The sequence below is a fragment of the Amblyomma maculatum genome, chromosome 6, assembly GCF_055883805.1.
Source record: "Amblyomma maculatum isolate TAMU_Amacu chromosome 6, ASM5588380v1, whole genome shotgun sequence".
Taxonomy (NCBI): Eukaryota; Metazoa; Arthropoda; class Arachnida; order Ixodida; family Ixodidae; genus Amblyomma; species Amblyomma maculatum.
Window position 1 is genome coordinate 105,851,340 of NC_139349.1, and position 144,179 is coordinate 105,995,518.

Consider the following 144,179-nt stretch of genomic DNA (forward strand, 5'->3'; position numbering starts at 1 on the left):
CGCTCTCCTCCTTGCCGTTGTCAGATAGGAAGGGAACTTGGCACCCGAAAGTGCCGCGTCCCAGGATCACACATAATCCATCAACCTATCATCCATCCGACGCCCCCGGCAAGGTCAACTCCCCCTCCAAGATAATGAGCGGGGGGGAGAATTTTTTGTTTTGGGGCGAAAGTCCTGCCCAGACAAGGTGGTGGTGGTGGTGGTGACTATGGTTTATTTTTGGGGAGGGGGGTACTGGTCACGTCTTATGTTAGCCATCTTTGTGGCATCACTCTTGGTGACCAGGGGGAAGGGGAAGTTGGGATTAGGGGAAGGTTGGGGAGGGGAAGGTTGCTGGCGCCGCCTATGTCGCCGCCATTTCCGCACGAAGCACTATAGGCCCATGCAGGCCTACAGAACAGAGCTGAGGCCAGACTCCTCCAGATAAATCAGGAGGAGCCGGTGAGCAGAAAGTTGGTTCCGAGCTGGGAAGAGCAATTGCCCTTCCGTGTCAGCAGGGAGACCAAGATTCCGATAGCCATTCAGAAGTTTCTGGCGATGGCCAGCGGAGGCTGGACACACGAGGAGCAAGTGTCCCAGTGTGCCAGTATAAAACATATTACTGCCAATATTATAGAGTGTGGGGGCGTTGCCCTCTTCATGACATTTGAGAGCCCCCTCCATGTACAGAGGAGGGCCCTCTTACAAAGCAAAAGAAAGCCCTTGGAGAGCTATCCGAGCGAGAGCGCATGTAGATCTTGGTCCTTATAGGAGGTACTGGTGAGCTTCTCCCAGTAATCTAGGGCCACCTCTGGTGAATGAGGATGAGGGAATGAGGGGCAGGTGAGTAGTGTGTGTAAAAAGTAGCCAGGTTTGCCACAGAGCTTGCAGGATGAAGAAAACTGGTCAGGAAAGCTGGCGTGGAGAAGGATGGGGTATGGGGCTGTGCGAGTTTGTAGCTTGCGCCAATGGGCAGCTTCTGCTATTGCAAGATTCGAGGCAGGTGGTGCGTAAGTCCTCTTATTTTCGCGGTGGTAGGTATAGGATGTCACGAAAGGGCAGCAGGCACTCCCAGGCATCTGAGAAAGACTGTTCCTCCCCAGCCTGGAAAGTGAAACTATAGTGCCTAGAATATACTGTGAAACCTAGCTCGGACCAGGGAGTGAGCCTCCTCATTACCGGGAAGGCTCGCATGCGCGGGTGCCCAAACAAGGGTGGCAGATTATCGGGGTTGCCAAAAACGCAAAAAGGCGGTGGGTATTGGGGGACAATAAATCATTGCAAAGTTTAGGATAGCTGTTTTAAAATCCAAAATTATTTTCTCAGCGGGTGTGCATGTCATGGCTAGCGCAATGGATGCCTTCTCCGCCTCTGTTGTAGAATCGGTAAGAATTGAGCAGAGAGAAGTTTTGCATGATTGTTAGTAACTGCTAGTACCTTACTATGGATGTTTGCATAAGTGGCCGAATCTACATATGCTGCACTGGGGTCTTCTCTATATTGTCTGTGTAAGGCTTGCGCCCTGGCTGTTCCACGTTTCCTGTCCCGTTCTGGGTTCATGTTTTTAGGAAGGAGAAGGGAGGGGGGAGGGGGGGGGGCAAAAATTTGGAGCGAATTGCTGGAGGTAATGGGGTGCCTTAGATGGGAGTCCTATTGGGGATATGTGTAGAGAAGAGAGCAGTGCGCGACCTGCTGGTGTGCGCGAAAGGCGGGCCCGTCTGGGCTGTCAGCGTGGCTTCACGGAGTTCTTCATACGTATTATGGGCCCCAGGTTTGAGTAAGCGGAGTGTTGAGGTGCTGGGAGGAAGGCACAGGGCTGTTTTTGTACAACTGCGGAGTAAAACGTTCACTCGACCGTGTTCCTTGCTAGTGAGAGGTAAGTATGAAAGAGCGTCGACTCTGCTGGGCCCGTATTCCGAGTTTGCATCGTTATCGTGAGTGTCGCTATCTCCCCGACTTCGAGTCACCTGATTGGTGAAAACGCTGGAAAACCTCTTCCGGTTCCGCAGTGGCAACACCCAGTTCCGGCGTTTCGACCAATCAGATGACTCGAGGTCACGTGAGATAGCGACACTTCGATAAAGACGCAAATTCGAAATACGGGCACTGGTAACGCATGCCTGTGCGAGGCGAAGTGTATTTCTTTTATGAAGGCCTGTTTTCCGAGGTGCTACACGACGGATGAGCAGAGTATAGTTTGATGGGCATGAGTCAGGACTGCTTTGATTACATCTCCATGTGCTCCATGGGAGTAGTCATTCCTAGTACTACGGGAATCGGTTGTGTACCGTCAGAGTGATCTAGGTGGACTATCAGGATGTGTGAATTTGGGTCGGTAAAGGAAGAGTTTTCACCACCGCCACCATTGTGGGTAGTATGTTTCACAGCTCACTTCCTCGAAGCCGATCTTATGATCAGCAGGCTTGCTGTGCTCGGCTAGGGGGTCGCATTCGGCGTTCTTTGACAGAGTTATTTTTGTGTTGCCGGATTCCCAGATTTAGGGCTTTAATGTGATCTCTTCTTTGTGCAAGAACGACAGAAGCCAAGATGAAAAGGATAGGGAGGGAGGAAAGGAAGTGCATTTAGCAGCGAGCGCGCGCGTCGGAGAACAGGAGTTGAGCGAGGTAAAATATACGGGTTTAGGCGACCCGACAAACGTACTTCACCGTTCATGCGCTCCAGGAGTGCAATACCGTAAAAAACTCTACCTGTAAAACAAAGGGTTATACTATGCTGAGCTCAGAAGCCAATTTTCGAGGGAACCAAAGCTATACATCATCTTGGTACTTCTTGGCAACGCTACCAAAGCTTTGATGAGTATGGGGTTGATGTTCAAATGCTGCAGGATAAAATCAGCATGAGGAAAAGTGAGACACAGTACTTTAAAGTCCGCTTGCACCAACGAAAATCTTGACGTTGCAGTGCGATTTTCGATCAATGCTTTCACATGCGACGCATATGCAGCGAGTACGATTCGACCGACATGCAAGGACAGGATGTGGGGTTACTTGAAGTTTGCATAGGGAATCGGGGATTTCCTGCAAAGTAACAATACAAAATGTGTTGATATTCCAATCAGCGCGCTTTCAGAGTTTAACTAGAACAAATAGTTTGACCTCTACCGCGGCAACTCCTCCCACGTGAATGCACACCAGAGGACGTCCCGGTGTTCGGTGTAGTCGATGGTCGCACGCAGAGCGAGCACAGCGACGCCGCTCAAACCGTTGGAGGCTAGACCTACACTATGACCTGTTGCAGGTTGATCGCAGTGTCGGCGGGTGAAATTAACTGCTGCACGCGAAAGGGGCGTTTAGCATGCGCGCTTCTTGTAGTTTCCAAAACGGCAGCGCATCGATTACAGACCATCTCATAGCTCAAATTCTAGTGTATTTTTTAGTGACGACTGTGCCGCAGAAATAGGACCTAAAAATAAGTTGTTTTTTGACAAAATGGGTACATTCTAACAAGATGGCACCAGTAGATTGAATTAACTGCCGAGCCAAAAGTGCAGAAGTGACAAACAGCACAATGTCCTGCATAATGCTTGTTTAGAGTGCGGGAACCTACCTGTGCTATTCCAATACTTTCTTGCATAGGTCGGTGCACTCATATCGCCTCACTCACGTGATAAAATGGAGTGGCCATGAGTGTGAGTGAGTGACCGCAAATGGGAGTAGGCATGAGAGTGAGTGAGTGGTCATGAATCGGAGTGGCCACGAGTGTGGATGGACATCAGTGCGAGTGAGTGGATATGTATCGTGCGAGAGTGTGTGGCCATGAATCTGAGAGGTCATGAGTGCGAGGGGGGTTGAGAGCCACTGGTCTGAGTGTGAGTGAACCTCTCCTCATGGTGCCGACCTATGCGGGAGGATAACTAAAGTGCACTAGGTAACTAGGATCGCAAAGTGTTCCTGGCAGCTTCTGAAAAGCACTCAAGACCAAGCACCTTCCCATCAACCCTACACATATGCTTGCACCAGTAGTCGTACATTCCCCAATGAGTACTTTTCAGAAAGGCTCATCAACACTAAAAAAAAGCTCAGATGCCTCAATACAGATGGTCACTTGTAAAATGTAATGGTTACCCTAGGGTTGTCATCTATAAAATTAACGGTTATCCTAGGAGTGGATTATGAAGACAGCGCGAAAGGGACGAGGACAAGGAACACCAAAATAACAGGACAGGCGGTTATTTTGGTGTTCCTTCCTTGTTCTCGTCCCTTTCGCGCAGTCTTCATAATCCACTTCAAGAAAGACTTGCACGTGACACCCGGAACCATGAACCAACTAGCCCAAAGCAAAGTACTTCTTCACCCTAGGAGTGGTTACTATTTGGACCTTCAGCAGCCAAATTCTTCGGTGTATCTGGTTTTACCACGTACAAAGTGACCCTGAGAGGACAATATTCAGCAAGCATAATGTGCTTCCTCCAGATAATGTTTTGAAAGGGAAAAAAAGTGGTGAACTTTGGACAACTCTGAGATGTGGCCTTGTTAGCACAATACACTTAATTCTTTGTTCAGAAAAAAAAAAAAAATGATGTAAAGGAGAGGCTGTTCTCCCATTGAAGAATTCTTGGAATTTTACTGCAACATAAGCCACACTGGCTCAAGCAGGAGGGGCATGAAATTATCTGTCAAAATAAGGCTGGAACAGACAGCTACTAGTATGTGGTCCAAGAATCTGGTGCTCGGCATTCAAAAGCATTGGCCACAGAGCCACCACATAGTTTGCTATTAACCATGAAAAAAAAACCTTGCCTTTGCAAAGGCAACAAAAACGTGTCAAGCACAACACGTGTGCACAAAAGCACCAATGCCTCCTTCCACAAGCATAGCATTTACTTTATTTTCTCAACCCAGCTGATGAAGAGGGAAGGAAAAGCAGCCATACTCTTTGTTGTACCAAAGAAATTTGCATCTTGTGATACATGCTGCAGCAATACATTAAGACTCTCCAGTCTTTTTAATTAAAAAGTTATGTACACTGCTCTATACCAGACAACTACAAACCTTCAGTAGCTTTTTTTTTCTTTCCTCCTTTTTCCTAGAAAAAGGTAAAGCAGCCTCTGACTTGCCCAGAGGCAACCATTCACAATGATGGCAAGAAGGCCTTTTAAAAAGAAAACTCTCCTTCGGGTCACTCGGGCCTGCAGTCATCATCGCAAGCGAAGGACAAACAGAACAAAAAAAAAACTACTCAGGTATGTACATGTCTCACGAGTATGTGCATTATGTTGTACACAACAGTGCACATGTATATAATAGGAGGAAAAGAAGAAAATGAACAATTTGTAACAAAGAGTCCATTCTGCTATGTAAAAAGAGCACACTACTTGCAAGACAAGACACATTCAGCTGCTATTTCCAATTTTGATCAGCAGCAGCATGCAAGAGTCCCGAAGCGGCGGCGAGCTACACAATTGGCTCTACAACAGCACAGTGCCGGAAAGAAGATTAACAAAACAAGGTCAGTTGCGAAAAAAATTACAAGTCCCAATTGTATATGTACAGCATGCTAAAAGCCAAGAATACTTGACGGTCCAAGAATACAGCACTTCAAACGCATGCCAGTACACAGGTATCGCACGGAAAGGACCAACACAAAAAGCCAGTAATAAATACAAGAAAGTCTTGCGCGTGACACCCCGAAACAACAAAGGGCTGTGTATACTTTTGTTAAAAATGAGCACTTAAATTTACTATTAACGTGCTCTACACTGCATTCATTTATTCTAAGATGATTGCAAGCTTCTCCACAGGCTGCAAAGGTGTCCCATGGCACATACAAAGAACAATGCCTAAATATGTAATAAACCAATGCAGTACATCCTGAAAAGTTTTTATGAAGAGAGAGGAAAAAAAATGTAAGCAGCAAGCAATAAAGGAAAAAGGAAAGCAAAGTGCTTGCAAACAAAGCCACTAAGGATAGAAGATGCAGCTGGGCACGAAAGAAAGGACGCAAGAGAAGTGAGTGAAAGAGTGAGAGGAGAGGAGAGAGCACTTCTTTAGGAAGTGTCACTGGGCCGACGATGCCACGAGGGTAGAGAAGAGAGTGCACAGGCATAATCATCATCATCGCTGCCACAGTCAGCTTATTCGGAGACGTCCCCATCCTCCTGCTGCAGATGCGCGTAGATGTTCCTGCTTGTGTACACCTGTGCAAGGGCGAAAAGAAAAAAAGTTGGCACTGAAGCGAAGTGCACTTTACCCGCATCTGCTATTTTGTGCTCAAAGCATGCAATTCCAACTTTTGGTTGTCCCCATCAAGATTGACATTTCAACCTATGACGAACAGTTCCAGTGGACATACTGCCATTCACTATACTTGGGGACACATTAATGAAAGAGAATTACTGGCGTTATTAGATGAAGTTACACATGTGACATTTGCTGTTGAGGCCAAGATGGCTCCAAAAGCATGACACATCATGCAGTCATTGGGTACGCACACAAAGAGGTACGGAGCAGCTAGGCAACACGAGGTGATATCAGGGTTCGAACATTTTGCGTTGACAGTCAGGCCACATTCTTTTAGTCCCTCTCTCGGCCAAAAGAAACAATTTGTTAAGGTCATACCTAATGGAACCATTATAAAACAACGGGAAAAACAAACTGTGTGGCCAAGGACAATGCACTGTGACACGGTAAAGTCACATACATCACTGGAAAACCACTCTGAATGTGTTGAATGGCTCAAGTAGTGAAAGAGGAGAGACAACAGAACTTATGGTGTCCTTGAAGTGCGACATGGTTATTGAAACGCTCTGCTGAACTATCACTTGTTGACGGTCCGTTTTTCAGACACCTTTTCCAATTTTAAAAACGACTGTGCAGTGTGGCTAACTGGAAACGGCACAAAAGAATACACCCAAAATGTGTGCCTGATCTTTTACAGCTGCCTGCGTACTGGACTGGTCAGAGGGGGAAACGTGAATGGGCAGTAGCTGCCATTAAAATTTTGAACCTTCTCCGACATCAGTTTTATGTTATTGAGCTGTTCAACCAAGCCCAGTCTCTGCTAAATACAGCTTCCAACATTGTGGCTGTCTTTGTATGACTTCCGGTGAAGACTAAGCTGACTGGTACTGGTAAATGGCCACTTCCATATGCGTTGTCTAAGGCATCCCATTAAAAAAAAAAAAAAAAAAAAAATATATATATATATATATATATATCTATGCAGGGTATTTTTTCTCAGCTAGGGGAACAATAGGTGGGTTTTCCAGTGTCTAGTAGACCAAAGTCATTATACAATATAAAACCCTCAATAACTTGACCTATACACCTTTTCACGAGCCTCGGCGAAACTGGTTTGACTGGGCTGTGTAGGAGGTTTGGGAGAGAGAACCGTCAACTTTTCCTCTGCTAGCAGCACAGCCAAGTACTCAATATGGCAGCGCCCACGACCACTTTTTGAAAAGGTCTATAGTATCAGTTCTGTAACTAACCAAAAAACTGGAGTGTGCATTAAATTCTATTAACTAGGGCTCTGGTAGGTGGAGTAAAAGATCTAATTATTGGATGGCTACATAAAGGTGTGGTGCTCGATAAACGTAGCACAGTGTAATCACATTAGCGCTGCTATTCTACTTTTCCCTACGATAGCAACACCTAAAGCCTGTTCACCTGTTCTCGGTAGAGACAGAAGACTACAGTTTTTGAGTACCCTCTTATGTTCAGATCCTATGTTTGTTTCTTGCAAATGCAAGACTGAAGTAGAGTGCTTGGAGGCCTAGGCAAGCCCTGGAGGGTGCTGTGCTCTGTTGCACCACAACGGAATAGCTAGGCTTCACACAATATGGAAACCCATCCACCAGTTCTGTCATCTTTTGCGCTCAAATGTAAATACCTCAGATTAACAATGTTCTACTGTCTACTCTTCAGGAGTGAATAACCAACGATAGCTAGAAGATTTTAACTATGCAAATGCCGGGATAAGGTCCAAAATACATTTGCAGCTCACCACTTCTTTGTCATCGTCCCCCTTGTCAGAAGTGTGGTGGTCCTGCTTTGAGGCCGGCCTGTCGCCGCCGTTTCGGGTGGCGTTGCTGTCCCTTGGCCCACTGCTGCCCATGTCCCCACGTCGCATACGGTCACCTGGCGGCCGTTTTGCAGAGTCCCCTAGCTCACCTGCAGCAGCCAGATGGAAAAGTGAATCAGAAAAGCCAACGATGAAAATGGAAGCGAGCGGCCGAAGACGATTCAGCAAATGTGAAAAAAAAAAAAGAAAAAAAAAAAGAGAAAGAAAAAGGTAAGAGGCATCATCTCTCAGAAATGCATAAAAAAAAAACCATAACGAGGTCACTTCCTCAAGAATGTAGCAAAAAGAAAAAAAGTATGAGGTCATTTCTTGAGGAATGCAGAGAAAAAAACCACTCTGGGTACCCTGTCATAACTCAGGAATGCTGTGAAGCAAAAAAAAAAAAAAAAAAAAAAAAAAAAAAAAGGTACGTGGTACCCTGTCATGGCTCAAGAATACAGCGAAAAAAAAAATATGTACAAGGTACCCTGTCACTTTTCGGGGAATGCAGCGAAAAAAATCGGTACGAGGTACTCTGTCAGTTGTTCAGGAATGTAGAGAAAAAATAAAAAAGTACGAAATACACACTTCCTCAGGAATGCTTTGCCCTTGGCACAACAGAAAATGCTGCCTTAACAAAAACGCATTGTCAACTCTTTATTGAAACAAAACATCCTGACATGGCGTTCAAATTCCAGGCACCTCCATTCATTGCGCCACATTTAGTCATTAGAAATTAGTTTTACTAGCAGGTTGCGCATGCGTGCAAAGGTATAATGAGATAAATGAATTTTTTTTCCCTACCCGTACTCTCTCTGTGCAAGGATGCTCGGCTTAGTGTCGCAAACAGTGCTTTGTGTATACTTACGCGGGTCTTCACGACTCAGTACTGTGGCAAAAAAATAACATATACTTAAAAGCAAGAAAGCTCAGATGCACAGCATATCTAGTTTCAATGAACACACAGGCAGCCACTTTCCAATGCTTCAGAAAGGAGGACAGGGCTCAGGAAATGGTACAAACAATGGACCAATCTGAAAAATCTGCGACAAACGAACGAAACAAAAAGATTTTCTATAAAAAATAGGGTTTATCTTTTGATGTTAGCTCCTGCAAGTGGGGGAAGGCAGTGCCAGAGTCCCAGCAATGGCTTGTTTGGCCCATGAAGTTGTGGGTTGTGCAAGGTTAGTTTTCAGTATGTTTGCTTCGGAAGGTGCGCTTTACCCAAAGACTATCGCACCACCCTCGGCCATTTACAGCACAACGTTTTCAAGCGAAGCGTGGAAGGAATGAGAGAGAAACAAAAGTTGAGAAACACTTATCCCCAACCGAATTATTTATTAGAACCAGACGTTTCGGGACCAACTCGGTCCCTTCCTCAGGGGCGACTAAAGTTCGAGGCCCGCAGTAGCAGGCAGCGGCCTACGCTTCCCCTTCCTCAACATGTGGCTAAGTCCAAATGTGTACGCGTAGCGTCCCCGGATTCCTGTTCACTGCTGCAGCTGTCAGCCGGATGAACCACAGCTCGACGTGACGTCTTTTGAAAGGGTTGGTCTCCACATCAAGTACGCTCACCTCCTCAAAGGCAATTTTGTGGTCGGCGCGTTCGCAGTGCTCGACGAGGGGGTTGCTTTCAGAGTTCAATTGCCGGACGTTATTTTTGTGCTGTAAAATCCGCCGACGGAGATTTTTCGTTTCGCCAATGTACAAGGCTGGGCACTTGGAGCACGGGATTTTATAAATAACGCCTGGTTGTTTTTCTCTGGGGATACGGTCTTTCGGTAGCAGTAGAAAACGGCAGACTGTTGAGGCAGGTTTGTGCGACACACAGACGTGTTTGCGCAGAATGCATGCAAGCGCCTCACTGGTGCCTGCCACTTATGGGAGCACAATGCGAGGGCGCTTCGTCGTTCCGTGCTGACCGACCCTCTTGTCCTGCCAGCTCGACGGCGGGAAGCACATTGAATGAAGGCGTGTGTGTAGCCATTCTTCAGATCGGCGAGAACGGTGGCCTCTTCCGCTTTTCTCTCCGCCTCGGAGCAACAAATGTAATCAGCTCTCCTCAGAAGAGAGGAGACGACGGAGGCCTTGTGCGCAGCGGGGTGGTTTGAATTGAAATTTAAGTAGCGGCCGGTATGAGTGGGCTTTCTGTACACACTGAAGTTTAGGTCTCCCTCTTGTCTTGTTCCTCAAACTTTCTCAATTTTTGTTTCAAGTACCCAACCAGACAGAGACCCGCTGAAGATGTTTTCGTTCAAATGAGAGAACAGTTAGACGACGGCTGGTCTATAGCCTAGAGCAGCGCCACGCCCTTTCCCCAAAAGCGTGCGCATCTGCGGTAATCATTTCCAGCTCACCAGCAAGTGACATTTGCAAGCAGTGTGCGTGAGGGAACGAGGGAGAACCTGTTTGCCAACAGCCGGCATGAAGCAGAAGCAGCAAATGTAGCCGTGGTGTCCAGGAGAAAGAAAGCAACGCAATAGAGCGAAGCGCAAGGGCGTGCCGCCCATTCTACAGAGCTTTCTCTCTCTCCTTCCTCTCTCTTTCCCGGTCTTCGTTCGCAGCAGCATGCACTACGCATGCGCCGACAGGCCAGCTCAGCCGGTGGCAGACAGAACGCCGGATGCTTTCTTCAGTGTGTGTTGTGAACCCTCGGTGCGCAGTGGGTGATGCGAGATGTGAGTCGTCTCGTGCTGAATGTGCGACGTAGGAAAGCTATGGTAGCTGCGGACGTTATCACTGTGCAGCATCCTGGCACGCTGCCAATAAATGAGCCGTGGATGCGATGGCCAAAACTGAGGGACGTGGCATCGACTAAGGTTTTTTTTTTTTTTTTTTTTTCAAATCCTCGGTGGCAAAAGTGGAGGGTGGGTTTTGAGAAAGTCTACCATCCTTGTCGTCGTGCTGAATGTGCGTAGTAGCGTAAGCTTTGGTGGCTGTGGACGCTAAGAAGCGGCATTTTTTTTTGCCGAGTTGACCATCCTTGTCACCTTGTCGTGCTGAACACGCAGCGTTGCATAAGCTATGGCAGTGGTGGACATTAACAAATGGCAATTTTTCTTTTCTTGCAATAGTCACCCATCCTTGCATCTATGAATCAACGAAAACACGCAGACAGCTGCGATCATGGCACCGGCTTTTAGCGTATTGTTCGCTTCAAACGGCATTTGCAGCTATCACGCTTACCAGTGATTTTGTGGCAGTGGGCTTTGCCCGCCCCATGCGCGGTGTGATAAATCGAACCAGGCTTTTGAAATTAAGCCATCACAGGTATTCTCAAAAGTTCACTCCCTGCCACCACAGGAGCATCTTGGCGCTGCTAATAAATGAGCTGTGGATGCAACGGCCGAAACTGAGGAAAGTGCTACCGACTGACGTCTTGTTTTTCAAATTTTCGGAGGCAAAAGTGCAGAGTGGGTTCATCGTGCAAGTGGGTTGACTGTGCGACTCCGCAGCATGCAGGATTCCGACCACCGACCAACGCATTGGCTGGACGCACTCTGTCCAAATTTCTTTTGTTTTTTTATTGTTGCTGCATCGGCGTTGCCGGCACCTCCGTGCACGCGCGCGCGCTTTTGTGGTCGCAGTGTTTTTGTCAATTTTCAGTGACTATATTTGATCGTTTCACCCAATAATATGATACCATTCTAATAAGCGGTTTATTTTACCATACAACACATAGCAAACCTGACGGTGCAGCAGCTTCCCATTGTTATATCCGATATATTGTTAAAACCGGCATTGTTATAAGTGGGTCTGACAGTAGATGCATTCTCTTGAAGGCCTGTTCACTTTCTTGATTGTAACATTAAATGTTTGAGCAGCCCACAAATGGGCTCCCTCTTGCTACTAAACCTGCCACACAAGATTATCCCACTTCCCACAGAGTCCTTTGTCGAGTACTCACCGCGTGGGACGGGTGGCGCGTCGTAGCCTTGGGCGCTGTGCCGACTAGCCTGAGAGTGGTGATCGCTGTCCTGCAGGGAGAAAAAAAGCGCGTACCAGGGATGAGCAGGCAGCGAGAGCTGTTACAAACACTTTGAAAGGCCACAGGCATCAGAAACTAAAAGTCTGCTGCGCAGTCCTTCCATGTTTTGCCTGTCAAAACACATGGACCTCCCGAAAGTTGGTGGCAGTGGATTTGCCCTCCCACCAGTCTATGTGTCTGCCCATAACTACAATCACCGCACAGCTCTCGCCCACCGCTTATCTGATTAGGTCATTGCTGGACAGGGGGGCCAGGCAACCCAACAATGACCATTCTGTTACTCGAACCCTTGCTGATAAAAACTGCCGCCACGACCCCGTAAGAGTTGTGAGGCAAGCAGGAAAGTGTTAAAGCACGGTCATATTATGGCTGTGACTCTAGGCCTGCGGTGCGGGTAAAGTCAGGCCTTAATGAAGCGTTCTCTGCTAGAAGCTTCACTCTGCATGTTAAATGTCTGTGCCGCTGAATGCATGCCATCCCGGGCACCGATCCTGTCCATTCCTTGCACCCGTAATGCTGCAGGCCTGACGGCATGCAGCGTGTGTTTCACATGCGGCAAGAATTTGAATTTGGTCAAAAATAGTTAACCTTCTACAACTTTCTTTTTGCTTTATTCTTGTTTCTGGCTTGGCACTTCAGCACCTACATTTATGAAACCTAGTTCAAAGATAGTTAACCAACCCTCTCCAATTTTTTCGTTGCTTTATTCTCGTTTCTAGCTTGGCATTCAGGCGCTATCACCCGCGTTGAAATGGGAAAGCGGCAAAAAGAGAGGTCAAGATGCTCATGCTCTTTGTGCGAATTCTGCAAAAGCAGAAAACAGAACTATGCCACAAAAGGCTTTACACAAGCACCGCTGTACGATATGCTGCAGAGAAGGCTAGCTGCAATGATTTTCTCTTATCCACTTTTTATTTGCTTTGGCTTACCCGAGATTCTCAACCCTGATAGGCAAGAAATGCGCTGGTTTAACACTTTCCTGTCCGCGCCTATTCCCATCGATAGCCCACTATCAATGCTTTCACGATTCAAATTTTCCCGCTTTCAAAGTGCCCCTTGACAAGTGGCGTCATCCAATGGGAAATAGAGGAACCCTTGTTTCAGTTTTGCTTGATTTAATTTTTCCGCCGTGCAGCGCCCGTCGAGATGGTCTCGGGGGTCAGGTGATCGACGCTCCTTGTTTACATTATGGCGTCGACATCACGCGCTCCTGCTGCGCAGAAAGAGTTTCCGCGGAAGTTGACAAATCAGAGAGCTCGTTTTTGGATGTGAACAGCAGCAATGATGACTTGGAAGACATATTTAGCTCTTCAGACTTTAGCACCAACAGCGAAACTGTTAAACCGACCTGGAATGTAGACAGCCATGCCTCGATAAGTTTCGCATTCGCTCCCCAAAACTTTCTGCTTTTGCTGTGCACTGATCGGAAATGATCACTGTGCTGAAGGTCGCAACTGTTATCTGCAGGGTGACAATGTCATTTTGGTAGCATTACTTGGCGCCGGCAGCACAGGGAGTGTGCTTCACACTAGAGGACAGGCAGGGGCCGACCTCGACTACAGTTTAACTCTGCAAATACTGTACACAGAAAGCTAGAATTTGCTGCAATATTGCATTGGTCCCTGTTGTAAAAAACGTATACAGTCGCCGACCGATATTTCGGACACCCAATTTTCCGGACCTGCCTAAAAATCCCGACCTTGCCATGGCATCGCCATGCACTCCATAGAGTCAATGTACAGTCAAACCCGAATATAACGAACTCGGACAGAGCGAATTATAGTTTACAGTCGAGCCCACTTATAACGGCCCCACTTAAGACGAACTTTCGCTTATAACGAACGAGACCGGAGCGACCGCCAAAATATACATTATTTCAATGGCACAAGATCGCACGTATAACGAACGTCCATGAGCGCTGCCGATCGGTTACAGTGAACGGACGGCGTAAACCCGGCGCTCCGATACGAGATAATGATGGGCTCCCATCCCTTTTGGTCTGTTTTCGCAATCCTCCTCGCAAGCGAGCTACCCTTTGCTCGCCGACACGCGCTGCCTACAAGTGTCGGCGCGTGGTGTAGCCTCCAAGGCCACGGTGCCGCCCCTCCTCGCAACTCCGCTCCCCTCTCCTCTCGCCATTCCCTCGTCTTCGCCTGTCTCCACGGCGCCGGCCGCCGGCATAGTCTTCGAAGTTTCGTCGCTTCATTTCCTGGCTGTTCCATTGAGCGGCCGTGCCAGGGGCGCGGGGCGCCAGGAGGCAGGCCTCTCCATACGCTAGCGGTTGTACTGTTTGTACGGGCAGACTGAATGCGCGCGCCGCTGCATTCAGTACGGCGGTGACGGTTCGTGGCCTCCGAGATTTGCGGAGGTAATCTCTGAGGCCATGGGTGGTTGAAAGCAACTACGGTAGGAGCCAACAGGTGGCAGCACTGACGCTCAGGGATGCCCCTCATTGGTCTCCCCCGCTGCATACTATGCCCCGCTATGTGTCCGTTCTGTTCCATTCCTTAGGCACTTCCTCGCTTGTCTCGCGTAACTGTCGCACGTGCGCACGTGTTCCGTCAGTTGCGGCGCTTTGTTGTCATTTTCGTGTGTGTGGTGTGAGCGCTTCGTCTGTCGGGCCTGAGTCGTATAATTCGGGATGGCGGACGGGAATTGCCTGCCTCCAGCGGTCACGAAACGAAAAGCGCTGGACATGGCAACGAAGCGAGCAATTGTGACGGAACTGTCTCAAGGTGCTAAAAATTGCGAGCTGGTGAAGAAGTACAACGTGTCGAAATCAACCATCTCGACAATTCTGAAGAATAAGGAAAAGATCGCCAGCTCCGACGCCAACACAGCGGACAGAAAGCGCCTGCGGAAGGCCACCTACGCGAACGTAGAGGATGCGCTGCTGAAGTGGTTCGTCGACGCACGGGCTCGCAACATTCCGATAAGTGGACCAATGATGCTGGGCAAACCCAAAGACTTCGCATTCCTACTAGATTTTCCTGACTTCTGCCCAGGCAATGGCTGGCTACATCGGTTCAAAGTGCGGCATGGTATTGTTTTTAAATCGATTGTCGGTGAGGCGCGTTCGGTAAGTGACCAGGACGTTGCCAATTGGCTTGCAACAAACCGAGCCATTATTGCAAGCTACGCGGAGCAGGATGTGTATAACGCAGATGAAACTGCATTATTTTATCAGATGCTTCCAGACAAGACGCACTCCATGAAAGGGGAGTCATGCGCTGGCGGTCGCGTTACAGTTCTTCTGTGCACTAATATGAACGGCAGCGACCGGCGCATGCCGTTCGTAATCGGAAAATTCAAGAAGCCACATTGCTTTCGGAACCATGTACCCGTGCGCTACAGGCACAATACTAAGTCCTGGAAGACACGGGATTTATTCGCAGAGTGGCTGGGCGAGTTTGACCGCGACATGCAGAGGCAAAGCAGGCGCGTGCTGCTGTTGCTCGACAATTGCTCAGCGCACCACGTGCAAACGTCTCTGACGGCAGTGACTGTACTTTTCCTGCCGCCCAATACCACTTCTAAAGTGCAGCCTCTTGATTTGGGCATAATACGCTCCTTTAAGGCATCGTATAGGCGCCGCATTGTGCAGCGCTTGCTCATCGCCGTTGACCGTCCGGCCGCTAACTTGCCGCTCCGAGTTTCATTGTATTCAGCCCTTGAGATGGTGAAGGCGGCCTGGGCGGAGGTGACGACCGCTTGCGTGCGAAACTGTTTCCGCAAGGCCGGCTTCGTCGACGCAGTACCGGACATCGGGCCTGATGCCTCCGATGATGATGATTCCGGCGGCGATTTGTGGCAGCGCGTCGTCGACTCCGACATGGGAGGCCCTGGCATTGGTTGGCAGATTTTATTTCTGCGGATATTGCGGAACCGTGCACGGACGAAGACATCGTTTCTGAAGTGCGGGCCGAGAGCGACGCGGAAGAATCAGATGAAGATGAAACGTCTGAGCCAGCACCCGTAAGCACATCAGTAGCAATGGGCTATATAGAGGGCCTCAGACAACTTGTCTATGCCAAGGGACTCGGCGAAGAGCACGCTAGTGCTTTAAATAAACTGGAGACCGCCCTCATCGCATCTGCACTGCAGAAACAGACGAGCATTTCAGACTTTTTTGCTAAGAAATAAATTTCGTGTTTTGACCGCCAACTTTTTTTCTTCTCTTTTTTAGTTTGTGGTCCAGTTACTACGAACTTCGGGATATAACGAACGGACGCCGCGTGACGCTCAGGTTCGTTATAAGCGGGCTCGACTGTATATCGAACACTCGAATTTCCGCTAGCATTATGCATATAAAATGTATTTCTTATAACGAACTAAACATTGGATATAGCGAATTCAGCGCGCGCGATCTGTCGCCAAACGCCCGCCAACGGGCGGGCCTTTGTGCCGGCTCCAAGTACTCTCCGGGCAGCCCACCCTGCCGGGCCGCAATACTTTTAGCGCATGCCGTTGTCAGATCGGACGGGGATTGGCGACGGCTCCGCACAGCGCATACGTCGTCACGCGCCCGCTAGGGTGCTTCTGCGCTTCCATAAAACGCAGGAGGGGCTCTCTACAGCAGCTTCCACGAGGGACCCTCCTGTACGCATGCGCGGCCGTCGCCTGGAGTAGCGTGAGTAGCCTTTAAAATCCGCGACATGGACCAGCCTCTCTTTGCAGCGCTCCTACTCGGCAGCTGCCTACCATGTGATCAAAGACGTGCGAGCAGCTCCGGACCTATTGCGCTTCGAGAAAGAAGAAACGCCGGCCAGAACTGGTTTCAAGTTTGGGCGAAGGGAAGGGGAGAATCTTCGAAGGGAAGGCAGCCTCCGAACAACGAACGCGTCAGTGGCGCACTTTTCCGCATCCTCGGAGCTTTCTTTGTTCGCGTTTGCAAGCCGTGCTGCTGCTATCCTCACGATTCCGGACGTGCCTACGTTGCTGCTGACTTGCATTCCGGCGCTACATCCTGCAAGATGACGACGAAACTGCTTCCCGACAAGCTGGAGATAATTCGCCGCGTTGGCCACGGCGAAAAAAAGTCCGATGTTGCCGCGCATTTCAAAATTCCGCGGAGCACGTTAAGGGGGGAGGCTACCCTTGAATACCAACTTTTTTGTTTCTTGAGATATTTGAATGAAATTTTCAGGGTATGCTCACAGTACACACATTTGAAGAACTACCAAGTTTAATGGAACTGGGTTCATCGGTTCTCAAGTTAGAGGAGTATATCAAGATAGTTTACATGGGTCACTAGGGGCAGGCCTGGAGAATTTGCAAAATGTGCTAGCAGTGTGAAATTTGTTATGGTCACTCCTGGATAGTTTTCCCAGGGCAAGACAATTCCCTTTTTCCAAATTTCCTCTCTGGAAAATTTTAGTACAGCCCTAAATTTAGTGTAAAAATTTACACTTGAATTAACGATATTTTAATTGACCGCCCCTAATTACACATGAAATATTTTGAAAAAAAAAAAAAAAACAACGAATAGTCTTACCCTGGGAAATTTACTTAGGTATGTAACGAAAAAAACCTCATGAAAATCCAGTAAGCGGTTTTTGAGGTATGACTTTCCCTAGCAGCCACACTGTGCAAAAAATTGATTTTGAGAAAACGGCTCTCAAAGGTTGAGAGAACAGTAACTTTTGCTTCTCAAGTTATCATGATGAAATTTTCAGGACAGGCTCATGGCATTAACAAATGAAAAACCACCAAGTTTCATAGAATTGTGCATGCTAGTTCTCAAATTACAGAAGCATATCAAATTGGTTCGAATAGGTCCATCATATCAGGCATGAAGAAATTGCAAAAGGCACTGGCATTGTGCAATTTGTCATACTGATTCCTAGATAGGTTCCTCAGGGCCCTGTTTCTAAATTTCCTTGCTGAAAAATAGTAGCATAGCACTAGATTTTTTGTTATCAATTAGACCTATGTTGATTAATAAAATTAATTATGACAAATTCCAGACATAATATTTTGAATACACGGGCTTGCCTTGCCCTCAAAATTTTATTCAGGTATGGGATAAAAATCTGACAAGCAGTTCCTGATATATTGAGATGAGCAGCCATACAAGACAATTCCCAGAAAATGGCCCTCAACAGCTGTGACACTTCCGTGTCTAAAATGACCCTGCACAGTAGCTTGAAGTGTCTTTGCGCACTTTTTTTGTCTGCCGCCTCTCAGTTTTTTCCCGATTCCATTTCATGGCCTTGCCCATGCGCAAGGCATCTTTCTCTGTAGCTCGCTGGATGGCAAGGTGGCCAGGTGTGAGTCCCACTGACATTGAAACTTCTTTGGTAGCCCTGTGGCAGCCAGCATTGTACCTTAGCACTGCTTCATGCAGCGCTGTTTTCACAGCAATTAGAGATGCATGCTGCTCCTTCGGCATCAGGGACCACAACACTGAGTGGAAAGACTCCGATGCGTTTTGGGTCTTTGCACCTAGGCAGCGTTGAAGAAGCGAACCTTGAGAAAGGCGCTCATATATAGGCAGCATAGCCTCAGCAACGTAGCAACGTAGCCTGGGAGGTTGTATTTGTGCTTTGGCTGTGCTGCTCCTTTTGCTTCGGCAGCCTTGTGGAGGCACCACGAGTCGGCACCCTTGGGGCAAAATTCATGCCGAGGCTCCTTGTCTGTTGACGTGACGTGGTGATAGGTTGCCATCACTGCACGCTGCATTGCAGCCACATCCTTGCAATTGTTTAGCAGTGCCCAACCATAATAGTCAGTAAGCTTGTCAATGAGGGCCTTTGACAGCCTGCCCTTCCCTCCTAAGGGCTTCTCACTTTTCTGCACAAGGTTGCGTAGTGCAGTCCCCATCCTTTTTTGTACATGATTCAAGCATTCTTCTTTTACAATGGGAACTAGCCCGTAAACGTTCTCCTGTACCAGGGCAGAGAATGTGGCACTGTCACCGTAAGACACAAGTGTCATGTAGCGTAAGTTGTGTTTTGTCACAGAACGTCCGAAGAGAGTTAGTGCTGCCTCCACCTCCATCCTCCCAGACTTGACATCGGTGTTCTTTTGGCACACATGATGCTCATGCCAAGTTGGGTATTCAGAGTCACCAGGCTTCGGTCCTATCTGACAACCAAGGCACTGGTTAGATAAAACCAGTGCATCCAGGATGAGGCCAGTATAATATTCTATGACTGCCCCAACTCCAATGTGGGACGTGTGGCCCCGCTTGTGCCAGGTCCCGTCATAAATGACAGTGATGTCCCTTGAAAAGCTTGGGTCCATCTGTTTGTAGACTTCTTTTACTGCTCTTGCTGATTCAGCATAAAACTTTTCCATAGACTGGGCCTCTGGGTCCCTGAAGGTCTTCTTTAGGTGCTTCTGAAAGGTCCGATGGTGAAGGCCTCTGTGCGACACATTCATTGCGGCCCAAAAGTCGTTGAGGGCTGTTTGGCCCTTTCCTATCTGTTTCATTGCCATTATGGCTCTGATATTCACATCAAATGCCATCCCTTCGTTCTGGCGTGCAGAGTTCCATGCACTTGATATCACACCACAATGCGGGCACACCAATCGAAGTTTCGTTGCTAGTCCAAGTTCGGTGCCTCCTTGAACTGTAAGCCCAGTCGCAAGGCAATGCACGCACAAGGTGTTTGAAAGCAGGGCACCTAGGGCATCCATTTGCACAAGGCAAAATTTGGCACCTTCGGTTGTAATGCAGGTCCGGGATCAGGTGTCATCGCTTGGAACTTGCGCTGCGTCGCTGGCATGGCACCAAGTTCATCTCTAAGTGCAGCACGCTGTGCCTCCGCTGCCTCGATATCGTCGGGCGTCAAGAAATACGTTTCCAGGCGAACAGTGGAAGCAGCGTTCTTTCCCTTCGGAGGAGATCAGGGACCGGAGGTGAAGGCCGCGATCGCCGAGGTCGATGGGCCCGGATCACCAAACGCACTTGAAACGATGTACTCTTGTGCCGACGAAGCGGATGGCACATGGATCAAAGCGGCGACGCAGTCATCTCGGACGCTGGTAGCGGCAACGCTGTCATCTCGGATGCTGGAAGCGGCGACGCAGTCATCTCGGACGCTGGTAGCAGCAACGCTGTCGTCTCGGACGCTGGAAGCGGCGACGCAGTCATCTCGGACGCTGGTAGCGGCAACGCTGTCTTTTCGGGCGCTGGAAGCGGCGGCGCAGTTATCTCTGACGCTGGCAGCGGCAACGCTGTCGTCTCGGACGCTGGAAGCGGTGACGAAGTCGTCTGGGATGCTGGAAGTGTCGATGCAGTCGCCGGAGCGCCTCGCCACGTTCGCGGCCTTCGTGGAACGCTTCCGTGCACCGAACGAATGTCACGTCTTGAACTTCGCTTTAGGCATCGCATTGATCGACAGACTGCACGAAACTCTTTGGAGGGCACGGCAAGAGGTCGTAAAGACAGCGATCGTAAAAATGGCATGTGATGAAGAGAGCAAACAAAGCGCAAAAGAGAGACGCAGCAGACAACGCGCGGAGAAGTAGCTGGCGGAGACCATCGCGTCAGCGCGCGCAGCAGCCAATAGCAGCCGCCCGAACCCCCGCGTTCTCGAGGAGCGCGCGCTTCTTCCAATCGCAGCCTCGAATTCGAGACGCGGGAATTCAAAAGCCGCTGCGAGGCTCCCAATCAGAAGCGAGCCACGCCTTGACTACGCCGTTGCCGCCGCCGCCGATGGTTGCAAGAGGGAGCGAAAGAATTCACGAACAAAACATGACCAAGATGGCGGCGCTCGGTTCAGCGGGGGAGAAATGACGGGCACGCGAACTTTGGACATTTTCGCCAATTTCTCACAGCGTGCAGCTGCCGCGGCTTGTTGTATTATTATTTTTTTTGCATTTCTACAACGATTACGACATTGATATTTGCAGAAAGGGTAGTTTATGACATATACTACCGGAATATGTACTTTTCCAAAAATCTACTTTTTTGCGATTTTTCGGTTTCCAAAGGTTGCGTCCCCCCTTAAGCACCATTTTGAAAAACCAGTCGGCCATCAGAGGCAATGCACAGGAACGACCAAATGGTGACGGCTTTCGCCACCGCAAGCCGGCTTACGACCAAGTAGAGAAAGCGCTGTACCAATGGTTCTTGGACGTTCGCGCGCGAAATCTGCCTGTCTCTGGCCCCAAGCTGCAACAGAAGGCAAAAGATTTTGCCTTCGTCCTGGACGTCGAGGAGTTTACGGCGGGCAGTGGTTGGCTCCAACTATTTAAAGACCGCTACTCCATCACCGGAAAGGTGGTTGCAGGTGAAAGCCAAGCAGTGGACGCTGAAAGTGCTGAGAAGTGGGTGCAAGACGTGTGGCATGCTGTCACGGAGAGATACGAACCGTGCAATATTTTTAACACAGACGAGACTGCCTTGTTTTGGCAACTGCTGCCGAGCAGAACCTTGGCGGTAAAAAATGAGAAGTGCCATGGTGGTAAATTGAATAAGGCCCGAGTCACCGTTCTTTTCATGACAAACATGGACGGTTCATCAAAGCTGCGGCCGCTTGTCATAGGCAAGTTCAAGTCACCTATGTGCCTGCGAGGATGCACTTCACTCCCAGTCACATACAATTCCAATTCTAAGGCCTGGATGACCAGAACGTTGTTCGAAGCGTGGCTGCGTGGCTGGGACGAGGAACTTGCAACGAGCGGGCGCAAGATTTGCCTCCTCGATAACTGTTCTGCGCACCACTGCGGCGTCACGCTCAAGAACATCGAGCATTGTTTCCTGCCACCGAACGCAACAGCGGTTTTGCAGCCCCCCGATCAGGGGATCATCTGCGCTTTCAAGCTGGGCTACAGGAAACGCGTCGTTGAGCGGCTGTTGGTGAAATTGCGGGTTAACGACGAGCTCCAGATTAATTTGTTGGCCGCAATAGAAATGATTAACCGTGCCTGGCAAGACGTGACGCAATCCACAATTGCTTCCACCATGCTGGACTATGTCGAGAGGATGCAGAAGCTGTTAGTGAAGCGCGCACTGTGCTAGATGACAGCGATGTTGCCACGCTGTGGGAAGAACTCGCTGATGTTCCGGACGCTGTGCCCGAAGAAGTTGCCCTGGAGGATTTTCTCACTTATGACGACAATGTAGCCGTGACAGCGAGCCCGTTGGACTGTGAAATTGTTGCCGACATGCTGGCATCTGGTGCGAACGAGACCGAGGAGCCGCCGCCGGAAGACTATCGCCCTCGCCCGACGTTGCATGAAGCCCTCGCTGCTACCGATCTGCTGCGCCGATACTGCTCCGGAATACAGGGAAGCGAACTGGAGTTTGTGGAAATGATGTCGCGTGTGGAAAGTGCGATTCTCGCTGATGGAGTTAAACGCAGTGCAAATAAGTGAGCATTTACCTGCAATAAATTTCTTTTGTAGATTCATTGTGAGCGGCACGGTTTTTCTTTAGTTAGTGCGTTTTCGCTGCGCTGTTCTGGACATCGTGTATATAACGAATTTGGTACTGAAGTTCGTTATAAACGGGTTCAGTTACAGCGAAATACTTTATATAGCGAACAAATTGTGTTGAATTATGCAGTTCGCTATAACCAGGTTTGACTGTATACAGTTGAATCCCGCTATAACGAAATTCACGGTGCACGAAAAAAAATTCGTTCTCGCGGAACTTCGTTATCGCAAAAATTTGACGTGAAACGCAGAAAGAATTGCCCAAGCAGCAGCAAAGGCGTTTAATGCCAAAAATCTGTAAGCTTGGTTTGCTTACGCTTCACGGCGAGCAACGCCGTCACGCGATTTTCGCACTCGGTCAGCAAACCCATTGCAACATCGTCGTCTCGGACAGTAACGAAATTCCTGATGACATCAAAAGCGTCCATCACCTGTACGGCGGTTGCCGCAGCCGGCGCTTCCTGTACGTCGTCGTCTTCTTCATCGGAAGAGTCCTTATCATTTCGGGCAGCTTTTATGATCTGCTCATCACTCACATCTTCGTGAACAACAACACAAGCGTCAGCGCCGATGTATTCGTCGAGCTCGAGATTAGGCGGCACGGTTCCTATTTCTCCCAGCGTTTTCCAGGCGGCCGCGATCCCCGGAGCCGGTGACGCCTCTTCGTCGTCGTCTGTAACGCCTGGTGTTAGGCCAGCAGAGTGTACGGGTCGACCTTCGGCAAATCCGGCGTGCCTGAAACAGTTCACGATTACTGAGCGCCCCAGTGTGCTCCAGGCAGCAGACATAATCTGCAGTGCCACGTACAAGTCCACCTTCGTGTCTCGGCCGGTTTCAGTGTTAAAAAGCAGCCGCTGAATTAACCTCCCGCGGTAAGCGCGCTTCAGGCTAAGAATCACGCCCTGATCGAGAGGCTGTAAGACAGACGTGCAATTGGGAGGGAAAAACCTCAGCTCCGTGTTAGTGAGCTTGACTTCGTCGGAGTGATGCGCTGAACAATTGTCCAAAAGCAAGCAAACTTTACGGCCCTGCCGCTTCATGTCGCGGTCGAATGCCATCATCCACTCGGTGAAAATAGCGCGGGTCATCCATGACTTGTTGTTCGCCCTGTACTGCACAGGTAGGCTACGAGTTCCCTTAAAACAGCACGGCTTGGCACTTTTGCCTATGACTAACGGCGGACGCTTGTCCGAGCCATCCATGTTTGTGCAAAGCAGCACTGTGATGTGTTTTTTGCTGTGTTTGCCGCCGTGACAGCGCTGCCCCTTGAAGTCGAGCGTCCTAGCCGGCAACATCTCGTAGAATAGCCCGGTCTCGTCGGCGTTGTAAATGTCTGCAGGCGCGAAGTTGCTTAAAATTCCGGCCATGTTACTCGCCTTCCAAGCAGCTGCTCCGTCCACGTCTGCTGACATTGACTCGCCGCACAACACTTTTCCAACGATGTTATGGCGGGCCTTGAAACGGTTTAGCCAGCCAATGCTGGCTTTAAAATCATCAATGCCAAGTAGGCATGCATAGTTCAAGGCTTTCTGCTGGACGATGCTTCCGGACAGGGGGACGTTGCTGGCTTGTGCTTCCACAAACCACGCATGCACTGCTTTGTCCAACTCTTCATGGAGGGGCCGCGTCACCTTTTTGTGCTTCGAGGATGTGCCTGAAGCAAGTGCCATTCTCACGCTGTCCTTATTGCCTAGAATCGTTGACAGCGAACTTGCAGGAATTCCGAAGTCTTCAGCAATTGCCGCTTTCTTCCTTCCGCTTTCTGCTTGGGCGATTATTTGAGCTTTTTGCTCAAGGGAAAGAGTTTTGCGTTTTTTCACTTGCGTTGCCATCGTGTCCTGCGGATGAAAACTGGTCGTTGTCGAAGAGAAAGGCAGCGAGTGAACAACGCGACCACGACACAAAGCCAAAATGGCGGAACTGCAATCACGTGATTTCATGCTTAATGTGGCTTTGGATTTGACTTGGACTTCTCGCCAATAAAACTAGTTTCGGTTTCGATTTTGAACGTGAAAATTTCGTTGAAGCGGAAACGCTCTGCAAAAATGGTTCGTTGTGCAGAGAAATTTAGGCCATTAATTCTTATAGGATACTCGCGGGGAATAAAAAATTATTCGTTGTCGCGGAAATTTCGTTGTGGCGGTATTCGTTGTGGCGGGATTCAACTGTAACACCAACCAAAATTTCGGACGTTTTAAATCCTTCTTGTTCGATTTTCCGGACTAAGGAAACACATGCTTCTATAACAATACAAGATGATGCCACGTAGTCAGTCATCCGAAAGTAACCACACGCACGAAGGGCTTACATTCGGTGGCCCGCACAACGTAGAGGAATGGCACGTTGTGAAATCAAGATGGCAGAGGGAGATGGACAGGGGCTAAAACAACCTTCTTTGCTGCTGCTAGCCGCGAGCCAGAGCGCGGGGAGAGAGAGCGAAAGCAGCGATCGAGTCATGTGTCGATCTATTGGAGAGGCAACGGCGCGAGCCCCTGAACTTGACGTGTCGAAGCAGACACGCCAACAGAATAAAAATAAAAACCTGCAAACCTGCAGCAGATGGCAGAACAACGTTGAACCCGTAACTGCACGTGCACACCGCACGATTGCTTAGCGCCAGAGAGTAGCGCACTAACAAGGTGGCGGGGGTGGGCATGGTCGCTCTATACTCTTCAATATACAGTTGAACCTCGATATAACGAACCTCGATAAGAAGTTCGCGATGCAACAAACTTTTTTTGTTTGTTTCTTGCTTCCATTGAAATGCATGTGTTTTTTCCCTCGATTTACCCGTAACTGCACGTGCACACCGCACGATTGCTTAGCGCCAGAGAGTAGCGCACTAACAAGGTGGCGGGGGTGGGCATGGTCGCTCTATACTCTTCAATATACAGTTGAACCTCGATATAACGAACCTCGATAAGAAGTTCGCGATGCAACAAACTTTTTTTGTTTGTTTCTTGCTTCCATTGAAATGCATGTGTTTTTTCCCTCGATTTAACGAAGTGGTTTCGCACCGGAGTTTCGATGCAACGAAGTTTTCGCGAGCAAAGAAAAACTATTTTGGAAAAACTCCGCCACTTTGTAAAGTAAATTCAAATTTTATTTTGTAAAAACGTGTTTGTAGAGGAGAATGTTTCCCCACTGCGGCGCCCCGGGCGCACATACGTGTAAACTGTGTCCCCTCTGACGTTTCCACGTCTTGAGCAACCTTGTCAATCCAATCTAATCCAAGCCTAGAGCGTCTCGTCGTTGGCACGGGAAGGCACGCTGCGGCAGTCATTTCCTTCTCTGATCGTGGTGCTCTTTTGTGCAACAATGAGTGGTGCGCCCCGGAAGAGGAAAGTGCTTTCTCTTGATCTTAAAGTTAAAATGATCAAGGAAGTAGCCGCCGGCGAGAAGAAAAAGAAAGTGGCGGACAGGTACGATATATCGCTGAGTACCCTTTCAACCATTTTAAAGGCGAAGGACAGCGTAATGTGCGCTGTCAGCGACAGCGGCCTGAGTGTGAAAAGGAAAGAGGCTGAAAGCGGCTACGTATGGCAACGTGGAGAAAGCCACATTCACGTGGTTCATGGAAATGCGCGCTAAGAACATGCCTCTGAGTGGCGCCATACTTCAGCAGAAAGCCCTGGACTTTGCAAGTGTGCTTGGGTGCGACGAATTTAAGGCTAGCAGCGGGTGGCTACAATGTTTCAAAGAGCGCCACAATATCGTTGGCAAAGCAATCAGCGGTGAAAGTGCGGAGGCGAATGCCACTGGAGCGGCTGATTGGCTGCGTGACCGCGTTCCAGACATTCTCGCCCGCTATGACATCGCAGACATTTATAACGCCGATGAAACGGCTTTATTCTATCGCCTTTTGCCGAAGAGAACCCTGGCTCTGAAAAATGAACGTTGCCATGGCGGCAAACAGAGCAAGCAACGTCTGACTGTGTTGCTATGTGCGAACATGGACGGAACGGATAAACGCAAGCCGCTAGTTATCGAAGTTAGTGGAAGACCACGTTGTTTCGCTGGAAGGGTGATGCCCGTCAAGTACGTCAGCAACACAAAGGCGTGGATGACACGAGCCCTGTTCAGCGACTGGCTTAAAGAGCTGGATGAGGAAATGGGCCAGCAGAAGAGAAAAATCTGCCTTCTCCTGGACAACTGTTCAGCGCATCATGTTGACGTGGAGCTGTCAAACGTCGACTTGGAATTTTTTCCCGCAAGTTGCACATCTCTAATTCAGCCATTGGATCAAGGTGTAATGAACAGCGTAAAGTGTGCTTACAAGAAGCGCATGATCGAGAGAATTTTGCTCAACATGCGCTTTAAACGGGACACCAAGATTGACGTGTTTATGGGCATTGAAATGCTATCTGCGTCCTGGCAGTCTACGAGCAAGGAAATTATAGTAAACTGCTTTAGAAAGGCTGGCATAAAAGCTGTGTGCGACTCTTCGGATGCGGCAGACAACGATGAAGCGAGCGAAGGAGAGACGCCTGCACAGTCAGATTTCGCTGATGCGTGGCAGCAGCTGAGCGACGAAGGCGGCGTTCCCGAGGACGTAAGCCTTACAGTGAAAATGCTGTCACAACAGAAGAACTGGACGACACCGCAATAATCGAAAGCGTTCAAGAAAAAAACGTTGTAGAGGACGGTGATGACATCGACCAAGGCACTGAGGAGGCAACGCAGGTGCCTACAGCAACAGAAGTGCTCAATGCCATAGACATTTTGCGGAGGCATGCCGGCGCTCAAGAGAACGAACAAGCATTGGTAGCGGTAGCCACCTATGAACGCCTCATTACGCCGACGCTCATGAGCAAACGTCAGGCAAAAATAACTGACTTCATGAAGTGATTTGATGCAGTCATGAAGTCAGTTGCCTTTTGCAAAGATTTGACAATAAAGATTCTTGGTTTTTGAACTCGCGTCAGTCTCGCCCGGTCAATCTCTACGGCGCTGTACAGCTGATCCAGACGCGGCGGCCGCGTTTCGATGGAGGCGAATGCAAGGCGCCCGTGTATTGCGTGACGTAACGCAGGTTAAACCCCATGTGGTCGTAATTTTCGGAGCCCTCCGCTACGCCCTGTCCTGTGAAGTTACAGTTGACAGTCAGTAAATCACATCCCGCCCCGCATGCGCTGCACAACGCCAGCCAAACCACCTGCGCTATTTTGCGGGGCCTCCTACTTGCATGTCTCATTCCCATCAGCCCCCGCGAGAGCACGTGATGGATCGCAGTGTTGCTTGACGCCATTAATGGATTTCCGCGCCGCTCGGTTTCGTTTTCGGTGATACCGCACGCTTCGTGACGTCTTCGCAGCAACACGCGAAGCTCGCTTTAATTTTTCAATGGCGGCATTTGTCTCCATCTCTCAGTCAAGATTTAAAGATGCCCGCAATTCGCTGAGAAAACACTGTAAGGTAATGGGTAACAAAGTGCACGGCACCGCGGGGAGCAGCTCGGCTCTACAGAAAATTTCAACCGAAGCAATATTTTGAGATTTGCGATTTCGAGGCAACGAAGCTTGACTGACCTACTATTGCCGCTCTATTTGCTTGTCGTTACTTCTAAAATCGGTTGTAATATCGTCACGAACGCACGTGAGCGGAATAAATAGAATAGCGAATGTTGCTTGAATGCACAATTTCATTAGCGGCACTGAAAGACAAAAACCTCGATGCAACGAAGTGCGCGATATAACTAAGTTTTTCCCCGAAACGTACTACTTCGTTATATCGAGGTTTAACTGTATACGCACTGACACAGTGCGGGGCGGCGAAAATACAAACTTGTAGAAAAATGCAGCCAGTCCACAGCATGCCAGCTTCATGCTCAGGCGCGAAGTTTTGAACGCACAATAGAGAACATACCGGTATGTCGGTGAAACTGTGTGTGTAAGGTGGGGGGGGGGGGGGGGGGGGTGCAAAAATATACAGGCAGGTATGTTCCTGATAGCAGAAGCGTTAACGTGGGTTCTATGAATTCGGTGATCACTGCATGTGGCTCAAGTGCTGAATGTGCCAAACCTGGTACAACACATGATGACATCACATCTCTTGCTGCAGTTTGGTTCTGGAAATAAGGTCTCTTTTCAAGACTAGTCGTAAAAGATTCACGGGGTCTCATTTTAAAGGAGAAGACAGGTGCTGTTGACAAACCACAACCAACCCACAGGGCTTACTAAGGAAACACATGCTTCTATAACAATACAAGAAATGAAGAAAATATGAACGAGGAGGAAACACTTACGTTGCTATACTGTCGGGACAGTGGTTGCCGCCCCCCCTCGTCGTGGGAGTCCCTACCGCCAGACTCGGACGAACGCCGCGATCGCCCTGACCCTGAGCCGACACTAGAGCGCCTCACACGGTCGTCCCTGCGACTGGAAAAGAAAATTGCCAGCACTGAGCGCAAAAACTTCGCAGAACCAGCTGCAACTCTGCTGCACTCTCTTACAACACTGTACAAAGAAACAGAGCAAGAAAATGAAGTGGGCATGCTCAAGAACATGTAATCAGATCTCATTACTACGAAAACATCAACAAATTTTTCAAATGTGCAAGTACTTTGAAAATACCTAAACTAGTTCAACATTATTAATTTCAAAATATTTCTGTAGTTTCAGCGGTCAGCTGTTTGCGTGTGCGGGCAGGTATTTCTTTGTTGCGGGTGATCTTACTGTGCACGATATGAAAGTAGCCAGCGATGGTGCCAAGATCAAGTGAAAGCAGCTTTCACTGCAGCAAAATGTGGACCTTAGGTTAGGTTTAGGTTTAGTATTAGTTTTAGGTTACGTTAGGTTAGGCAGGGAAAAAGCAGAGAGCACTCACCTCTCCTGGAATGGCTCCCGGTCGCGGATCTGCCTGCGCTCTTCTTCTTCCCGCTGCCGAGCCAGTCGTGCTTCGATCTCACGCTCTCGGGCAGCGGTGTCTACTGGCTTCGCTCCGCCAAAAATGGCCGCCGAGGCCTTAGGTGCAGGCTGCGGGGCCTGGGGCGCACTACTACTGCTGCTGGTGGGGGCGGCCGCGTCCTTGCTGGCGTCCACCGGCACTGAGCGCGGCTTCAGCTGCAGCTTCTTGCGCTCGCGCGGTGCCGAGTCTGCAAGAACCAGAAAGCACGTTAAAGCGAACTGACCTCCCGTGAAGGATGCACATACAGCTGATTGTTGGAAAGAACAGTGAACAGTCAATAACAAGCGAATAGAAAAATGAAGTTTCTGAATCAATAAAAAAATAATGCTTTCACGTACAGGTTCCTTCGCCCTAAGTTTCGGGGACGCGACCTTTGAAAACCGAAAAATTGCGAAACAGTAGATTTTTGGACGATTATATATTCCGGTAGTATGTCTTAAATAAACTACCTTTTCTGTAATTATCAAAGATAAACCCGCTGGAGAAATACTCCAAATTAATTATATAACAAGCGGCGGCAGCCGCGGAGCAGCGAGCAAGCGTTGAAAATTCCCAAACATAGCGCATGCGTCATTCCTTTCCTGCCAAACTGAACGCGGCCATCTGGGTCTTATTTTGTTTGTGAATTTTTGTGCTTTCTTCTGCCACCCTCGGCGGCGGCGCGGTCGAGGCATGACTTGCTTCCGATTGGGAGCCTGGCGGCAGCTTTAGAGTTTCCCGTGCTTGAATTCAAGGCTGCGACTGGGCAAAGTGCGCGCTCCACGAGAACGCGGGGGATCGGGCGACTGCTATTGGCTGCTGTGCCTGCTGACGCGTCTGTCTCTGCTGGCTACCTCCCCGCGTCGTTTGCTCCGGCTCTTTGCTGTCGTTAAGGGGAGACACTGGTCTTAAAATGAAAATTTTTATTTTTAGAGATATAATAACGAAATTGGGTGTGTATATGTATTTCTTCCTCCTGTTTTCAAAAATGTAATTAGTTTTACTCTATCTCAATTAGTTCTAATGTTATTGGGAAATAACCAAAGCCTAATTTGGTAATTTCTTACGGGTCGTTAGGACAGTTTCCCTCAATATTTTCTCGTTCCGATTAAAATGTAGTTGTAGCCAAAGACCTGCCATGTGGAGCTATGCTATTTATATTATCATTGATGTACATCACAGTATAAAAATATTCAATTATGTAGATGCCCCACAATTCGAAAATATAATTAGCTGACATTATTGTTCAATAAATTTGATATGTTCAACTTAGCAATATAAAAATAGCATAGCTCCACAGTTCAAACCTTTCTGAATTCAACGGTATAAGATTTATTAAAATTGCACCACAAAAACCCAATGAAAAGTTCCGTAAGGCTAGTCATGTCACCAAAAAACATGAAGCTGAGAAAAACGCATTTGAAGTTTTGACACTGAGTGCAGAAAATATTGGGAAGAATCTTCGATAACGGATGTTACTCAGATGTTCCCTATCTGTTTCCCTACAAAACAAAACAAAAAGTGTCCTATTCCATCCAAGGAAACATTTAAAAAAAAAATGTCGAATGTGTAAGTGTGATGAAATTATAGAGGTTACTTTCGAGAAGTTAGGGGTTGACTTTTTTTTTTTTTTTTTTTGTGTGTGTGTGTTTTTTTTGAGGTGAAAGTGAGGACCGGAGCCAAGGAGACGAGAGCTCCACCAGGCAAACAGTTGGGGAAGAGAACTGCTTCTGTTCGAAATCGCAGTTTTTGCAGACAAGCAGAAGCTTTACAGCAAGGCCGTACTCCTTATCTGTTGCCTTGCTCAAACGCAGACTTCCTGCGCCGCAGGTTCCGCACTTCGCTTGCGCGAAAAAATTGTTCAAAACCTTCAAGTCCACAATCGCGAACTGGGTACCGGCATCAGCTGTCTGGTAATCCGCACTGACGCCAAGAAGGTCAAACTTGCGCTGGGCTGCCGACTTTTCCGACAGAACGGACTTTGCTTGCGCCGACCGCTCAACACGCTGCGCCTGCTCGGTCGACGAATAGTACACAGCATCAACACGAAGTTTACCACGATCCGAGATACGATTCGTGCTGCAACTTGGTCCCGCGGTGTCGTCATCGGGCAGCGTGCTTGATGTACCCGGCGGATCCAACGAGTCCGGCACTGCAGGCCCCGGCGACGCACTGGTGGCCGCTGCCTGCTGTTTTTTGTTCCACGGACGTTTCCTCCGGCTTCCAAAAGCTCGTTGCGTGCTCGGTTTCAATCGACTGTCTCCCGGCATCTCGATCGCAAAGAGAAACTCCCGGCACAAGGCGGAAACCCGGCGTGTAGAGAAACACGAGCGCAAAAACAGACGCGCACGAAGCGACAGCCACAGCGGCGAACGCAAGAGAAAGAAAAAAAAAATGACGTAGACGGTCACACCAGCCAATGGGAGGCGCAGAACGGCGCGCGCGCGAGCCAATCAGCGACCCGAAAACGGCCTTCGGGAAACCGGCCCGAACCGCCGCTCGGCTTGAGCGACGCCATTTTGAGATAGCTCAAATTGCGCACAAAGAAACCAGCTTCAAAACAAGCCCAAGATGGCGGCGATCGGCCGGCTGCAACGCCGGCGGCGCGCGCGGGAAGTTCGAACAAAGTCTCTCTTTTCGGGGCCATTTCGTCGCTGCCGTGGTGTTTTGAAAGCCGATTTTATCGCATTTCCCGACCGAATTCAGCGTTAATAATTTTACTGTAGATGCTCGAAAGGATAAACCTTCCGAAAATGAGTTTTTCCCAAAATCGACTTTTTGACCATTTTCGACCGTTTTAAGACCCGCGTCTCCCCTTAACTTCGTGCATTCTGTTCACTTTTCACCAGTTTTTGCGATCGGTTTCGAGCAGAGTGCACGGAAGCGAAGGCAGTCTTCATGGCGAGGCGCGCAGACGACGACTGCATCGACTCCTGCAGTGTCCTAGCATCTACAGTGGAGCTTAGAAAACAGGGAAATAAAAATAAAGCCCCTAGTCTTGCCCCGTGATACCTATCCAGAAATTACCTCAATAAATTTCGCAATGCCAACACATTCCGCAAATTCTAAAGGCCTGGACCCATGTGACCCATATTATATATTTCTGTAACTTGAGAACCAGCGTACACAGCTTTATGAACCTTAATAGTTATTCAAATGTCCATGCTATGAGCCTGCCCTAAGAACTGCATTGAGATATCTTGACAAACAAAGACGTTAGCGTTCTTTCAACCTTCTAGGACCGTTTTCTCAGTGTCGCTTTTTTGCCTAGTGTGGCTGCTTAGGATAGCCGTATCTCAGCAACCACTTATCAGATTTTCATGAGGTTTCTTTTATTCCATACCTTAATAAATTTCTGAGGGCAAGACAATTTCCTTTTGTCCAAGATATTGTGTCTGGAATTAAGAACACCAATTTTAGGACTGTGCTAACATTTTTCAGCGAGGAAATTTGGAAAAAGGGAATTGTCTTGCCCTGGGGTAACTATCCAGGAATGATCATGACTAATTTCATAGTGCCAGCACGTTTTGCAAATTCTCCAGGCCTGCCCCAAGGGACCTATGTAAACCATCTTGACATACTCCTCTAACTTCAGAACCAATGAACCCAGCTCCATGAAACTTGGTAGTTCTTCAAATGTTTGTACATAAGCCTACCCTCAAAATTTCACTCAATTATCTCAAGAAATAAAAAAAGTTGGTGTTCAAGGGTAGCCTCTCCCTTTAAATTCTATCGGCCTGTCCTGCCTTTCCTCGTTGTGAACAAAGAACCCGTACGAGTTCCGAAACGCCGTTTCTTTTTTTTTTGACTTTGTTGTGGACTGTTAGCTGTTCTAATAAATACCAGACCAGACGAATATTCGTCAAACCTTTGACTACAGTTGACTGTTGGATAAAGAAAAAAAGAAAAAAAAATGATAACGCAGGTGCTCACCGCTACTGCGCTCCTCCCGGTCGTCGGAAGATCCTCCGTACCGGTCGTCCCTGTAGCTGCTGCCATAGTCTCGCCTGCCACCACCAAAGCCTAGGGACAGAAACCACGAGGTCAAGAAATGCTGGCACCACGCTGAAAGCAATAACTTATACAGTGAAACCTTGTTATAACAAACAGTTAAAAAATCTGAAAATAGTTCGCTATATCCATAATACGTAATATGAAATTTAGTAGAAAATACATGCAAGAGCAGCAAAATTCAATCAGTGAAGGCACAGTAACTTGGAGGGTTCTTACTTGGGTCATGTACATTTATTTACGCACATTACCGCAGCCTGCTTTTTTGTGTTGATCGCGTTCCGTATCATGCCCTGTTCCACAGTTTGCAAACACTCAACAAGGGCAAACCCACTGTCCTCAATAGCACTGCAGTGGCGGCGCAGTAAATCCAATGCAGCAAGCGCTTCTTGTGAAGTCTGAACGTTCTCATCGTCTGCAGCGTCAGCCTGAGCTTCGTATGTGGGATGTTCAGAAACTTCCGCAGCGATTTCGGCGTCCGTCAATACAGCCGCGGTTGCTGCAATGTCGTCGCCACCTACAAAGTCTTCTACGATTATTGTTGCAGGCATGTCACCAACAAGGTGCGAAAAATCGTTCCAGGCCTCATCGAGCTCGCGGAGCTCTGCTTCTGCTTGGTTGGGATCGTCCCCATCGTCATTTGAATGCACGGGCCTCTGCTGGAACAAAACCTGGGTGCCGAAAGCAGTTGGCAATTGTTTCGCCTTTCACGCTGTCCCATGCTGCTTTAATGCTCCCAGCAAGTCGATCTTCCAAGTCCTGCTTCATAGGAAGCTTCACGAGAAGAGTGTCAATCAGTCTCCTCTTGTAAACTGCCTTAAAAGGCCTGATTTTATCTCGAGCTTGGTCTTTAACGTCAATGGTGCTCTTTTTTTTTTTTCACATTTACCACCATCACAGCACTACGCACACCACACCCGACACGACCACCAATGCAGCCTCCACCGAATGGTACGACGGCCACGCCGCGACTAACACTAAAATGCAAAAGGCGCAAAAGGCAAAAGAAACATTCGATCGTGCCGCTGCCGCTGAAGCGGCGCTGTCAGCATTAGTGAGAAGAGAACGATTTCTTTTGCTCTCAACTCTCAATGCCGATGTGGCATCTGTGGCGCTGTCAACGCCTGCGAGGTAGTCCTGAACGCTTGCTGTGCCACACAACACACTCTTAGTGCAACGGAGCCTGCCTCCTGCTATTGGAGTGAGGTAGTGCTCGGCGTCGCGAAGTTCGTTATATCCGTTTTATGCTGAACCGCGTTTGCTATAGGAAGTTAAAAATACATGTGCATGACAAAAATATTTCAGAAGAGTTCGATATATTCAATAATTCGTTATAAGTGTGTTCGTTACATTGAGGTTTGACTGTAGCTATATTTAGAACGGCCCTGTGAGGCACCAAATTTTCTTCTAAGAGCCCCTGCCATCCTTAAATTCAGCACTAAATTCTGCATTTGCCGAAGTCACTATACTATACACATTTATCATCTGCAATCATAGCAAATTTCAATTCTAGGAGTAACTGCATATTCAAGGCTAACTTTCAACAAGATAAAGTAATTCAGTTTAGTTCCCAAACTAATAATTAAAAATGAACACAGACACACCTCGGTCCCGATCGTAGTCCCTGTCCCTGGGCCTGTCGTAGCTGCCAAGTCCGCCCCGGCGCTCGAAGCCGCGGTCGAAGCCTTGATCGCGGTCTCCGAACCCACGAGGTCGGTCCCGTGAGAATCCTTCACGACTAAAGCCTCCGCCGTCTCTGTCAGAGTCCCGCCCAAAGCCGAACCGACGGGAGCCACCATCATCATCATAGCCCCGGCTGCCTCCAACTGTGGTACCAGAAAAAAAAAAAAAAAAAAAAGTCAGATCGGGGGGAAAAAGGGGAGACCAAACAGAATGTGCAGCAGTGGGTCTACCAGATAGAACCTGGAAAAAGGGCACAGCATTAAAGTAAAATTGTGTTAACTTGATGCCCGTTTATTTTTCTACGATCTTGGCTGACACCCCTGTTAGTCAATGGCGTTGAATGGTTAATTCAGATATGGGTAGGTTTAGCATCAGTTAATTTAAATCTGGTAACATGCCGATGTGTGACCAGTGGATCTAGTGATCCTCCAAAGAGACCTCCCTGTATCTAGATCGCACGGGCCAGAGGTGTCCATGGACCTTCGGCGTGCATGCTGTGGCTGGCAAGCGCGACGACGATTAGAAGTCCCCAATCCGCGTTTCCGACTGCCGAAATACAGCTCTGCAGCATACCTCCAGTCTCGATTCATGCCATTCCACCACTGCCACCAACCACGTGCATTGACCACTCGCACAGTTTCAGACGCTGCTTTGCACTTCGCATTTTTTTAAAAAATTTTGCGATGCCTCCGCAATGTCTACGCGCATTTCTTCTGCTAGTATCCACGCGTTTCGCGCACACTTTGATTGCACTGAAACTACACATTGGTTACGTATTGTTTACAATCCATGCAGTGAAGCATCCTCAAAATTAAACGAGGCTGTACTAATAAACACTGCAGACAAGCGTAGGAAGACTGTGGGCTCGTCAAAAATACACACAAATATGTACAGAAAGAAAGCCAACAGTCGGCGATGCCAAGAAAAACTGCGGAAGTGCTGACTAGAAGGAAAAACTGAGTACGCATTTGTTTTAAATGGCAGATAATGCAGACAATGTTAAAAATAAAAAATCTGGCACAGCTTGGCTAAGCTTAGCGTCTCAACAGATTAGTTAGCATGAACCAATTGTCAATTACTGCCGAAATCTCTGGAGCAATCAAAGGCCCCAAATCTGGGCAGAAGGCAAGCTTTGCTCTTTCCCACAGCAATGACATGCAACAGTCCAAAAAGTCATTGCCTGTGAAGCGGCAGATGCGGCCACAAGTTCAAAATTTGGCTTTCATGTGGCCTTAAACTTACTTACAAATGAAGGTTGATGAAGACTGCAACGCACAAAGTGAAAAATGTGCTATGTCAGCCTGTGGTGGTCGTCTAATGCAGCAGCCAGGAATGATTGTCGCCGCAGTTTGCCATGGATTTGGATCATGTTAGAGGTGCATGCAATTTTTCTGTTACGAGTTTTATTTATTACGCACTCATCACGTGGTGCTTGACGTCCCCCTGTGATGGTGGCTAAGTGGCTTTAGTGCCTCAAGGGCTCAGGCACACCAGGAATTCTGCGCATACACCAAAATACAATAATATTCGTGCAACCGAACAAGAGCACAATAAAACCCGCAGTTTTCTTTGCTACGTTTTAGGTTTATTCGGTGGATTATTCACGTCACAACATCAGACAAGGCTGGAGGCGAGAACCAGAGTCTATTCCCTATACTGCTGTGCATGCGCAGAACGAAAGATTACACGCCGGCGTATGCTATGGGAGTTTCATTGTCTAACTTATTTACACAAAAAGACTAGTTAAACAGGAGGTCCATACTGTGCATGTCCTTAAAACCCAGCTTCCCCACCTGCACATTGCAACACCTAGATGCGCGATATATAGTCCCCGGAGGTTGCCATATAGGAATGAATGCTCCGCATAGGCTTACGTTGTCCTTTACAATGCACGTGCCTCTCCCCTGAAAGAACATTATGATAAACGAGCTGCCCCTAGCGCCTTTTTGCTCTTCCATGCCATGACGGACGAGTCCGCGTCTGCAAACAGTTGCCGCTCCGCAGAGTGCCTCGCGGGAAGCAAAATCGGCTCGGAGCAGTGTTCACGGTGGAACTCTGCTCTCCTTGGCTTGACAAGGAGAGTGTCAAGCAGTCCTGCTTATACAGGTCGTCCATGATTTAGTGGCATTCCCTGCAGCTTACCTATGCCACTGCAACAATCGTACAGTGTCACAGTATAGCGTATGCCTTGTATAACTTGGCAATCGCTCTATTTCATCAATCTAGCATCAACAGCCCTCTCTGCACCTTGTTTGCAACTCAAAAGAATTGATTGTGGTCTCCCCCGCCAGTGGTGAGCTACGCATTGTTCAGAACCTGAGCTAGCTAGATACAGGTACTGCGTACCCTAAACGTAAGCAACATGCAAGTTCCTAATTAAATTGGTTCACAGGAAAGGAAAGGCACAGTATCTGTCACACTTGTTTCTGTGGACACCTGAACCATGCCCCACAAGGGAAGAGAGGAGGGTGAGAGTGAAAGTGGATAGAGAAAGAGGAGCCGTAGTGGAGGGCTACGGAGTAATTTCGACCACCTGGGGATCTTTAGTGCGCACTGACTTCACACAGCGCGTGGACGACAGCAGTAAATGTTCGTTGGCATATTAAACCCGGATGGGTAAATGACCCTGACACGACCAATGCATATTGGCAGCACACTGTCATTTCAAAGAGAGGACACCCAGTGCACAACAAAGAACCAAGAACCAGGCCAACTTTTAAAAAAATCGAACAAAACTAGTTCTCTTCGATCAAATCATTTCAGGACACTGAAATGAGAAAAACCGGCAGACTTGCCCCACCCGACGTTGAAACCCAGCTTAAAGGTTACTCACAGGAAGACTCCCTGCGGTCTTCCTCCCCATCGTCTCTGGACATCGCTCGCCAGTCACCGCCCAACGATCGCTCACTCCGGCCCATGTCACGGTTTCCGCGATCCCGGCCTTCGTTGTCTGTCAAACAGAAGGGTTGCAATGCATGATTAAATCAACTCCAGCAAGCCCCTTTGCACATAGCAAGTTGAAAACATTCACTTACCATGTTCCTCGGCTAAGCTCACTTTGATGGACCGGTTCTTCAGGTTCTGCAAACAAGAAGCAAATGCAATGTACTCTTTGCATCCGCGTTTCACCCCTAAAAGCCTACACATTCATTTGCTACAAGGAACCACATGATGCCTTTCAGTGAAAAGAGAACGACATGATTTCTTTACAATCTCATAGGGCTTTTTGTTGCTTCCACTGCACCAGAGATGTTAGGCCTGAACGCTGGCAACATACATGCCCAGTAAAAATTTCGAGATAAATCCCAGATAGTTCGAACAATTTCTGCAACTCCCATAATTTCCAGTGTAAATTTGACCAAATAGTTTCTAGCAGCAGTCTGCCCCGGCCCAATTAATTCGAAGATTCAAGGTGCTATGTCAGAATGCAAGATGCCGATTTCACCACAACCAACGAAGCAAAAGCCTCTTGGAACTGCACGTAGCTGGACGACTGGCCTGCGACGACTGGCCTGCGCTATTTCTTATAATGGTGCGCGGTGACTAGGGGGTTAAGTTACCGGCACCTCAATGATTCCAAATACTGTGACGCAAAGTTGACCTTCATTCAGAAAAGTGACCATCCAAAATCTGGCCGAGCTAATCGTGGGGTGTAAGGTAGCTTTGGATGAGCGGCAGGCAGTACAGGCCCCGAGTGGTTGTGGAATCAAACTACATGGCCGTGCAAATTGTGGCAAGCCACCTTGGCTGCACTCTAGTGTGAAAGGCAGGTTGGAGCGCAACTCCACATTTTATCTCTAGTGGCATCGTAACGTTGCTTTCAGTTGCAGGCGAGTCACGATGCCGTCCCCCTAGGCGTAACAGGCCGGCCAATCGGAATCACACCGGTAAGAGATATCGTAAAAAAATGCAAGCCCGAGAACGTTGATTAGACTCAATCTCGATGTGTTTCCCAAGTGACAGAGAAAACGGCAGCGACTACAAACACATGGGGAAACTTTGCTGGACCTATGGTGCTCATGACGTATAAGACACAAAAACACACACAAGTCTGTGTTGCCGAGACACAGCCACGTCTGTTAAAAGTGGGCTTCAATGGACATTAATATTCTGAAAAAGTGACAACCAATGGCTTCAGTGAACTAGAATATTAGGTAGTGTGCTCACTGGCCCCGCTGGGATGATGTCTATTTTGTCTAACTTGCTACACTGTACTCGCCAGCACTGTACATTTTCACTCGTTCTCACTGTTCTGGCTTGAGTCACTTTTTTTTTTTTTTTTTAAAGAAAATAGAATTCCTGCCGCTGGATAAAACATTATTTTGCAGTGCATACAGCAAAGTTACGCAGAAAGCAATTTTACCGCATACAGTTGTGTATGGGTCGCTTCCCAAATTTGCTGCCCTAAAATGAAAAAATTGGCAGAAAGATATACATTCGGAATAAGCAGAACATTGCATCCACAGCACACAAGTTCTATGAAAATCTACAAGTACCCCATATAACAAGACATTTTTTGAATAATTATAGGAATCCTCCAAGGTGGAGTAGGTTTGTAATAAAGGAGTAATTACTCATTGGCATCCACCCAAATGCAGTCATATAAGCACGGTCCCCGGACCAGGACGAATTTTTCTTTACCTACTAAGTTTCCGAGAAAGCTGCATAGATTTCCTATGTAGCCGTATGGCTGCGCTTTGGTGGATGTAAATTAGTGATTACTCCCTTATTAATTACAATAAAATGAAGGCGCCAGTGAATTGCAAAAAATACTGCCACTGAAATTCTATTGGCCTGTTTTATCATGGGTATGTGGTAGTGGCTGGTCGTGACTGAAAAGCAGTGCAGCAGTACCCACAGAGCATGCGACACGACGGCAAAACCTACGGTAAAGTCTATCATAGCAACACCTGGTGTTGCTGGTGTTCAGCTGCAAACTTTCGACATTCGCAGCGTCACTGCTGCATAATTCCGTTCTCCTAGTGGTAGGGTCCCGCAATTTTTCTCTTCACGGGTTGTCTCTCGGAGAGTTAAACGGCTATTGTTGCATGCAGAGAGGCGTCTCTGAATGCAACCTAAAGGTAACATACACTCACTGAAGGCAAGAAACGTTTACAGTGAAGGTAACTGCAAAATGTAACTGGTGCCATACCATCATCTCCTAGCTCTGTTCACGGCCGGTTTTGTGGCTATTAAATATCAAAAACATCACATAATAAAACCTAAAGGGGAACACGCCCCCGGAAAGATGTAATTCATTTGAAAGTTGTGAACTGTAAAAAGGATTAGAAAAATAAATTGCACCCAGGGGATTCGAACAGATGTTTTGAATGCCGAGATTAGTAGTATTAATCCGTTGCACCACAGAAGCAATGAGAATGGCAGCCTTTAAATGCGTTCTTATTTGTTTTGACAATTTTCCACTATTTGTCGCAAGGTGATGCTGCTCAGAGGACCCTACTGTTGACAGAACCGAATCACGTGTCACAGCTCCCTATGCAGCCGCTGCGCAGTGAGCACCCATTCTAGTGTTGAACTTCACAGCTACCTTCAGTCTGGAAATTCAGAAGGGATGACAGTCTCTACATGTCCCAAAGCACTAAATGAAGTTAAACCAGTGCCTCGCGTTAAATGAAATTAAACTCACCTCATTGTTGTACCCCAGGGCCTCAAGGAGACTGCTGCGGTCTGGGAACTCCGCATAGCCAAACCCCCGCATGCGACCCCTGTCTCCACTTTCTCTAGGCAGGCGCACCGAAGACACCTTGAGGATAAAAATAAGAACAAGGAATTGGAAAGCAGTTTCTCCAACGAGTCTTTGGCTGCACCTTACCTTCAAGGTACGAAAGAACTTTATGACGTCCTCATCACAAACGTCGTACGGCAAGTTGCCCAGGTAAACGGTGTAAGGGGGCCGGGTGGGTACTCTGGACATGTCCACATCTGGTCCACGTGCAGCCTTGGGAGCCGTGGGAAGGATGATCTTCTCATCCTTCTTGTAGTCAATTGTGAACTTCTCTGCTTACCCCAGGAGGAGGGATAGAAAAAAAAAAAAAAGAGGATTGGCATAGTTTAAATTTCCCGATAACCAGGTTGCTGCGCAAATTCCATAACATTATGTGGAATGAACCTGATGTGTTAGGTGGCACAGCTTGCAAACACAGAAGTTACGCAAAGACATGATGTACCATATGCTTTACAAGCACACTCAGTACAGGTTTTAGCTACCAAAATAACTGCCTAACTAATACCCCGACTGCCCGTGCTGGTTAAGGCGGATGGGTAACGTTTTGAATTGGGCACTGGTGGTGCACGCCACCAAGCTGTGAGTAGTATATTATGTACTTACTCTTGCCTCGATTAGAGCCACAAATAAGATACTCCGTTTGATCACTTTTATACGTTCAAAGTACATTTTTCTTCACTGTCCATAAATCCAATATTCTGATTAAATCAATTCCAAATGTAGGGTGGAGCTCTTTACAGAAAAACTCAAGTGTACAGCCATTTCCTCCTCCTCCCTCCATGCACCTTAAGTGTCCACCTCCTGGCATTTGACCAGTACCTGTTGAGTCACAATTCTCCCATCCTGGCTTTAAACAACGAGCTTCCTCAATAATTATGTTTTTTTTTTTGGCTATTTCTTTAAAGCGATTGAAAACTGAGCTCTACAGGCATCTGCACCAAATGAGTTGTCGAATACATAACTCGAAATTGAATCCTTAAAAAAAATGCTTACCTTAGTTTATTTATGGCACTAAGTTTGCCCCATGACATAAAGGGTGTTACTAAGGGTAATGTTTGAATCGTTACAGAAAAGCATGCAGTCCAGTTATACGCAAAAAGTCACACAGCGCTCACCTTAAAATTAGCTAGGAAATGAATTGGGGAAAGGGGTGACATGTCATATCACACACAGTACGACATCAGCGCGAAGGCAAACCTCACACGTGAGTCGACTAAACATGAAGGTGCAGTGCAAGTGAACAAAGCACCGGAGCGACTATGAAGGGGTCAAAAGCCATTTCTTACCGTCCACGGCTTCATTTTCCATGGTGTCCGCCCAGTTAATACGACGAGTGTTGACCACCGCATACCCCGACGGAGCATCTTGATCACCACCCAAAAAATCATTGAGGTTGAGGGTCTTCCCCTTAACCTTATGCTTTTTACCTGAAAAGATGGAAAAAGCACGTGGTTGATTCGCGGCAGGGGAGCTCCCAGCAGTACACGCCACGAGATAACAGCATCTCGAAAGCTCAAAGGCGATATGCCGCCTAATCAGCTCACATCCCCCCGGAAATTCGGGACACGAGAAAAAACGCCATGGGCGCGAACACGCTAAGCTGCCAAGCTGCTGCAAGGCCTTAATAAAATAGACAAAAAGCAGCTCCGGTCTAACTGTCAAACGGCTGCCGTTTGCACAAGCGACAGCTCGAATACTACGTTACCTGGCATGTCTGATACGAATGTGCGCGTGAGTGTTCACGGGCGCACGCTGAATGAACACGTTGTGCACGCTCGTGATCTGCCCCCGAACTTCGCGAGCAGGCTTAATAGCGCCGGGCGCCGGACCGCAGCTCACTGCGCACAATAAAAGACAGCCTTCGGCGCCGGCCAAACTAGCGAAACGCTGCGTGAGTAACGCAGTGAGATAGCTTACAACCATACGTGATAACCACGCCGAGCGGAATTTATGGCGGTTCCACGAGAACACTCGTCACCAGAGCGACCCGGTCGTTAGCACCATATTTAACTGGCGGACGCCGCGTATGCTAAAGCTGCGACCACGCCCGATGGCTGACATGGGAAGGTGCACGCACAAAATGACAGTATTCAGAACAAGGACTGCCCATTAGAGTAGTCAAAAACTTCAAGAAATATGTTAAAGAAATCCCACGTATTGACCTACCAGTGGACGCCATGTTGAATACTTTCACGATATGCTAATAATACAAACGAGGACTAAAAAGATAACTTTGTAGGCAGCAAAATTAACATAATTAATTAAAGACAAAAATGAAAAAGAACTTTATAGTATGGTACCTTACGTAATAGCAAAGGAAGAAGTGATAAACATTTATAGGTGGCGGTAGAAGTGAACGCCACTAGCGACAAAAGACACCAGTGGCTAAGTGCGGCGTCACCAATGGCATCAAGCCATGATTGCCATGATTATGATTTTATGATTACTTTCGTTCTCTACGGCCCGTTTTGAATGGAGGTTGGCAGATAGTTCGGCGTGGTTTGTATAGGCGTGCCAAAGTCGTGCCCATTCTGTGTGTTTTTATGTGTTATTTAGCTAAGACATAAATGACTTTGTGCCGCAGTTTTGTTCGCGGAAATGTCTAATTTGGTGCATTGGATTTAGCTAAAGTGTGTCGAGCGACCGGCTCTACCGGCGAATGGTGCCTGCAATGGAAGCCCACACACCCACGCCCGCCGATGTGGAAGCCGCGGAACAAACGCTGCAGGACTTCGAGGACTATGAAGCTGTCATGAACATCATTAAAACGGTCACAAAAGGTGGGCTTGATTGGCACAAGACTGAAGAGTTTCTGGATGCATTCAAGAAGACGTTTGACAAGTACTTGGAGCAGCCTTACCTCTTGGACAGTCACCTAGGGGAGGTAGTACAAGCCCTCCTCAGACCTATAAGGTCTCCGTCCTGCACCGATGATATACTGCATACCTGCATGCGCTTTCTTAGCGTAGTGACGGCGGTCCGGGGATACAAAACTGTGGTAAATCATCTCCCTCATGAGGTAAGAGTGCACGAGCACGCTTACATATTCTTCATCATGCAAGTGGTTTCTGTTTTGCTTTCGGTCAGCTTTTAAACTCGGCACTTGATGCTGCAAATTATTTCTCCGGTTTAATTTCTCCTTCAGAGCGTAACTGAACACATTATGATTTAACACTCAATAACACTTGTAGGTGGATTACAAAGTGGCGCAAGTATTTGAATTGGGGATTCAAGTGTTCTTTCTGTTGCTGGCAGGCATACTTCTGACACTCTCCTAAGCCGCTAACGGAAAAAGAGCCCCGTTTCCTTGTCCACTGAGACCGACTTTTTTCTGCAGCTCGTTTTTACTATAAATGGACATTCAATTTATAGAGTTGATGGTTTAGTGCTTTATTGTATGCCGTTTTTGATCGCTGCATGTGGCGCGATTCGTGCATGCTTGCTGCGCCAGTCCACTAAACGAGTGCCAGACTGAACGAGTGGTCAGATGTCACAGTTCGCTTGGGGAGCTTTATTGTGCAGCTAGGCTGTTAGGCGTCTTCAAGTCAAAACAGCCAAGCTCACTGACAATCGCGCTTTCGGGCTAGCTGCCGTATTGATTGCCATTGTTCGTGGTGTACAAGTACCAGACAGACAAGGTATTTTTTTTTTATATAGTGAGTTTGTCGCACCCATAGCTTAAAAAAAAAGAAAGGGGGGGGGGGGGGGGGATAAAATGATAAACCGATAAGTGGCAAAATAATGAGTATACCGATGCTGAACAATCTTTTCATATGAAAGCATGGACGAACTAGCGTAAAGGGAAGGGTTTAACTATAGTTCAGGTACTGCCCATGGGCCAGCACTGGCACACAGTCAAGCAGGTAGCTTTGGGTCATGCACATGGAAGTACATGTGGTACATGTTTTCAGTCCTCTGATGACTTTGGGCTATGTGGTGAGCAAACAAAAATTGTGTGCCTCGGTTAGGGGTCCCTCACTGTTCTCTATATCAGTGTCTTAATGGAACTGAATGCTTCGCATATCTCCCATGAAGTGCATCTTTTATTGCCCATGTAAATGCACTGTAAAATGTGTAGGCAGAGCTGTAGAGGTGTGTCCAGTTTTGAAGCACTGTGACACTTGCACACACTCTTGTGTAGTGTATTTGTTACCTACCACTCTGCAAGCATGCTTTACATTATATCTTTTATAACATAGGGAGTGCAGTGAATATGAAGCAGGAATGGGGAGGAGAAAAAAAAGTGATTTAATACAGTCGTTCCTCGTTAATATAGACACTTTGGTTGCCGCAGAAAACAGTCCATAAAACGAGTCGTCCATTATAACGAATGAACTTTTTTTTCTGAAAACAAAAACGAAAGAAAAAAACCGCTAAGGATAATGTCTGCTTCAGAGCATAATGTAGGCCAGCGAAGTTAGCATTAGGAGCTACAAGAACATTATCCAAGTCACCGTTATGCTCCAAATGTGATGCACTTTAAAGTATTGTGATGCAGTTGCATATTGTTCTCAATGGCATTGCATTAATAAATTACTGACTTCTACTGTTCATCTCCCCCTGCTATATAGCAGCATTTAGTTGGCTGAAAGTTGCTGAATCTAACTTTCTACAAGGCGCAAGCTGTTGTCAGAGTTTTGTTCAAGTGAATTCATGCAACACAAAAAATCGTCACGTGCATCGACTTCACAGTCTAAAATATGAAGCGATAAGCGAAAAGGACAATCATTCAGTCATTGGCACTATGTTCATGTGGTGTCTGTCGGCAAAATCTAGAAGAGAAATTTTCTTTGAAGCAGTGTGAAGATTTGGTTTTCATGACTGTCTATATTAATGCGACGAAAATACATGGAGCCTAATGGTATTTGTGCATTTTTTCCTTGTCCATTGTCCGAACAGTGAGTTTCCATTTTAACGAAACATAAATGCATGAAAAAAGTTTAGTCCCCACAAAAACTGTCCATAATTTGAGCCGTCTATAATAACGGGGGTCATATTAACGAGGCATGACTTATGCTGAAGATATGAGTTGGGGCTATCCTGATGTTGCTTCTTCTTGCTCTGTGCATGTCTCCAGCACATGCAAGTCTAGATAACTGTACTTTGCAAAGACCTGTGTCTCTTTTGCCCCTCTTAACTGTGTGCTGCCTGTTTGCCACTAAATCTTTTTACAAAGACATTTCCTAGGGTACCAGAAGGCACCTGTGATTTTTTAAAATGCTTTTCTGAAGGTCAACAAGCAAGGTGTTTAGAAACCCATGGCAGCGTAAGGGTCAATGTGACTGCATTCACCTGGGTTTGCAGATTTGACTGCTGCCTATAGCGTTCTCGTTTCCATATGTCCTTTTCTTGAGTACTGTCCATAATTTTTAAATTAAAACACCAATTTGTACACAGAATGAAAGCACTGAAATTAATGTTTTAAGTTTTTATGGACCAAGGTCATATTTATATCAAGTCTACTGCCTACTCTGGCAGATCATTGCCCATTTCAACAACGAAAGGGCAGAACTTGCTATGCTGTTGTATATTTATATTTTAAATTGACTGTCTGACCAGAACCGACAGTAGCGCCATGCTGTGTTCAAATCTTGTATTTTTGGTGACAGACTTCGTTTTTGCCTGGAGTGTGTACACTACATTTTTTTAATTGCACTGAGGGGTTGCAGAGAAGTACTTTCATTGCAACAAGTTTAAACGCTTGAACTCTTTTTTTTTTTTTTTCTTGCACCTGTTTCCTGAATGGTTTGCCCCTGCTTTTTAATCACCTATTTAAACATTTCAAAAAGGCAGACTAACATTATGCTGATGGTGGCTCTGCCATCAGTGAATGCCGGCTGTGGGTATCTGTGGTAGTTACTACCAGTCTATTTTCTTTAATGCTCTTTAAAAAAGTGTCTCAGTGCGCAACATTAAAAACGTAAACAATGCTTAACCTGGTTGGTGGTCAATTGTTGTTGTGTTTGTAATATTGGGGTTGCAGGTACTTTCTATCACTGGAAAGGGGTTTCCAATGTTGAAAATTCATCCTAAATTGATCGCCATGTTTCGCAGCCTCACAGCTGGGTGTGCATTTATTTGGACAAGGAGCTTTCGATTTCATTGTACGAAGAATAGTCGATAAAGTCAGTAGTCTGTACATATAAATGAATATAGGCACCCATTTTTGGTTGCACGTTTTCTTCTTTGTAATGCTATGCAAGGCATTAGTATACATGATTCTACGTGGTATTCACCCCTTGATTGCTAAATAATTTACATCTGAATTTCTTCTCTCACCTATTTCTGTTTCAAGAGCCAAGGAAAGCAAATATTGGCTGCATGAAGCTCGAAAAATACTTCAATATGATCACATCATAGTCGCCATTTTGTTCTTGAAACCAAAACAGAAACATGTTTAGAGGAGAAATTTAATCTTAAATTATTTAGTGGTCTTAAGTGACTGCCATATGTAGCAATGTGTTGTGCATCATTACTAGAAGGAAAACATGCAAGTGAAAGTTTGTGTCAGTTCTTTGCGGACAGTAGTTCATTGTTCGTTTTTTTTTTTTTATTTCTTCAGGTATCGGACATTGAGCCTGTCTTGAAGCTAGTGGAAAGGATGGACCCAAACAATCCCCAACAGCTGTCAACATCCTACATGTTACTTCTTTGGCTTGGTGTGCTGTCTATGGTGCCATTTCAACTTTCACGCTTCGACTCGGGAGATGTGAATACAAAGCCCATGGCCGAAAGGTAACAGAGTTGTTCTGTGGATCTGATATTCAGTTGTTATCACGTGAGCTGCTACTTTGTGGTACAGGAGGTTGTCACGTGAGTCTCATAATGTATGAGACACCAGTGTGTGTCTGGCCGCTAAAGGGAAGAATGAGGTATACTGTGGATGTGCATCTCCATGTTTTTTTAAGGTTAATTTAAGATATTCAGCAGGAAAAGGGAAGCCCTGTTGCAATCGAGTCTCACATGACATCCCGTTAGGACAGGTACTTTTTCCTTTTGTTCCAGCGGAGCCTTGTATGTATTCACAGCAGCTTCAAGGAAGTATTTTTTTTTCTTTTTCAGGATTTTTGATGTGATAAAAGCCAATCTTAATGCAGTCAAGAAGGAGAACAATGCCTCCAGCTTTCTGACTGCTCACTTCATCACTCGCCCCGATATCAAGGATCTGTACTTTGACAACTTCATGCTCTGGATGCAGCAGGTGAGTGACATTCGTGGTTCTTTGTTGTTGGCTAAAGCGGGCCCTAATAAGCCCTCGGACCACCTCTGCATCCTACTTAGTTAATACCTTTAATTGGTATAGGGTGCAGGTGTGATTGTCCTCGCTTATTTACACAGTGCTATGTGGCATGTAGTGCTTATAGAGTGTTCATAAGCAAGGCCCTCTTTTTTGCTGCCATCATGCGGGAGACATGCGGCCCACACGTCACCAATGTCGCGATCGCCTGCCGCGCTGTGTGTGCCGCGGGTGGCGAGCTGTGACTGCGCGACCGTAACAAACCCTGTAAACAGACCTGCACGGCTGCCTTTCCCGTGCTTCTGCACACTCATTTTCTTTCGTTTTGATGATACGAATGTTCGAATGATATGAATTTTTTCACGACTTCATTAGATTCTTCTCACCGAGGTCCTACTATAATAAACTTCACTTAGTAAAGCCTGTATTGGGAGAATGAAAATCATGCATCCACCAGGAAATTTTAACGAAGTGATTTCACGCTGTCTTCACATAGGACCCACACTTTTCACAACTTCCTACTATAAAAACAGGACAAATTCCTTGGTCACACCTGAGGTAACAACATCCCCGTAAACCATCTCTTGTGCTGGTGTAAAAAATGTGAAACAGTAAGGAAAAAACATTGTACACAGTTCCATAATGAATGCATTCCTTTTCATCTAGCATTCATGTTAGGTGAGAGTGCTTTTGTTGGCTTTCACTTCTCTTGTAATTCTTTAAAGGAAGGATGCAGGACTAAAGGGTCAACTTTTGAGCTGTTGCACCAATTTTAATAAAATTTGCAGGGATGGCTTATCTTCCTCTTATTAGAATATATTGTAAGTTTCATCACCTCAGCACAAATAGGAGAAAGTTGTAGCTGTCAGATTGAGTAATTAGGTGTGTCAGCTTTGGAAAACTATCATTTCAAAACTAATGAAGATGTACTAACCGTTCGTGCTTAGATTACTTCTAGGTAGTTCATTGTGCGGGATGAGGCCCATTGCGGGTTCTTTATGACATTTTTGTAAAAATCTGAGCACTTCAAAAACGAACTGCATTTTTTCTGTTGTCATTATACGTCACATATTTGATACCTTTCTATTTCTTAGAGAGTAATTAGGATTCCAAAAGGTACCTTATCTTATTCCCAACAAAAGTTTTACCCAGAAACCACCTTGAAAACAGCCTTTGGCAAAGGAGTTTGGAAATGGTAATTTTCCTAATGGTTCTGCTCTTGCAAAAAGTGCGAAATGAGAAGCAAGAATTATTGTTGGGCAAGTTGGCTTGCTCCCTTGTAACACCATGAAGATTTGTGCAGGTAACTGTGGCACACTGTTTGTGTGTCATGGTTTTTTGTTCACACCTTCTGTGTGGCCTTGAAAAGGAGCTGAAAAAGAACCTGTTCAGCGGGCTAGATGCAGGTAAGTAGATTGGAGGGTGCTCCGGGGCTTCCTCAAATACTTTTACGCACGGAAAACTCGGCAGGACTAGAGTGTCCAAGCGATGGGATACTGCTTTGTAGGGTACAAAGTCAGTCTTGTTAACTGCGGTGGAGAAATTTTCATCACATAATCCTGGCAAGCTTATTCTGACATCCTCTTTGTTACTAGGATAGTTGTATTACATGTGAATCAAGGCATTATACTGGTCAGTGTTCTTGCCTGTGCCAAAGCGGTGCTATGGCTTTTAGCTGTCCGACAAAAGGGTGTTAAAGAAAGCAAGCACTCGATATTGTCCTTACTGCTGCTACGCTTTTCAACAGCATATTGACACCGAAAAAGAAGTGCAGACTATCAGCGTGTTATCAGCATTTGCCATGACCTTCAAGATTGCGAAGCGGGACATTGTGATGAAGCACGCACACAGCATATTGGCCTTGCTGATTGAGAAGGCGTTGTTCCACAACAAGAACTTTCTGATTAAAAAGCTTGCGCTGAAGCTGTGTCATCGAGTCGGTGAGTGATTAATCCAATTGTTTACATAGTTCATAACTCATATTGGCTGCCGCACCTAATGGAAAAAGAAAAGAAAGAGGATTGATAACGACTGGTTGTGGTCACCGAGTCTTTCTCGTTTTGCAGGCTTATGCTTCCTGCCTGTGAATCTCGCTTCATGGCGACATCTCAGAACGGTCAAGAAACTGTCTGAAAACCTGACGGCGAATGGGGAGCTGTCGGAGGTAGCATTCCCGGATGCTTCGGAGAACGCAGAATTCGAAGTGCCGGAAATTGTCGAAGATGTCCTCGACAAGCTTTTGGAAGGCCTGGAAGACCGGTGCTTCGAAATCAGGTAATATTCACGTGACATCTGTTGGGAAAAGCTTTTTTTTCTCAATATATTTCGTCGCAAATTGCGGTTGTACCTTCTTGTATAGCCACAGTAGCTCGTGAGCTGTGTCACCGCCAGAAAGACATTTTTTTTAGACGTAGTATTAATACTATTATGTATATTATGTATAATATGCATAATAGTATTATGTATTATGTATAATATTACTTACTGCTACTATAGTAGGAAGCAACAAAGTGGTGGATGCCTCTCACAGGAGGCTTTTCAGCCACTGGCATCATCCAGTGTTCATGGTGCCGCTCGTAATCGTCTTTTTTTGCCATGTGTTGCAATGTCACGATGCTGCAAGTCCAAGGGGATTATATTATTTGACGTCATAAGAATTGGTCGGCACCATTAGGCCTCCTCTAAGGGGCATATGCTGATTGGTTGATTGGTTGGTTTGGTTTGTGGGGTTTAATGTCCCTGGGGTTCTTGAATGTGCACTGACATCGCACAGCACACGGGCGCCACGGCCGGGATTTGGTCCCGCATCCTTGGACACGGTAGTCGAGTGCCCTAACCACTGGACCACCAAGGCGGGGCATGTTTTTAAGGGAAAGGAGTACGCCAGGGTCAGGGAAGGGAATGTGGTTGTACTCAGAGCTTTTGGATCATACCAGTTAAGAAACTCAGCTTATAAAAGTGACTAGTTTCTGTATGCATTCTTTGGGCGTCTGCGAATTGTCGCATCATTTAAAAGTGGTCAACAGAAGCTTTCTGAAATTGTCGTCATTGTCTTTTGGCAGTTACTTTCTTCTTTCTTTTCCATCTTAATTAACTCTAATGCTGTTATTTTTTAACAATTTTTGCTACTGCAAGTCTTCAACTAATTTTATTTTCCAGGTGGTTGCGCATTTATTAACAACCTGAAAGTTTGCAACTTAGACGCAGTTTTATTCAATGGCCATTGGCACCACCACTATTTGTATACATCTAAAATCTGACGTACATCTATGTGGTTTTTATCCCCATGACAAAGCTTCTATAGCGAGGCATAGACATCTCTCGTGGTGGTAGCATCCAGCCAGAAGATATATGTCATGCTGTCACTGTTTTACGAGCTTGCAAGCATATTATGCAAATTTTGCTTGGGTTTCTTAAGCAGTAGCGCACAGTATATGCTTCTCATTATGTTTTTGGCTTGCTGTGCACACAAAATGTACTCTTCAAAGCTTTTGGAAGAATAGCCTGGCTTGTAGTACCTACTGAGGTGAAAGTTCTGGCAGTGTGGCGGAAGCATGTAACTTTATATATTTCTGCAACGTGACTGCTGCTTATCATGGGATGCTTGTTCAGAGAGCCTGCACTCTTTAAAGAAGCTCTTAAGCTTTCTGGGAGTACATGTGCTTGATTATGACCGCAACATGGTCCATACAACTAATGTATATCAACCCCCGAAATTTTAGTCGCATTGCGACTGATTGTCCAATTTTTCGGACTTTATTCACATTCGCCGCGGCACCACTGCCAATAGCCAAGCCTCCAGATAACATGTATTGTTATTTAGAACATTGTGGAACATGATTAATTCAGGCTTCGAGGGAGTTGAAAATGGGATTATGTAAAGCAAATTTTAAGCTAGAAATGCGGGGTTCCTTGCGCAGCTGCAAAGAAGTACTTGCTGCAAACACGGCTCCTTCGCGTTTCAAGGATGCTTCATCACACGGCAGATGAGGAACGGGTGGTGAATCATCCTCAAAATGCGGTGGCTCAGCTAATTCGCAGTCGCAGGTTCAGTTTCTAGTCTGGACTTCATCTAAGCCAATGCGTTTGCCTGCGAGGTGCCGAAGGCAGTACAGCCATTGAACGCCGGTTACGGCCTGTTGTCTGTGTAAACACTGAGCGGCGAGACCGTCAAGTTTTAGACTGGGCTACTGACCCCTTCCTCCACCATAGCGGCAATCGGAACATTATGTAAAGTGATTTTTGCTATCAAATTTGATTTTTCGGACGTTTTCGCACCCCTAAAGAGTACGAAAAACCGGTTGTCGACTGTATAGAGACTGGCAACTAACTGACATGACGCCACCTGTAAGGCAAACCTTTTGAAAAATTGAGGTTTGATTTTGTGTTTGTAACAAGCAGCTATAATACGGCCACTGAAACGGGACTAAACTGCAGGCGGTTTTGGTTAGGTAGCTCTGGTCACATAGCGAAGCAACTTCTTTGTCACGCTTTAAAAAAAAAAGAGCATGTCATATTCGGTCGTACCATAGAGGCCAGAGGGATTATTTAAACTTTAAAAGAAAAGCATTTACGTCTGTGTGCCTACTTCTGTTTTTATAGACTGAAGTGAAGGCTAGCTTGCTCACCTGTCGAGCTCTACTTGTAGGTCATAATAATTGTGTGTCGAATCTGCTTGGGCAACTCATTGGCCCTGACATTCCTATGCCAATTGTGACTTTAGAGTTTTCAGTCTGACTGAAGGGGCTGCATGTCATCGAAGCCAAAATGCAAACACTTTTGTGTACCCAGATTATTTTTTTTCTGGGAATCGGAGTTAGTTAAAAATTAACACAGAGCGTTCTGCTACAGCGTGCCATATAGCCAGAAAGTTGTTTTTGACACTTGGAAATTTAATAATTTATCTGCTGGGAACTGCAGGTGGTCAGCTGCAAAGGGCATAGGTCGTATTGCAAGCAGGCTACCAAGAGCGTTTGCTTCGGATGTCGTCTCCTCGGTGTTCTCTATGTTCGAGAAGAAGGACAGCGAGGTGCTGCTGCATGGTGGATGCCTTGCCCTTGCCGAACTCGGTTTGTATTGCACTTCTTCCACAAAGCTGTAAAAATGGCTGTCTCAGTGCAAAATCGATTAGTTATAGTGCGTACATAGCAAGTGAGATAGAAGTGGTGCAGGTTTTGTGTCCATCTGGGGTACATTGTGTGGTATCAATGGCTGATTAGCAATGTCTGTGATAGACAGGTCCTTTACGTCTCAGTTGTGGCGGTGAAGGCTTAGTAAGTGCCACTAGTCTGGTGCGACTGTGAATCAATTTTGGGCTTATTTTTTCAAAATCTTCCAAGAGTCGTCTTCACAGTTTGTTGTTAAATGTTACAAGGGACAGCAGCTTGGCTTGTGCCTAATCTTTTGCAGCATGTTTCTGTAAATTAACTAGCAGATTACTGACTGTTGCTACTGTTAAAATGGGCAACGGAAAGGCGTTGCATCTTTTTGGATTTCCGCAAAGCCTTTGATACCGTTCCTCATGCTTTATTGTTATATAAATTATCTTCTCTCTGTATACACCCTGAAGTAGTAGACTGGATTAGAGGTTACTTATCTGGGCGAACTCAAAATGTTGTAATCAATGGTACTAATTCAACGAATGTCACCGTAACCTCTGGCGTGCCCCAAGGGTCTGTCTTGGGGCCTTTGCTATTTCTAGTCTTTATAAATGACATTGTTGAAGGGCTTGAATGTAAAGTGAGATTATATGCTGACGATTGTGCCATTTACAGGAATATACGAAATGATCTTGATGTAAGTAGTATACAGAGTGATCTGAACAAAATTCATTGTTGGTGCACTAAATGGGGCATGTCTTTGAACACTGCTAAATGCCAGTATGTGTCATTTTCCCGTAAACGTCTTCCCGTGAGATCAGTCTATAATTTGGACGGGCTACCACTTGAAAAGGTCCTACATTACAAGTATCTAGGGGTCTATTTTTCAGAAAATTTGACATGGAACCGACACATAGAATATTTAACCTTAAAGTCATCTAGAACGCTAAATCTCATTAGACGAAATTTTTATAAAGCCCCCACAAAAGTAAAAGAACAGCTATACGTAACTAACGTCCGTCCTATACTCGAGTATGCTTGTGCGGCATGGGACCCTCAAAGCTCTTACCTTGTGGAAAAACTTGAACGCATCCAAAACCGCGCTGCCAGGTTTGTTTCCGGCAACTATAACTTCCGTAGTAGCATCACATTAATTAAAGAAAACCTTAGATGGAAAACATTGGCTCACCGGAGACTAACCGCAAAATTAGAACTTTTTTACCAAATATACTCTGATCTTACGGGAATAAACAAGAGCTTGTACATTCTACCTCCACATTTTATCTCTGAACGCCGCGACCATAAGCTGAAAGTTCTTGTAACGCGATGTCGAACTGATGTGTTCCGTAATTCCTTTTTTCCTCACACTTCTTCACTTTGGAATAGTCTTCCTAAGAGCATAGCACAATGTAAAACAGGTAAACATTTTCAGTCTTTCCTGCCGTCCAATTTGTCGTAGTAGCTCTCCACCCTTTTAAACCTGTTTCTCGCACTCACATTTTCAGTGTTGTTCTTTTTATTGTTAAACAAATGTGCTTTACTGTATACTTTCAGTATTGTAACATGCTCATTTTAGGTATTTTTTTCCGTTATTGCCCCCCCTGCTATAATGCCCCTGGGCGCTGCAGGTACTTGTATAAATAAATAAATTCTATTGTTCTGTTTCATCGAGGGCAGACTCCACAAGGTTTTGCTTCTGTTGCTTAACTATGAGCTAAAACTAAGTTTGCTCATTGCAGTCTACTTTTGTTTAGCGGTACTATAGCATGGCTGCTGTTCGTATAAACTAGCACGCAAGGCAGATTACAAATTGTACCATGAAAAAGCGAGCCCACTCGTTGCTTTTGATATGTGTGCCTGTATGGACAGTTTGGTTTGTTCAGGTGTGGTGTGACGCATGGTGATCAATGAGTGGAGAGCTTGTCATGAAAGGTTGTATGCAGGCGCTATATTGTTGGTTGAAGAAATGCGAAGTCTTGTAAATGAGGTAAGTTGGAAAAGGCGTGCCAGGTATAGAAATTGGTTAGAGAGAGCGAATGTAAAATATGGCTATGGCTGTGCTAACTAAAACAGTGTCGCAGCAGCTAAATATCGTCTATACTAGTGGGAAAGAAGGGTGTTGAAGCATTACTAATGATCGTGCTGCCAGCTGTCAATGAATCGCACTTAATTTAGACAAAAATGTGTTATAATAATGTTTAGTTTGAAGTAATAGGAGCCAGCGTAGTATGCTTGGTAGTGTCGTGGCCAACATTTCAGTTCCAAACGGGTCTGAATGTTCAATATAAGGGGCAAATACAGTGTTTTTTCTTCTTTTTTTTTTCGTCATTTTGAGTTAACGATTGCATTACATTCCTTGTAGTCCCTGCCTCCTACACAGCAAACCATTTTCAAAATGACCAAGTAGTGTTGTGTTAAAAAGTGAAAACAGCAAATAAAAACCGAAACTCGATTCATGGTCAGAAGCGATGGTCTGCTTGACGATTCGATTACATCACACACATTGTGGGAAAAACACTCAGACACGTTTTGAATGGCTGTAAAATAGCAACTGAAAATAACGGCATGGTTCATAAAATGTCTAAGGCGGCCTTATTGGCCGCGAGGACATACCGTGGCGCCACCTCTTGGCAGGGCCGCGTGACACAGTAAGTATAATAAACCTGCGTTGAACTGCTGCTGTAAGGTTCTTGCCTATGCAGTTTAGCTGCGTGTTAGTATTACGTTCATTTATTTATTCAACATACACCTTGGTCTGGGTCTGATGAGTTTAATTGAAGGCATTGGACCCACTCATTCAGAATGAAAGCATCGAATCAGCGGGTCGTTCAAGTTAGTGAGTTTTAACTATACTGCGACGGCAACGCGCACCGGCTACGACATTGCTGTTGCTGATATGGAGAAAAACTGGAGCTGCCCCACAACCAGTTAGAGATATGTGGTCATTGCATCCGGGTAATAAAATTCCTGTGCAAAAGCAGCAGAGCTGTCAGGGGCCTGACAGATGCTCGCGCCTACGAAGAGCGCCGGCGGAATCGCCACCGTGCACCTGCTCCTTTGAACACAGTAGCTAGAGCAGACAAGCCGGACAGTGGGGAAGACGTGGATAAATTTTTATAGCAAGTGTGAAGAAGTGCGTTTCGCGCAGCGAATTCTTGCGGACTGTCTACCGTCACTGGCACTCTTGGTTCGGGTGAATATTTGTTTTCCCCGTGTAAAGTAGTTTTTTTGACGCATACCTCATCACATTACCACATGTAATGCACTATCGTTTTTTCCATGCACTTTGTCGTTTGAAATTACTACAGAACTGCAGATATTGCTTGAGACAACTCATCATGCATACCGCAGCCCGTGGCAGCAGAATTTTTTAGTTCACTTCAGTGAAAATTGTGTCAACGCCTTTATTCAGAAGAGTGAGGTCTGGCTTTTGCACTATCCTTCCTTATTCCGGGAGCGTATTGCTCCATGAAGAAGTCAGCATCTTCTCCATTCTGCCAGTAATAGGTCTATGTTAAGTACACAAGGGATAAGTGCAAATTAAAACGCGCGTGCTGTTTCTAATGCCGCTACTCGCCGAACTGTTCAGCGCCAACTCGTGCATGGATGAAATCTTGCTCGCTGAAATTCCTGCTGTACACATGAGAATTATCACTCGCTTCTTCGCCCATTCAAATCTTGTATAAGGAAGATTCTATGAGCTTATTTTTTGGGTAGCACAGAGAGCTTACGCCCGGTTTCATCGTGTATGTCTGGATACAGAGCAATAACGCAGCGTGGCAACAGCTTAAAAAAACATCAGCAACGATGCAAGGTCAAAACTTGCAGTGCTGGCACTCGTTATCAACCAAAACTACTGAAATAAATGCGACTATTAGGTTTTAAAACGCACAAATTCAATAAAGCATCTGCTCCAGCAGCAGTAAAAGGAATTACGTGAGCCCACTTGCTCCCCAAGGTTGACGCTAGCACCGTTCGTTTCAGTGGTGGCGCTCATGCCCAATACTTTGTTGTTCATATGGGGAGTGGGCAATAACCTAAGATTACAATTTATGATCTCACAAACACATTGTTGCCCACAGAAATTGTCTGAACTGAGGCTACAGAAGCGATGAATTTTACATGTGTGCGGGAAGGAATTGCTGCACGACTCCCAAATTAGGCAGACTGGAAAGGAAAACCTGCAGTAAAAGTTTCATAAGAATACATGAATGTAGGAAAGCCCCCAGAGTTTCCCTCAGAGTTTGCTATTTGTTGAAAACATACCTCACTTATATGGTTCAGATGCGTGTAATCTGTCAAAGATCACTCAGTGGGTGAGTGTGAACATGAGCATACAAAGCAACTGCAAATATTGCAATAACAGTTTGCATTGGCGCCAGAGGTGGGCAACCTCATGAGGTTTCGACCTCAACCTCAAAATGACCTCAACCTCACGGAGTGAGGTGAGGTTGAGGTGAGGTCGGCGATAGCCCAAAATATTTTGAGTGAGGTTACGAAATTGGACCTCAACCTCACGCGTGAGTTTGAGGTTGAGTGAGGTCGTAATTGTGTGAGGTCGAAATTGTGAGGTCCAGGCTTTTTGCTGTTGCCGCGGCTTACTTCGAAGAGCGCCCCTTTTGACGCAGAGTTCGCGCGTACTGCCGCGGTGTGCCCGTCGACTCCTGGTGTTCGGTTACCCCCCGTTCGGACGACCGGATGCCGTAGCCCCTGCCCAGGCTTCCCTCTGGTCTTCTTGGAAGATATTTTTTTTTTTTTTTACGTCACGAACTCCTCGTGCCCCCCGCCCGCCACCCCCGTTTTCTCTGACTTGTTTGTACCGATGCTTGTCGCCGGCTCGGACACCCAGGAGCGCGCAAAGCACATAACTCACTCTGACCCGCGATGCTTTTGTCGTATGCCGCAAACAAACAAGCAAACTAAAAAGCGAAGCAAATTGTCTTTTGCGCAGACGGCGCAAAGCAGAACTGTTTGTCGTATGCATCCCCGTTCCCAGGCGCTGACGTCACGGCTGCTGCTTTACATTCGATGAAGGATCCCGCTGTACATTACACGAAACCTTAACAGAAAATGGTGCAGCGAAATTGCATGGGATGAAGGTGCTAGCGTTTCTTACATAACCAATATAGCGGTAAAACATGCAAGAGGATGAGACGGACGGCACAGCTTATAAGACGCAACTGGTATACAGGAAAGAAGCCTGCGCATGTTAACCATTTGCCTAGGTAGAAGAGGCAAAAAAAATTATATGGGGCTTGTATACAGTAAAGCCCAATGAAAACAAAAATCTTTTTGCTCCGCTAAGGCCCTTTGTTTATATCTCAAATTCTCGTGAAACCAAGCAATGCAGGAGGAAGGATGATGGTAAGAGATTCTTAACTTCATAATATCAGGTCTATCTTGAAATCTCTTTAGGCGCAGGAAAAAAAAAAGAGAAAAGCGTTCTCCTACATGTTTTTATAAGTTAAAAACTACTGAGATGTTTTCTGACTCAACATTTTGGTGTCTAGACAGACGAATTAGTGTGGCAAACTGAGCGTGTCTCTTTTGTGCTGCAGTCTGCTCGAGACGGACAAATCAATCGGATGAAAATTTGTGTGGTCAGATATCGAAGTAATATATTCAGACATTCGTTTTTTCTTTAAAAATCCATTGAAATATATGTGAATAAAACCAATTACATGCTAGCACTGAGGAATGCAGTACTAAGTCGATGTCTCAAGCCTTCTATACCCTCTGGGAAGCGCAGTTCTCTTTTTTTTAGTGTGCGAAATTTCGTATACTTTCGTCAACATGGTATTTCTTTATATATTTTTCTTGTATGACATTTACGTTCGCGTATTGGCGAACAGAGAACAGGCTTCTTCCCTCACATTTGGCTCTTTCTTTGGCATCTTTCCAGAGGCCCATAGCACAACCCTCCTTTCCACTTACCGGAGCGGTCATTTAGTTTCTCTTTTTAGTTTTTTGCAAATATTGCAAAGCACGATGTAGTCTCTGAAAACGAAGCTGACACATTCGCTGCTGCCTTTGGTGTGTATTGGTGACAGTTCGGCATTCACTGCATGAGCAAAACCTAGAGCCTAGAGACGGACGGCGAAGGGAGGAACGCGTGCACAGCAGAGAGCGCGGTCCCTCCAGGCTGCTTGATCGCCTCCTTTCTGTTGTTCTTGTCTTTATTTTACGTTTATGTGCTGTAACTACACGACTCTACCGGGAAACGGTTTCTCTGGATGCACGTGTAGTGCATGCGACAAAGCAGCTTCGGAGACACCACCGTGTAATCTATTAGTTCAGTCTTTAAAGGAAAACAAGTGAATAACACAAAGAAGCTCGTCTCAGACTTGTTGGAGAAATGGTATCCAGTATTCTGTTCAGATGTACAAGTATTTGTATCGTTTTTTTTTTGGGGGGGGGGGGGGGGGAGGGGTTGGACATTTTGGTCCGGCGAAATTTGACTGCAAAATGGTTCACGTTTAACCCTCTCTCCTAGCAGTTTCGAACCCTGTAATTTTTTAATGTAAGCGTGGTGTTCGAAGAAGCAATTTCACCAATTCTTGCAATACGCTTCGGGATCACAGAAATATAGACAAACACCTAGGAGTGACCGGTTGGGACCTCGTAACATCCACAGCGTTCCTCTGAAATTTTCTGAAGGTACATTTGTTTACTCGGCGTTGGCCGAGTTTTGTGATTATTTGGTGTGTTGCTGTCTTTCCTCTTTTGTTTGTTTTGTTGAGGATTTAGTTATCACGACAGATCGTTTCAGGAGTAGCTTTTATGGAAAATTCGTGCCCCGTTAATATGGACGACCCGAATTATGAACAGTTTTTCTGGGGACGAAATTTTTTCAATGTACTATTTATGCCTCGTTAATGTAAAAACTCGCTGTTTGAACAATGGACAGAGGAAGAATGCATAGAGCCCACTTGGGCCCATGTATTTTGGGCTCGTTAATATGGACATCGTTTGAAAAAAGCAGGGGAGTCCGAACGCAAGTTAAAGAAAGGTGCGCAGGCCGGGAACCTATGCGACAGCCGATACGGTCGGACGCCTGAACTAGTCCTGTGGAGTTGGAAAGAACCAAAGCGGGCGTGTGGTCGTTTTAGGAAGGGGAGGGACGCAAGAGTGGAAAGGAACGTACACAGAAAACCGAGGGTTAGCTAAGTAAGAAAGACCCTGAATGGAGGGAACCGGGAGATTTCTGTGTGCAGCGGCAGCGCCGCAACGAGAGGCCGCAGTCGGGAAAACAGCAACATGTGGTTGCAATAAATTCTGCTGAACGTGAACAGAGAGGCCGGTAAAAGCGTAGGAAAGAAATAATAGGAAGAAAGACAAGCGCCAAAAAGTGGGGGTGGGAACTGAAGTTTTTCTTTCCCAAAACACAAAGTGTGTTCCATGAAGCCTTAACGCTTTTCGGTCAGAGTTAAAACACACTCACGAAGTAGAGCGACAAAAGAAAGGCGGCGAGCACGCAACCAGGACCGGGCGTCCCGTCCTGGACGCCCTTCCTTCTCATGCTCCTGGTTTTCGTCACTGTTGGGATGCCGAACTGCCACATTTCGCGCCCCGGGCGGTCCGCATGTCGGCTTCGCCTTGAGTCAACGATGCGGCCCTGACAAGGTCTGAGCTCTTCGTAGTCGGCTCGCCGTCGTTCTAAACTGTACTTCAGCTTGCAGTGTTTGTTTCATAGGAACACATACAAGCGGCACAGGAAAGGGCTGTTCGATAGCCCTCAGCAGCCTGCCAACTTGACTCCCTCGCTTCCTCACAGTACAAGGCAGAAAAAAGAGAATCAGAAGAACGGAAAGGCGGGGAGGTTAACTAGGCAAAAAGAGTGCAAAGAATCAGGAGCCTGTAACCCTCAACTTTAGTCTGACTTTTGGCATGGCGGGAGTTAAACGAAAAAAAAAAAAAAAAAAAAAAAAAACGGAACTGAACGTAGGCGCGAAGCGGGACATCTGTGAATACAAGCGGCAAAAGCCATCTCAGTTAATCCAAGCCGTGAGGGACTGGACCCAAGTTCAACTAGGCCTCAGCCTGGCCAGGTCGACGGTAGCATCGATACTACAGGGCTCTGATAAGTGGCTCAACGTCAGCATCGCTCATCGCAGCGTCAGCTACAGTCCGACAGCGCCCAGCACAGTTCGAAGAAATGGAGTCAGCCTTGTTAATGTGGTTCGGAAATGTGTGCGCGAATGGTGCTGTCGTGAGCGACGAAATGCTTCAATAGAAGGCTCGCTGCCTCGGTAACATTATGGGTGCGCACCCTTCCTTCTCCTCCGTCTTGATAGGTTTTACCTGTGATGACTTACGGAATTTTTGTTCAGTAAAACAGGGATGTTTACCGTGAGAAAAATTATTCTACGCTATGTATAGGCATTACTAACTTCAGCTACTCATGAGGATAGCTGACAAGATTTAAGAACAGACATGACATTTTGGGTCGACGGATTCATGGAGAAGGGGGTAACATCGACAGCTCAGCTGTTTTTAATTAGAAATTTAATTTAAAAAGCTGTCATTAATTATAAAGTTTTTCTCAAAAAAATACTTTTCATTTTTATCATGACTCATTATTATGGATGACTCGCGTTATGGACAGTTTTGGTCGGAAACCAATGTGTCCATACTAACGAGGCACGACTGTATTCCTATTTTTTTCCCAATTTGATGTGTACGGTTGCAAGACAATGTACAGTGTATTAAAAAACAATGCTTGGCAACCATCAATTTGTTTTTTTCGAATTAAGAAAAAGAGCATATCGTTATTGTTGCCATCGTCACTAGGGTCAACAGCATTTGTCTTTTCAGTATATAGTAAGAACTGGCTTGTTTTATTTATAATACGGATTGTATTCATGTTGGTCGGATGGGATAAACTCTTTGTATTGCATTATGGGCCTATGCGTAGTAATGTGGTACCCATGTAGGCCTTAGAATAAAACGGACCAAAAAATGGTAGGCGAAGAGGGGGAGAGGACTGCTACTTTAGTGCAGGATTGGACATGGAGTCTCCGGAGTTTTTCGTTTATCCGGGATGTTAATTGTTGTATAAAATTAAGAGTAAAATACAGCCTTCAGACGACAAAATTCTGGCTTGCCTATATATGCTAGGATTACCGAGAAATGTATATTTGCGTTAAGTTACGGTTTAATTTGACGATTCTTTTTTTTTTTTTTTTGAGGTCGAGCGCCCGACCTCAACCTCACATTTTGAGTTTGAGGTGAGGTTGAGTGAGGTCGCCAATGGTCACCTGAAAAGTGAGGTGAGGTCGTCTGGGGGACCTCAACCTCAATTTATGAGGTTAAGGTTGAGTGAGGTCGCCAAATATTTTTTGAGTTTGAGGTGAGGTCGAAGTTTTTGAGGTCAAATGCCCACCTTTGATTGGCGCTATTTTCTCTTCTTTTGTTTATTTTTGTTTCTCCCCCTTTTCTTTTTCTTCCTTTATTCCCCTCTGCTGTTTACTGATCAGGATGCCGGGGTACCCTGCTTCCCGACCAGCTGCCCCGAGTGGTGGCCTCTCTGCTGCCCTGCCTGGTGTTTGACGAACAGCTGGGCAAACAGAGTCTTGGGGTGATGGTCCGTGACGCAGCCTGCTACATCTGCTGGACCTTGGGTCGCTCGTACGACCCCTGCCATCTGGCTCCCTTCGTTAATGCCATTGCCGGAACACTCGTCAGCGTGGCACTCTTCGACAGGTGGGCACTGCCCAGCAACTTGTGCACGGTCATCTGGTGCAGAAATTACTGTGTGATCCTAGTGGCATAGCTCAATGATTCTTCGGTTGACCCCAAAGGCTTTTGAAATGTGCCAAAGAATTCAGTGCGTCTTAGCTTGCATCGCTCGCTTCCTGCCTGATATTATGCATGAGGAAAACCGACAAATGTGAGCAAATACAGTTTAGCCCGGTTATAGCGAAGCCACTTGTAGCGAAATAGCGGTTATAACGAAGGAAGTTCAATTTCCCATCCCATTGTTACATCTTCAATACAATTTGGGTCCAGTTTTAACGAAGTAAATAAGCGCACGTCAGTGGATATAGCAAAGTGATTTTGTATGAAATGAAAAATAATGTATCTATCAGATTGTGTGAAAATAAGGACAGAATTTGGCTGACGGCCGCATTCGCAGCGTTGTCTGCTCTCCCGCGAAGCGAAAGGTTGCTTACTGCATCACTTAACTTGTCTTCGGGATGCGGCATCTCGTTGAGCCGGTTGCGCGGGAGGTAAAAAAAAGTAAGAAAATAAAAGGCAATTTTTGGTGACGTCAAGGAGCAGCGGTCGACTTGGCGAATCACGGTTCTTGAATTTCTCTCCTCTCGGTTCTGGGCCTGGGAGAAATCATCATGGGAGTGAGAAAAGCAGAGAGAAGCGAGAGTGTTTCCTCCGCTTTCGTAATTCTTTGTATGCGCTCCTCTCGCTGATGCCATTATGCCTTTCTGCCTTGTTCTGCTTCTTACCTTTGCTATCTCGTGACCCCTGCTTCGCCTGGACAATTTCTAGACAACGGACCTACTCCCTTTCTCAGACCCGACCCTTCGATTTCTCGGCAATATCAATTCTCGCGAGCCCCACACCTCAATGGGAAAGAGAAAAGTGTTGTCATTGAAGACGAAGCACGCCATTCTGGACGAAGTGCGCCGAAACGTGAAGAAGAGTGATATCGCACGGAAGTATGAAATCGCACAGTCCCCACTCTCAATAATCAAGAATGGCAGCAAGATTGACGCCGTTCTCGATGACAACGTTGGCAGCGGGGACCGAAAGAGGGTCTGGTGCACTACGTACGTCGACGCAGAAGCCGCACTTTACAGGTGGTTCGTGGATGCCCGATCAAAGAATATCTCGCTCAGTGGACCCATCATGCTAGTGAAGGCTAAGGACTTGGGCTTCGCGCTCGGTTGCGATGACTTCCAGCTGGGAAATGGGTGGCTTCGGCAAGGAGAGGCACAACATTACGTGTAAAAACATCGTTGGGGAGGCTGCATCTGTTGACGACGGATTGCTCCAGCAGTGGATGGCCAAGCATCGCAATCGGATTCTTGTGTATTCCAACAAGGACATATACAACGCAGACGAAATGGGTTTGTTCTTCCAACTGCTGCCATCAAAGACTCTCGCGGCCAAGACGGACAAATGCGTGGGAGGAAAAGTTAGCAAAACGAATCGCAGTGCTGATCTGCTCTAATATGAATGGTTCAGACAAGTGAGACTTGTTAGTCATTGGCAAAGCTAAGAAACCGCGTGGCTTTGCCAAGGTGCTCTCTATGCCAGTGACTTATGCAAGCAACGAGAAAGCATGGATGACGAGAGACATTTTTGGCAAGTGGCTCGCCGACTTTGACAAAGAGATGGTCCGGAGGAAGCGCAAAATGCTGAGGTTGCTTGACAACTGCACTGCGCATCACGTCAATGCACACTTGAGCGCTGTCGAAATTTTGTTCCTGCCCCCAACAACTACTGCCAAGCTACAACTTATGGACCAGAGGGCTATCGCTAACTTCAAAGTCCACTACCGGCGCCGAGGGATCGAGCGCCTTCTGATTTAAGCTCGCTCTGCCAACAATGTGGCCGAGATGAAGGTTCCTTTAGTGAAGGCCGTCTGTTTTGCAAGCGGAGCCTGGAGGGACGTGAAGCACCTGACTATCACTCATTGCTTTAAGGAAGCTGGCTTCTCTCGAAGCAGCAGCACGGACACAACGCCTGCCAAGGACGAAGCTGCCGCAGTTGACATCGCTGCAACAGCTGATGGTGCCGATACGACAGCCTGCTTGGAGCAGCTATGGGAGTCCTCTAATAATTTGGACCTTGTGCCTCCAAATCTGTCCCTCATGGATTTCATTTCCGCCGACGACGAACATGTTGCCACGGAGGACTTCACAATTGACGAAGTTGTTGGGAAGTCATGAAAGGGGCGGATGGCGCCTCTGAGAGTGACTGCGACGACGCTGGTTGTGCCCCGCCGGGGTGGCAGAGTGGTTAAAGGCACTCTGCTGCTGTACCCTGGGATGCAGGATCGAATCCCGGTGCTTTTTGATGGAGGCGAAAAGCTAGGTGCCCGTGTGCTGTGTGATGCCAGTACACATTAAAGAACCTCAGGCGGTCTAAATTTCTGGAGTCCTCCATTACGGCGTCTCTCGCAGCCTCAGTTGCTTCGGAACGCCCCTCCTTTCATCTTATAAGCATCTTATAAGGTCCGTACTGAGACCATGCTGCTTCTGGGCACTTCGGCATAGACAAGGCATATCTGCAATTAGGTCACTGTGTGTTAAGTAGGGACCATGTGCATGCGCAAACCGATCCTTTGAATGACATGCCAGGTGTGCAGTTGCTCATATATTTAGACATTTTGTGATGTGCAGTTTAAGCATTCCAGCGATGTGTCGTAATGTTGAGGCTGCACGTAGAACTCTCCACTCACTCTGCCATTTACACAGCAGTGCCTATACTTAGGTGGACCAGAAAAAGAAAGAAATTGTTAGCACAAAAGGGAAACTAAAGCACACCAGCAACACATTTCTCGCAACGATGGGGCTCCTGCCAGCATACGATGCCGTCATCGTGGCGCAGTGGTTAGGCTGCTAGACTACTGTTCCCAAGGACGCGGGATCGAATTCCGGCCGCGGTGGCCGCTTTTCGATGGATGCGAAAAGCAAGGTGCCCGGGTGCTGTGCAATGTCGGTGCACGTTAAAGAACCCAAGAACCCCAGGCGGTCGAAATTTCCGGAGTCCTCCACTACGGCGTCTCTCGCAGCCTCAGTTGCTTCGGGACGTTAAACCACAAACCAAACAAAACCAGCCAGCACATTGGGCGACGGTGTTGCTGGCCTAGCATGCTGTACACAGAAGCTGCAGTGAAAACGGTTTCGATCTAGCCACCGCTTTTTACAAAACATCTGATGTTGTTACTTGTCACTGGGTGCAACAACTTCATAATAAAGCGAATGCACAACTAGTTCTATTACGCCTTCACCAGTGAAGTGAGCGGAAAAGCCGAATGCCGCATCGCACCCTGGTTTGCATTCAGGACGCTCAAATCTGGCCAACGCCAATGCTTCGCAGGCTTTTGTGGGCCAAATCGCATCTTAATGAGCACGTCCCTGCTGAACAAATACAGTCCAGCAGGGTGTGTCGGCAGTGCTGATGAAAGTGCCAACTGACTTCAGCAGCTGCTTTTAGTACAATCAGTCATCACGTTGTCGTATCTGGATGAGCAAAAAAAAAAGAAAGAAAAGAAGGCAGCTTCTTCACAGAATTTTTACTGCTAAAATTGCTCATTGGTGGAGGGAAGTAAAGATGCTGCGTTGTACGGCTTGCTGATGGGGAATCAGAAATACTTCGTCGGGGCTTAAATTTCATTCTAGTGAAACTTCTGAGATTCGGCTGTACTTACATGCACTGGTTGGCCCCTTTTTTTTTTATATTGTGCTACCAAAGCTTGGTCATCGACCACTACCCGAATCACAACTGATTTGAAATGCGAACTGGGCCACGCACTTTGAATTCCAATGCCGCTTGCTGCATAAATTCCTCCATTCTGATCACCCCCCTACAAGCTTTCATTCGACATGGCAGTTGTGGCCACCTTGCTGCGCGAAAATTTCAAAGATCCCTTCATTTGTTCAACAGAGCTGTGCCGATATCAACAGCAGTGGCCCACCATGCTTAATTGCATATTGGCAGCTCGGAGTTTTGATTAAAGAAAACGTTTTAATCAGTACATGAATAAAACTTTTTTCTTTTCTGGTTTGTGGACTTGGGGGTCCTACCTAGTGTGCGACGTTTTGTCCAACGCGCAAACGGAAGCATTAGGCATGAGGAAGGTGACATTTGTGTTTCTGTACGTTTCTTTTTGTCTCACGTTTTGTTTCCTTTTTTTGCCTAGCCCTTTGTTTTATGTGTCAGCCCCTCAAGGTGTGAACAGCGCCTATGCCTCTCTTGTTGTTCCCAGGGAAGTGGTGTGTCGTTGGGCTGCTGCTGCCGCATTCCAGGAGTGTGTGGGCAGGCTTGGCACGTTTCCACATGGCATTGAAATTATCCTTGTGGCCAATTACTTCTCCCTGGCAAGAGTGCAGAATTGCTACCTCAACCTGAGGTGAGTGGTCCCAGGCAGTATAAACGTGGGGATAAACGTAGGGATAAACGTAGGGATAAACGTGGGGATCAACGTGGGGATAAGCTATATTCTCAAGTTGTTATTTTCAGACTATACTGACAGATTTTTACAGTCAAATTGCTAGGTGCTTAGTGCCCCTTTCTCGGGGGCAGTCCGTACTACAGTACAACCTCGATAATTCGAACTCGGTTAATTCGAAATCCCGGATAATTCGAAGGTTTTCTGCGGTCCCGTATTTTCCAATGTAAATTTTGCCGGATAATTCGAACAGGCGGCCTGCGCCAGCCCGGTTAATTTGAAAATTTGGACTGCTATGCGGCAATGCCTGATCCATGTTTCGCCGCAAACCCGGCGAAACGACGGCCCTACGGAGCCGCGAGGCAAAGCCACATAGTAATGGTGATGATTTATAGGCGAAGCGCCCCAGCCGGAGCACTCTCTGCACAAAAATCGGTCCACAGTGCGCCTCGCGCACCGCCGAAACACGCGCCTGCAGAGGAGAAGACTTGCTTCACTGCAACACGGCGGGCATACCGGTTTTTATCACGTGACCTCGCCCCCACTCCATCCCTTGGTGTGCTTCGCCCACTCTTCCCCCGTGCCTCCGACGCTGCAAGTACGCCACCACCACCGCCGCGCCGGTCTCGCCTGCGCCATTTCTTTGTGTTGTGCGCTGTGGTTAGGGGTCGGCTACTGTGCCGTTTTTTTGGGCGGGACTGTGCAGAAATGCTAGCTTTGTGACCGTAGCAGTGCAGAAATGCCAAAGTACAAGACTTTAACGCTGCAGCAGAAGTTCTGCTTGATCCAGAAAGCAGGCAAGAGCGCTTGTTTGAAGACCGAGTTGGCCAAAAGGCATGGCGTGCCCCTCTCGACGTTGTCCACAATATTGAGCAACAAGTCAAAAATACTAGAGGCTTACGGCAAGACCCATTCTTCGAAGCGGTCACGAGTGCGGGCTCCCACGTATCAAGATGTGGAAGCTGCTCTGCTTCGCTGGCTGCAGAAAGCAAACGCTGCCCATCTTCCCGTCAATGGAACGCTACTGCGGGAGAAGGCCAACGACCTAGCTCTACAACTTGGGCACGAGGAATTTAAGTGCAGCAATGGATGGTTTTGCCGTTTTAAAGAACGCAATAATTTAACCTTTCTCACCGTCTGTGGTGAGAGCGGCAGCACTAACGAGAGCGTTGTCGAGGATTGGAGAAACCACACATTGGCGCCGCTGCTTAGCGAGTACGATGCAGACGACGTTTACAACCTTGACGAGGCTGCACTTTTTTATAAGATGCTGTCAACAAAAACATTCGCAGTGAAGAACACCGCCATCAAGGGTAGGAAACAGGCCAAGGACAGGATTACTGTGCTGTTCGGCGCAAACATGTGCGGTAAACACAAGCTGCCGCTACTGGTCGTCGGGAAGACGGGGAAGCCTCGCTGCTTCAAAAATGCGCGGCTGCCGCCAAAGGATGAACTCGTCTACAGGCACAATAAGAAAGCCTGGATGACAGGTGCAATATTTGAAGAGTACGTGCGGCAACTTGACCGCAAGTTCGCGGCCACGGGCAGGAATGTCCTATTTGTCGTCGACAACTGCCCGGCACATGGCGACATCCCACATCTCCAGGCCATCAGGATGGTATTTTTACCTCCGAACACCACTTCGATCTCACAGCCGATGGACCAAGGCGTCATTCACCACACTAGGAAGATTTATCGGTACCACCTGCTCAAGCGCATGCTCCTTTGCTACGACAATGGCAAGGAGTACTCCATCGACCTCCTCGGAGCCATATGCCTCATGGTGTACGCTTGGAAACAAGTGGAGCCCACATTGATCAGGCGGTGTTTTGAACACGCTGGTTTTTCCAGTGAAAGCACTGTTGATGCCGATGCAGACCACCCATGTATTACTACTCTTGACGAAGAAGGAGCAGAGTATTGCGACCGCATCAATGCGCTCTGCGCAGAGGATGAGTCCAACGCAGTCGGCTTCGCCGAGTATATCAACATTGAGAGCGAAGAGCAGACTGGCTACTCTGACTTGGAGAGTGAGATCACTGCTGGTACGAACATGCGCGATGACAGCGACGATAGCGACGACGACACCAACGAGCCTCCCCGAGCACCTGCTCTTGGTGAAGTTATCGGATCGCTGAACGTTATCCGCAGTTTTGTTGAGTACCGCGGTGGAAGTTCAGAGATGTTTCGTCTATTTGACCAACTCGAGAGCATGACCTTAGGAGCCGCAAACTACCGGACGCGGCAAACCAGCATCTCTGATTACTTTGAGTAGTAATTCAAAATATGTCGAATAAAGGTAGCACGTTCCTGCAACAAATATTTTTGCCTAAGTCTTATTTCTTGGTGTGTTCGGTTAATTCGAAAACCCGCTTAATTCGAAGATTTCTCGAGGTCCCGATGACTTCGAAATAACGAGGTTGTACTGTATTTATACCAATGGGCATCAAAACTTTCTAGGGCTACTCCGATCTTTCGTTGCATTATGAATTTAAATGCTCTTTAATAAACCAGCACACAGTAAAACTGATGGTTCTAGGGGCAGCCACATCTAAATATTAAAATGCAAAGTTAAGAAGTTTTTAAACCAAAAGCTGCATATTGAAGGAAGTGCTATTTGCGGTTGGAAGTTTGTTTGGAAAAAGCTGTGCTAGTACTTCAGAGTTGAGCATAATCTGCAAACAGTCATGGTGGAACAGTGGGCAGCGGTACGCAAGTTTCAGAAGCATTCGGAAACAAGGTGGGCATAGAGCAGTGACCGTCATTGTTCTGTTCACATCTATCATTGCAGCGCACGCGGGGCACTTCCTTTACTTATACTTCCTCATTTTCGAATGGGCATTTTTATAGAGCTGTACGTGCCTCCAGTGATTGCAAGGAAACATCAATGTGCACAGTTTTTTAAATCCATATAAATGGCCTTTTATGTCAAATATATTTGAAGTATTTGCTTCAAAATTATTCAAAGAAACTCGCTATTCATTTTAAATTTGCTTGGAGCCAAAATGCCACTGTTTGCACGAGCCTACCCGGGCGTAGTTCGGGTCAATATTTGATGATGTTGAAAGGAATATGCGAACAGTTGCATTTCTTATCTGTTCTAGCCAGATTTCGCTGTTGCTGAGTGCAATGATGTAGATTGGGCATTCCTGTTTGCCTCGTCTCTAAACGCTAGTGCGTAAGGGTTAAGAGCTAGCCTACGTTCTCACTGGGTACTCCTGTGGCTCCTCTTTTCTTTTGTGGTAGGGACAATTACACACACGTAATCTTTGAAGTAGAAGTGCGATGAGCTAGCCATTGTATTGCAGGGTATTGCGGCTGGTTTTGATCTAGCTGCCACCCCGATAAAGGGCTGTTTGGCGGCATGTTTGGTGATGTCCACCCTTGTCATTGTGGTGCTCCATGGCCTCCTTTTCTCATGATGCTCGTTGGTTCTCAGTGAGCCCGCGCTCGTCCGCAACTGATGAGAACCGCTACTTTGCACCATGCTAGCTCATTGCCCTGTCAATATCTTGGGCCTGTGATGGATTTTTGGGAAAGTCTTGCGCAACTTAGTTTAAGGCTGGCATTCTCAATCATTGCAGCCTTGGGTTGCTCCACAGACATTAAAAAACTGCTGAGAAGCCTCCTTGTGTCTTCACTTCCACCCCTTCTTACCTGATGTGCATGGAAAAAAAGAAACATGAAGGTTCCAAATGAAAGTGCCCATATTCAGTTAGCAGTGGCTGGTTATCTAGTGAAGTGATCTGCTATAAGACATTACACTACGGTAAGTTCCCAAATAAAGTGCGTGATTAGGATTAGAGTGAGGGATAAGTGAGCACCTGGCAGAGGGTGAGGTTAATTGGAGTGGTTTTAGGAAAAGCCTGTGCCCTGCCGTAAATGTAATTGCCCTGCTGCCGCTGATGATGGAAGTGCAGTGCAGTCATTGTGGCACTAGGACTGCGAAAAAAACTAAGGGTTTTCCGCGATCGATAGTTTCAAAATCTCTGCGAGGTTCAGTGAGCGCTTAATTTGCCTGCGAGGTGTCTTCCGTGCTCCCAGTGATAGCTTACATCTCTTGCGCTATTTTTGTGGGCAAACAGCCTACAGGTCGCCAAGTTCATTGACTACACACAGCCCCTTATCTGGCACCTGGTGGAGAAGAAGTCTGGCCACTGGGATCCCTTCATAAGGACCCTCTGCTCGCAAGCACTGTTCAAGCTGAGTGTGGACGACCCGGGCTTCGTCAGGCAGGCCTGCGTGCCCAAGCTCTTGGACGCGCTGCGGAGTCGATACTTGAATACCAGGCTCGGGGCGCTGATGTCCCTGGGTGAGGTCGTGAATTCCCTCTGCGAGCTGGGAGAGAAGAGGGGAGAGACTGTTCACGATGCCCTGGGTAAGTTTTGTCTCATGGTGTTTCAAAGGTGGCGCTACTACAGTGAAAGCTCGTTAATTCGAACCTCGGTAATTCGAATTTTCGGATAATTCGAACTACACTACTTGGTCCGGCCAAGCTCCATAGAGATCTGTGTATAAAAAAGCCCGTTAATTCGAACGCGGGTCGGTTCCGCTACGGATAATTCGAACTACGCGCCGCCGCGTCTGGGCGGCTTGGCGCACATCACGCGGCAAAAAAGAAAAAAAAGAAAAAGAAAGGGGGGGGGGTAAAGAAACACCTCTGCTATCCGCAGGCATAATTAGAGGCTGCGCACGCATGGTAGAAGAACAAATGGTAGCGTAACTCCCATAGAAGCCTGCGTGTCGACTCTGAGCGAGGCTTTAGTTTCCCAGCGCCCCCTGCGAACTGTGAGGCACAACAAACACGTGACGTTGCTTGTGACGTCACAGCAACGTCCTTTTGGCGGGGAATTTGATTGTCTTTTTACTTATGAACGAAAAACAAGGCCAACAACGACGGAGACAGAACGATGCTCGGATAAGGCAGAAAAATGGACACCGTAACTGTTCAGTCAACTTTACTTGACATGGATTTCTACTGTCGTTTTACGTTAACTGAAATGTTACGGCATCTTTAACCACCTTATCATAGCATCGTTCTGCCTCCGTCGTCGTTAGCCTAGTCTTTCGTCGCGCGTCATGTAAACGCATTCTGGGGCTTATTTCTTCGGGCACGTTTGTGAACAAGGGCCTTCAAGTGAGTTCGGCAAGCACATGGATAGAATCACATGGCTTGAGGCATTTCACTAAGGGCATAAATGAATGAAGCTGTGCTGCATAGAAAGCCAGGCTTTATTAATTCACGATTACTTACATAGACGCCTCACGACAATGAAAAATAAGTGTAGGAAAGCGACCACCGCTCATTCGTCACGGTCTACATGAAATCCTCGAAACAAAATGACCTGAGCGTAGGTCTCCAAACGAGACGCGGTGAGATTATAAAAGGGTAAAAGATCTTGCTAACAAAGTACATATCAGCGTCAAAGAACAAAAACAAACGAACGGAATAACGCTAGCGCTAGAACGCCAACCTGTAAGAGCTTAAGTAAGCAATTCAAATTGGGATTGCTAGTATTTAGAAGTTAATGCGTCTGAGAAGTCAAAATATCTACGATATAGCTTTGCTCCAATAAATCTCGCCCTGTTCATGATTCCATTATTTTACTCGCGCTTCGTTTGCCACTGAGAGGAGTCAATGTGAGGTTACAAATTTACAACTTAAGCATAACATGTTCATGAGAAAGATCCAATTGACAATAGGAACATCACTGTGATAACAGCTAAAGCACGTTCAGCGAACGTTGGTGCGGTAATACGACGCAGTAAGCAAAACACGCAGCAAAGGGAGCGGAACGGAAGGCTTTGAGCAATGCGACACGCGTCTTGGGGGCAATAAAATCTCACCTTCACCGCTCAATTAAAACATGCAGCGATACGCCGCTCATGCAGACGTGTATCCGTAAAACAAGCCACCACTTTTGCGACGTGCCTGGGAGGCCTAGCCGAGTCGCCGAGCTGTGACGCAGCATTGTCCCATCGTCCGGAAATGCGCACATGCAGCGGCAATCACTTTCTCATCGAGCACAGACAGTCTTCGCCTTGCTGTAAAGCTCTACCACAACCAGCATAGTAAAATACTGACTGTTTGTTACAGATAACCCACTCTGTACGCAGCACGCAACGATGAACGTTGAACCGGGGCCGATGACGCACCCATACCTTGCCCATACCGCGGATGAAAAAAGCTTCGGACTGAGCCATATCTGAGCTTTGGGCAACTACGCAGCGGATAATAAGTGGCCGAGAGAGGCCGTTAGAAACAAGTTAAAATATTATTAAAAATGTGAAACGTTTTTTCTTACGCAAGAAACAAAAACTGCATTCATTCCTGAGCGAGAATATTATGTTTACTTTCTAATTCTTTGGAGTTCTGGCAGATCTTATTTTCTGTGCGCTAGTAATTTGCCTCACAGTTCACAGGAGCCCTCATCATCGAGTTGATGCCGCTGGCAGTAGGCAGCTGCACGCGTTTTCTTCCAAGTTGCGCGACCAGTTGTACATTGACCTTGGCGCACGTCCAAAACGGGGACAGTATAAGGAACCAGGTAAAACCATGGAAGAGTGGGTAAAACTTAAATGGCGCCATGACCGGCGTGGCGGCCGGCGGCGTTGAAGGGAGGGGACGCGGCCGCGGCAAGGTCAGTGCATGGCCGCTGTTACGTTTCTCCACCGAGAAGTGGGACAGCTGACGCGGCCACCGCATAGCAACAGGCAGAACCGCGAGCGGATCGGCCATTTCGACGCCGTTCATCGGCCGCGCAACGCTTCCTCCCGCCGACAAGTCTCAGCGTGATCCTGCCATGCGCCAAATGTGTATGCGTGCGTGTGTGTGCAAACGCCGGCCAAGCCTGGAGCTCGAGGGAGAGAGCGTCGCCCTCTCCTGTCTGCAGGAGGTGGAGGAGATGAGGTCGGAACACCTGCGATTGAGTCATTCGTCATGAACCAACATGTTTGGCTCTCCCTTTCCTGTGAGGGTCTACCCTTTCCCTGTGAACGGGAAAACCTATAAAAAGCAGCGGCCGACTCCGCTGACGCGCCGTTGGCACGACGCTAGACACCAGCTGTGTGAGAGTGTCTGTAATCTCTCCGGGTCAGCTTCACTGCCCGTTTCTTCCTGATGTTACAGTAAAGGTTGTTTCGTTAAAAGACGCCTCGTCTTTGCTGGCACCTTTGATGCCGTCCGCCGTCCACGCAGCCGCCAGGCCAACGCTACCGAGGGGCGTGCGACCCCCAAACCTAACACCGCGCGGCGGCAGCTGCCTGCTCTCGCTTCTGCGCAACCTCCGTAGCTCGCAACTAAATACTCGTTAATTCCAACCCTGTTAATTTGGAAATAGGGATAAGTACTGTTGGCGCGGTCCCAGCCAATGCCCATAAAAGGCTATGATCTCGGACGGGCACTATGGGTTAAACATTTTTTTTTTTTTTTTTTTTTTTGCGATAGCCATCCATCCTTCCACCCATCAGTCGTCAACGGAAGCACGCGAGTTAGCCGCGATCATGACGCCAGCTTTTAGCACCGTTCGCTCCGATGATTAGAGTGGCAGTAGACGGCGCCGCCCGCCCAAGTCGCTCATAGCATGATAAAGCGACCGTACTGAAAAGGAGGCTTGCGCAACCGGATAAGCGCTGGCACTTTGCCAAGTTCGCTTCCCTCCCTGCGGGAGCTAAAGTCAAAAGATAAACACGCCGTTATCGCCGCGCAGCATCTTGGCGCACTGCCAAGAAATGCGTTGTGGACCGTGAAGGCGCGAAACAGAGGGACGCGCTAACGACTGGCGCCTTTATTATTATTTTTTTTTCTTTCAGATTCGTTGGCACAAATCGGGGCTGGGTGGGTTCATTATGCGAGCGAGTTCGTTACGCGACTAAATACGGTACATTTACCGTAGTACAAACGGTTTTGGTCAGTTTTTTCGAGGCCATTCGATAATTCGAACATCGGATAATTCGAACATTTTTCCCGGTCCCGTGAAGTTCGAATTAACGAGCTTTTACTGTATGTACTTTGTTATGCGGGACCTGCTGTGGTAGATCTGTGGCTGAAGCATTTCAGGGGCTGAGCCCAATTTCGAGGTGTTGAACTGTAGGTGCGGCAGCCATGTTTTGATCGAAATGAAAGACGACGCACCCGTGTGCTTTGCACTGTCATTACACGTTAAAAATAACCCCACTTGGTTAAAATTAGTCCGGTTCCCTGCGCTTTTGGTGTTCCTTATAGCCGATGTGCTGATTCGGGATGGTAAGTCTCATGTACAGCAGTAAAATCTCGCTAATTCAAACACTTAAAAAGTCGTGAAATAGGTGATTTAAACGAAAATTGTAATAAATAATTTAGTCAGAAACGTGTGCAAATGAAGTGCTGTTTAGTCAGTGAAGGGATGGCAACTTGGGGGATGCTTATTAAAAAAAGAAGAGGCAGGGCTTTTCTACAGTTCTAGCTATCTTTCGAAGGCACTCAAGACAATTCTGGAGGCCTAAAAAAAAAAAAAAAGAGCGCCAATTTGGGTTCTTTTCTTTCTTTTTCTTTTTTTTTTTTTTCAGGCAGCACGGATAGCAAGTCAAGTGCCAGTTAGGGTGGCTTTCCCACATCGTATATGTGCGACTTTGAAAAACGGCTTACAGTCACCACTTTTTGCTCGTGTATGCGTCCCTGTCCCCCAGACCCAGCCTGCTTGTATCCGAGATAGAAGTTATCAAATGGTTCATGCCTATGACCCTAAGGCACTGCACAGAAGCCACCACTGTTCTCCTCATGAGGTCGTTTTCGTGAGAACGGGTGCCTTATATGTTGGCTCGTTGGCTTTCTTTGACGCTTCACCCCTTTGCACCTAGACAGGATAGGAAAGACACTGGGGCGAGTGAGCACCGCTGATCGGCTTTTCATGTCGGGAGTGCTCGTTAACACGTGACCAGTTGATCGCAAAACGTGTTATGCGACCACAATTTCTTGAAATTTCGAATGTGGTAACCAGGAAATCGTGTTATCCCGGAACATATTAATCGAGAGAAGAATAGTGTAACTCAATAGGAGATGTTTTATTGCCCGCGATTTTAAGTGTATGACATGGGAAATTATCAGTCGGGAACATATCAACGAGGTTCTACTTCAGTAAACCCTCGTAACACGAAGTTGTAAAATCCGGGAAAAATTTCGAGATAAGCGGAGTTTCGAGTTAAGAAAAATTCCGAAAATTTCTGGCGACAGTCCCTGGCGATCAGTCGTGCGATGCCGCCACCAATGCCTGTCGTTCTTCGCTGAAAAACAAACTTCGCTTGCAAAAAAAAAAAAAAAACAGAAATTGAGTAGCTATTTTCTAAAAACCCAGAACCATGCCCAGAACCTGAGCACGACAGCGACGAGCGGAAATTCTTTGGTGACCCGTCACGTCTGTCGATGTTCCACTGCACAAGGGGAGCTTTTATATAATAAACGCAGAATTGTCAGGAAAAATTTGAACTTTATTACTTTATTATTTTGGCAGGAAAAACTGGGTAATGCTTGTCTGCTTCGTGTTGGCATTCGGCCCGACAAAATCGTCCTCGAGCTGCTGAACGCATAACATGAGCCGTTGGTCGCCGCCGCCACATTCAACTTTGTTGCGGAGCAAGCATAGGAAGTTTCTTGTTTCTGCAGTCGTGGGCACTTCTATAGGCTCTTCATCATCAGCCTGATCACCACCTTCGTTGACTGTCATTTCAACAATTTCGGCGTCGGACAGCATCCCGGTAACAGGCACGTCCGCTTGATATAGCGCATATTCTTCAAAAGTGATGTCGACTTCGGCATCGCCAGCGCAACCAGTAGCTTTGTGAACTTCATCACAGAGTTTATCGCAATCACTGAACTCGTCAGCGTCTGGTTCGAGCGATTTCTTGCTGCGCGAAAAGCCAGCGTGTGCGAAGCAATTCGCAATCGTCAGTGGCCGGACTTGTCGCCAAGCTTCGGCGATCAGGTGGACTGCACTCAGTAAGTCTATTTCGTACTTCTTACCGCTGTCATAAGAACACGAAATTCGATGCAGGAGGCTCTTTCTATAAAATTTGCGAGCAACCTCAATGACTCCTTGGTCCATCGGCCGGAGCACGGACGTCATATTCGCAGGCAGGAACTCCAGCATAACTGCCTCCAAGTTGTCGATTTTTCCATGGCTGGGGCAGTTGTCCACCACGAACAACACTTTCCTACCGTCCTTCACCAGTCTGCGATCAAGAGCACATACGTACTCTTCAAAGAGTGCCGCAGTCATCCAGGCTATTTTATTGGCGCAGTAGGTCACGTCTTTCGGGAGCCGTGCATTTCGGAAGCACCGTGGATTTTGTGACTTGCCGATAATCAGCAGCGGCAGCTTTTCATCGCCGATGGAGTTGGCTCCAAAAAGTATTGTTACCCTGTCTTCGCGCTGCTTAGCGCTTATGCACGCTGCTCCCTTCGGCGTGTATGTGCGGCTAGGCAGCATCTTATAGAAGAGTGCTGCTTTGTCGAGGTTGAAGATATCCTTGCCTGCTTAAGCCTTTTGTAGCTCAGCGAGGCGGTGGTTCTGCCAGTTGTCAGCAGCCCCTTCATCAACGGTGCCGCTCTTGCCGTGGACTGTCTTCGAAGCAACGTTGTTTCTCTTCTTAAACCGTTCAAACCAGCCATTGCTGCAATTGAAGCCCATGCAGCCCATCTGCAATGCTAGAGCGTCTGCCTTTTCTATCATTTGGGTGGTCACGGGAAGGTTGGCTGCCTTGACATTCTGGAGCCACAACATCAGTGCTGCTTCTACCTCCAGGAATTTTGAGGCCCGAATCTGCTTTCGCTTGCTTGAGAAGCTTTGCTCGAAGTCGTCCAATACCTTCTGCCTGTTCTTTAATATTGTCGAGAGCGTCGACAATAGGATGTCAAATTCTTTGGCGATGCTTGTTTTTGACTTTCCTCCTTTATCTACTTCCTTGATTAAGGTGACTTTTCTCTCCAGCGTCAGAGATTTGCACTGCTTAGGGCGGGACATCGTCGTCCATTGCGGACACCACATACACAGCAAAAATCAGTCAACGCTTCGTGCACATAGCGCGACGAAACCACACAATCACTAACCGGTATGCACGTGCAAAGGACAGCTGACCGAACCATGCCGAACCGACTGTCCAATAAAAACCCATCAGCCCCCGTGCGCGAGCGGCGCTCACGTGACTGCTCCCAAGGCGAAAAACGGCTGCGTCCGCGGGAATTTTGTATTCGCTCTTCGAACGTGACCGCGTTCGGCGCCGGCGCTTAGTATAGGAACAAAGTACTCGCTCAGAGCCCGTATCACATTTCGGTAATGGCCTTTGCCTTCGGTCCTTCTGGTAAAAATTTCAAGATATCCGCATTATGCCCGAAAAATGCTTCGAGATAAACAGGAGCTAATACATAGCACCTATGGGGGGTGAAGGCGTGGCACGGAAAAATTTCGACAACCGATTTTTCGAGATATGCGAGTTCATGTTAACAAGTGTTTACTGTATATATCGACATCATACTTCACCTTCCAATCTGTTTATAAGCATTAGAGTTGTGAACAAAGCTAGGAAAACCGAAGTACTTGTACGTAACTACACATAATCAAGCACTGATAATTTGATAGTTTGTGTGACTACGCGATATCAGGAAGTTGGGATGGGCTCACATCTCGGGCTGTTCACTTCAGGTGGGAAGGTGGAATAAAAGAATCAGCCTTCCAATGCTTTTGGATGCAGAGTTGGGCATGCTACTCCTAGGCCACGCAGGCATGTTCATACGGCTGGGTTAAAGTAGGGCCTTATATGTTGGATGGTAGCCTATGCTATCACGTCATACTCTTATTGCAGGAGATTAAGTTTCCCTTGTAATTACAGTGAACCCTCGTTAACTCGAAGTTGTAAAATCCGGGAAAAATTTCGAGATAAGTGGAGTTTCGAGTTAAACAAAATGCCAAAAATTGCTGGCGACAATTCCTGGCGATCAGCCGCGCTACGCCGCCGCCAATGCCTGTCGTTGCGTGAGTTCCGTTGCGCACAGAGCAACGGAACTCGGCGACAGAGGTGCATTTTCAGCGTTGCTTTGTTAGCGCTGCCTCGTCGTTCAGTCAGGGGGATTACAATTACGCTATATCCCGTTTCTAACACTAAACAGCATGACGTACGGTAAAACAGTGATGAATTTTGTTGTAGAGCATCGTGTGTAAAAAAAAAAGGTCGCAGCTCAGCGGTGCGCTACTACACTGCGATGCAAGCAGCGACTTCCTCTTGCTCCTTTCGAAAATTAAGAATATCTAGCCACACTAGCCTTTTTATTTTCCTTTACTACCCTACCAAGCTTTTACTGATTTGTCTCAATGTGCTCATATATGCACGGATCAGACGCTCAAACCCGACTAGGAAAACAAACTTCGTTCACGCAAAAAGAGAAAAAGCCAGGACAGAAATTGAGTAGCCCACAGCCTTCTGCGATTGGCTGTCTAGCAAGCTGCTTCTGGGTGATACACGAAATTTTCTACAAAGCCAGAACCTGAGTGCGACAGCAACGAGCGAAAATGCTTTGGTGGCCCTTGACTCGTCGCATCCGTCGACGCTCTACTGCACAAAGGGAGTTTTTGTAATAAACGGAAAAGAATTCTCAGAAAAAACTCGACTTTATAATTATAATTTTTGAAGGAAGAACTGGGTAATGCTTGGCTTTGTAGAAAATTTCGTGTATCACCCAGAAGCAGCTCGCTAGGCAGCCAATCGCAGAAGGCTTTGGGCTACTGAATTTCCGTCCTGGCTTTTTTTTTTTGCGTGAGTGAAGTTTGTTTTCCTAGTCCGGTTTGAGCGAAGAACCTGCCGACGCTCACTTCGTCCGATCCGTGCTGCGGATACCACATACACAACAAAAATCAGTCACCGCTTCGTGCAGATGGCGCGACGAAACAGAACTACACAATCACTAAATCACTCTTGCTGGTATGCACGTGCGGAGGGCAGCTGACTGAACACGCCCAATAAGACTCATCAGCCCCCGCGTGCGATCGGCGCTCACATGACTGCTCCCAAGGTGAAAAACGGCTGCGTCCGCGGGAATTTTGTATTCGCTCTTCGGACGTGACTTCGTTCGGCACTTAGTATAAGAACAAAGCACTCGCTTGGAGCCGTTATCACCTTTTGGTAATGACCTTTGCCTTTGGTTTTCCGGTCAAAATTTCGAGATATCCGCATTACGCTCGAAAAATGCTTCGAGATAAACGGGAGCTAATACATAGCACCTATGGGAAGTGACAGCGCGGCGTGGAAAATTTTCAACTTAACCAATTTTTCGAGATATGCAAGTTCGTGTTAACGAGGGTTTACTGTACTTCAATTCGTTCTGACGAGACGTTATAGCATTGTCATTCCATGTTTGTTCCAGCTCCTTTTTGCACTGATTGCTATAAGTATAGTTTTCTTTCTTCTTTTTTTAAATCTGTTATATTGCTATAAACTCTTTTCTTGTAACACAGGTTTTTACCCAACATTGCTGCATTGCTAGCTCCACGCGTCATCGCTGGTTTGACGAATTAGAACTTAAACAATGATGCTAAGGGCTTTTATTCCTGAGCAGGTTTACAACAGATCCTTGGAGTCTAAAGTAAAAAAAAAAAAAGAAAATTGTGTGCCTTAAAGAAACTCTTTTTCAGTCTGGGCTGTGGGATGTCAGTGCACGTTAAAGGTCCCCAGTTGGTCGAAATTACTCTGGAGCCCTCCACTACGGCACCCCTTTCTCTCTTCCCCCTTTCACTCCCACCTTTTTCTCTTCCCCTATGGGGTGGTTCTGATGTCCACAGAGGAAGTGGGGCAGTTACTGCTCCTTTTCTTTCCTGTGAACCAATTATTATTATTAGTACTATTAACAATGTGACCTAATATGGTGGCTCGCCTTTTACTTGCCGATTTCCAGGTGTCCATACCGTGGAAGTGCTCAATGGACTGGCATCAAAATATGAAGAGGATAAGCTCTTCAGCAGCATTGGAGGGGATCAGATGAAGGAGGCCTTTTGCTTCTTCATATGCAAGCTCTCCATCTCCCATTTTCCTATTAACAAGTCACAGCCGGTTCTTGGTAAGTGTTTCTTCTCTACTGTTATTTTTTTTCTCGCTCTTATCTGCGCAAAAACTGAAGACAACCATTTGAGTTCATTTCTGTCACACTAAGAGGACACTTATTTCTTATCTGTCTTATCTCTCTTACCTTATTTCTTTTTTTTGACTAGGGAAACGTGAGAGGTTAAGGATGTGCATAACGAGCACTGCCCTGCTATCTATGAAAATACCGTCTACCTCTGGGGGACTAGATTAGCCCGTGAACAACTGGCCGAAATAAGAACAGTTGAAAAAAGGCACATGCGTTCACTCGTGTCTTGTTTTCTCACAAACTGTAATCCCGTCCCGGTCTTTCCTAGTGACGTGTCCTTGTGCACTCAACCCGTGTTCCTCGTTTCCTCGTTCCCTAGACCAGTGGCTCTCGGTGATCACTCGGTGCCTGCAACGTGACGACAGCAGCCTCAGGGTCAACGCTTGCGCGGCACTTTCGGCTCTGCTGAGAGAGTACTGCCAGGAGGAGGCCGACCTCTGTGACAGAATTGTCACCGACTATCTCGAAGGACTCAATGCAGCCACCGAAGGAGTTCGCTGCAACTTTGCTCACGCGCTTGGTGAGTGCGTGCCACCGGCGGGAAAAGATTGCATCGAATTTGTCGATTGTGTGCGCGTCTAGTTGTAGGGTCACTAGCTGCGAAGGTTGGGCGTGGTGCTCATTGATATAACCATGTGACCCTGTAACCCTGTGGTAGTGTAAAGGTTTACTTTTCGCTTTTTGGCAATTCAGGCAGGGAACACACACACACACGCACACAAACACTATGATATGCCAAGTTTCTTGATGTACTCATGCATCCGTGCACCGTGATGTTTTCATGAAGGGTATTTATTAGTCTTGCAAATCATATTACAATGCCTATGCCATCCATAATTAGATCTTGAAGCATGTGCCACACATGATACATTAGCTAGGTTTGTAAGGAAGTTATTTTGCTTTTTATCTTTTGTAAGGGCTTTACATAAACAAAATTCCTAATAATGTTTCATATTTACTAAGTTTAGCTCTTTAGGCATCTTGTCAGTTGAGCATGCGCAGGTGAGTTTTTGACGATTTTAACAATCTTGTTTCTGAATACGTTTAAGCTTTATTAGATTATTAGATGTGCTCTTTCCCCACACAAGGAAACAGTAGCACAAAGTGGAAGTGCAGGAGGGAAGTGAGCAGGTGATCAGTTATAGCGAATCCATGAATGAAACTGCGAAAATTGAACACAGTGTAATGCTCTGGATATCACCTCTATTGTATAGGCTTAGGAGAAAACTCGAAGCGAGTGGCATCGCGAAGCAGCAAGCGCTGCAATCGGGCGCCAGAAGCAGCTCGCGCAGGCGCCGACGCTCGAGGGGCGAAGTCTTAGCCTCGTCTGCTACGACGCTCGGCGCTCGGGAGCAGTGCGCGATTTTCGTTGTTTTATTGCAACTAAGCCAATATGTTGCACTAAAACTTTGCGACGCCAGCCTCTGGGCCTTCATTTGCGAAATTGAGGTTGTGCAAACTGCCCCTGACAGCATGCTTTTTTTTCATCATCGGCATACTGACCGCGAGCAGGTATATTTGTCCGCTTTGTCTGCTGCCGTAATACGCCGCGACTAGAAAGAGACAGAGAAACATGTACGCAGTGTGCTCGGTCTTTATTTGATCACAAAAGAAAAAGTTACTAAACAAAAAACTACTCCCAAACGGCTGTACGAGTGAAACACAATGAAACAAACTGATACGAATGAAGGAAATATAGAGGAAGGAAATCTATGCTGACGGTGCTGCGTCTCGGCAACACTGTCTTACCCCCACATAGCGGTGCCCTCCGGCAGGAAAAGGCACACGTCACGCTCTGAACTTCACTTAGTATCTCGTGATGTCTGCACCAGCAGCAATGGCAGCGCTCATTCTGGAGGGCAGGGAGGCGTAAAGTGACTCGGTAAGGGACGTGTTCATGTGCAGCGCTTCCTATTCGGCGAGAATTGTGGACCAGAGTCTATCCTCAGACAGCCATGCAGAGCGTGGCGCGCCAGAGATGCTTTTAACGATCCCCTAACAATTTCTACTGTCGAACCCGGATATATCGAACTCGAAGGGGATCGCGAAATACCGTATTTACTCGCATAATGATCGCACTCGCGTAATGATCGCACCCCTGAATTTTGAGGTCAAAATTCCATTTTTTAAATTCCCCGCGTAATGATCGCACCCCGAACATGGAGCCGCCTGGTGGTTGATCTGCAGTCATCCCGCAGCGAATGCATTCCGACGAGTTCCCAACCTAGTCTAGTAACGTTGGAGTTCCCATGATTCCATGCTTTGCGGCGTTCGCCATTTTGCAATTCGGCAGCGTCGTAGCGTGCTTTGTGTTTTTGTGCGAGTTTACGCCATTTCACCATGGGGCGGTATGCCAGTTACACCGCCGCGTTTAAGCTCAAGGCTGTCGACTATGCACTGGAGCATGGCAACCGCGCTGCTGGTAGGCATTTCGGCGTGGACGAAATGAGGATACGCTATTGGAAGAAGCAGCGCTAGAAGCTGATGGCTACGAACAAGACACGGCGGGCGTTCCGTGGACCCAAAACGGGCAAGTTCCCTCGTGTTGAGGAGGCGGTCCTAGAATACGTGAGAGACCTGCGCAAGGATGGTTGTGCAGTGTCATTAGAAATGATACAGATGCAGGCGCGCACAACTGCCAGGAAGCTGGGAATCGCCGCAAAGGATTTCCGCGCTAGCTCCGGTTGGACGACTCGCTTTATGCGACGGAATGGACTTTCCCTGAGGCGGCGGACGTCGTTGTGCCAGCGGCTCCCAGCTGCGTATGAAAGCAAAGTGATAGACTTCCATCACTTCGTCACTAGGCTTCGCAAAAAATGCGGTTACCTCATGTCGCAAATTGGAAACGCCGGTCAAACTCCACTGACGTTCGACATGCCCCGGAATACAACGGAATACAAACCGTTCAAGGACAACGTTCGACGACTTTATGCTGAGTGGATGGCGATGGGCCAGCATGATTTGACGCCGAGCGGAAAGATTAGAAGGCCATCCGTGGAGATGCTGTGCTCGTGGATCACAGAAGCGTGGAGCAGTATCCCCGACGAGGTAGTGGCTAAGAGTTTTAAGAAGACAGGCATATCTAACGCTTTGGATGGAATGGAAGATGACTTCCTGTGGGATTGTGAAGATGCTCCCAGCGACGACACTGCCGTTTCCGATGAGTCGTGCAGCAGTGAAAGCGAGGATGGCGAGGATTCAGACTTTGATTAGAGTACTGACGAAAAAAAATAAATGGGCATTGTGCACTCCATGTGATGCTTAATGTGCGTGTTTATTGCGAAGGTAAGCCTTACTCAGCTTTTATTTTTGGTTGTAATCGAGATATATGTTCTAAGACGTCTGACCTGCAACTTGTTTGCGTTTTCGGTGCTCAAAAATTTTTTGTAGAAAATTTACCCCGCGTAATGATCGCACCCCGAAATTTGCGTCAGTATTTAAAAAAAAAAAGTGCGATCATTATGCGGGTAAATACGGTAGTTCGATATATTGATAATTCGATATACAGAAATCGGCTTGTGACGGCACTTACGATGCGAAAAAACGATACCGTATTTGTCGCGTAATCAACCCACTCGCATAATGAACCCACCCTCCACTTTTGCACCCGAGAATTTGAAAAAAAGAAAAAAAAAATGCGTTAAGGCCAGCTCGCTCACATGCAAGTGACTGAACGATCTCAGTGACGAGCGGCAGCGACAGAGCGAAAATTTTCAAACTTGTTAGAACTGCGTCCCTCTCGGCGCTCGAGCCACCGCGGCAGCTCAAAACAAGGTTTCTGTGTCGCCGCAGAGGCAGACATCGCGAGCATTTTCGCTTGCATGTCGATGGCACGCGTCAGTCCCGTTTCGGTCGTCTCATCCACAGCTCATTGGCAGCGTGCCAAGATGCTGCGCAGCGATAACGTCAGGACGCGTTTATCTTTTGATAGCTCCTGGGTGGCGGGGAGTGAACTTGGCAGAGTGCCCGTGATGGCTTGATTTCACAAGCCTGGTTCGATTTATCACGCCGCGCTTGGTGCGGGTGTCATGATCGCAGCAGCTGACCGCGTGCTTTTGCTGATTTATACATGCAAAGATAAACGATAAAAAAAAAAAAAAACCTGCTGCTTCCAAACGTCCGCAGCCGCCATATCTTACGCTACGCCGCGCGTACAGCACGATAAGAAAGGATGACTCTCAAAAAAAAAAAACAAAAAAAACAGAGAGCTGCCACTGCTTAACATCCACAGGCGCCATAGCCATGTCCGCCGCCGCACCGCCGCACGCAGAGGGTTCGCAACACATGCTGGAGAAAGCGTCCGACGTCTCTTAAAACGGGCTGAGCTGGCTTGGCGCATGGGTTGCTCGTGCTGACGGAGAGAGATAGCTCAGAAAAAGAATGGGCACGCCCATTCACATGGCTTGCAAACGTCATGTGTTGGCGTACGGGAGACGACAACGGCGATGCGCGCGCCTTTGGGGAGTGGGCGCGGCGCTGCCCAGACCAGCCGTCACTGAACTGTCCCCTCTCATTCCTTCCGCGCGTGGCTTGAAAACGTCACGCGGCAAATGGCCAAGGGTGATGCGATCGTCTTTGAGGAAGGCACACTTTCCAGTGCGTGCGTGTGGAGTTCGATATATCGAACGACCGGTGAAATTGAGTTCGATATATAACGCGGCTTTCCTATACATTTACATGGGATTTCCAAGGGGATATTGCGTGAGTTCGATATAACCAAAATTCGATATAGCCGGGTTCGACAGCCGGGTTCGACTGTATAATGTTGAGGCCATCGGCCATACCATGCTGAATACGCCGGTTCTCGTCCGATCACCGAAGCTAAGCAGCATTGGGCTCGGTCAGTACTTGGGAGGGAGACCACCTGGGAACACCGAGTGCTGATGGCACTTCTTAAGCCCGTTATACTAAGTGGCACGGGCCGAGGCTCTTTATTTTTCTTTCCTTTTCTGCCTCAACATAACATATGTATAATGTTGAGGTCCGGTGGCTGGGGCGGCCACTCCAGCACAGTAACACCGCGTTCTTCGAGCAGCTCGTTCACAACGCAAGCGTTTGTTTCTCGCGTTTGTTTCTTTCTGCCACCTTTCTGTAAGTGTGTACAGAGTAAAGCTGTGTGGCAAAGTCTGAAGTGAACCCCGCTGGGGTGGCGCAGTGGTTACGGTGCTCGACTACTGCTGCCAAGGACACGGGATCGAATTCCGGCCTTGGCGGCCGCTTTTCGATGGAGGCGAAAGCAAGGTGCCCGTGTGCTGTGCGATGTCAGTGAACGTTAAAGAACCCCAGGTAGTCGAAATTTCCGGAGTCCTCCACTATGGTGTCTCTCATAGCCTGAGTCGCTTTGGCACGTTAAACCCCCACAAACCAAACCAAACAACGCGAGCGGTGTGGATGGGCGACCTGTCTTGCTGGACTATGTAGTCGCCTTTTAGGAATGGGCCGTCAAGAATGTAAGGAATTAAAACGTCTATGATTCCCGCATACTTTTCGGCGGTGAACTTCCCTTCGAGATGTATTAGCGGTCCAAGTCCATCTTTACTTATGTATGCCCAAACGCTGACACTTGTACGCCCGCTCGCCGCAACCTGTTGTAGATACTGAGGCATGTAGCTGATAAAAAGCGAACAAGCGTCCATTGAGTTCCGATAGTTTAAACCACGTACCTCAGCTTTCCTTTGAATCTGGGCTAGCTTCACTTTACCGGTTCAAGTTCACAGCACTGTTGCGAGCGCTGGTTCAAATCACAAGCTCATGCACCCCCCGCAGACTCTGTGATTAAACTGCAATACAGACTGAAATAAGTGGTGTCATCATGGCGCATTAGGCCAATTTAATAAGCAGTTCTGTTAACCAAATATATTTGAAATATTTGTATAGGTGAAGGACTATTTTCTGAATTTTTATGATTTATCTGCTGAAAAAATAAGGCTAGAAGTGCACCTCTGTCAGAAAACATAAATATTTATTCTAAATATCCAGATATAGTAAATTAATAATTAGTGGGTATACAGTAAAATGTACCATGTTTTGACAGGCGCCAAACTCGTGCTCTTTCGTCACCAGTGGTCGTAAAAGTGGATTCGTCACTGAATATACTACATTTTTCCGCTCTTCAATGGACCACCTCTCATGCTCTCTTGCGAAACCTAGCCGCTTTGCCTTGTTCTCATTCCGAAGCAGAGGCTTTTGAGCTGCTGCTCTACTCTTCAGGCCTGCTTCATTCAGTCGCTGCCTGACGATAGCCTTCGATGCCTTCAGCTTCAAGCTTTGCCTTATTTCTTGAAATGAAGCGGGGGGGGGGGGGGGGGGGCATGTGCAGCAGGAGCAACTATCAACAAATCCTCATCTTTTGTTGTGGCCCTTGGCGGACGTCCACAGGGAGCATCCTTGATGCGTCCTTTCTTGTATGCTTGCAAAATCCTGTTTACAGCTTTTAGAGACCTTCCCATAATCTCGGCTATCTTTTTTTTAGTATAGTCCCTGCAATATGGTCCCACAATTTTGAATCTCTCTTTCTCTGGAATACGGGCCATGTGCACAAGGCAAAGTCTGATCGCAGACAGTATCATACTGCTCTTGTCAAATAGAAAAGCTGGAATGAGGTATGGAAGATGAGCGCCGAGAGCAGTCTTCAATCTTTTAAAGCTGCCGGTATCTGCATCGAGTCACGCCAGTATTTTTTTAGCAGTGACTGAAGGAAGATGACGAGGCTTGCTGGCTTTTCAGCACTATTTCTTCCGACCTTAAGCAGTTTAAGAAACACAAAATCACCAGTATAAGAAACACAAAATCACCAGTAGGTCCACCACTCATAGTAGGTCCACCACCGCATGGCGCGTGGTTTGATTTGAAAAGTTCCTGACGAAGCCAATATACACACCGCTGACGTCTAGAATGAGCGCTGTTATCGCTCTGGCTGGGGACATGACAATATACTAAGTGAAGTTCAGAGCGTGACGTGTGCGTTTTCCCGCCACATCTTTCTGGGGGTAATAAAGTATTGTCGAGATACAGCTTTGTCAGCATCCATTTCTTCCTTTAGGTATTTCTTTCACTCGGATTAGATCGTTTCATTGTGTTTGACTCGTACAGCTGCAGGGGCTATTTTACGTTTAGTAATTTTTCAGTTCGTGGTCAAATAAAGGCTGAACGCACTGCGCACAGTTTGGTGTCAGTTCTTGGAGTATTACGACAACGCACACAGTGGACAGATAGAGCTGCTCGCAGTTAGTACCCTTGTCCTCCTAATGAAGAGAAAGTGACACATGCTCTGAAGGGAAGTCTTTACAGGCCCATTATTGGCAGTGAAGACCCAAAGGTTGCCGTCGCAAAATTTTAGTGCAGCGTATCGGCTTAGTTGCCGCAAAACAACGAAAACCGCGCACTTCCCGGCGAGCGCCGAGCGTCGTAGCAGACGACGCGACTCCGCCCCTTGAGCGTTGGCACCTGGGCGAGCTGCTGCTGACGCCCGATTGCAGCGCTCGCCGCTTCGCGATGCCACTCGCTTCGAGTTTTCCCCTAAGTGTGAAACAGCCTGTACAGTTACAATGATGGAGGGTTGACGCACAAGAGCCACGCAGCACCTCAACACATTCACACACATTTTCCTCCTTGTCCTTCGACTGTGTCTATCATTTGATCATCTCTTCTGTAACACTAGGCCAAAAAATCTTCATAAATGCTTCAAATATGGAGGTTCTGCAAAGACGCGCACTGCGGCAATCTTTAGTGGGTCAGGCCAAATGCTATTTTAGTCCATTAGGAATCACAGCACTGTGGTCTTCTCGGAAATTATTTCATCAAAGCAGCACACGCACACCTTCGGCTAGGGTGGTGCCTATGAGTCGTTTTAAAATCGCTGGGCCATTGCACAACCCATAACGCATCACATCAGATTCATTAAGTCAGTCAGGGGTCACAAATGTTACCTTTCCTTAGTGTCTCTCTCTCACATATCTCTGCCCATCTGCAACTTGGCTATATAACCAACTCCGCAGGCAGGCAAGCCAAGCGTCCTTCCATATGCCGCATGCAATGCGCATAGTGTTATCTCTGTGCCGCGATAAGGCGTGTCGCGATGCTATGTTAGTTGAAAGTGTGGGTTCAGAGTTTTTGAGCCTCAAGTCAAGCGTTCATGCCTTTTGCGGAAGGCTACATGCGATACCTAATGTGCGCGCGATGATGAGATACAAGCATATTCGATGTCGTCAGCGTATGCGTAATGGGGCTTTGCCATTTGCTCACTAGCAAGAAAGCTTCCGCACCACACCGTTGAAGCATGCTGCTTTCTTGCGGTATTCGGCGATGATGCGCGAAAGCTATCTTATGAGAGGTTGAGCTTTTCCCTCGCACTTTTTCGCAGTGGTGCACAGAAGTTATCGTGGAGAGGTGCTTTCTTGTGGAGAAGCATGTTAAATATTTTTTCTTAGAAGTGCCATGCACGGATACCTCGAGAGTGCTGTTGCGTGTGGTCGCGGTGGTTCGCTGTTGCTGCGAAAGTTGATCTTAACCAATAGACACGCGGAACTGTTCATCTTAAGCAGACTTTTTAAAATTAAGTTTATGGGAAACGAATCAGTGGTCTCACCTTTCTCAGTGCTCAGCTTATCCCAGAATCCATCTCAGCTGAGTTCATCTTAACGGGAGTCTGCTGTGAAGTGGATATGATCTCTTTCTTTACTGCATGTTTTTGCTCTGTCATAATATATATTGATTTTGTTGCTTTTCAGGATCTCTTCCGAGCTTTCTCCAGAGGCGGCACTTGGAAGCAATCCTAGGAGGACTCAAAAAGACTGCGACTGCACAAGGTCGGGAACACATAGACTCCAAGACGGAAGCACTGCTCTCCCTGGCACGGCTCTGCATCTCCGTCGGTGTTGGGGAAGTTGGCGTTACGCAGACACAGATAGAATCTGTGCTCGACGTCTTTGCCCAAGAAATGGCCAACTACACTCGCTGCCCCAAAAGGGGCGACGCTGGAGTAGCTGTTAGGAAGGCCTGCATGACGTCGTTCAAGGTGGCTGGGAGTTTTGCTCTGACGCATACATTTATTGACAGCTGTGAACTTTGATGTGCAAGGGTGTTAGGTTGGTAGTGACAGCTCATGTGTGCATGTGTGTGTACAGGTCATGTCTTCAGCATCATCTAAATTAGTTCATAGTTTTCGCTACTTTTATGATTTCGTAGCACTTTTTTGACTTCAGCTCTTGTAGTGTTATTAGACACATAACTCAGTTGCGAATTTCTAGTTGCGGCTCCACATCACATCGCGATCGCACTTTGCAATCGCTGCAAAAGCAGTTTGCCAGCATATACAGTTTTGGCATGATGGCCATGAGGCTCTTAATCTGATTTTCAAGCTGGAAGAGGCTGAGTTAAGCAGCATCAATACAGCCATGAAGCAGATTGCGATTTACAGCTATTTCAGCAGTAAATAAACATAAAGTTGGGAGGTGCAGTCGGCATGAGGTGATCCACCAAGAAAATGCAATGTGTAAATGAAAGCTATAATACACTTTTGCGACAGGATATGGCCTTTTTTTTTGTATATTTTAGCGATAGGGTGCCTACGTCGAAATGACTTCTGGTTAGAAAATGTGAACGTGGTGCCCTGCTTGTAAGGGACCTCTCATATAAGAGACAAAAACTGCTCCCCAGTGCATGTCCTTTATAAAGGGCTTCAACTGTATATGATAACAAGCTCCTCAGTAAAGGCCTCCAGGACCGAGTTTGAAGCTGGCGCTCATAAAAATAATGGGCAATGCAGACGCATGCTTAAAGGGCAACTCCGGAGGTTTTTTGACATTCGAATATTCTAATAAAAATTTTACTGTATATTCTCCACTCCATCCTGACGCATTCTACAAAATTTGGGCGCCGTACGATAATCCGTTCGCGCGCAACACGACTTTAAAATATGCTGCTTTCATGGATTAAGTTGAGACTATTTCTGCCGGCAACACTGAGTTTCTGACGTCACAAACAGTATACCGGCGTTACTGTCCACTTCCCGCATGATTATGAAATTGTGAGGCTTATATTGAACTACCTCAGACATTTTATGCAATGCTTCATGATTTCCATACGTTATTTTCACCATCCAATGCACGTACGAGTGTTTTTCTAATACTGAGTGTGACGTCACCATTTCGTCACCTGGGACGTCGTTTCTGGCCGTGAAAGCAGTTTCGGTTTCGATTTGCTGTTTTTCTTTTTTTAAAAATACTTCTAATTGGAATTTCGAAAAGCGGTTTTTTGTGTTGGAGTCAGGACGTGCCGAGGAATGTAATTCAATGAAAAACAGAAATTGATGGAAAAACCACCGGAGTTGACCTTTAAGCATGCTGATTTCAGTGCACACATTGTAAAAATTCACCTGGTGTAACTGCCGAAAGTATCTACTGACGATTCTCAATCAAATGACAGCTTGTCGTGTCGCTTCCTTTGACATTTGTATACATTGCCAAAAAGTGTGATGTAAACAAATGCACGCCTATACGGACACCTGAACCACGCCGTAAAGGAATTAGGGAGGAAGGCTGGAGAGAAAGTGAAAAGAGAGGAAGAGGAGCCATAGTGGAGGGCTACGGAGTAATTCTTCGTTTCGCTTCCATCGAAAAGCAGCCAGCAGCGGTCGGGTTCAAACCTGTGTACTCCGGCACAGTAGTTGGACGCCTAACCACTGCACCACCGTGTATTAGTTTCAAAGGTTTATCCCCTTGTTAACAAAGGCACGGCAGGCGTAGAATTTGTAGAGAGGTCCTTGTACCTGTGTATCTTTGATTTCAGCAAAGCTTGTATGTGTTTTCGTAGGCCTTAATTTCCCACCTGCCTTCAGCTCTGCTTACTTCTTTGCTTCTTTCATGCTGTCCTTTTGTAGGAGCTTGTGTGCCACCTAGCATCTGCAGCACCGGACGCCATTCCTGAAACGTATGTGTCTACCATCATGGGTGCCATGGCACGGCTGTGTGTGGAACCTGTCGACAGGGTCTGCTGTCTTGCCATCAAGACATTTATTGAGCTTTTGTACAGGTAAGACACTAATCAACACCTGCAGCCATGTCTGTGCGATCTGCTTTTGTTTGCTTTAACTATGTACTGTGCAGTGTCAGTGCCTATCTGTTAGAGAACCCAAGGTAGTCTGAGCTAGTGGAGCCCTCTGCGGTGTCCCCCATAGCCTGGGTTGCTTTGAGGTATTAAACCCTGTGAACCAAACTGCTTCTTGTATGGCAGGCCCGTTTGGCTGCTGAAGTAGAAAAACAACAGGCTTGTGATTTTGACAGCAGCTGATCGCAAGCAAGAAACAAAACAAACACTTGCGGTTTCAACTTTAACCATTTGAGCTCCAGATTATTTTTTTTTTAAAAGGAACCTTTCCTAGATAGTGAAATTGCTTTTCTTCTGCATTATTTGAATAAACAAAATGAGGAAAGTAGGCAAGGAGAGAAGAAACAAATTCGGCCCAGTGTGCTGATGACAGCCTCACTGAGGACTCTAGAAATGTAACCAAGGAGAGTGGTAGTTACCCCGTGAGCAACGATAATAAACAAACTAAGGGCAGTGCTGACAAACTAACTCACCTTTTCTGTGCATCAGCAATTTTCTAAAGCTTCTGGTAAGTCCTGGGAAATGACAGCACATCCCAGTAAGCATGCACCTTAATATGGCATGAAACTTCAAATGCGAGGCCGGTAACATTCCCATAGGATGATAACCTTGTGGAACAGAAATTCGCTGCCTTAACATGGGCACAAAAAACCCTCGTTGAGGGTTTGCAAGCACTGAGAGTGATTGGAAATTTATATTAGGCTGTTACTTCAGCTTTAAGAATTTCTATCAGCCGTGAACGAATTTGAGTGAATGCGTTCGTTGAGCTTCAGCACACAAATTTTGTTTTCCTTTCATTGTTAGTACAGTTGAATCCCTTTATAAGGGACATGCACTAGGTAGTGGTTTTTGTCTCTTATATGAGAGGTCTCTTATAAGCAGGGTGCCACGTTTACATTTTCTAACCAGACCTTTCGGCGCAAGCATTATATGGCTATAATACGCAAAAAAGAAGGGTAAAACATGTTGCAAAAGCATTATACAGTAAAATCTTGGTGATACGAATTTCAGGATGATACGAATTCGCAAAATTCCCCAGCCGAAGTGCATTGTGTACAATATGGAAAATTTCAGATGTTCCAAACACTGTCCCCGCACCACTTCGGATAATACGAACGCGTGAACTGCGACCACAACCTTTAGCATTACACACTGCCTGCACATCGCTGATTCCGCGATCGTCAGCTGCGCTGTATGTTTGCATCACGAGCAGTTTGCGGTGACGCGTGGCCGGCACCAGGCAGACGTCATGATTTCTGTCGGACTCACGGCGCGAAAAGTTTTCAGAGGCGCGTGGCCCACAAACCGCAGCAGTTAGCAGCGGCATACGTGGCGTATGTGGTGGGCGCGCACGGACCGCACATCGCTGGCTCCTCGATTGCGATCCGCGAGCAGTTTATGGCGCCGCGCGTCTCGCATGTCGTCATCTGTCGTGCTGTACGCACCGCGAGAAGTACGCGGAGGCAGGCGAACCGCACATCGTCGGCATCACGATTGTTTTCCACGCCGCGGACCCATGTGAGCACGAGGCGGGCTCACACGGGTCGCACATCGTAGACTTCGTGACCACTAGTTGCGCTGTACGCATCGCGAGCAGCCTGCGGCGCCGCGCGGCCGGTATGTTGCCGACGTCGCGATTGCCTGTCGCGCTGTGTGCGCCCTGAGTGGCAAGTTGTGACTGCGCGACCGTAATAAACCTTCTCGGACAAAAACAGATCTGCGCGACTGCCTTTCCCATGCTTTAGCATGCTTAATTTCTTTCATTTTGATGATACGAATGTCCGGATAATACGAATGTAGGGTTTCGCGCCCCCTTGAAATTCGTATCACTGAGGTTCTACTTTCATTAACATATTGCATTTGATTGATGGATCACCACACTGGCCACACCTCGCAACTTTCTTACATTTGTTTACTGCCAAAATAGTCGTAAATCTTAGTCTGCTTCATGGCTGCATTGATGCTGTTCAACACAGCCTCTCCCAGCTTGAAAATCAGGCCAGGAGCCCCAAAGCTGTATATGTTGGCAAACTATGCTTGCAGCAAATACAAAGTGCGATCACAATGTGCCGTGGCACCGCAGCTAGCGATTTGCAACTAAGTTATGTGTCTGGTAGTAATACTAGAATTCAAGTCAAGAAACCGCCACAAAATTGTAAACATAACCAGCTTTACCATCAAGATGCTAGAAGCAGCTAAAACTATAAAACATATCACAGCAGAAATATCTCTCAGAACTTGTTTGACAAAGGGTAACAGCTGCCGTGAGTAACAAGTCTGTGAATTTCGTGAGATGAAAAATAAATCAAAAGCAAACTAGGCATTGCTGGGTGGAGTTGAAACTAGTTGAATTGCAAACAGAGCAGTTTATTTGTCCTCGCCAGAGCAGAACCATTTCTGTTTTTATGTCATTTGTTTTGGTCTTGGCTTGGCTATGTCTCACTTTCGAGGCACAATGACTTGTTTATGTCAGTGGCACCAGCTGAGCACTTCCTCTGTATTTACCGGACAGTTTTGTCGCTGATAATGAAAGGCAAATTAATAGACAATTTTCGCTATATTCTTCAAACTAGTGGACACAACACCTACGGTTATTCATGATAGGAAGATCCACTAATTGGAGAACCCAACGTGCGCTCCTGATATGCTCACTAAGATGCTCGCATATGAAGTCGCACTTGTGCTTTTCATGGCAAGCCTGAAGAGCTTCTCTACGTTGCAGTTCCACATTAGGGGCTTCTTTTAGTCATTTCATAGCTGATTGACCTGCTCTTTGCTGAAGTTTTAATTAGGCACAGGTGTGTCTCTCTTTTTTTGTTCTCACTGTAGCTGCTATTGAACATGGTGATGGATGCTGCCGCATCTAATGTTAAAATGTCTGTTACAAGCAAGACCGAGTGCCCAACTTTAAGGCTAATTTGTCCTTTATAGCCAGTTGTCTTGTACATCGAATGTCTGTTAAAAAAAAAAGAGGTCAAGTTATTGAAAGTCATAGGGCGGTCAACCATTTGGGGGAATGGTGTCTCTTATACCTGATTGTCTGTTACATCCATGTCTCTTATAACGAGGTGTCAACTGTATATACAAAACATTTCTTGGATTCCAGCGAGATATATATCGTTGAGATTCTGTATAAGTTTGTATGTGAGCCATCAATAAAATCAATTGACGTAGCTCTTTTTGTCTCGCTTGCACTCTATATCTATTCAAAAATTGCAGATATAAACAATTTAGTTCACCGTAAAGTTATGTTAAACTTACTTTGAGGCCACAGAAGGCAGCTCACAGGGAGATTTTGTTAGAGAAAGCAGAATGAGAGTAAATTCATGTAGTACAGTCAAACCCACTTATAACAGTATTGAACTGCCATGGAAATGTCATTGTTATAACCGATAGCTGTTATAACCGGGCTAGGCTAAAAAAAACAGCGAAAACATTATAAAATACACATTTAATAAGGACTAGGTAGCTTGCACTTTTTATTTCACAGCACCCCGTCTGGTTGGCGCAGTGGTTACGGCGCTCGACTGCTGTGCCCAACGATGTGGGATCGAATCCCGGCCTCGGTGGCAGCTTTTCAATGGGAGGCGAAATGGAGAGGCACCCGTGTGGTGTGCGGTGTCAGTGCACGTTAAAGAACCCCAGGTGGTCTAAATTTCTCTAGTCCTCCACTAAGGCGTCCCTCATAGCCTGAGTCGCTTTGGGAGGTGAATCCCCACAAACCAAACAAACCAACCTTTTCATTTTGTGGTGGGAAGAAACCCGTAATCCGTAAGCGTTGTCTGTTTCATGGCAATCTGGCCAACGTCTTTCTGTAGGGCATCCAACTGCTTAACATAGTGCAGTGGAAGGTTCTTAGCAAAAACAAAGTCCCGGTGAGACGTAACCTGCACAGGTTCCGGTTCATCGTCATCGCTGCCCTCCATGCCAGTGACTGCTGCGACGATGGCGTCGTCTGTCAGCTCTTCATTTGTTGCACTGTATCGCCGGCATGTAAAAATCCCTCCAGTCCCGACGCGTCGCCGTCACTACCACTCACTGGGGACCAAAGTTCGGTCATCGCTGTGCTGCCAGGAGCTTCGCTACCTTCAGCATCGTAGGCATCCCCAGCGAAGCACACCTTCCTGACATAGTTCGTGATAGTGGAGGAGCTTATTTCTGCCCATGCTCGAAAAATGAACTGCACTGCCATCAAGAGCGAGATCTTCGAGTCTAGCACCGGTTGGTGTTATCGGACAAATGCCGAGGTTCAGCACGAGTCTGCTCAAAACACGTTGGCGATACAGTGCCTTGAAGGCTGCAAGCCTGCAGCAGTGTTAGGTGGGAGGAAAACATTTTACACATGCGAGAGCTTCTGAGCTATTTGGTGTGCAGTGCAATTTTCGAGCACCAATGCCACCTCCCTGCCTTCGCGCTGCATCCACTGATCAAACTTGACCAGCTGCTCGCGGAAAAGTTTGCTCGTCATCCATGCTTTCCTGCTATGACGGTAGCGAACCAGGATCTTCATGGCACCACAAAAACAGCGGGGATTTTTGGATTTGCCTGTGATGAAGGCGGGGCATTTGTCGCTGTCCATGTTGGCATACAAGAAAACGGTTACGTGCAATTTGCTTTGAATGCCACCCCTACTGGGATTGCCTTTGACATCGTGCGTCTTTGACAGTAGCATCTGGAAAAACAGCCCAGTCTCGTCTCCATTGTACAAGTCCCGGTCTGCGTATGCTTCTCGGATGCAGGGCAGTGTTTCTTCAAGCCATTTCTGCCTAGCGTCGACATCGAGCGATCCTGCCTCGCCCAGGACTCCCTTGGAGATGATTCTATGTATCTCCTTGAACCGTTGAATCCAACCGCCACCAGACTGGAAATCGGTGTTGCGCAGGCCACTAATCGGCAGGTTCATTGCACCGGCGTTCAAGAACCACTGGTAGAGTGCCTGTTCTACGTCTTTGCAGGCCCCGTGTCGAATCCTTTTTTGGCTGTCGTTCATTGCATGGGCAGCACTGGCAACGCTTTCGTTCTCAATCTTGAACGCGTTGCGGATGATTGTCGATACTGTCGGTTGCGCCAGGCCGTACTTGCGCACCAAGTTGCACACTTTTACTTCGTCCTTGTGCTCACGCACAATGTTCCACTTAACTTCTAGCGGTATTGTCATTCGCTTCCTCTTCTGCGCCGCTTGTGTCACGTTTCCTGAAGGAGGATCCTCCATTGCTGTTCACGGAAAATCCAGGGCCAGCAAGATCGTGGAAATGATGATGGCACACTAGGAGAACCATGCTATAAAGACACGTGAACGAACGCTGCTGCACGCATGCCACAAAACGTGCTACCGCAAATCGGGTGTCTGGACAAAGCGAATACGGGAGGATAGTGCAGTGCACCACAGTCAGCGCACCCTCAGAATGGACTGCTCCACCAAGTAGAGGCAGAGGTCAAGAGTTGCCTAGGCCACAGGTGGTGTCCCCTCAGAATGGACTGCTCCACCAAGTAGAGGCAGAGGTCAAGAGTTGCCTAGGCCACAGGTGGTGTCGACAGAGAGCGCTGAAAGGTCTCCCTCAGAACGGCTGTGCCTAGCAGTGCCTTACACCTTCCTTCATCCTCCGCGTGAGGAAGTGCTCTGTCCTCTTCCGCGTCTCCGCGGCATGCAAGCTTCCCCGACGCACCCGACCAACGCATTGGCTCGGCGCGCTTTGCCCCGATTTCGTTTTTTTTTTTTTTTTTTTTTGTCGCTGCATCGGCGTTGTTGGCATCTCTGTGTAGTGCACGCTTTTGTGGTCACCACACTTCTGCATTTTTGTTGACTTTCAATGACCATATTTGATTGTTATAACCGATGATAGAATAAGCGGTTTATTTTACCATAGAACTCATGGCAAACCTGACTCTGCAGTGGCTGCCCATTGTTGTACCCACTACATTGTTAAAACCGGTATTCTTATAAGTGGGTTTGACTGTAATATCTTATATTATTTCAATTCTTATATCATGACCTGTGGCCTCTGCTTCCAGCTTTTTAGCGTATTTTTTCCTGCCGACGATGATGCTTCCATTTACAAAAGGCCGAGATGAAGAGGATTGTCAAGTTGCTGAGTTTTGTGTGCCATCAAGTTTTTCTAAGCAATTTATGTAACCATTTTTATGATATCACGTCATCACTGAAACCAAATAATATTTGTTCTCCCGCCCCTTATGTAATACGCCCACCGTGGGGTCTTAACGTAATAAAGTGAAAGTGATAGAGTGAAACTCTCATAGAAGTTGTGTGCAGAGGTATAATTTATTATTATTATTATTATTTTGTCTTTGTAGTGTGCCAGAAATTCCCGTTATTCCCCACCGGGAAGAGGCACGAAAGGCGCTGCCTGAAAACCTGGAGAGCTTTGTCAACTTGTGTCATCCCAAGGAGACATTTCCTCATCTGAGGCAGCTTCTGGTCTTGGACTCATACCGTGAACCGCTCTTGACGGGCTTGTGTGTCAGCGTGGGCGCAATGTCCGAAAGTTTCGTGAGTATTTTTCTGTGCGACACAAGTGACTAGGGGTTGGCGTCCTTCAGGGATCGGCTAAACAAACTTGATACCGCTCATAGCAGTAGCATTTTTCTCACTTTGTCGGGGAATTTGATGTTTGATATCTCTTACTGGTAAACAAACGCTCATAATGAGTAAAAATTGTTTTTTTGCAATATACTTTTTTTTTTTTCTGAGTTGTGTTTTGTGGAAAGACGTTTCTACTTTCAACTCTGAACTAATTTTCTAGATTATTTGAAAATTGTTTATTTGCGACCAATTCTCAATGTTTCTTATTCGATTCATATGGAAAAAAACTGGTGCAGTACAACCCTGCTGTAGTAAAAACTCAGATATTCGCCACAAGATTGACCTAGAGGGGGCGTCACCATCACCCCAATAATGTGGATTGGCAGCCGGTAGTGCTCACAGCAACACATGCGACATCGTTTTGTTTTCAAGTTAACGGCAGGTTAGGAGGCAAAAAAAACGTGCCCTCTGCAAATCATAAGTAATTTACTACTTATAGTGTTTCAATCTTTGAGAAAAAGCCATAGAATTGCCGAATGCCACTGAAAAAAAGCGCGGATTGCAGGAAAATAAGGCAAGCAACTACCTGTTTTTAGGTTCTCTAGTCTTGTTTAGCACGCATTTTTCATTGTACCATGCTCCCGGGCCTGATATTTTTGTTGAATGAAGTTTTTTCACCGGTGTGCGCATCTGACAGAAATACCGGTTTATGACAGGCAAATTTATTGCCAATTACAGCGAGTGAATTTCACCTTGTGAAGTATAGTCAAACCCACTTATAACAATACCGGCTTTAACAATATGTCTGATACAACAATAGGCAGCCACTGCACCGTCATGTTTGCCATGTGTTCTATGGTAAAATAAACCGCTTATTACAATGGTGTCATATATTATTGGTTATAACAATCAAATATGGTCACTGAAAGTCAACAAAAATGTGGAATCGTGGCGACCACAAAAGTGCGCACGACTGCGCACAGACAACGCTTACGGATTACGGGTTTCTTCCCACTACGAAAGAAAAAGTGTAAGCTGCCTCGTCCTCATTAAATGTGTAGTTCATAATATTTTCCGTATTTTCTTTTGGCCTAACCGGTTATAACAGTGATATTTTCATGGCACTTCAATACTGTTATAAGTGGGTTTGACTTATCACTGTTGTGACACTATACTGTGAAGAAAATTGCCATCTGAAATGTACCTTCTATGACCAATGCAAGTAGAGTCGAACCCGGATCATTTGAATTTTGGATATGTCGAACTCACGGAATATCCCCTTGAAGATCCCTTGTAAAAGTATAGGAAAGCTGCGTCATATATCGAACTCCTGTTCCACCGGTCTTTCGATATATCGAACTCACCGCCACGCACTGGAAGGCGCATCTTCCCCAAAGACGACCGCATCACCCTCGGCCGTTTGCCGCGCGATGTTTTCAAGCCACGCGCGGAAGGAATGAGACAAAACAGTTTGGTGACGACTGGTCTAGAGCAGCACTGCGCCCTTTCTCCAAAGGCACGCGCATCTGCGGTGATCGTTTGCCTTGTGCCAGCACGTGACGTTTGCAAGCCACGTGCGTGAAAGAACGAGAGAGAACCGGTTGTCAAAGGCCGGTATGGAGCAGACGCAGCCAATGCAGCTGCATTGTTTGGGAGAGTGGAAACAATGTGATAGAAGCGCAACGGTATGCCCATTCTTCTGCCGAGCTTTCTCTCTCCCCTTCATCTCTCTTTCCTGGTCTTCGTTCGCAGCACCACACACTATGCATGCGCCGACAAGCCAGCTCTGTCCGGGGCAAACAGAACATCGGACGCTTTCTCCAGTGCGGGTTGTGAACCCTCTGTGCGTTTCTTGGGTCATCTGCTGGACGTGCGGCGTAGCGTAAGCTATGGCGGCTGTGGACGTTAAGAAGAGGCAATTTTTTTTTGCGAGAGTCGTCCATTCTTGCATCTATGAATCAACGAAAGCATGCGGTCAGCTGCGATCATGACTCCAGCTTTTAGCATTGTTAGCTTAAAACGGCATTTGGAGCTATCACACTTTCCAGTGATTTTGTGGCAGTGAACTCCACCCGCCCCAAGCACGGCGTGATAAATTGAACCAGGCTTCTAATCCAAGGTTGACACCTGGAGTTATACTTGGCCAAAACAAAAACTTTCTTTGCGATGGTGGAAAAGTGTCTCTCCATTTGTTGCTTATGCACTGCAGATGAGAAACATATCAAGCGTAACATATTTCCATTGAGTGAACGAGCTCCAAGGAAGCACAAATGAGAGGCAGAAACTGAAACGTACGTGCATGCAGCTGCCGTTCCGCACTGTTGTTGCAGACTTTCAATATTGCAATCAAAATCCGAGAATGCAACATTGTCTTCTTAGCTGCTCCTGTTGATAGCATCCAGCAACTCTACTCCAGCGGCAACAAATTCGTCTAAAACAGTTTTTTTGCGAGTGAGCGCTGTTCCCACTGCTGTTGCCATGGCTGTTGCCACGTTGGGAGCATTCCATGCCGCAACAGGAACTCCAAAGTAATTTGAAAAATGGTCATCGTTTATAAAAAAAGTACAGAGCATGCTGAAAACAAAATGTAGTGTCGGAAGTACAAACTAGATGGCGCAGCAAGATCATTAAGGCGCCGGTGGCGCGAAATTTGAGCTTCGAGTTTTTCTATCACCGCTGGTCGAATCACAGTGGCACGGTAACGAAAGAGCCTAGCAACAAGATGTGTTCAGTAAATAGCCATTTAATTACCAGAGAGCATCTTCAGGATTATATCATCACCAACAACTGATATGGTAAAGATCCTGATAATGATATTTGCTGTTCCCAGTGACATTACTATAAAGGCATTTTACTGCATTCGGAATTTTCTGAACATTCGAAAATCATCGAATATTTTTGAATTCACTGCAGTTTCGGTGTACTGCATGCTTCACTGCAATGCTCAATCACCTGACTGTAGCAAAGTTTAGGTTTTTCTGCGAATACCTTGTGAATTGTGAAATTTTAATTTCTCCTTTTTCTTTTCTTCACTGATCTTATATTCGTTATTTTAAGGCATCTTTTTTTCCGTATTTGTATTTTAAAATTTAAATATTCTTGCACCCTAATTATTTGCACTCGCTTTGCACCCAGCCATTTGCTATTTGCACTTCTTTAATAATAAATTTGCTTTTTTCTGGCCATTGTTTGCGGTGGTGCGTGTAGGCAGCAGCGACAGTATGTAGTAAATGCAGATTTTTATTGTTTGAGAGAGAATAATTACTGTGGCTGCTCAGGGATAGGTCATGTGCATGCTCTTCCATTCAGAACACTATAAGTCATGTACAAGTCATGTAGGAACCTGTGCATGCTCTTCCATTCAGAGCACTACAAGTCGTGTACAGGTCATGTAGAAACCTGTATCTACAGGCCAGTTTTTTTATGTAGGGGTGGGAACTGGAACACACAAAGTGTTCACACTATTTAACAATGAATGCAATGACTAACAATGTGCTGCCGATTGCTTTGCTCGATCTTTTCAGTTTATGGCTGGCAAAGAGACCCTTCTGTCGTACTTCAGCCTGGTGAAGCAGGATCGAACTCTGGAAGAGTCGGTGTACGGGTTTCTGCTCAAGCTCTGGAACGACCGGAAATTCTTGCAGAGGGCGCACTCAAACTACCTCAAAGCATTAGAGCACCTCGCCATTTCGGGCGCCTTCTCCGGAGCACCTCCCGAGTTTATTCTCGAGGCTCAGAGAATGGCCTGGCTTCGGGCACACAGGTGCGTGGCATTGTTCAAAGTTGTATTTTGTCCACAGGTGGTTCAGTCTTTCTTTACAGTGGTCGAAAATGTTTACTACTTGAATTCTGACATAAGGTCGCAAGAGTTTTTCTGTCGTTGCTTATCTCTGGCAGTGGTTTCTGTGCCCCTTTTTTATAGAAATTGTATCGCAGTTTTTCTCATGACTCGGGTGACGAAGACGTGTCTGACATCAGGGCCATCGTTTGGCGACTGGAACTGAAACTGAAGCTACGAAAGAAAAAATTCGGCTACAGACTGCTCAGCAGATGTCAGTGACTTCAGCTTCGTGTTTCAGGAGTACTGATGTCTTGCAGGACTTTTTAAAGAAAAAAAAAAAAGCACGTCAAAAATTTTTTCTCTACTCCCTTATTGTGGATTCAGCAAAACATTGGATTACTTCCACGCCTAATTTGCAGTGCTGCCCCGAAGTTTCGTGCCCACAATCTACCGGGAAGTGCTCCAAAAAATTGTTTTGGAGACAGTGTTGGCCCTGCATATTCGGGAAAGGTTTGAACAAATGGCATTTTTCTCTGTTCCAGTTTTCGGACTTAGATGATCACCTTGTGAAGCAAATTTCCTCGCAACTGTTCAACCTATTTTGACCATGTCTGTTTTGGTGCATTCCTTGAACAGTACAGTATAGCCCACTTATAACGATACCAGATATAGTAATATATCACTTGCAACAATAAGATTTTTTGGATTTATGAATTCCCATTGCACATATGTAAAAATAAACCATATATAATGATACAGCTGGTTGTGACATATCGGATATACTGTGAAACCTTGTTATAACGAACAGTTAAAAAATCGGAAAATAGTTCGCTCTATCCATAATTCGTAATATAAAATTTCGTAGAAGATCCATGCAAGAGCAGCAAAATTCAATCAGAGAAGGCGCAGCAACTCGGAGGGTGCCTTCTTGGGTCACGTCCGTTTATTTACGCGCAAAGAACTGCGTTATCGCAGCCTGCTTTTTTGTGTTGATCGCGTTCCGTATCACGCCCTGTTCCACAGTTTGCAAACGCTCCTCTGAAACAATGAATGCAGCCTACCCCTCTTCCCTTCATTGGCGCAAATAAAAACCTCCCAATTTTTGATTTCGTCAGGGTGCAAATATATTTTAGAAACAATAAAAAATTACGAGGGACTTTAGGACTAAAGTAGTGAAAGGCAAAAGCCTGAGTGCCGCATTCTGCTACGCACCTGGCACGAATTAGGAACTAATTCCTAATTAATTATTAGCTATTAAGGGGATAATTAATTGAGTATTGATTAATTTAATAATCAAGTGTTTAGTCATCACTTGGTTTTGATTACTTCATTCATTAATTTGTAGTTGATCATTGATTGACATATGGCCATATAAGGCACGCATTCGCGCATACTGTGGTGGTGCTCTGTGATTGGTCGAGACATCTATGACATCATCCCGCCTCGGCCAATCAGAATGCTGCTAAAGCAGTACACATTTTGTTCGCCTTAAAAAAATGTCTTTGAGATATAAGCGTGAAATTTTGTAAGAGTAGTCAAAGTATTTCGAATAAGCATAAAATGTTTTGTGCAAATTGAAGAAGGAATATAAAAAAATTTGCTGAAATCTTTGTTGTTTAACTGGTGCAATAGGCAGCATAGCCATTGTTTCTCACGCTAACAAAAATGGAAGCCATAGGGCGCTTTTGGGGGCTGCAGTCTCATCGCACCGGTTTTTTCACTGTCATGTTTCCTTTAGGTAGCATCATTAATACAGTAAAAGCTCGTTAATTCAAATTCCACGGGGCCGCCAGGCCAGTTCGAATTAACCAAAATTCGAACTAATGAAAGTGAGCAAAAATGAAGGCGTTTGATGCCCGGAGGGCACGAAAAACATTTATTTAGCAAAAAAGTCTGTTATCATCTTCTGCTTCTTCTCTCTGAGGGCTACCGTACTCACTCGGTCTTCTAGCATGCGAATGCGACGCAGGGAGTCTTCTTCCCCCTCTTCAAAGCTGAAGAAAAGGCGCGCGACATTCAGCGCTCCCATAACTTCTGCCGCGGATGGACGCACGGGCTCTTGCTCCTCGTCGTCGTCCTCGTCTTCTGCCTCTTCTGGGACAGACTGCTCCCCAACAATTTCAGCGACAATGTCCTCATCACTTAGGGCACCGCACACTGCTGCATCGCTGTCTACTCCAACGTAATCATCAAAACTGACGTCCTGCAGCACAGCACGCACAGCCGCAGGCAGAGGCTCCGGACTCCCATCGTCGCCACTTTCTTTCATACTTCCGGCAGCAAAGCCACAGTGGTGGAAGCAGTTTGCAATTGTGGACGGCATCCTCGATGGCCTTCCTATTTCGGACGTACGTCGACAACGTGCTTGGTGGAATCCCGTGCTTTTTCGCGATTTCCACTTTGCTGGCCTTCCGTTCATCCACCTCGCGTAAAATAGCCACTTTCTCCTTCACCGTCTTGGCACAGTATTTCCCACGCGAACACATCTCGCGGACACAAGCTCACAACAAGCGGCGTGCAAAACGAGGGCTCACGAAATGCAACACGAAACCGTGGTCGATAACACTAAAACTGCTAAAATGTCGTTCCTCGAAGGCGTCGCGGCAGGAAAGACTGTTTAGTACTTGTTCCAGCACCCTAGCGGCGCCCCGATGGTTGTGCCATCTATCGTTCTGCCGTGAAAGCTTCCAACGATGGTTTTTAACAGCGCCGCTTGGCGGCGCGCAGTTCGAATTATGTGTGGCGGCGCCAATTTTTGAGTGAATTAACGAGCTGTTACACGCATAGACTTCTATGCACTGCGGACCGGACCACGATGACTATTTCGAATTATCCAAAATTTCGAATTAACGAGTTGTGAATTAACGAGCTTTCACTGTATGTATTATGGTAGTGGACGTGTTGGGCGTCCTCACTGTGGATATTTCTTGCATCAGAAGCTTTGGCCTGCCTTTTTATCTCTTCCATAACTTAAGAGCCATCAGGTAGTAATGCTTGACCAGATGATCGACGGTGAAATGTTGGAAGGGGCCTGGAATAGCTTCACATGTTTCCGAGATCATTTTCAAGCGAGCAGCGCAGGAAGTAGCTCCACATTTTAGTCCAGAGCAGGATAAACATAACATGACAGCTCCACATCTTTTGTTCGCTGCTAACAGTTGATGTAGAACGAAGGTGCTGCTATCTATTCAGGGCGCTAGTACAGTGGGCTCCCTTTAACCAAAACTCGACGGGGACAAGGAAATCTGTTTCGTTTATTGGCAGTTTTCTTTAAGAGTCGTGACCCTTTAAAGCTTGTTAAAAAGCGCCATTTCCTCCACGTTGAAGACGCAGCTCGGCTTGTAATTTGCAAGGACGTCTTGAAGCTTCTGCTGCTGCCAGTCAGAGCAAACATCATTATCTACCATGGCACTTTCACCTGCTATTGGGCGAAAAACAAGGCCGTGGCGCTTTTTGAAACAGCTTAACCAGCCATCGCTGAATTTAAAGTCTTCAATTTTGATCTGTAGTGCAATGTCTCTCGCCTTCTCCTCTAAAATAGGCCCGGTCACTGGAAGATTGGAACTTCGAGTATGCTTGAACCACAGGAAAAGTGCTTTCTCAAGGTCCTCATGTTCGGCCAGATGCATCCTTTTCCTATCATGGGCGAAAGCGCCGCTGTTATATGCTTTTTCAATCTTGTCACGATCCTTCAGAATCCCTGAAAGTGTGCACTTTAGGATGCCATGCCTTTTCGCGATAGCAGTTTCGGACTCCTTGGCACACTTCACATCATCAAAAACTTTCATCTTGGCTTTTAAGGGGAGACACCCCTCTTAGAACATTTTTTTCTTATTTATGGACCGATTTGGATTAAACTTGCATCACTTATGTATTTTGACATGCTGATTTTAAATATATAATTGTCTCTTTTGTAGAGTGCATAGTTTTAAGAATTTTGCCTAATTAATGTTCTTTAGTTTTGTAAATGTTGCCTCATCATAATTGTATATATTTCAGTCTTATTGCACTCTTCAAGAAATGATACCAATAGCACAAATAGTAGTTCAAGAGATATCGCTCCTCCAAAACTGCAGCACCCTCAAAAATGCTGTTTCGAGAAAACAAGGAAAAGCATGTCAGAACATGTAGATTTAAATTATGGCAAGTTTTGACATATCAATATGATCAGAAATGGTTGGAAAGTAGATTAAAGTAAAAGTTAATGTTTTATACCAATTTGAGCCAAAGTTACACCATAAAAGAAAAAAAATAGACTCAATGAAAGGTCTAATTTGGTGCCAAGACTACCTTTTCAGTACATTTTCCGGTATGGTCATTACATTTACCTTGGTGTCAAAAGATACACGAGGTTAGGTTTAAAGAAAATAACTAGCAAGAGCAGGGCCAGAAATATTGATCTGGTGACTGTCCAAAATTCAATTTCGAGAAATCGGCGAAAAATGTTTTGGGCATATGTTTGAATTACCAAGGCTAACAGTAACTCGATAAAATTAGTCATGACTGGTTTCTGGTGTGGATGCACCGTTTCCCATCGAGATAATTGCCCCTGTAACTCAAAAGCAAATTTATTTCGAGAAAGTTCACTTTTCTGCATGCCGCGCGTGACGCCGTTTCGCGACCGCCGCGCCACTAACTTTTCTGAGCGCTCGATCTGTCGCGCCCATGAAAACTGCTTAGGTATCACTTTTTCAACTGCATCATCACGATTGCGATGCTCGCAAGCAGCAGGAATCGCCTCGAGCAAATCGTTTGCTCTCCTATCTGTCGCGCCGAGCACCACCATATGCCCTTATCGTCCCATCACGGAGCGTTGGCGCTGATAGCTGATAACAGCATGCGGCGTTGCCGCGTCACCAGCGCGCCTCTTATCTCTACCTTTCTTCGATTTCTCGGCCAGAATGAAGCTCGAACCTAAATTTTCCCCGTTTTACGCCGCGGTCGTGACAACAGGACGTTGCTAAGCCAGCTAGGCCTACGCGACCTTTTCAATATGGTGCCAGGCCACAAGCAGTCGATGCGGGCAGCCAACCAAAAGTGGTCATTTGTGTCACATGCTTTCGGAGCCCAATAGCAGCGCGTGTTTCGCGCAAACTTGTCCCTTTGTTTTCTGCTTCGGATGTTTGGTCACGGACGCCGATTGTGACATGGGAATAGCCTGAATCACCATCTTTTGAACGAGACCAATATGATGCCTGCGGAGCGCGTATTTCTCGATCTGCGCTCGATCAAACTTCAGCGTGATTTGACCTCAATTTAAAGGACCAAACGTTCAGATTCGCATTTTTGGAACGCTGTAACGTGCGAATTAGGCGGTATTTTTCAACCAAAATTTGCAGATAGTTGCGGAAACATCTCAGGACTGCAAAAATGAAGAAATAAAAAATCAGATTTTTATACCGATTTTCGGCCGCAAAGAGCTGTGTCCCCCCTTAAAGACAACGCATTATGGGGACGCTTTCTAGCAGCTTCTTCCATACTGCACGCCGGAAAAAAGTCACGAAACACAGCCACGGAACAGAGCAAAATGGCACCCGCACAACAAAAAACAAGGCGTGCAAGGTACTGGATAGGATTGGATTCTGGATATCAACATCAACAAAGACGACTCATGCACAGTTTCGATTTCGTTTATCCATGTTGCAATCAAAATGGGGTTTCGATTGTTGAGCGCGACTCTACACTGATCGTATATGAAACCAATGACTTTTTTTAAAATTGTTTCATTTAAAAGGAGTTTTCGTTTATGCGGGTTTCGTTTAGCGCGCGTCCACTGTACTCTTTTGGGTGGTGGTGGTGGTGGTGGTAGTAGTAGTAGTAGTAGTAGTAGTAGTAGTAGTAGTAGTAGTAGTAGTAGTAGTAGTAGTAGTAGTAGTAGTAGTGGCGGTGGCGGTGGCGGTGGTGGTGGTGGTGGCGGCGGCGGCGGTAGTAGTAGTAGTAGTAGTAGTACAGGGCTAACTACCAGATGCAAAAGAGATGAGCATGTGCTTTGGTTGCCTGCTATAGCTTACCCATTTGTTAGCTTGCATCTACCTGGCTTTGATTTATTTATTTGCTTGCTTTCTCGCTCCTTTAGGTATTCGTCTGTCTGTCTCGTCATCATCTCTCTATCTAATTTAACCTAATTGTTACTGCCAGCTATTGTATGGGGCAGGCCATATAGAATCTCACGAAGTGTAGTCCGGGCTTTTAAAATATAACCTGTGTTAAAGAATTGTAGCGCTCACTCTAATTTATAACAAAATGCCTGTGGTCGCATCTCCGGGAACTGCATTACAGGGGTTCCGGAGCATTTAACAAATTTCGGATTAATCAGGCTTGTCCTAACTGAAATGTAAATGTGCTGCAGCTAAGAGTCTGATCACTCGCTGTTAATTCCTCTTTGAAAATTTCTTATTTCAGACAAAAAAACTACCAAGTACTCGAAGCACTTTCCAAGATGCTTGCCAGCTGGCTTCAATTTGAAGGAGACACCAGGAAGGAAGTCCTCACCAAGCTCCTCACTCTGCTGCGGCACTCTTGGACCAGCGTACGCTTGTGCGCAGCGGACAGACTTTGCGAGTCTATCTTGCTGTATGCAGTCTTGGAGAATGAAGAGGAGCAGGAAAAAGCATGTGCTGTCCTGTCCGAGACAAACTGGGGTGATGATGAAAACATTGATGCACCCGTCAAAAAGCTGAGCTCACTATTGGCCCTGGAAAGCGAGCACTAGAATATGAAATAGCTTGTTATTTACTACCATATTTACTCGCATAATGCTCACACTTTTTTGCAGATAATTGATGCTAAGTTGGGGGGTGCGATACAGTCGAACCTCGCTATAGCGAATTATCGGATAAAACGAACTAAAATCAAAGTTTGGTTGGTCTACGGTTTATTTCTATGGAAGTTCTTTCTGTATAACGAAAGAAAAGTTTCAAAATTTGACGCTAGATCAGTTATAACGAAGCAGTTTTTTGCATTAAAACGGCAAAAAATGCGCAGAGGAGCCAGAAAAAACATTCAAGAAACGAATTTTTTAATCAATCGAGTTGCTCGCCACAGAAGTGTTTTAAATTTAAATAGGTTTAAATCGAGAACCTTAGGCCAGCTATTGTAAATATAACCAAAACATTACTTTCAAGCAGAACTTACCCTTGTTATAAAAGTACAGAGTCGCCAAAAGCACAAATTGCTAAAGCACTTTATTTGCCTCACGCAGCCTCATCATCACTCCCCGCATTTCATGGTATAATGCACACAGCAGACCATACAGTTCTACTCTTGATCAGAGACTTGACCCATGTAAGTGTCGACACTGCAGTCACTGTCTCCAGTAGCATACTACGCAGAACTCGTTGACGCCGAAGTGCCTACTGGCAGGCGGTTGCTATGCTGTAGCGCATACTTGAAAGCTTTCAGTTTAAAAGCAGCTGTATAATTTGCATACCGCCCCATTGCGATGCAGCACCAAGAACATGGTAGACGGAGGAACAATGACAAGACACAGAGACACCTTGCAAAATGGCGACTACTACGAACATCATGGAGGTAAAAAAAATAGACGACATAACCTATGATGATGATGATGATCTACCCAAGCACGCTATCACCGCCTAGTAGCGCATGCACACGAGGCCAGCTAGGTTCTATGCGCTCCAAAGATGCCGCTTGTTACTACTAGCAGACTCTCGCGGTGGTAATATTGGTGGTGCGATGATTATACGAGGGAAAAAAATTCAAATTTTTCACGCCCAATGTTGGGGGTGCGAGTGTTATGAGAGTGCGAGCATTCTGCTAGTAAATACGGTATTTCTCTTCATGTGTGTGTATGGCTTGTCTGAAGGTTCACACCTTTGCACATAATTTTGGTCAAAATATTGTCATTTTTACTTTTTTTTTTTACTTGTCCTGATCAGTTTTCCATAATGATTAAGCTTCTCAGCATGAATTGTATGTAGTAGGAATGTGCATATAGTGCATTCTCACTAAGAAGTGAATATGAACTGAATTGTTATTTTGCTTGAATAGTTTTCAGTTTCAGGTGAAGCGAATAGTCTGTGACTGGAAATGTAGCAATAGAGAATAAGGAGAGAGAGAGAGGTAGGGGGGGAGGGATTTCACATAAAGTTGTTTTCAGAATTAATTGAGGTTTGAAATAAAAATGAACAAAATAGAACTTAATGCTTTGAAATTTGTGTTAGGAAACGTTCAGAAGGCAACAAACTGAACTGAACTAAGCATCACAGTCTCAAGCTTTTACTGTGTGGGATTTTTCACATGCTGCTGGTTTTAAATATAAAATTTTTCACATATAATTTATAATCAAAACTTGTGCCACGCGGAGTTGTGTATTTCACAGTGTTGAGCGTACAAGCGTAACTGAAATTTTAGGAGTGCGATATCGCATCTCATGCCGCAATTCCTGGGTCCGTATTCCGACTTGGGGTCATTTTCAGAAGTGTCATTTTTTTTTTTCCTGTGTCTGCCCTCTTCTGATCAGGGAAAATGCCAGAACCAGAAGGTGAACTGACATCTGGTCCTGGTGGTTCCACCAATCGGATAACTCACGGTCAGGGAGAAAACGACACGTCTGAAAATCTTCTGAAAATGACTTTCCATTTCGATCATTTTGACACATTTGCACCCTCCTCTTTTTTCAGTGTTTCATTTTTCATTTATGTCAGTCAACTGATCAATTGTACGGACAAAATTTTCGTAATAAGCATTATCAAGCATTGCCTTTCCATTCTGAGCATTTTGACACCATTGATTCCACACGTTATATTGCAGTCCTGATATGTTCGGGGAAAGTAAGGGAGCGCAAAACAGCAGTGACTTTTCACTAGACATCCACAGTATAAGGAATGGCTACATAGTCATAGTGTTCTTGATATTTTGCTCATGAAATAGCATATGCCCAATCAAAGGCCAACCCGGTCAAACGAATGGCTCTTTAAGCAGACAGAAATCACTTCGCGTAGTCGGGTGTTTTCCGTGGCCATGAAAATCTTGCGCTCGATCCTATGAGGCCATAGCCTTCTTCTGTTGCTATTATTTTCACTGCGAAGAATGGAAAATAACTTTCCTTCATCTTCCGCATGGTTCCGGCAGCCGAAAGCACAGCAGCCCAGTTCAGCCGCATGTCACGTGCATGCTTCTATATTTGAGTTCAGAGATGTAATTCTTGCATCCGCTTAAGCATTAAGTACTGCATATACACTTCTAAAAATTCAATAGAGGCATGGGAAGTACTTATTGTTTAACTAATCGGCCAATATCACGCTTGCAAACACAGATAGCCGTGCTTTTCAGCGGCGCAGCGAGCACTGCTGGACCTTTTGGGAGGAGCTAGGCGGCAAAGAGGTCACGTGCAGCCAACCGGGGAGGCAGGGGCGACCGGGTCAAGACCTGTCACTACCTTTAAAAAATAGAGGAGCCTTACTGTGTGCCAGTTCCCACCTTTAAGAGACTGGAAAAACCTCCGTGCAGCACGTGGCTGCATCGTCTATTTCGTGCAGCATTTGAATGCTTGTTTATGTGTGTGCGGGTGTTGTCCTTTTCTTGCCGCACTCTTTCCACCATCCTGTTCCGAGAAAAAAAAAAAAATCTGAATGATTAAATTATGCTGCACTTTCTCACACCACTTGGGGGGTAAACGCTAGAATTTGACCAGCGGTTGTTGGCGCTTTTTGTTAAAGTGGCTGTTCTGACCCTCAGACAAAAGGTGTATCAATCGTTTTATTCTCATCTGCAATCCTGCCAATGGAGCTCAAAAATTGCAGACTTGCTCAAGGAGGTAACAACTGCAGATTGTACAGGTTAGTTGTACAAATAGGAAGATGTTTCTGTAGAGAATGGTCCTCACCTGCATCAAAAGTCGTCGGGCATTTCCTCGCTGTTCGGTGCATGGAGCGAGAAAACTGGCACAAGAATGGCGTACCTTAACTTCTAGCGATGACTCAGCTGATTAGGAACCACTCATAATTTAAGGCAGATGGGCCATTGATTTTGGGTAGCAGTGCCGCAGCCATTAACTTCGCCTGGCTGCTGTCGGCACGAATCAAAGGGAAAAATGGTACGTTTTGTGCCATTGTCGGGAACACATCCTCAACCACACCGAAGGCTGGCATTGTGGTGCCAGTAGCATCCTGTGTATTCCCCCTGCTAAAGCGAGGGCTTATTCATGGGTGCCAGTATTTAGTTCAATTTACCTTTGAGGGGTGTCGTCTAAAACGTCTTCTCAGAGAGAGTGTAATGGGTGCCCTCCAAGCGAGTGGCCACTAAAGGAAGCCCCGATCTCGTTGTTTATTCGCTCCCGAACCAGCTCCAGGTATGCTCTTCGGTGTGCACACGCACTTAATGTTTCTCCATGAGAAGACTGCATCCTTCCTTTCTCTGAACAGTAGGGACAGAGGCATCGGAGCTTTTACATTATTCTTGATTTCTACACCTTGGCAACACAAGAGGCGCTGCCTCGAATCTCTCAAACAACCTGTTGCCTCTCACTTTCGAGTAGTGATTCCGCGCTCATGTTTTTTTATAGTGTCATGGCCTACCAACATGCGCTGCGAAAACATGTTCACGACTCTTCAGGACCTAAAGTGACTCACAGTAGTCAGTCTAATAAAAAATGTTTCCAACTAGTAGCTTCTTTGTAAGCTGAGGAACCAAAAATTACAAAACAAAAAGCCTCGTTTCTGTGGCAAAAGGCACCAGCTTTGCACGTGCGTCTCCCTTACGGTCTTCCTCCTCCATCCGCACATGCTGCGCCGACTCCACTGACAGGCTTGTGCTGCGCGTAGGTGGTATTGCTTCTCTTCACTCCAGAACACGAACGCAAACGTCGTGGAGCAAGCTTCAGTTTGGGTTCCCTAACAAAGGTCTTTGCATATATCAGCAGAGGTATAGATGGAAAATATATATATATTTTTTCCAAAGCGGGCAAGCAGTGTGCCACCTTGCTGTCAACACATACTGCAGTGTGCCCATAGCGTGCGTACGATTCTAAGATGTGTCGAGATACGCAGTGTTCTGCGCATGTCCATTCATTACCTGCCCAGTCATCGTGTACGCCAAAGTCTAGTGTTAAAAAATTGGTTTATAGAATGGGAAAGACGCAGTAATTTTCACACTTGTCGTTCCATGCTGGTGGGATTGAAAGGAGAGGTGGAGATGCTGTAATGGAGGGCTCCAGAATAATTTCCACCACCTGAAGATCTTTAACATGCACTAACATTGCACAGTACACGGATACCTTTATACATCGCCTCCATCAATGAAGCAGTCATCTCGGTTCTGCATTATTTTTTTATCATCTTCATCTTTTGAGCCTTCTATGCGACAGATGCACAGCACGGTTCCTGCTGCAGCGTGCTCGTTGGCGGTTTGAGAAACAGTGCAGTCGTCGAAAGCTTAGTTTTGGATATGGTTGCTGCACCCTTACATGATGCGGGCCTACATCCAGAGCAATGCTATCGTGCTGTGGGGTCGGAGTGAACATAAGGCGAACTGCTTCCTTCAATGGTTCATTTTTCTGAATTTTAGAACTTCAAAATACTTTGCAAGTATAAGAATGTTTCGAATGCTACTATTTGTTTCGGCATGGGATTCGATTACCGCATTAGTCGTGTCGTTATTTAGAACTTTCAAATATTCTCACTACATTAACATTTATTTCTTGGGAAGTCATTTGCATCGCTTATTTAACTTCATAACAACCAAAGGGCTAGCTGCATTTATTTTTGACAATGCGTACCAGTTTTTAGAAAGGTAGGTGCACAGCTTTCACCTTTGTGCCTTCCCAGCTTTAGGGGTGAGGGTTCTGCGTAGTGTTTTTTTGCACCGCAGGCTGTGAGCTAGGTTCAGGCTTGTTTAGTCTTGTTTCCATGGCAATCATCACACTGTTGTGCAGGTGTCTCACACTCTTAGATTGTTGAATAAATTGGTTATATAAGTCAGCATCAGGTGTGTTTATTTCATTGCGCATTCTACATTTGTCAGTGTAGAAGCTTGGGCAGGTTAGTAATAGTTTTTCTTGAAATGTTGTTTATGTGTACTTTAGTTCATGTGCCTACTTGTTTGCTACATCCTTCAATATTTTGCTAAAATAGCCCTGTCCTCAAATTTTATACACTGAGTTTTTATATTTAAGAACAATCCACTAGCAGGTTAACACAGTTGATATGGCTTCCAATTCAAAGAAGTTCGGGTTTGAGCCATTTGTCAGACTTTAATCAAAAATTTTGGGTTGCCTGTTCTGAAAGTGCGACATTTTGTAGTTTTTAGGTAGTAAGCAAGGCAGCTAAAATTCAATTGCGTAAAAAGAAAACTACATTTTATGGCAATGCAGTAGAAACTAGAATTGAACCTTTGAAGGCACACCTCCCTTTGAAGTTCTGGCAGCATTGAAGCCACATTTAACAGGACTTCATTTTGACTCCTGAATTTTGGCCAGAAGTTACTCAAATGTATTTTTTGTAGTCTTTTATTCAATTTGTAGCCTAAACTGCAAGGCTTTGGCACCTTATTGCATCACTACAATGATCAAGAAACGCTGTCAGACATCTTATGCCAAGGTTATGGCAAAGAATGTGCCAAGATTTTGCATAAGTTGGCATGCCAGTTATCTAACACTAGACCATTGTTTACCTTTGGCCCTTTGAAGGCTCGAATATTGAAACAAACTCTTGTCCATTGTCCATACAGTGAAACTTCTCACAGTTATAAGCAATCTTATTAAATAATGACCCCTGCACATCATATATAACAGTTTGGTCTTGCTTAGTGAGCAGAGTGTGCTCAAAATGCTTAAACTTTTCGTTTCCTAGTGATAGGGATACAAGATAAAAATGCAAAATCAGACTGATGCATTAGTGGCTCGGTAGATATACTGAGCTTTTTTTCTGAGAGGTACTCAACAGAAGTAAAGGTTGGGTGCTGAATCTGTGTGCTGCTGCCAGTGTTAAGTCTACGATATACATTCCACCACTAAGGATTTGCTCCAAGGTGCTGCATCTAATAAAAAGAACATCAGCTTGGACCACACAGGTAAAACTTAGGGGTTGTGGAGAGGACACAAGCTCTGTCTTCGAGGGTATGATGCGACAGCGTTAATTGCTCCCTTCTGCCGTCTCCCTTTGTGAATCCTCTTTTGCGTACGTGCACTCTGATACTCGCCTAAAAGTCAATAATCTCTTGATTTGTGCCTTTATTATTGCCACATTATGTGAGCGACCACTTAACAAATACAAACCCTGCTTTAACCAATCTGCATTAACGTGCTTTAGTGAATTAGGCTTATAGTAACGTGTGCAACTCTAGATCTATTTCTATCATAGAAGCTACCGGAGTTGGCAGCTTTCCTTAACCGTATCTTGTTGGTCTCGGGACGTCACACAGCCAAACTACTAATCATTGCATGGCCATGCCATCTGGCAGCTGCCACCTGGCGGTTACCACCTGCCAGAGCCATGCCCGTGAATTTTCACTAACATTATAGCATCAAGATGCCCTCCTCACTGATTTTCTGGAAAACAGGGCTCTTAACGCTATCACATTAAGATTACATTTGTTTATATACGAAACGTTTGCACCGACAGTAGTAGTCCACCTTGCAATTTGCAAAAGCAGTCTAGCCTGAATAATTTCAAGCTTGGTGTCCAACTGAAACACTGTTTTTATGGATTTCGGTTATTTCTAGGCCAATGAGTGACATAGTAGCTCTACTGTGAGACTCAAAAGGAAGCAATCTATGGTCAGATGAGGTATTTACCTCGCCCTTGGTAAAACGTGCTTGTGCTGGAGCTTAGGAATTGCTTGAGTAATCTCATTTAGCTGTTATGTACTGCCGGCATTGCGGTCAGAATCTATTAAGTGCCTGGGTGAAATCTACTCTTTAATTCGGCCAACCCTCACACTGTCTTGTATGCTTGAATTTTCTAGCTTTGTATTGAGGCTGATCCACCGAACTGGAGCCATTGTATTCTGCGTCAGTAATGATGGCATTCAAGGTGCAGAAGTTTCGGAGACAAAAGCAATAAAAAGCTTATTTTTATTTTGCCTCGAGGCGCAGCTTGCTCACAAAAATGCTCCGTGCAATTCTTGCGTGGAAGTGCAGAGCACGCAGTTAAATTTGTAGCTAGGTGCTAGACATGGATTCCAATTCCCGAAAGCTTGTGCAGCCACCTGCTCATGAAGGCAGTTAAATATGCGAAGGTTCTTTTTTCTTCAAATTTTCATTCCTCTCCCGATTAACCTAGACCATGCATTCACCCTAATTACAGAATTCATTTACAGGTCAGCTATATACACATTGCAGCACTTCTCCTCTGTCGGGCTGCGGCCTCTCGTCACGGCGCCCGAACTCCTACTTTTCTCTTGCGTTGATCGGCTCGCTTCAAAGTCGCTCTCTGCCACGTCCTCCTTGCCAGGCTCCTGGGGGATCCCCCCTTTCTCTGTCGTTTCTCCGCGACTGTTAGTGGCTCGTGCAGGCGTCTTCCACCACAGTTACAACTGTTGACCTCCAGCGGCCGTCATATTCACGGAAACCGACTCGCTGGCCCAGCGGGGATGGTTGCGGAAGGATCGGATATCTCTTGGGGAGCGACGCTTTTCTGCGGCTATTATTCTTAATTCCGCTGGCCGTCCGTGCTGCGCCAGTCCACACACTACCTCGCAAGTTGAACCGTTCAGAGGGAGCAGGTGTCTGCCACCGCCTGTTCGTTTGCACGCACCTGCGAAAACTCAAGTGAGCATGCACGCACATGTAGTCGTCTTTTTGACCGTTCGTTCTTCCCCTAGCACCTCCACTGCCACTGGGATGCGTGACTTCTGGGAATGTGTCACATCTCACATAACACTAGTGTGCGGCTGATGTCCGTAATCCCCCTCTGCGCACCATGACAACAAAAGCGAAAACGAAAAACAAAAATGGTCATCGCATCTCCCAGCAATGGAGCTTCGGCTGCACGTCAGACCAGGCGCAAGCTGGTGCCTCCGACCCCGGTGGAGAGCGGTCAGTTCTGCCTGGACATTTGCTCAATTCGTGCCCTGCCCTTTGTCCACACACTGGACTTAATTCATCCGTGGCTCGCAAAAATTCTGATCGAAGCTCCGTTTGCATTCGTTGCTTTCTGTCGAGCGGGATGTGCGCTTCATCCCTTGAGAATCTGTAGTGCTTGTGACCGGCCCGTATACGCGATCATTCGAGGTCCGCCTCATTTTTGCCCGGTGCGACTGCCGTGGTGCCCACGGCGCACGAGACTGATCTGCGACTTCTTCCCCCTGTTCAAGCCAAATTTCTGCTGCCGGTTTATTGGGAATGCACACACTCGCACGGTCCTCCATCTCCGACATACCGCTGCCGGTTAGCCCATGCATGCGCTCCTTGCATTCTGTAACCCTTTAATGCAAGCAGTGCTCTTTCTGCTCTGTTGCGATGAACTTTATAACCACATCTGCCTCGGCATACTCCTCACCGTTGTCAACACCCTCATTCGATGCCGTCATCTCTAAACGCACTACGAATGCCGCTTCTGCACGCTCCGGATGTGTGACATATCCTCAAGAATTGCATCTCCCTCGGATGCCAGTGCGCGCTCTTCGGAGCACCGAGAAGCGCGTGTCAACCGTTTCTTTTGATTCGTCAGAACGCACTTCAGACCCTTCCTCCTCCTCCTTCACAACCTTAGCCTCATTGCCTCCTTCCGAATCTGCCAATCTGCGGTCTAAACACCGCTGTCTGGCCTTCGAAATTCTCCGTGATGCCCGTCCCATTGTCTGGATTCACCACTTGTTTCTTGCCGGCCGCCGCTTCCATGACAGCTTCCTTGTACTGCAAATTTGCTGCCGCCAATTCCATTTTTGCAATTTTTTAGTTTCAATTTCAACCGCGCCATCTCGTCGGCAAATGACAACCTGGAGCCTCCGCTGGCGCTCCGAACCTTTGCACTCGCCACCAGCTCCATCTGCCGATCTCCTGCACCCCGGCGCCATCCTTCCCCGCTCCGGCCCCGCAAACATGCTCCACAGTTGTCATATAATGCGCCGCGGAAGGGGGGGGACCTACAAGACACCAACCTCTGCCATGCTCCGGAGATGGCTTGGCCCACTTGTGAGTGCCCCAGGTTCATGGCTCAGCCCTGGCTCCTTTGCTGTCTCGCCCCCATCGAGTCCGATGGCCGGTCTGCTTCAAATCGGGAAATCCTTACCAACTATGCCAGTTAAGGGTTCTTTCTTTTCCCCGCTGGGGTGGCGTAGTGGTGACGGCGCTAGTGGTGCTTCAACGGAACTGTGCGAAGTGAAGCATCTATTTTGGACCTGCCCAGCTACGGCATTCGCGACAGTATACTACCTTCGGCAAGTAGGAAATCAGTTTAGCGGCAACTTATGCGATTATTTGAGAGAGACCTGTTTACACTCCTTCTTCTGGCTTTCTTCTACTCCCTGCTCTCTTTTCATGATGCCTGATGGCAAACTTTTCGAGAAAAAAAAAAAGCTATTCCCCTTCAAACAAATATCAAATCGCGGTGTTCTCTGCTCCAATATGGTTCACTAGGTTTGTTTTGAGGTTTAATGTCACAAAGCAACTCAAGCTTGAGAGACACTGTAGTGGAGGACTCCGGAAATTCGGACTATCTGGGGTTCTTCAATGTGCGTTGGCATCGCAAAGCACACGGGCGCCTTGCTTTTTGTCTCCATCGAAAAGCGGGCGCCGCGGCCGGGATTCGATCCTGCATCCTTGGGCGCTGTAGTCGAGCGCCCTAACCACTGCACCTCATCGGTGAGGTTTGGCTGGCGCTCTAAAACACGCCTGTACAGAAAAAACAACCAGCGTTTAAATATACCCTGAACATTGGTAGTATCCTTCAAATAATATTACACTGAAAGAAATTCGAAAAAAACAAACAACCATTAGCGTTGAATCAGACATAGAAGCAAGCGTTTCGATGGGAGCAAATGTATGGTATTTGCGTTGTGCTATGTACAGTAAAACCTCATTGATACGTTATCAAAAAATGCAGGAAAAATGTATTAATCTGGGGAAACGTATGATCCGAGCTGCCAGATTTTGATAACTATTGAATGAGGTACAAATGCATTTAGAATTTCACTGCTTAAATGTGTATATAGGTTAGCATTGGTAGGCCTCATATATACGCAGCACCTTTTTTGGCTCTCGCAGAATTCGGTCCGTATTTGTGCTGTCCTAAGCGCTGAATATATTTAGTAACAAATCCGGTTCGTAGAAGGTGATGACGAGCCGGGATCTCTTCCTTGGTTGTTTTTATTTTTATTTATTTAAAAATACTGCAGAGTCGTTTGACTCCAAGCAGGGGTGGACACAAATAAAAACTACATTACAAGAATACATCAACAAAGGCAATCACAATCAATTACAGAAAGTCAAAGCATGAAACATATCAAACAACAACAACAAAATCAATGCAGGAATACAAGTACAACTTCACCCAAGCATTTTCAAATTTGCTACGAACTCTTCGGCACTGGTACTGTCCACAATATTCCTAGGTAATTTATTCCAAGCGTGTAGGGTTCTAGGAAAAAATGAGTACTTGAAAGTATTGTTCAGGGGGGTATATTCCTCAATCATTTTCCCGTTATCAAAACGCGAGCTTTGTGTGCAGACTGTGAGGGGTAATAAAATTTTGATTGTTGATTTGTATTATGTTGTTATATATTAAATATAAGTATTTTAACTTGCATTCAGAACGCCTCGCTCGAAGTGTGTCGAGAACAAGATAACCAAGCATTTCTGTCACGCTAGCAGTGTGTTTATATTTGTTGCAAATAAATCTGGCCGCTGTTCTTTGAACTATTTCTACTTTGTGAATATATTTCGCCGTATAAGGGTCCCATAGACACGAAGCATACTCCAGACATGGCCGGACTAACTCTTTATATGCTGCTAGCTTCACATGTATGGGTGCTTTTGAAAGCTTGCGTCGAATAAACCAGAGAGATTTTGGTTTTGGTGCAAATTGTATTAATATGAAGATCCCAACTCAGATTGTGTGTAATAGTAACTCCGAGGTATTTAACAGCAGGCGATTCCTTAAGTGCGATGCCATCCACAGAATAAGAATGTTTTAAAATGGTTTTGTTCCTAGATATACGGAGGACTAAGCACTTGTCAGCATTTAAAAGCATGTTCCAATTTGTGCACCGGTCGGAAACATCAGCGAGTGCTTTGTTAAGTTTAATTTGGTCAGTTACACATTTAACTGAGGTATAAAGAATGCAGTCGTCTGCGAAAAGCTTTATCTTAACATCACCGTGTATGACCTTCATGATATCATTAATATAAATAAGGAATAATTTTGGTTCCAGAACCGATCCTTGTGGTACCCCTGATGTTACCTGCAGTGTCTCCGAGTAGTACTTGTCAACTTGGACGTACTGGTACCTGTTTTCTAGATGAGCCCTAATGAATTCGATAAGTCTGCTATTTATACCGATCTCGTAAAGTTTCTGTATTAGTTTATTTATGAGCCACTTTATCGAAAGCTTTCGCATAGTCCAAAAATATAGCGTCGATCTGTTTCTTATTATTATTACTATTGCGCGCCGCATAGTTGCAATAACTGAAAATCGCGACCGCGCATATATGTCGCATTTTTCGCACGTATCTCTCATGTGTATAACGGAATGCTTTTAAATACCTCATATCCATTGGATCAACAGTCATTTTCAGTGAATGTGTGCCTTGAATTCAGCAAGTAATAAGCAACGAAGGCCACTGTGAGAAAAACCACAGGCATCGCAAGCAAACGTACCCGACTGCGGCAAGAAATCGCACATAGAACAGATATCGTTCCCCTTTTTTTATTAGCTTTTTGCATGTAGAGGAGTGAATGAGAAAAAAATGCGGCATTGTATCACATACACAGCCACTATACATGGTTAAAACTTTATTGTACTTCGCTGACATTGCAATAGAACCCAGTTTGCTAGCAAATCGTGCGACACTGCTTGAGTTTGCATTTCCACAGTTGATATGAAATTGAATAATTGACGCATATTAATTCCATGCATTCCAGCTTGGTATATTTGATGCAAGTGAGCGCATGTTGCAAATATATACATAACTGAAGTGCATGTTTAAAAATTTATTTCGAAACACACGTCTCCCCACAGCACATGAAGGTGGCAAGTTCGACGACACTATAGCCATTTTACCATTTTATTTGTCCTCTCGAACTGAGAAAAAAAAACAAAAAAAAAAGGAGAGGGAGCCTGGACCAGCAAAAGCTTTGCCAGGCTTAAAACCAATTAAAAATAAATAAAAAAGAGCAGAAGCTCGAGATAAAAAAAAACATTAAAAAAGATAGAAGGTATTTTAAAAAAAAAGGGGTCTATGTCGCAAGGTGGTCCACGCTGGCTTTAAACCCCAGAAGGTAGCATCCAGACCTGCAAATGAAACAAAAACAGGAGCCACTGCGGTTGTCGCCGACTCAGATCTCACTCCTGCTGGCTCCCCGCATCTTCATGAAACGAAAGGCCTTTGCCTGCGTACAGCTCCAATTAAACGTCATCTACCATCGCCATCGGTCATGTTCTGTCTCCTGTCTTCATCGGCTTGCCGCTTCGTAACAATATATATATATATATATATATATATATATATATATATATATATATATATTGTGTAAACGTTTATCGAAACATTCCAACCTCTATATGTAACATTGCTAAAACAGAACAAAAAGTACATTAAAAACGCAACATAATGTTAGACTGAAACAAAAATTTAACATTGCTTATTTCGGTGCTACCTGGGTAGGAAGAGTCTTGAGAAAAGCGATCGCTTTGATAGTTATATGCCTTGGAAAAACACTGCTCGCCCCCTGCCAACACCGTGATATGCCCGCAACCATTTCATGATTGCGTCAACTCTTCCCAAGTAGCACACATTACGTAGCCCACCTGGGGCCCGTATGGGCAAGTTGGGCTTGGGCAACCCCAATAACACCCATGAGGGTCCTCTTTAGGTATCAAGTGGGCAAGCCCAAATTGGGCTTGCCCCTGCTTTTCCCATCTGGGCATCATAAAGGCGTGGAAAAGGCTAACTGAGTACATATTCCCACATCTGGCCCTCAAGGGTCCCGCTTGGGAAATTTTAGGGCCGATGCAAATAAAATTTGGTCTTTGTGTAGGAAAACCCTGGGCTAATCTAATTGGGGCTGCCCACTCAAAAGCCGAATAGGTCCCGCATGGGCCGTGGCGGGGCTAAATACAGGTATGCCTGCACATTGCCTACATGGGACCCTTGAGGGGTACTTGAGGGAAGGTCAGGTGAAAATGTGGAATTCATGCAGAAAATTCCTGGGCTGCCCCAAATACGGCTGCCCACCAAAAACCTAGATAATTTCCGCATGGCCGTTAACGGGGCAGGCAAGTGCTCCTTCCCACTTCTGCCCGCATCGGTCTCTTGCGGGGCAATTTAGGGAAGATGCGATGCAAATGGGGGTCTGAAGCAAATAGAAGACGAGCTAGTCCGATTGGGGCTGCCCACGCAAAAGCCGAATAGGTCCCGCATGGTTCGCGGCCGGGCTGAAAAGCGAGCATACCCCCACGCTGCACACACTGGTATTTTTTGGGGTACTTGCGGGAAAATGCAACATATATTCGTAGTCCATGCGGTAAAAATAAGATCAGCCCAATTGGGGCGGCCCATGAAAGGACGCAGTGGGCCCCAAATTGGCCGTAGGCGGGCTTACCGCTCTGAAACGTTTCCACCCTATATTTAAGGCACCATTTTATTTATGTAAATCATGTTATACCGGCCACTAATTACCTCTTCTGAAGGTTTCACATAACTGTCCTAAGCATGTCTATGCCATGAATAAAGGCTATCTATTTTTACTCTAAAAACTACGCTAATTATGCAGTATCGGCAGAAAATATGCAACAGTAACTGTTGCGCTTTACGAGTATGTAGTGAACGACCTCCAAATGCTTCCTGCGGCATTACTATTCTAGACGCACCCCCGAAATAAATATTCAGGCCAACATGTTTGGGGTGATGTGGGCCAGCCCACATTATTGTAGTGTTGGGAATAAATTTCTCTCAGTTTACTGAGTGTCGCATACAAGCAAAAAAATAGTGCTTAATGTTTCCCACTTGATGAATATTGGAACTTGGGCAGCCCCGAAAATGCCAGATTCAACCCATGAGGGCAGAACGTGGGTCAGCCCGAAACGGACTGGCTTTCAAAAATCCCGCGCCTGTAAAATTCAGGTATTGGAGGTATTAATCGATTTAAAAATGAAATCCATAATCAATGGGATGGCACTGCCTGCACAAACGTGGGACCATTAATGATTCTGGTGTGCTGCTCACATTTGTCTACCTGGGCTGAATGCGGGAAGCCCTATTTGGGCTTCTCACACGGATACAGATTGGGACCGATCGCGGCAAAATTGGGCAGCCCACGCGGGGCTCCTCTGGGTACGTGTTGCAAATCACGCATGGGCCCGTATGGGCTGCCCTCACGGGCCCAACGTGGGCCCCCACGTCATAGCCCACTTCGTGCTACTTGGGTTATTACATGAGATGCAGTAATGTTTTGGTCAAGAAATGTTCACCCGATGCCACGCGTGCCCCAATCCCTGAGGTCCACAAAGAGAATTTATTTTGTACATACATACATACATACATACATACATACATACATACATACATACATACATACATACATACATACATACATACATACATACATACGTACGTACGTACGTACGTACGTACGTACATACATACGTACGTACGTACGTACATACATACATACATACATACATACATACATACATACATACATACATACATACATACATACATACATACATACATACATACATACATACATACATACATACATACATACATACATACATACATACATACATACATACATACATACATACATACATACATACATACATACATACATACAATCATACATACATACATACATACATACATACATACATACATACATACATACATACATACATACATACATACATACATACATACAAAAACGAACATTACTCACAGACGAAAACACTATACAAAACACTGTAGGCTACTTTACATAATAAAGTCAACAAATACAGGATTCCCCATAGACGGGAAAACAATAGAAAGGGGAGGGGGTTCTAATAAAGTACGGCAGGCATCTCAAGTCTGCTCCCCCGTACAACATAGAAGCGCGTGTGCCAGTGCCGCAGGAACCGCGCCTCGCCGTCCTTTTCTAACTGGCCAGTGTTAGACTTTTGCTCGCGCCTGGGTATCGTACCGCTGCCGCCAGTTGTTAGACGACGGTCTCGCTTGGCTCATCTATGAAGGCTATGGCTCATCCCACCACTGCCTACCCATTGTTAGATGTGGGTCGCGGCCCCATCGGTAGCGTTGTCGTGGCGGCTCCGTGACTCGACAGACGGCAACAGCGGTCCCAACAAAGAGGAGGCGTCTTCTAAAAAAAAACAACAAATGTTTAATACAACATCATGAAGGAACGGGCAGAGAAGCTGACCCGGAGAGGAGGAGGAGGAAGAACATTTATTTCCGCCGAATATGGTGCAGCAGCCACCTACGTGTCCGCACGCAGGCGTCCGGGGAGGCAGTCTGTCACACCGCGGCCAGAGGACACCCGGCCTCGTCTAGGAGAAGAGGTCTTCAGCCTCGGCCGCCAGGCGGACGGCGAATCGCTGTGTTTTTTCGTCGGAGCTTCTTAGCGTGGTCTCCCATTCATCGCTAGTTTTAATCGCGTTACGCCCTGGGGCACGAACGCATCTCCATATTATATGATCTAATGTTGCCACGTGGCCGCACAATTTACAAATTTCGGTTTCTGCACCGTCCCTCTTCCGCCCTTTGGCACCCGTCCAACTCCTCCACAGGGGCGAAAAGAAATTTCGAGCTTGGAGTCTTCTCCAGTCGTACGATTCCTTTTTACTCAGGGATCTAACCGGTGGCGGATATATCCTCCGGTCTTTCTTCAAGTTGTCGGTTACATCCCTAAAGGTACCTATACATTCTTTGGTTTTAGATTTTGTGGAGGCGTCCGCAGCACCCCGAGGTAGCGAGGAGCGGGCGAGCATGTGGGCAGCCTCGTTGCCGGCGAGACCGGCGTGTGCTGGGGCCCAGATTATGGTCACGCTTTCGGCGAGAGACGACTCGTTCAGAAGTTTTGCAGCACGATTGCTAACTCTACCCTTGCTAAAATTTCTAACCGCCGCTTTGCTATCGCTGATGACGTGTTTCACGCCTGGTCGTGCAATGGCAATGGCTATTGCAATCTCCTCCGCCTCTACCGGCGGTAGATCTCGATTTCTTTCTATTCCTATGGCGATCCCAGTGTCCAATAGGGCGACCGAGGTTACGTCGCCTTCTTTCCCGATCGCTGCATCGGTGTAGGCGACCGATCCCGGCGGGAGTTTGTCCAATTTGTTAGCGAGGTGCTTAGCTCTGCTTTTCCTCCTCCCCTCGTCGTGTACGGGGTGCATGTTCTTCGGTATGGGCGAGACGTATAGATGCTTTCTGATTTCTCGATCTATGCTTTCTCTGACACTTTCGCCTTCCCCAGGCGCTAGTGAAAACTAACGCGCTCACACAGTTGGTGTCTGGCGTCTCTGCGACGCCTCCCAAGTAGTCTCTCACTCAGCGTTGTTGTTGTTGTGGCTGTAGGAATAAAGAAAAGAAAATGCACGGGCCTGCTACTGGCTCTGTAGCTGAGCCACCTTCGCTGCCTCGTGCGGACAGAAGAGAAAAATAGACAAGAACGGAAAAAAAGGGAGAGAAAGACGCGCGCCGCAACAACAGCCGTCGTCCGCCACCACCGAAGTGGTGGCGGGTGCAGTGGCGGCCTACAACACTCAGCGGTTGTTGTTGTTGTAGCTGTAGGAAGAAGGAAAAGAAAATGCACGGGCCTGCTACTGGCTCTGTAGCTGAGCCACCTCCGCTGCCTCGTGCGGACAGAAGAGAAAATAGAGAAGAAAAAAGAAGAGGGAGAGAAAGACGCGCGCCCCCAACAACGGCCGTCGTCCACCATCACCGAAGCGGTGGTGGGTGCAATGACGGCCTACAACAGGTAAAAATTCGGTGGCTGGCAAGCCCCCGCCGCGAGCGGCGTTGGCCCACCGTCCCAACCCCGTAGGGCCAGGAACTGCCCTGAACACTCAGCGGAGTCTGCCGCTGCTTTTTATACGCTTGTCAGTTCAGAGGGAAAGGGAGAGACTTCGTGCCCGAACAAGACGAGATGACTCAATCGTCGGTGGCGCGACAGAAATTCCCTCCACCTCCAGCAGACGGGCAAGGGCGACGCACTCTCTCTCTCAAGCGCCGGGCTTGGCCAGCGTTTGCACACATACGCACGCGCACAAAATCGGCGCGTCCAACCTCGGCGTGCCGAGGCACGCCTGCGGGAGGAAGCGTTGGCGGCCGACTGGACGATGCCGAAATGGCCAAAACGCTCGCTGCTTTGCCTGATTCTGTGTTGCGGCCGCTTCGGTTGTCGCTCATGGCGGTGGCGAATCGTAACACCAGACAGATACTTCCAGATGATGAGGCGCAGTCTCTGCAAGGCTGGGTACATTGCGCGGGAGGGAGTGCGGCGCGCCTCTGCGAGGCACCTGCGACGCCACAACACGCACAGAACCACCGTGAACACAAGATGTTCGAAAGGGTGGCGCCGGTGCCTGACGCCGTGCTTTATCCGAACGTTAAACATTCTATATGCGAGCCGCCACATTGTTCTCGCAACTAAACATTTGAAAAAATAATATGTCCGATTTGAATAGTTAATCAAATAGGAAGTAGGTGCGTAGCACCGTTTATCCCCGTTATACATTTCATGCATTACCATACACAACTGCGATTTACACTCACACCAATATCTTCCCTTAGCTCACGCAAGAGGTGGCCAGCAGTCACAAAGACAAACAGCGCCGACGGCAGTGCTTCCAAAACACACAGCACACGAATCTAAGGCCCAAACTTTCCGATCGCTGCCCTTGGTCGGTTGCGCGCGGGCGGCGGTTTCAAAGGGACGTATATCCAGGCGTCTTCCCGGGAAGACATAGGGTGCCTCGATGTAGCGCGCGCCGCCGTACAGGGTGGAGACACCGCCTTCGACGGCGCCATGTTGGGGCAAACTCAGATACGGCGGGCTATGGAGCCGCGGCCCGATTTCTTATTCAGCACGTGCTTGCGCTAGCAGGCTCGGTTGTGTACCGTTTTTACACACATACTCGCAATCCTGAGCGCTTTTCTGCTCGAAAAAAAAAATATGAAAGCAACTACTGCTTGCTAGCATGCGTAGTTTAAGAGGAAATGATCAAATTGCAGATGGTAAGCATTTACTCTTTCGCCGTCTCGGATGTTCAAATGCGGTTATTTTGACGACTGGCTGTTTTATAAAGCAATGCATTTTGCACTGCTGGACATGAATGAGTTTATGAGGTGCATAACATTCAGTTGCGTCTATTGCTATAGATCAACAACCATGTGTACGTTTCAGGGAGCCGTATATCGAAAATAATTTGTATCGCAATTGCCCATCGTAAACCGTAGAAAAGACATAGCAAAAAACGATGCGTAAATCAACCTTTGATACGTGTCGCATGCTGATGCACACGGAATTTTATTCCAAAACAATCCTCATTAAGACTTTGAAGCTGATTTTGGATGCGTGCTTAGGAGACATCTTTTTAATAAAAGTTGGCGCCAGCTACAGTTTTACTGCCGTACCCATCATTCGATTTTTCTGGCTGACTTAGCCAACTGAAGTAAATGCGCAAGCGCATCGTCCCAAACCGCTCTAACAGTCTGTTCATAAGCTTTTGGTATTCCGCGCAATCAACCACTGGAATCGGCACGATTTGTTCGATAAGGCATTTATAGGATTTTACTCGACTCTTGAAATGGCAGATGTCGTTTTGTTCAGATAAATTTTTACACGCAATCAAACAATGTCGGGACAGCTGTTGACTTGAGGAACCACCGTCCATACACTGTTTGCCCTCGAACTGGCGCTGAAATGAGGTAGGCGACGAAACAGTCATTTTGCATATTTTTTAGTGTGCATGCAAATGAATGAAATAATAAAAACATTATGGAAGCAATGCGATATTTACATGTACGATCGCAAAATTTTTCCATGGATGCCAAACAAGCGACAGCACTATATTCGGGTGTCAGGCGGTCAAATTTAGCTTCACCTAAATTTGGTTTAACCTCAGACGAGTACTTGCGGGGACAACAGGGTGTAAACATCGCCTCGCGATGCGTAATTATTATACACGAAAGGAAAAGCTGCATTCGGGATGAACTTTTGTACTGCGCAAGAACCTTGATTCCTCACGACCGCTTTCACAAGATAATGCCGCTACACCTTCCAGCTCACGAGAACAGTTTCTTTGAGACTTGTCGAGTTGCCAATCATATGCTTAAAACGACTTAATTTTCATGAGAGCCCAATTTTTTATATTATTGCGAATCTCAAAAACTTTGCGTAAAACTGCTCCTGTGTATAATTAAAAAAGATCAGCTTCAGAGGACCTGTTATCTGTTTCGCGAAATGTTGTACTAGCGATAAGCCCATTTGCCAAATTCCAGCACGGCCAACTCACGGGGTGTTTTTTTTTTTTGCGACCAAAATAATTGTTACAACCTGCGTTTCACTTCCTACTCTGTCGCGAGATGACATGCCATCCGTCGCTCCCTATTGTATTATTTCCCGAGAAGGACAGAGGGAATGTAATCTGCGTGAATCTGTAGCCTCGGCGGTTGCCACCAGCTTTCAAGATCGAGTGTAAAGGGGAGCGATCGAAAGGGCACAATGGTGCATTCATTTGACAAATACCAGGCTCGACCTTCTCCACATGTTCTTGGTGTGGCTATGAACACATGAAAGGCAGATCCTCAACAACAGATATTATTGTGTGACACTACGCGAATGATACTAAAGTCGAGTTTCACTCGCTGAAAGTTACACTAAATTTCCAAGAGTGACTACAACATAGCAGACGCAATTGTCCATATATTTAGTTTATAAGCCCTCACGTACGCTGAAAATTCAATTTACACTTAAAAACACAGTGCGCTGCTCCCGATGCCAGGAAATGCGATGCTTCGACTGCTCAACGTTGAAGAAGGCAGACCAAAATCTGTTGCGCACAATGCTAGATGGGGAGGCCAAAAACCGCACAAAGCTCGTGATTACAAGCAGATGGGTGAAGCGGCGTGAGATAATGCAATTCCAAACAGAAGTGCGTAACTGCGTTAGACGAGTACAAAAATATCTTTTAAAACGCTTTCGTATAAACAGATACAGACCGCAAGAAAGTCGACACGCGCACATATTCAAGCGCTTGTGTGTGTCATCTTTCTAGTGGTCTGTGTCAGCGCTAGACCTTTTTAAACGATTGAAATGTATCTATTCACTCAAAAAAGTATTTATGAATGCATAAAAGAAGCACATATATTGTGGCTTACTTCGCAGTCTTCACGCTTCACTTTCGCGTCCCATACATTCTCTTGTCCCATACGTCTCTTATCCCATAGAGAACGAAAACATCTGGCTCCTTTTTTTATTTATTTTTTTTTTGCTGAGCCAGCACACAATGGAACACAACAACCTGGCATGCTAGTTTTCGCGACTGAACATAGTTCAATCGCCCAGCACCCATCGCACAGCGCAACCGCTTCGGACACTCCGCAGCAACGGCCCGAAGCGACTTGCCCCAAGATGGCGAGCGCGGCGAAAGCGGCGGCGCGAGGCATGCCAAAGGGTGTCACCACCCTGTACGGCGGCGCTGGTATCGAGGCACCCTAGGAAGACACCGACAGCAGCTCTCTCTAGCCTCGTATACATTAGCACGACGCAAGCGGGTCGGCCATGGTGGAGCCGGTTGTAGGGCTCAGCCAGCCCGACCCGTCCGTCCCTTTCCCCTCAAACCGAAGGACACAGCAGCTAGCGCCGAAACCACAACCACTGCGCTTACGCTGTACTTTTTAACTGCTCTGGTTTGCCTCCTTCGAGGCAGGGTCGAAGCGCGACTTTTCCGAGAAACGGAACGGACCGAACCGACGGCGTCGCCCGTTTCCATGTGTTCCTATACCACTGCCGAAGAGGAGCCGCCTGCGCGACTGTCATAAATAAACTTGCGTCAAGCTGCCACTTGACCTTGGCCGTCCCTTCGGAATCTCCCCCGCGACAGTGGACCCGCGAGTGGTGAACAATTCGTTTCTGGGATAGCCCGCAAACTTAACTTCCCCTCCGAATGGGAATTCTTCCGAGCCGACGTTGTTGTTGTTGTGGCTGTAGGAAGAAGGAAAAGAAAATGCACGGGCCTGCTACTGGCTCTGTAGCTGAGCCACCACCGCTGCCTCATGCAGACAGAAGAGAAAATAAAGAAGGAAGAAAAGGAAGAGGGAAAGAAAGGCGCACCGCAACAACAGCCGTCGTCCACTCCACCACCGAAGCGGTGGCGGGTGCAATGACGGCCTACAACAGATAAACATTCGGTGGCAGGCTAGCCCCCGCAAGCGGCGGTGACCTACCTGTCCCAATCCCATCACCGAGCTGACGAAGGTTACCTATGCTCGTAGGTGATCTATGCTCGTCCGCTGTCAGCTCGCTACCAGCCTTGCGTGAACTTGAGCGTCCAAATGGCCACGTCTCCACCGACTGTCGATTTATGGGCCTCCTGCCTTCCGGTTCTGCCTTCGTAACCGTTGCACTTCAGCACGTCGAGCACGGCAAACCTGCGCCGCAGTGCCAGATGGCCCGGCTTCATCCATTGCGACGCGAAGCAAACGCACACACGCTTGTGCAACTGTGCAACGCTGCCCAGTGACGGCCGCCGACGTCCGCAACTGAGACGCCCCTCTGTCACAGTCTTACTCTCTAACTGGGTGCATCATGCGGTCGCTCTGCCCCCTCAGTGCTAAGTCGCGTGATGTGGGCGTCGCTACATTCCCTTCCTCCCCTTCAAGTTCACGAACAGATGGATGGACATAGAGAGAGAGCGGCTTCTACTACAGTTCTGCGGCCGCTCCACCTCCTCAATGCTGAGCCGCGAGACGTGCGTGTAGCCATCTTCTCTTTCTCCACTTCACGTTCACGAAGAGAGAGAGAGAGAGAGAGAGTAAGCGGCTTCGGACAGACATCGACGAAATTCGTGATTGCGGCTAATAGTGCTCCGCACTAAAATACATGCGAGAGGCTGTCAGGAGCACCGCAGTTGGCACTCTAGTAGTTAAGTTTCGAAGCTGCTGTCCAAACTGTCACCCGCCGTGCTCGTCCAGAGGGCGACGGTCTGTTCAGCTGCTGGCATTCGAAAGGGTTCTCCTCTCACCCGCCGTGCTCGGTTGCGTTGACCGGCGGTCGGTAAGGTATGCCTGCTGAGCACCTTGGAGTACTCGGAGTCGAAAGAGCTTACAGCATGTTTATTGCATCTCGCATGTTTATTGCAACGACAACCTATGTATTTCCCTGCCAGGAACTGAGCACACCTGATGACAACCAATAAGGGAGGCCATCACACCCCGCAAGCGCCGAACCACGATGACTGCGAGAGCTTTGTAGTCTACGTTTAGAAGGGTGATCGGCCTCCACTCTTCTGGACGAGATGACCCAGGATAACATTTTGGGATAAAAATTATTCTCCCTTTTCGAAAACTGGCCCGAAAATCTAAATGCTAAAAGCACTGTCGAAGGACATTGGTCAGTGCTGGACCGAAAACGTCCCAGAAACCCAAATAAAATTCCACAGGAAGCCCATCAGGTCCAGGCGCTGACCCGCGTTTCATTGACTCTAAAGCTGTCCTTACCTCTTATAAAAAGGGAAGTGCACAAAGCACATCATGCATCTCCGGGCTGACCAGCGGCAACCCAGCCAACATTTGATGCGTCTCTACAGCTCCTATATCAATCGTATAGCATCTGAACACGCCATTACTTTGAAGTGCATCAAGAAACGCATACAATCCCTAGTTTGATAGGACGCAGAGTGGGGCGCTCCGCTCAATGCTGAGCTATGGATCCAAGTTCTCCGCGTAAATCGAAGCACTTCAGAATGTGCAGATGGACTACGCCTTCCACGCCAGGCCGCCGCCGAAAGGGACGAGGCTCCAATAAGGCACTGATATCGGCTATGTAACTAACTCCTCGCACCAGGCGCGTATAAGAGGGGTATGCCAACCCGCTCTGTGTGCGATGCGGATCTTCGCAGCCGTGTCTACCAGGTCCTACACGTCCAAACCCGTCATAAGTGAAGTGATGATCGCGCAAAAGGTATCTGTTTAGCACCACAATTCTTACGCCACTCGAGCGCGAAGTGGCGAAAGAAAAGAAGCGCTCCGAATGAAAATCGCGCTTAAAGGCCAATGCATCAGAGAGAGTATAAAATTTGTTTCCTGAAGACACAAGCTATCACAGTTTGTTCTGAAAGCCAAATCTACTGTTTCTGTCTGTTTTCGCATATTACGAAACCCCTGAGCGTTTAAAGAAAGAATTTTCAGTCCTAATGCCATATCTGGTGTTGAATTTGGAACACCACTAAGGCAGATGCGCGCCCTGAGGTGGCTCCACGAAAGTGCTTTGCACTCACATTAGGTGGAGTTTCCCGGCCCTCCAGAAGAAGGATGGGACTTCTTGGGAGGGTGTTCCTCCGGACGACCTTCTTGTGCCGCATCCGATTCTGAGGTCGGTGATGAAACACAGCGCTTATTCTCTTCTCGCTGGAGCTCGATGTCCATATCACATTCACTGAGCGGTGAAAGCAACGGGGAGTGTCCGACACCAAGGCTGAAAAAGCTGCTGGAATCGTCTACATCCTGTTTTTGGCTCACAACCTCAGATGACTCCTTTAAATCCTTTTGTAATGCCGGCAGCTTCTTCACGCGCCCCGTTTGCTTCTCCAAGGCTCCGCGAATCTTAGAAACGTCAGCAGTGGCCGGCGTCGCCGCCAGCTTCATAATACGACCAGCCTGCGTTCCGAGCGCAGCGCGGGTTTTTGGTGGAGTCAAAGCCTTAGATGCCGACTGCACCTTCTTTCCGCGAACTCCATGCTTGGCCTGGACGCCGCGAACTTTAGCCGTGCACGTAGGCTCCGGTGACGATGTGGTAGGAGCTGCCTCGGTAGCAGTAGGCTCACACGACAATCCGGGGGCCACCACAACGTCAGCCGCCGTCGCGCAAGCAATCTCAGGCTGGGATGGACCAGTCGTATGCTTGCCCAACGGCACGTCATCACTGCTGCCGTTCCTTCCACCAGTGCACCAGTATTCGACTTCAACGTTTTTGATGTCGTGCCCTCCACAGAGTCTATTTGTACTTCCTCCTTGCCTTTAGCCGACTCAGCTGGATTGGGAGATGGGGCCGGCACTGTAGGCTTCATGGGTTTAAGCGGTGGAAGCGCACTTGCCGCTGAGTCCGAGTAGGAACGGCGCACCGGACACGTCACCGTGGGTGGTCATACTGCAGCGTCGGCAGGGCAGAGTGCGGCCTTCACCTTGATGACCGTGGATACCACAGCGTCCACAAAAAGGCGCTGAACACTGCGCCCGAAAGTGATCCGAGGAGCCACATCGCCGGCAAACACGCTGCATACCTTTATAGTCAAAGGTTACGCGATGCCCAGCGACGCGTAGATAGTTGGGTACTGGTGACAACGCAGACATCTCCATCCGCACATACCGTGTCCCAGTTGCTGTACGGTTCATCTGGCCCACAGCTCATCTGACCCACAGTGACGGACAGGACTTTACCATGCTGGTTCAGGACTTGGACGAGCGCTTCATTTGAAATGTAAGACGGCAGGAAAAGGCAGGCCACGGTGGTAACTTGAAGCCCAACAAGGACGATTGGTACACGCTCGCTGGGCGCCCATATGCTGGACGCAGTAAACTTTGGGTAAACCCACTATCGAGGCCGCCGCGTCGACGACGGTCTCGGGACTGGTCCCTGCAGGGACGACTATGTCGAAGACCAGACTCTTCGAAGGATTCCACGGCGTTGAAGGCGCCATGGTGACAGAACCACGGTACGCCCCTAACGTGAAACACGCAGGGACACCCGCCACTGTGTTCTGAACCTGCCTTGTCAGATGGAAGGAAGGATGCACTAGGTGCGATCCTCCTTGCTAAGATCCTTTGCTGAGTATATCGACGAAAGATAAACTGAGACGATATTTTCAGGCACTGCGCGAAACACCGCGTCCGCATTAACAGTACTGAAGACGTAACCGCATAGAACGCAGTTTACTATGCTAAGGCAATCTGAGTAGTTTATATACTGTATCATCTTTTCTTTCGAACATTACTAGTTAAATTTATGAAAGCAGTGATTTCTAAAAGGGACACAGGGCTTTTAGGCGAACTCTTGGGAAGAGAAAATGAAAAAAAAAGAAAACAAACTGTGTAGGTGCAGAAGCTTGCTTATGAAAGCAAGGAAATTAAAAAAAAAGAAAATGACGGTAACCGTCTGTGATCTTTTTTCTTTATTTAGGGATTGCTTCACGCCTACTAAAGCGCAGAGACGTTGCACCCACGTGCGTCCTCGGATGAGGGTGGCTGATCCTGGCCCTGGTGGGGCTGGGACAGGTAGGTTGCCGCCGCTTGCGGCGGTGGCTAATCAGCCACCGAATTTTATTTATAGCAGGCCGTCATTGCACGCGCCACCGCTTCGGTAGTGGACGACGGCTGTTGCGGCGCGCGTCTTTCTCTCCCTCTTCCTTTTCTTTCTTCTCTATTGTCTCTTCTGTCCGCTCGAGGCAGCGGAGGTGACTCAGCTACAGAGCCAGTAGCAGGCCCGTGCATTTTGTTTTCATTCTTCCTACAGCCACAATAACAACCACAACAGAATAGAAAATAGACAAGAAAGAAAAAAAAGAAGAGCGAGAGAAGACGCGCGACGCAACAACAGCCGTCGTCCGCCACCACCGAAGCGGTGGTGGGTGCAATGACGGCCTATAACAGATAAAAATTCAGTGGTAGGCTAGCCCACGCCGCAAGCGGCGGTGACCTCCCTGCCCCTGCTTCATCAGGGCCGACCGTGATGTAGACGGCTCGAAAATGTGCGTAGTGTGAAGGAAGCTTCCGCTTACAAAAAAAAGAAATAATAAAGTGTATGAGCCAGGCTAACAAAAATCACTGAAAGCGGTTAGCTTTACAGACAAGCCAGTCGGTACATTTACTGCCGGCGAATGGAAGCCGGAATGGAAATATTCGTCTATCTGCCCGCCCTAGAGCACACCTCGACTAAGTGTTATCGAATTCAAGCTGCAACGTACTGACGTGAGTATCGAGGCTTGTTTAAAGAGCTCAAGTGTTCCTCTGAAGAGATAATAAACTGCAATTTTACAGAATGTACTGTTTCACGCTCGTTTCTTGTGCTCAATATGGCAGCCACATAAAAATAAAAGCTAGGAACCATCACATTTCCTTCTACACAGTATGACATGTTTTCTAGAGCGCCTCTCTAGATCTCTAAAGAAGTATGTTCGTGGACGTACAGGCAAGGACGTTACTTCTCAACTTAAGCGACTGTCATGCGTAATGGGGTTCACTTTGATGAACTGAAATCTGAGCAATGATCCAAAGCTTCACTATGATGGCAGAGTGCTGCTAGAACCTGACCCTCGTGTTTAATTTTCTTCGGGAAAATGGCGCAATCATTGGTTTCCGTGACCTCATGATGTCTTTGTCCACCCGTCGCGCCATTTCCGACGTCTGCGCACCAGACAGCCCGTTTTCAAGCGTGCGATATTCCACGTCAACATACTTGCACGCATCAGCTTGTTTGTTACAGTGCCGTGCGACAGCCCTCCGGCTGTTCAAGGCATCGCAGAAACGAATACTAAGTTTTTGTTGAGCGAGAGATCGCTCGGGGGTTCTTTGCCTTGACTAACAAGCGAATTGAACTTCTCTTAATGAACTTCGGTTTCGAATACAGCCATTTACAGCAAGGTCCCGCCGTTGCTTATTTTTGATGAGTCAGTGAGCCCGCCACCCACCGCGCCACCCACCGTGCTATACTATGCAGTGTTCAACAATAGCCCTACTGAGAATATTGATCTTATAGTTAAAACTGACATGAACCCTGACTTACCTCTTGACAATATACGCCGCCTTCAAGCTATTCTTGACTCTTATCAAGACTGTTTTGCCATCACTTCCAGGCTTGAAATACGTCATAGCAATGCGTCGCATTATGGATGATGCTCCCATCGCCATGTGGTCGAGCTCATGTGACTGACACGCGCTTCTCTTCTCTGGGAGCTCGATCGCCGCGATTTGGTTAGCCGAGCCGGGTCTTCTTTCACCAGTGATTGTGCGTTGGTGACAATAATATGCTTACTTAGCTATATCGGCTTCTATTACAAAATATGCGTCCAATTGTATGCATCAGTTACCTCACTACACTTCGCGACGTAGCGCAGCGTGCGTTTTCAGGAAGAAGCAGTGGAAAGCGCGCTGTCAAAGAAGCAGAAAGAGTAGTTATGTACAGAGGGCATCACACTGCCAGTCGCAGCGTGGCGCGCACCACAAGAGGAAGCGTGGGAATCGGGCGTCACTGCGCGAGTGTTCTTTCGCCCTCGCATATATACCTAGGTGGTCTTATTTGTTTCCAAATTGTACGGTATGCACGTGAGATCAGTGCTTGTGTCGAATCATTGAAGAAAGTTGGCTTTATTTTTCTTCCCGGTATTATCTGAAGTTATCGTCATAAAGAGGAGGCTTCTGCCACCCATCTCCGGCCAGTCATGTGAACCGAAAAAAGGCGAGGCGTAAAAGTGCACTGCGCTTTACCTAATATCTACATAACAGGTGTGCAATTTTATACAAGGAAGTTATTAAGACGCTCGCATTAGAAGGAACTGTGGACGCGAAAATGAGTGCCGTCTTTCGGACATAGCCTTGGCAGGTGACATGGCCGATCTTTGATTAGCCGCCGGCTTGTGATTGTGGCTCCTTGCGCGAACCTCTTTTATTGTTCGAAGAAGTTGGCAGACATATATGCACAAACAAGCACTTACACAATCGGCCCGATCCACGGCCGGGTGCGTAAAGCGCTCGGAGGCCAGCAGTGCACGCTTGTGGCAGGCTGTGACGCAAGCGTGCATCTGAAACGGTGGATCACACATGGGCCGCCGGTGATGGCGACCCATGTTGGCGTTCGCGCCATAGGGGTGGGGTGGGTGTACCTCTGAGCCAGTAGCGGTGTACGCATGTATATATACCTGTATATATGTATATAGTATTGTATATGTCTCGTTATTGTGCTCTAGTGTTTGTAACATGCTTGTGTATTTCATCCCCATTTGTAATGTATGTACACTCTGTGTATGTACGGATAATGGCGCCGGTGACGCTATATATACTGTGTATATATACGGCGCCAGTGGTTGCAGCTGTGATATGACTCGAAACTCCGTTCGTCCCTCTGTACATAGTGCATCTGTACATAGTTCATCGTAGCATGTTTGTTCACATATGTAAATAGTTGATTGCGTTTGCGTATTTAAGTGTTATATAGTGTTTATTGTGTTTGTTCTGTTGGTTCTGTTTGTGCCTCCCCAGGGCTCTTATATATACATGCGGAATAAAACTGAAAACTAAAAAAAAGATGCATAATTGTGTTTGTAAAATGCCAAAAAAATAATAACACTTAAAACGTAAAAAAAAATACACCGCTGTTGGCTCAGAGGTACCGGGGTAGGGGGTGGGAATAAATCTTTTTGTTCGCATTTGCGAGGTCGTTTTTTTTTTTCTTTCACACTTTTCGAAACGAAGCCTAGTTATATAACGCCGTGTGTTTGAGAGTGCATAAAAACAACAAAAACGGCGGGGCTGAGAGTGCATAAGTACCAGCAATTCTATAGTTGTTAAGTGAAAGCGGAAAGACAGAAAGAAGTGCCATAGTGGAGGGCTCCGGGGTAATTTCGACCACCTGGGATCTTTAACGTGCACTTACATCGCTCAGTACACGGACGCATTTTCATTTCGCCTCCATCGAAACGCAGCCGCCGACAGTGGAGTTCGAACCCGGGCACTCCGGCACACTAGTCGGGCATCTTAACCACTGCGCCACCGCGGCAGGGCCTGTACAATATCAGTGCAAGTAAAATAACATTAGGTGATCGAAATTGCTAGGGCCCTCCACTACTGCGTCTCTCATAGTCTGAGTCGCTTTGGGACGGTTAACTACATAAACCAAACCGTTTGGCAAGTCCCTTATTGAGGTGAAAGCCCTTAATGCCGCATCGTTGTCGACAGAAGGTTATCAGCAGAGGTGTCACGCTTTGGAGAGCGAGAGTAAAAAATAAATTAATAAACCTTCTCTCCAGCGGAAATCGAACCTACATCCCTTGGATCCAGTCCAAAGCTTCCGCCTCCATCGAAACGCAGCCGCCATGGTCGGGTTCGAACCCGGGTACTCCGGCACAGTACACGGGCGTCTTACCACTGCACCACCGTGGCGGGTTACGCAGTTAAGAAAAAGAAAACTGGGGTTGTTAAATAAATGAGATGATGATGAGGATGATAAATATTTATTGAAAAGAAAAAACGGATATGGATTTATGCAAGGTTGTTCATTCGATCGGCCAATCTTTTCTCATTTATGTGGTAAATAAATGAGAAAGGAGTAGCCGATCGAATGAATCGAGAAGGGTGTGGTGATGAGACCCGTGCGTCCAGGCTGTATATATAAGGATGGATTGTTTGGCGGGAGACGTCCTGCTCCCAGGTGCCGAATTCTTGTTGGCTGTAGTGCCGGGCAAACCCACAACAAGATATTCGCCCCTTCTTTTTTGCGACAAATGTCGTTCCGATAGACAAAACATGTTTGCCATTTAAGACCGGATTAGACTGCGTCCATCATTCACTGAAATGTAGTTGGGATGGAGCACAGTTAGAAAGGCAGGACCTTGAATCAACGTTGCCTTGAATTCATGAAATCCGTGGGGCATAACAGACGCTATCTTTTCGACTTCGATTTGCCAATAGCCACTTTTTAAACCGAACGAAGACGTTGCGGGCGTGACGTAGCCGGTTCAGGGGCTCATCAACGCGTGGTAACGGGTAGACGTCTTTTTCGTGTACTGGTTGAAGCTCCGATAATCAATACAAAACCTTAAACTGTCGTCTTCATTTTAACGAGAAGAAAATTTAAGCTCAGGGACTCATCGACGCCTGTAAAAAACCGTCATTCAGTGTTTCGTTCACTTGTTGAGCTATGACTTCGATTTACAGCGGTGATACTCTGTACGTGTTCTGTCATGCTCGTCGGATTCGTTCGTCGGTTATTATGCGGTGCTTCGTTAGGGGCATCTGCTTGACTGCGGTGGTGAACGAGAAAAATTCTTGTATTCTAGACAGCAGGACGAGAAGTCTATCCTTCACGACCCGTGGTAGAGTATTGACATATAGGGAGAATATTGACGTTCAGCAGGCGGATGCATCGCTCTGAGGTGTGAGGCAGTGTTTACGAGGCAGTCGGAAGTTTCGGCGATTTGTTCAAAATATACGCAACTGCGGCTTTAGCGATGCATTGCCGTTTGTTTCCGCAATTTGTGAGGAGCACATCCGGTAGGCCGTTGTGCAGATGGACGGTACTGCGTGCAACGCAGACGCCATGCTTTAGTAGTAACTCAGTATCCAGTTCGGTAATCGCGGCAGCACTAGATGGGGCCACAAATTCGTACAGCTGGATGGCCCTTGTAAATAAATAAATAAATAAATAAATAAATAAATAAATAAATAAATAAATAAATAAATAAATAAATAAATAAATAAATAAATAAATAAATAAATAAATAAAACAAGCCGTCACTTCCACAAGAAGCAGGGAAAAGCAGCCGAGGTTCTTCTCCTCCAAAGAGCGGTCCAAAGCAGATTTTCAGCTACAATATCATCACAATTGTGTTTATGAATCAAAGTAATTTCGATATCATCGACATACATATATACCTCAGCTGTGAAATGAACAAAATCAATTACGATATCATCACTTGTCTCTTAATGACATAATTGCCAAAAACAAATGTTTTCGATAAGGAATGTTTTTTGAGACAACTGCAACAATAACAATTTTCGCATGATTTTATTTCTCGCGTTACTTTACACAGTCTGATATATGAATAATAAGTGTGCAAATTGTTTTATTGAGAATGCATTTGGCTGAAAACTTACGAATGTTCGCTTGAGACGAAATGGTAGAAAAATGAGTTCGAGAATGACAAGAAAAGTCGAAATGTCAAATGTCCTTCTTGCGAGCGTTACTGTGGTTAAATGCAAACAAAAATACATAAGAAACAGATCTTATAATTAGGACTGAAATAAGAATAAAATGACCAAAAACAAACTGTTAGTTTCGCTTTTGGAAAATGCACAGGAGATTACAAGTTAGGCAGTGTCTTTAGAAGCGCAGTTTTTTTGCCAATTATCAGAAATGATTGAGTAATCTCATGAAAAATTATCATTTTTTAAATAAGTTTCCAAAGTGGCTTCATGCGTTAAAACTTGCTCACTATAAGCTGAAATTCAAGACTTTCTAAAAGTAATTTGATTTCGAAGTGAGGACAAGCAGTGACCGAGTATTTGACACTACTTATATGTACTACCACTTTTTTGCACTCTTAAATTCATCCCCCTTTTCACAGAGACGCCAATGAAAGCTTTGAAAAAGGAAGAAAAAGCGCCCGGAATTTACCGTTTACCAGTACACGCATGAAGAACAGCAAACTGGAAGAGAACGAAGATATGCGGTTTGTCACGGTTGTCTCGAGCGGAGAGTTACGCGCATTAGGGGCGGACGCCATGGCCTCGCTCATTGCGAAAAAGGACGCCAAGGTCTGGCTACTTGGAGAGCCTCCGCATGTCATGGGCGAAGGCGGCGGCGAGAACCTCTGGCCGCCCCTGCGGAGGGCCATCCAGGACATCCTGGATAAGTGCGACAGCGGCCAGAGCTTCTCCGACCTCTACCGAATAGCCCACGTCATGGTGGCCGGGGGACAAGGAAGGCTGCTGCACACCGGACTGCGTGAAGCCGTGACTGACTACCTGGTAAACAAAGTCCGACCAGCCGTCTTGGCCTCCGCCCACGACGACTTCCTGCGTACTCTAAATCAAGCCTGGAACGACCATCAGTCAAGAATGCGACAGATCAAGGACATCGCTTTATATTTGGAGCAGCGATACCTGCCACAGAACAAATTGTGCAGCGTTAAAAACCTCAGGCTGCTTCTTTTCCGAGACGAGGTTGCGCGACACGCAGACATACGGGACAAGCTGCAAGAGATGCTCCTGCAAACGATGAGCCGACATCGCGAGGGTGAGATGGTCGACAGGATGTTAATCAAGAACGCCTGCAAGATGTTGAGTGAACTGAGCGTTAATTCGAGATCAGTTTACGAGGAAGACTTTGAGCGTCCTTTTTTGGCCGATGCAGAAAAATTCTACGATGTTGAAAGCCAAAAGCTGTTAGAAAAGAGCGTGATCGACTATATCGACATGACGGAGCGGCTCATGGGCGAAGAGTCTGAAAGGGTAAAGCTTTTACTGGAACCTAGTACTGAACCCCTCATTCAGGAAGTAGTGTACCAGAAGTTGGTTGCCAACCACGTGTGCGCCATAGCGGAGAAGGAAGACTCAGGCGTTGTGGCCATGTTGAAGAACGAAAGGGTGGGTGATCTCGCTCGCTTGTTTCAGCTACTAAGCCGCGCAGAGAACGGCCGCAAAACAGTAGCACAGTGTGTGAGCAAGTACCTGCGCGAGCTGGGCCGACCGCTCATGGCGGAGGACGGTGATAAAGTAGACTCGCTGTACGTGGTTAAAGAGCTGATGGAGCTAAAAGATCACTTCGAGCGCATTCTGAACAGCTGTTTCAGCGACAAACACTTCGTCAGGCACATTATAAACGCTGACTTTGAGTACATCCTCAACCTAACCACCAAAGCGCCGGAGCATGTGGCCGCGTTTGCAGACGCCGCGCTGAGGAAGGGGACAAAAGAAATGCCGGAACAAGAGTTTAAGCAGCTCTTAGACAAAACTGTCATATTCGCCCGCTTCCTGCATGATAAAGACCTTTTCGAGCGTTTCTACAAGCAGTATTTATGTAAACGCCTACTGCACAACAAGATAGTGTCGATTGATGCAGAGAGAGCCATGGTCTTCAAGCTCAAGGTAGCGTGTGGTGCCATGTTCGTCTCGAAGTTTGAGACCATGATGAATGACATGTCCATATCCAAGAAATTGACAGAGGAGTTCAGAAGCGCCATCGCCTCATGTAGAATGGAACTGCACGGAGTGGACTTGACTGTACGCGTGCTCACGACGGGCTTCTGGCCTTTCCCTGAGGCTACGCAGCAGTGCAACATACCCGCTGCCCCCCGTGATGCTTTTGAGACGTTCCGGCGGTTCTACCTAGCCAAACACGGCGGTCGAAAGCTGGACCTACAGCCTCAGAAGGGCTGGGTGGACATGAAAGCGGTGTTCTACCCACCAGCAGAGCCATCTATTTCATCGGCGCTCTCCGTTCAGCTCAGCGGTCCACGCACATACGTCATCTTGGTGACGACCTACCAGATGTGCGTGCTGATGCTGTTCAACAGCCGTGAAAAGATCACGTACGAGGACATTGCCTCCGAGACGTGCATTCCCGAGACCAACTTAATGCGAGCTCTGCAGTCGTTAATAGTAGGCGAGGCCTCCGAACCGATCCTCGTCAAGGAACCTCCGACGGTCGGTTTCGAGTCAGGTCACGTGTTTACAGTAAACGAATCTTTCACCTCCCATCTGAACAGGGTGAAGATCCGTAAGACCACCGCCAAGATATGGGGCGGCTCTAAAAGATACGAGAATGTTGCGCGCAATGTGAACGAAGATCGGCGGTTTGTGATCGAGGCTGCCATTGTGCGGGTTATGAAGTCAGAACGGAAGCTATCACATAGTGAGATCGTCGCCAAGGTTACCGATTTGCTGAGCGAGAGGTTCATCCCTGACGACGAGGTTATCAAGAAAAGAATCGATGTGCTCATAGACCGCGACTTTTTGGAGCGGGATCGCTATAACGACAATGTGTACAACTACGTGCCATGAATGAGGTGGTGCTTCCAGAAATGGGCCTCTGTGCCCCTAGCAACGAAATTCTAAAATAAACGAAACGAAACGTACATTCAGTGCCGCCTTCTCCATTTTTTTCTAGCCGCTGGCTGAAACTCTTAGGGTGCACAAGTCTCAAAACAGCGATTTTTCCAAGATGGCATTTAGAGATCGAGAGGCGAGGGGCAACTTCTACCATGCATTCGTGGAGCTTTCTTGGCTAAAATTACATAAGGGGAATGTTGCTCTTTCTGCAAAACTCTAAATTTGCCCATAGTGTTTTCTAGCTAATGGTTCCTGGGCGCGTCACAGG

The 144,179-nt window shown here is 46.8% G+C and overlaps 2 protein-coding genes, 1 non-coding gene and 2 pseudogenes across 6 annotated transcripts; 3 read left to right on the forward strand and 2 right to left on the reverse strand.

Annotated features, from left to right (window-relative positions):
• Positions 1-4,802: 4,802 nt before the first annotated feature.
• On the reverse strand, positions 4,803-43,013 carry LOC146186499 (eukaryotic translation initiation factor 4B-like). 4 transcript variants are annotated; one of them, XM_084607234.1, is made up of 14 exons: positions 42,618-42,814; positions 42,406-42,538; positions 41,987-42,127; positions 40,788-40,972; positions 40,602-40,718; positions 37,990-38,035; positions 37,788-37,904; positions 34,876-35,097; positions 33,194-33,283; positions 29,201-29,468; positions 28,620-28,752; positions 11,909-11,978; positions 7,945-8,111; positions 4,803-6,136 (listed from the first exon to the last, which is right to left on the reverse strand). In XM_084607234.1, exons 2-14 carry the CDS (start codon positions 42,410-42,412, stop codon positions 6,074-6,076), a joined length of 1,626 nt encoding a protein of 541 aa, XP_084463360.1. In that variant the 5' UTR covers positions 42,413-42,538; positions 42,618-42,814; the 3' UTR covers positions 4,803-6,073. The 4 variants fall into 4 exon arrangements, with proteins under 4 accessions (XP_084463360.1, XP_084463359.1, XP_084463361.1 ...); XM_084607233.1 differs by lacking the exons at positions 42,406-42,538; positions 42,618-42,814 and adding an exon at positions 42,867-43,013; XM_084607235.1 differs by lacking the exon at positions 42,618-42,814 and having other exon boundaries at positions 42,406-42,557.
• LOC146186500 (uncharacterized) lies at positions 18,038-19,833 on the reverse strand (annotated as a pseudogene).
• A 70-nt stretch (positions 43,014-43,083) lies between the features above and the next one.
• On the forward strand, positions 43,084-114,693 carry Tbcd (tubulin folding cofactor D). The gene is made up of 16 exons (XM_084607232.1): positions 43,084-43,719; positions 47,263-47,435; positions 47,763-47,901; positions 49,685-49,877; positions 50,004-50,211; positions 52,858-53,006; positions 62,513-62,738; positions 66,991-67,134; positions 71,259-71,551; positions 81,092-81,253; positions 81,645-81,845; positions 90,055-90,341; positions 92,205-92,356; positions 98,744-98,939; positions 102,497-102,735; positions 109,156-114,693. The coding sequence occupies exons 1-16, from the start codon at positions 43,360-43,362 to the stop codon at positions 109,463-109,465; spliced, it is 3,432 nt and encodes a 1,143-aa protein (XP_084463358.1). The 5' UTR covers positions 43,084-43,359; the 3' UTR covers positions 109,466-114,693.
• On the forward strand, positions 86,096-86,214 carry LOC146186502 (5S ribosomal RNA). Its single transcript, XR_014708358.1, has one exon. It is a non-coding gene; the product is annotated as a 5S ribosomal RNA (ribosomal RNA).
• Positions 114,694-141,583: 26,890 nt separating the features above from the next.
• Positions 141,584-143,863, forward strand: LOC146186503 (cullin-3 pseudogene; annotated as a pseudogene).
• The last annotated feature ends 316 nt before the right edge of the window (positions 143,864-144,179 follow it).

Bases quoted from the DNA above. Each gene is read 5' to 3' on its own strand.
- LOC146186499 (XM_084607233.1), bottom strand. The intron at 33,284-34,875 runs GTGTGTCTGTGT...TTCTGTCCCTAG, and splicing joins GGACTACGATCGGGACCGAG to GCTTTGGTGGTGGCAGGCGA. The intron at 29,469-33,193 runs GTGAGCACCTGC...TGGTTCTTGCAG, and splicing joins CCGGGAGGAGCGCAGTAGCG to ACTCGGCACCGCGCGAGCGC.
- Tbcd (XM_084607232.1), top strand. From the start codon at position 43,360: ATGGTGCCTGCAATGGAAGCCCACACACCCACGCCCGCCGATGTGGAA. The intron at 49,878-50,003 runs GTGAGTGATTAA...CTCGTTTTGCAG, and splicing joins GAAGCTGTGTCATCGAGTCG to GCTTATGCTTCCTGCCTGTG. The intron at 67,135-71,258 runs GTGAGTGGTCCC...GTGGGCAAACAG, and splicing joins AATTGCTACCTCAACCTGAG to CCTACAGGTCGCCAAGTTCA.